Source organism: Biomphalaria glabrata, chromosome 3 (assembly GCF_947242115.1).
Source record: "Biomphalaria glabrata chromosome 3, xgBioGlab47.1, whole genome shotgun sequence".
NCBI classification, from domain to species: Eukaryota; Metazoa; Mollusca; class Gastropoda; family Planorbidae; genus Biomphalaria; species Biomphalaria glabrata.
In genome coordinates this window covers 48668438-48812616 of record NC_074713.1, presented here as the reverse complement: position 1 = coordinate 48812616, position 144179 = coordinate 48668438, and the positions used below count along the sequence as shown (strand labels likewise).

The following is a 144179-nucleotide window of genomic DNA, read 5'->3' as shown; positions in this document are numbered from 1 at the left end:
GGTTATTTGGATTATTATCACACATAGAAGAATAGTTTATTATTCAGCATCTATAAATAATCAGGGATTTTTACTTTCTGGACCTTCGGGCACCTCTGCGTCCACCCAGCTTTAATGGGTACCTGACATTAGTTGGGGAAAAGTTAAGGCCACATGACACTCTCGTTAACCGTAGGCCATAGACACAGGTGACTTTCATCATCTGTCTTATAGACCACAAGGTCTAAAAGGGGAACTTTATTATCTATAAATAATAATCATGCTTTTCCTCAATAGCATTGTGTAACAAATTATTTTCTGGTTTTAAAAACAAGGTTTTTTTTTATTTGATTCGAATGGATTTTTTTAAGGCAATAACACCTCATAAGCTGAAAACAGCTTAAGTAAAGTTTCTTATACTATTTAATTATGTATTTCTCAGGTAACTGGCGCTTGCTGTCTGTTTCTGGCTGGCAAAGTGGAAGAGACACCCAAGAAGTGTAAAGATATTATCAAAATTGCACAAACTTTGCTATCACCTACCTCCTTTCTAAGATTTGGTGAAGATCCCAGGGTATGTTATAATTTGAAGTATCTTGTATTGTTATATGAAACTAATGTGGGAATGTACATTATGGTCTCATGGTGAAAACTACATGATCATCTGTTCATGTTGTGTAAGGTCGCATTGCTGTGAGTACTGTTAGCTTAAATTTGTGTCTACGATTGTTGAACATTGTAGACTTTCATGACAAAGGCAGTCATGTCAATCAGCATTGAATGAACCAAATCATATCTTGTCTCATGCTATTGTGAATGAATACTTAAAGGGAAACTCCGATAGTTTTTCAAATTTTAGTTATTGACATATTTAAATTCTGCGTAAAAAGTTGTAATAGTAAACATTATATCATTTTTTATTTAAATGCTCGGAAAATTTTATATTTAATAAATTAGACAGAAAATTCTCCACGCCCCCAAAAAAACGGGGTTCTGGGAGATGTTTTTAGTTTTTAAAAACGTGACGTCACAAGGGTGCTGGCTAAATTTAGATCTAGACCTATATAACCGATAAACTCTCTAGTCTAGATCTAGACCTATCGGATCGCATTTATTGTTACGCTTCACAGCTAGATCTAGTCTCCACGTTGATTTATAATCGGTCATTGTTTATAAATAATATTCTAGATCTAAACCTCTATTTCTACTTGAAGAAAATTAAATATTGTTTTTCAGCTTGTTGCAGTAGTTCCAATCACAAAGATAAAATCAGCAAGTATGCTGATACAGAAATTAGTGTCTCTTTTCATTTGTTTCCAAGAGATGAACTTGAATGAAGTTTTAAAGGGAAAATGGGGAAAATTTATTCGCCTGAAGAGCAAATATTTTACAAAGGCATTAGCTAATTCCTGTTTATGCTCAAACCATTTTGAGAGAAGCTGTTTCAGCAACTTCATTTTCATTGCTGTGGAAATGGGATTTGAAAAAAATTGAAGTTAATACCAGGTGCAGTACCAATACATTGGATTTCCAGGCCAAAGAATTCAATTAATGATACTACTGAGACATTAAAAAAAAACTGAAGTTCATAAATATAAATGAATCAGATTTGTGAGCTAGAAATTTACTACGAATACTAGATCTACTATTAAATTTCTTATTTAATAAGTAGATCTATCGTCTACGAAACTCAATTCCAACTTTTTAACTTTTGACCTTGGGGGTGTGTCTCGCCGGCTGAGCCAGCGTCAAGCTCTCATCACTTTTTCCATGTCAACCAATGTTAGGTCAAAACGGCACAAAAAAATCATAACTTTCTTACTGTCAAACATACAGTCATAATTTATACACCATTAGAAATTTCTTTTAAAGTATTTTAATGATGTACTAACGAAAAAAATTTTTATCAAAGATAATTTTTTTTCCTCGTCCTCGTATAACTTGGCGCTTTCCTATCAATAGGATTTGAGTGCACACTCGTGACGTCACACAGAAATTAAGTGAAAATCTGACTGTTTTGGATGCGCAGAAAAATTATGTCACAAAAACATCAATTACTAAGTTATTCTTGCAAATAAAAAAAAAAGAATAATATATTCATTATCTATAAATCAAAACACATATTATATCAAAAATTGTCAAAACCATCGGAGTTTCCCTTTAAAGTGGGATGTCACTCTCAAATATTGTGGCTGTTATTCCCCTTAGTCTTATTTACATCTACTAAAATAAAAGGAGTTTATATTACTCTACCTTATTGATGTGCAACAATTCATTAACTCTTTCTCTCCGTTATTATTTTTTCACGTTTCAAAGGAATTCTACATTCTGCACATTGCTAATTCACTCCCCTGTTATGATAAAGATTCAATAGCGTTGTTGTTTGTTATCAGAAAATGTTATATTTGGGATAGAATTAAAGGAAAATGCATGCTCTTTCTATTACACAAAGACATGTTTATAAAATTAAACATTTGTTTAATTTAATGAGGTCAAATCAATGATGGTATTGCCGATTAGGAGAGAAAGAGTTAATATAAACGACTAATGATTTGCCTAGAAAGACAATGTTTAATTACTTTTTTTTTTACAGCTATATCGTTTACGTTATTTTTACGTTACATCTGCGTAGCCACAGGAAATACTGAATTCCTCATTAATCTTTGGGCTTAAAGACAAGCTTTATTATTATTATGATAATTATTAGTTAACGTTAGTATATAATATGTTGAAGTTTGTCATTAAAATGCTAAGCACTAAATGGTTTCATATGTATTTTTAGGAAGAAGTGATGACCATGGAAAGAATCTTGTTGAAAACTATAAAGTTTGACCTACAAGTGGAACATCCATACAGCATGATGCTCAAATTTGCCAAAATATTTAAAGGTTATTTTGTTCTATTTTTGAATTGTAAGCCTAAAAGTGTTACATCTATAGCCCTCACAGATAAGCTGTCTGTATCTTAAGTAGATCAGATGGTTTGTTCGCCTGGTATAGTGTTGCTGATAGGTGGAGCTCAGACCAGCCTACCGTTACGCAAAATGCGTATTCGTTGCGCAAAATCTCCCAAAAATGACAGTCAGTACGCGAATACGCATTTAACCCGTCGCGTTACGCATTTTGTATCCTTTTTTTCCCCCTCTCTTGACTAGCTTACGAGCAGTCATGGAGGTCACGCTAAGCCGTCCTGTTGGGGGGGGGGGGGGGCAGAAAAGGTGGGGGAACACATTGTGTCCAGATCTATACGTTGATTGGTTCTTAAAAGCAATTAGATTTAGTCTAGAAATGAAGAACTCGAGAGTGAGGGAGTGGCGGGTTGGTACCGTCACTTAGCTGATACACCAACATGATTTCTTTTTTTTTTTTGTAAGTCCATTAGTAGAAATTAATTATGTTGAATCCCTGATTCCCGTATTCATTTGTATAGAAAAAAATATTGAAGTGCTATTGATTCAAAACACATTGAGTGACATTGTAGATATCTAATCTAGATCTGAATTCTAGATCTAGCTAGACATTACGTTATGTCATGATTCTCTACATTACTCTACAATCTAGTCTAGATCCAATTTAGTTGTATGATTTAGATTGACTAGATCTATATTCTAGATCGATAACATCTACTACCATCTAGTCTAGATCTAGACTAGATTCTTAGTCTTGGTATAGATTAGATCAAGGATGAAGGTAGGCCTACGAAAATTTGGAGTAGACCTACGTTTGTAGCGGATCCACTGCATTGGTAACACTCTTGAGCCCAGATCTAGAGTAGATCATATTCATTATATAGACATAGATCCAGATCTAGTCTAGATATCATCTCTATTGTCGTATTGATCTAGATATAGATTGTAGATCTAATCATGACATGTAGGTCTAATATTATATATATATATATATATATATATATATATATATATATATATATATATATATATATATATATATATGACAAAATAGTGGATCGCATAAGTGTTACGCATTCCGGTGCCAAAATACGCATTTTTACCATCAGCGTTACGCATTTGGACTTTTTTTGGTAGGCAGGTCTGGTGGAGCTGTCGAATCAGAGGATGCCTGGTCAGGACTGTTCATTTATGTTGCCATACTTAGTTCACTATTTCCTCTCATTAAAATGTGGTCCCTAGCCTTTACACAGGTAATATTATTAGTTATTTTAGCATTTAAATTCATTTTATATAGGTAAATTGAGAAGCACAGTTTTTGTGATATCTGAGTATTTTTTCAAGTTTGATCATATTTATTTATTCTTCAGGTGACAAAGAAAAAACCCAGAAAATGGCTCAGATGGCTTGGACATTTATTAATGATAGGTCAGATTTTATTTTGTAGTTTCTAATGTGCATCTTGTTGCTGCCATCATATGATTCTTGTGTCATGCGCCACTCTATCTTGTAGAGATATTTTAAGGGTGTGTTTGGGAAAGGGGTCATAGGAGAGGTGTCTAAGCTGCTTTTAGTCTCTTATTAAACACATTTATTACATAAAAGTAATCTCCCAGGGTTACCTCTTGAGTTGGATAGTTAGATGCATCTTATGCTTACTTTTATTAATTAACTAATGAATTTAAAAAAAAAAATGTAGCACCTTAAGAAATGTTTATGTATTTGTAATTATGTCTCATCCGTCTTCTTTACTCAGCCTGTGCACAACTTTGTGTCTCCAATGGGAGCCAGAGATTGTGGCCGTGTCTCTGATGTATCTCGCCTCCAGGCTGACCAAGTTCGAGCCCACTGACTGGACAGGAAGGTCCAGCAGCAAAGCCAAATGGTGGGAGGACTTTGTGGAAGGCATGTCCATGGAGCTGATGGAAGGTTAGTTCTTACTTCAACTTTTGTCTTCTAGATTTTTATAATTTGCATTTAGGTTTTACGTTTAGGTATTCATAGTTAATTATCTGAGCTGAATATACACAATTTGAAAATGAGCTTGAAGATAGGGATTTGAAAAATGTTTTTGTTTTTTTTTATTAATAATCTAAAATTTAAAAAATCTTGAAAATTGTTAGTGAGTTGAGACTTTTCCCTTAATGTATTTTTATACTTGGTCAAAATTGTTACCATTGCCTAGTGTTAGCTTATGTTAGTTGTGTTGCATGCTAAAGCAGTCACCTATAATGTTAGTATGATACTCCTATCTGAGCTGTTGTTGATTCTTAGTTACTGTCCTGTGTATATAAAGACGTTGTTGCTGTTACTGATTACTCAGTTGTTTAAACTATCCTCTTGACTTCTTCTACATTGAATCTAATTCTCCAGATATCTGCCATCAAGTCTTGGATCTGTATTCTGCAAAGCAAAAAAAACTTGATGCTGACTCACCACCACAGAGTCCAGCCAAACCCATCAAGCAGCCCAGTTCTCCGCCTCCACCCCCTCCACCGGACAGAACACCAGGGAAGAGGAGTAGAGAGGTTAGTGACCGTAACTGGGAATCACCCTCTTTTAAAGCACTGTCATAAATGAAAAACAATTATACGAATTGTATTACCACAAGAGTAAAATATTTAATAACATTTTGAGATAACTTTGTCAAAAGTATTTACTAAGATTTTTTTTTACAATAGAAGCTTACTTTATGATACTTCATTGTGTATCTGGATATTTCATTGTGTAAATACAACTATTGAAGTCGCAATAGTTTCATGTGCCTTGTACTTCATCTCAGGGAAATATTATTTTAACCTAATAGCACATGTAGCAACAGGATGCTGTGTTTACACTAGACTACAAATGTAGTATAATGCGATAAGAAGTTACAAGCAGTTTTTAAACTTCATAGAAGACAAAAAAGAGCTGTTCTTATAAGAACAAGAAGTTTTTTTGTTTTTTTTAATTAAAAACTAGATATTTTATTTTTAGTTTTTTTCTAATGATTTTTTTTTAATGCTGTTGTATTATAATAATTGTAAGTAATATACATTTTATTTATTTATTGTTTCTAGTGTAACCTCTTTTTGCTTAGGAGTTAGACACAATTAGTTAAAACTAGAAATAGTGTCTATTGGGTTAAGAATCTATTCAAACTAGAGCCAATTGTTCCAGCTTCTCTAAAACACCACTGTTGTCCTTGGGTTCTTGTAAATAAATGAAATCACCAAAATAACTCAAACGTTATTCTCTATTCATGACATGAAACTTTCAACTGCCCTCTCTAATCTCTTAACACACTGGTCGTTCTCTCTTTCCTTCCAACTAACCTATACAAGTAAATTACATAATTCATACACACATTTTATTTCGTGACACCGGTATAATTAATTTTCACTTTGTGAAATTGCCATCTCATTCAGGATACCCCATCAGAAGCCGAACCTGTATCTAAGGCAGTGAAAGTAGAAAAAGAGGTCAAACCTCCAACCTCTCACAGTAGCTCTACCAGCACTGCAGGTAATTGACTGAGTGGACATTTGTTTCCTTATCTTTCTGTTCCATTTAAGGGCCTAATTGTAAATACAGCACCCATCGCATAATGTTCACACGCATTCCGGAAACCAGCACAGTCATTCAAATTTGTGGCAGTACTTGAGCTTGAGCAACTCCAACTAAACATGTAGCCATATAGTACAATTTGTTAGCAAGGATATCTGTAAGCCTTATAGTACATAGAACTATCTTCAATTTGTTAGCAAGGATATCTGTAAGCCTTATAGTACATAGAACTATCTTCAATTTGTTAGCAAGGATGTCTGTAAGCTTTATAGTACATAGAGCTATGTTCAATTTGTTAGCAAGGATATCTGTAAGCCTTCTAGTACATAGAGCTATGTTCAATTTGTTAGCAAGTATATCTGTAAGCCTTCTAGTACATAGAGCTATGTTCAATTTGTTAGCAAGTATATCTGTAAGCCTTCTAGCACATAGAGCTATGCTCAATTTGTTAACAAAGATATCTGTAAGCCTTCTAGTACATAGAGCTATGCTCAATTTGTTAGCAATGATATCTGTAAGCCTTCTAGTACGTAGAACTATCTTCAGTTTGTTAGTCTGTAGACCTCCAGTCCTTCCCATCTTTTTTTTTTTTTTTTACTTTAACTCTATAGATGTATGCATTTTTTTTTTTTTTATCCAATTAATCTGGGTTTATAGAAGAAAATTCATTTTATTACTTTTTATAGCTCAGAGAAAATCCTTATTTATTTTATGAGGATGTAAAATGAGAAGTTTATAAACTTGAATTAGCTTTCATTTTTAGTTTTCAGTTTTATCAGTTGAACAATTTTAATTGGTACAGAAATAATTTTAAAGCTTTTTAATATAAGGGTCACTGACAGATCAACTTTTTTTTTCCCCTAGGAGCACCTATCCCAGTAGCGCAACATATAACACCGTCGACTGGAAGTCACTCTAATTATGATGCCAGTGGAATAGAATATTCATCATACAATCCTTACGTGTCATCTCAGATGTACACTTCTTCGTTCATGTCGCAGGAAGGATCTCAAAATATTCAGTCCATTCTGGCTGGTACAGTGGCTCCACCTCAGCCAGTGGCGCCATCCTATGTAGAGCACCACGGCCACCACCCCCCAACCTCAGAAAGCTCCCAGTATCCACCTCCTGCCCCACCGTCTGATTTATCCTACTCGTACGCACCCCCTCAGGCACCCTACCCGCCGCCATCCTTGCCACCTCCCCATACCTATCCACCTCCCCCCACCTCTGCCCCATCCTATGATCCCTATCCCATGCCTGCTTACGCTCCACCAGGATACCCTCCTCCCCCTCCAGCCTCGCAGCCTCCTTCCCACCCTTACCCTGCCTCCTCTCAGCCTCAGCCCTACTCTAACTACTACCCTCAGTCTTCAAATGTCCTGCCGCCTCAACACCCCCCGCCCCCGCCGAGGATGCCAAATTATCCCCAGCCCCCTTACCCACCCCACCAGCCCCCAGGACCTCAAGGAGGTGCTCCCAACTACAACCAACAGCCCCGTCACCGTGGAAATTATCACAAACAGGGCAAACACAATTCGGGAGCTCAGAGAAAAGACATTCCCGCCTTGACTGAAGTTAAAATAGCTGGGCGCACAGATTGGAATCACCCCTAGTCTACTTTTCATGTTGTTAGAATCATTTTTTTTTTAAACTAGACAGAGGTGCTGTGAGTTGGGGAAACTTCTGACATTATGGAATAGAAAGTTGTTGCAACAATTGACTTAGTCTTGTTTTAATGAAATCAGCTTGGATAGTAATTTTGATGAGATAGTTTTTGTTAGTTTCTAAATTAATACTGTTACTGGTATTCAGTTTCACCAAACTAAAATGTTAAGCTGAATTTTTAAATAAAGCTTTTCAAAAAACCACATCTTCTTCATTGTCATTGTTATATTGAATGGGTTCAGATGACCATACAAAATACGAGATAAACAACTAATTTGTTGAGTTTTCTTTTTCTTTTTTTAATTTCCAAACCATAACTTCTGTAGGCTCACTTTAGAAATACATTTTGTCTAAAGTATTACAAATAAAATAATTAAATGACAAATTGTATTAGGTATTACACTAAAAGACTGGAGACTTAGAAAATAACCACCAGCTGCAGTGTTAAACATATTAGCCTATACATTTATATAGTGGAGTCCAGAGCCAAACTTAGGCCACTGCAATCTATGGTTCATAAGCCAATCGCTTTACCACACTGTAAATGAACGTTGAATGTCAATGACCGGTTGAATATTAGAGACTGATTGAATGGTGTAATACTGGGTTCTTACTTCCCGAAGTGCTCTAGACACGTGACGAGACAAACACTATACGACTGACTCAAGTCCGTTCAGCAGACAACATTAAGTTTATTTACAACATAATAATAATATACTGCACTCCTTGTTAGTGCTACAAGTCAAGAAATAATAATCCTATCCGCATAACAGCGGTATCAAAAGCATCAATCACGTCCGCATCTCAGCGGGTAACAATAAGAACAATTACTACTAGTGACACTGGAGCTTCAACTATAGATATCCATTGAAATACGAATAATACCTTAATATCCAATAAGCACATTATGAAATCAACTCTCAAATATTATTAATCAACAATGACTAGTCCATCGACTTTCATGCTTTATGCATATATATACACCAGTCCAGGAAGAAACGTCCAACCTTCCTGTACCGGGAGCAAGACCTTACTGACTTGACTTGACTTGACTCAAAGTCAACTTTATTCATCCTATTTCCTGTTTTCTACATCAGGAATTCCACGTGTCTTTTAAACTATTAACATGACGTGAACTTTAGATCATGCAATGTCAACTAAGACTGTGAGACTAAGTGCTAAACATATTAGCCTATACATTTATATAGTGGAGTCCAGAGCCAAACTTAGGCCACTGCAACCTATGGTTCATAAGCCAATCGCTTTACCACACAGCCACACCGTCTCCAAAGAAACCAATAGCTTTGCGGATATGGAATGTGTTTCATCAATACTTGTTAAATTTTTAGTAGCCAAGATGTAAACATTTTATATATTTTTTTTTTTTGGGTGGCTGAGTGGTAGCACTTGTCTTTCACAATGAGGGGCTCGGGTTCAAATCTAAGTGAACATTTGGACACCAACTTTTTGAGTTTTTTTTGTTATCTCCCATGTTATCCCTTCACCTAGCCTGACCTCCCCCTTCCCTTTCCAAAAAAAAAAAATAATTTTAGTTATGTTTGGCTACTTCTATAATTTCATGTAACAATTTATTATGTATCATTTTTAAAAGTCAGGATAAAGTAACCCGCACTGCACCCTCACATATCCCTTAATATGTTTGATCGTTGAGGCATCACGGAAGATCTGTTGACCGTCTTTCTCTATTCATCTCTGTCCTTTGCCTTAAATACAATTTCATTCACTGACAGGCCTGTCCATTATTTGATGTTGTCTTCCCATCGCTTTCTCTGTCTTCCTCTTCATATTCTTCCTGGTACTGTTCCCTGAAGGAAGGTCTTTGTGAGACCAGAGGATCATGTGATGTAGTCATAGAGTTTGAGGTTTTTGACACTGGTTAGCAGGTCATCGTGGGGTCCAACGCTGTAATAATCCTGTTTCTATCTCTTCATTCTTGATGCGGTAAGTGACACATACGATCTTTCTGTAGAATATTAACTCTATAGCTAGGCAGGGCCGACCCTAGCGATTGCGGGGCCCTATGCGAAACGGATTGCGCGGAGCCTAGCCTGGGTAGGGATAGGCATTGTGTCAAAATTAAGATTTTTTATTGCAATAAATTTTTATTGAATGAAAGCTCGCAATGCCATTTTTATTTATTAGCATCCCAAAATGACACTCATGTCTATTTTTCAGGAGATTTTAATAAATTCAGAAGATTTTTAGGACTTTTTTCGTATATTTTGCTTTTTCAGGAGATTTCCTGAGGCCCTGAAAAATCAGGAGGTCGCGGAAACTCTGTTATAAGTTATAAGATAGTTTAATTTAATAATTTACACTTAGAATTAACGCGGGGCCTATGAAAGCGCGGGGCCACTGCGACCGCATATGTTGCTGACCTACATATATTTAGCCACATCCAGCGCAGACAAAGTCTAATTTTTTATCTGCCGGTGGTCGATTAAGGTTGTTTTTTTTCGTCGTCTACGTCTGTCCTCGGCAGTGGTTTTTCTTTTGGTCTCAAATGTGTATCCCGCTGCCTGTTTTGTTCCAAAGCTACCTGCAACCAGATGCTCTCTTCTATGTCAGTTAAAGCAAGTTGAAGTGTTGAGTTTTGTGCTGTAAAATTCCTTGCTTTTTTCTTCTGTCAAGATGGCAGTATTAATATTGAAATCCACGTTCACCATATAGACTAAATAAAAAAGCATCATATATTACTCAAATTCAGCTACCATCTCTTGAAGTGCTCTTTCAAGAAAGATGCATTTCCAAAACACTCTCGATTCTTAAGGACAACCTGCACCCATTAAACCACTGTTACATAACATATGAACGAAGTGGTCGTCTCCTTTCCATTTGGACTAAAACAGTAAGATTTAAAAAACTCATTCACCCCACTTTCGGTCAGAGTGTTACAAGATCAGCTGTCGTCATCGAGAAGTACATAGAAGTCAAATTCATAAAGCGCTGGTTGTGAATGTGTATGTGTTTCGTGAGTGAATGTTGTTCGAATTGTTCATCCATATTGTTTTTGTAAAGTAGTTACGCTGAGGTTGTCAATTGTAGTCAAACAGAATTTCCATTTGATTGGATCAATAAAATTATCTTATCTTATCTTATTTATATTAAAAATTGTTTATTTATTTGACAACTTGAGTACCTCTACATGAAACTACAACATCGAAACTACACAATTAGAATATTCTCTCACACTTAATAATCTACAGAAGGAGTCTTATACACAAAAGAAGACATGCTTCTGATAAATTAATTTTTATTATTCATATCGCTCAATACTAAAATATTTTACATGCCTATAGATCCTAATCAAAATATTGTCATGATAAAAATATATACCAACTATCAGCAGAATTTTACCAATTGCACAACGGGAAAAAAAGCTAAATACATAGATAGGGCAAATATATTATAAGAAGTGAAAAAAAATGGATGTTATTGGAATGATCTAGTCGTGTGAAGTTTACATACCTCACGTTTTTATTTGCATAACATTTTCAAAATCTCAACAACAAAAAAATGTAAACATTCCAAAGTTAATTTGTGACATTATCACAGCAGTAGAATAAGCAATCACACATCAATAACATTAGCATAGAGGGAAGTCTCACATCAATGACAGCAGCAGAAAAAGCACTCATCCATCAATCACAGAATAAGCAATCATCCATCAATCACAGAATAAACAATCATCCATAATAACAGCAGTGAGAAACCAACAAGAACAAGATTATATGTGATGGCACACTGACACAATGTAGGCCATGCCGTGCCCTAATTTTCTTTCAAGGATTCTTTCCTCTACGAAGTAAATACAGCCGGGATTATTGTATCCGAAGTGCTGACATGATCCTTGTTTATGTTTTAAAATGATGGGTCTAACACTTTTGACAACTAAGATAAAGGATCTTTTCGCTGGCCCACAATTAAGCCAAGACTTGTCAGATGTTTGTTAATTGTAAAGATACATTCATCTTCATAAAGACACCAACAAGTTTGAACTTAGAGTTAACAAAATGTATTCACATGGCCTCAATAGGGACAAAATGTCGATGAACTGAAAAAAAAACAAACAACAAGGACCTATTGTGACCATGGAAATTTCTTCTAAAGACATTGTTTCTACTACTCCATTTATCATGTATTCTACACTCTACCTCTAACATTTTCATCATTTCTTCTGGGTAGAGAGAGAGTTTCCTTTGTTTGCTCGTCCATCCATCTTTGCAGCTTTGCTCTTTCATTGCCTTCTAATTCAATGTGAGCTGGGAGAACAGTTGTTGCTGAGATTTACAAGAGCTTTCCGGAGTCCCTTTATAGTTTTGATTTTGGAGTTTTTCGGGAATTTGAAGGACTGGTTGGGTCTTTGAGTCGCAAATATTCTTTCAGTATACAGCTGAAGGAGATGTAATATTTGTAAGCAGAAATCGTAAATCACAGTAAATCAAATATATTTAACTTTTTTTTTTCTGAACAAAACAGAAGTCTTCGGATCCTGGGTTTCTTTAAGTTTAAAAAAAACAACATTATTCAGTAACATATCACAGTAACATGTGAAGATTTTGTTTGGGGCAAAACAAGTACTATTATCTTCGTGGTAATGTTACGCAATGCTAAAGGCAGGTAACTCTGCCTATGTTTTTTAAAATAAAAATATTGTCACGGTTGCTTCTCTTTGGATGCTATAAGTGTTTCAAATATAGGTCAGTGTTCTGATTTTCCGTGGTGAAATTAAATCCATTTTTTAGATGAATAATGGTTCGACCTGGAAATATAAAATGTAATAAAGCATTAAATTACTAGTTCTAAGAAAATATAAAGCAGCTATCACAAAGACAATAGACAAAGAGAATCTTGGCAGTTATTAAATAAATAATAAAATCTAAAATAATGTTTTAACAACTTAATCTTAATATAATACTGGGGTAAAAAATCAGATCTTTTAACCTTAGTAAGAGAAACTCATTGAAATTTTTTATATTATATATAATGTCCCGGGCTCGAATCCTGGTGAATACTGGGATTTTTCATTTCGGGATTTTTGGACGCCTCTGGGTCCACCCAATTCTAATGGGTACCTGACATTAGTTAAGGAAAAGTAAAGGAGGTTGGTCGTTGTGCTGGCCACATGACATCCTCGTTAACCGTAGGCCACAGAAACAAATGATCTATAGACCACAAGTTCTGAAAGGGGAACTTTACTTTAAAAAAAAAAAATTATTGATATCATTAGGTGGATACAGTTTAAGATGGGGGGAGCCCAAGGGGCTTCAACAAAAATCCTGTCCAAGGCCTCCAGTTACTTAAATGTGGCTCTACATTTTTCAGTGTTTTGTTTAAGTGAAGCATAGACATCTGCTAGTTAGTGTCTTAAAAGGAGTAAGTTAGTCTCACGCCCAGATGGCGAACCAAAGAGTGACTAACAACTAGGTCTAGATCTAGTTTCAAAGACCAAGTAAGCAAGTTTACGTAGCAGCTTGTAAAGTTACCTGCCCATGTTTTAGACTGCGTCCACACAAAACCTCGACAAGATTCCTCGGAGTCGCAGACATCCTGTGCTTCTCGCAGGTCAAACACCGACACCGTACAGCCGTCCCCTGACAACGATAGTCCGCACCTGTAATCAAACTCACCAGGGAGGTCACTTCTGCTGTGCATAACATACTCTGAAAAAAAAAAAGGAATTATTTTTTTCATTATTGTCTTCGAGTACGAAGATCAGTGAGGAATGCAGTATTTCCCATAGCTGCGCAGCCCCAACTGTGACCTACATGATCATATCTAGATCTAGAGACTATAGAGGTCTATCCAGTACACTCTAGGTTTATTAAAATACATTTTTTTATTATACTTAACAAAGAAATGTGATTCTAACAAATTATATTCATATATATTTCGTTTGCAAAGCACTTAATTTTTGTAAAGACTTTTAAAAGTCTGGTTTAGGCTATAACAAGGGCGTCAAGGGATAGGACTATGGTGCACTGACAATATAGGCCTACACAATATGCTATTTAAACAAAATTTAATAAAATACTAAATATGAGATTTCTCTTTAATGCCATGTCTAAAATAAAATTCGTAGTCAATAAATTAGGTCTATTTAGAATTTCAATCCTAATAGTTAAACACAGCATCTGCTCATGATCTTTGTTTACAATTTCTAAGATCCATTATACGTTTTTTTGTACAGAAAGAGAGTGAGAGAGAGAGAAAGAGAGAGAGAGAGAGAAAGAGAGAGAGAAAGAGAGAGAGAGAGAGAGAGTGAGAGAGAGAAAGAGAGAGAGAGAGAGAAGGGAGAGAAAACAATATGAAAAAAGGTGAAGACGACCTAAGGGAAACAATTTTTTTTTAGAGATATTAGAACACATTGACAAATCAAGAAAACAAAAAACACTTAAAAAAACAAACTAACCCACAAAGCTTATTTTAAGTGCAATTTGTATCAATTAGTTTTGATCAGTATTAAAAATTTCATGTGAATTGACTTGGACATAATAAATCTATGTTTTGTTTAGCTTTCAGCTTTCTCAATCAGCTATATCATCCTATCAATTGAATGTTTACATGATCAATTTTTAGATACATATAAATTATTATAAACAAATTTTCACTCAGGCTCAAGGGAACTCATTCAACCTTTGTTTACGTTGTTCAAGATGTCAAACAATATAATTAATTACCAATAGTTAATGAACTAATTGGTTAATTAAAAAAAAAAGATTTTTGTGTTGTCAGGTGGAAAATTTCCGCTTAATCCGAGATTGGATGTGGGAGAAATAGCGTGTAGGCCTACTAACTTTTTACCAGACAGACAGGGTGATTTAAAAATTAGATTTGTAATAAACAAGGTCAAGGACTCCATACTGAAAGATCAATGTTACCAACTAAAAAACTAAACAAGACAAAAAGCTTCGGCTTTGGCATTTGATAGAACACTACTGATACGTGCCAATAAAAATATGGTTCATAATACTTTGTAGTCTGTACAACAGATATATATAGATTGGAATCCATGTATGAAAATCTATAATACCGGTAGTCGAAACTATATTTATCAATTAGAATATGTCCTATTTACAAAGCATTTACCAGCTTACTTTGTCTTTCTGGGTGCAAATCTTGTACACTTTATCTCTCACAGTTACCATTTTCGGATCAAGTTAAACCGTGCACAAATATTCCTTGTAGATGACAACACATGATGATGTGTTCAGCTCATAAGTTTGAAGCTTCATGTTAAGTCTACGACTTTGAATTTATTATTGAATTTAGATTATTATTTCATGACCTCTCTCTGTCGTACAACGATTATGGTTCATTTCACAGAACACTTTTGAAGTAACGTCTGTATTATATAATATAAGATAAGAAGATCAGAAGACTGTATAGCCCTATTTTGGAGAGACAATCCCGTCCACATATATTGCAGGTCAAGGTGGCTTTCGCTATGGTGGTGGAGGAGACCGCAATTTTCCGTGTGGCACGCTTTTCGTCAAGAGATGTGGCCCATGTTTTCTCGCTGTCCGTAGCTTTCTTGGTCACCGTCTCTCTCCACCGCAGTCAAGGTCTAAGGCTATCTCTTCCCAATGGTCAGTATCAATGTTCACTGTTTTAAGGTCTAAGGCTATCTCTTCCCAATGGTCCGTATCAATGTTCACTGTTTTAAGGTCTAAGGCTATCTCTTCCCAATGGTCCGTATCAATGTTCACTGTTTTAAGGTCTAAGGCTATCTCTTCCCAATGGTCCGTATCAATGTTCACTGTTTTAAGGTCTAAGGCTATCTCTTCCCAATGGTCCGTATCAATGTTCACTGTTTTAAGGTCTAAGGCTATCTCTTCCCAATGGTCCGTATCAATGTTCACTGTTTTAAGGTCTAAGGCTATCTCTTCCCAATGGTCCGTATCAATGTTCACTGTTTTAAGGTCTAAGGCTATCTCTTCCCAATGGTCAGTATCAATGTTCACTGTTTTAAGGTCTAAGGCTATCTCTTCCCAATGGTCAGTATCAATGTTCACTGTTTTAAGGTCTAGGGCTATCTCTTCCCAATGGTCAATATCAATGTTCACTGTTTTAAGGTCTAAGGCTATCTCTTCCCAATGGTCACTATCAATGTTCACTGTTTTAAGGTCTAGGGCTATCTCTTCCCAATGGTCAGTATCAATGTTCACTGTTTTAAGGTCTAAGGCTATCTCTTCCCAATGGTCCGTATCAATGTTCACTGTTTTAAGGTCTAAGGCTATCTCTTCCCAATGGTCCGTATCAATGTTCACTGTTTTAAGGTCTAAGGCTATCTCTTCCCAATGGTCCGTATCAATGTTCACTGTTTTAAGGTCTAAGGCTATCTCTTCCCAATGGTCAGTATCAATGTTCACTGTTTTAAGGTCTAGGGCTATCTCTTCCCAATGGTCAGTATCAATGTTCACTGTTTTAAGATCTAAGGCTATCTCTTCCCAATGGTCAGTATCAATGTTCACTGTTTTAAGGTCTAGGGCTATCTCTTCCCAATGGTCAGTATCAATGTTCACTGTTTTAAGGTCTAAGGCTATCTCTTCCCAATGGTCAGTATCAATGTTCACTGTTTTAAGGTCTAAGGCTATCTCTTCCCAATGGTCCGTATCAATGTTCACTGTTTTAAGGTCTAAGGCTATCTCTTCCCAATGGTCAGTATCAATGTTCACTGTTTTAAGGTCTAAGGCTATCTCTTCCCAATGGTCAGTATCAATGTTCACTGTTTTAAGGTCTAGGGCTATCTCTTCCCAATGGTCAGTATCAATGTTCACTGTTTTAAGGTCTAAGGCTATCTCTTCCCAATGGTCAGTATCAATGTTCACTGTTTTAAGGTCTAGGGCTATCTCTTCCCAATGGTCAGTATCAATGTTCACTGTTTTAAGGTCTAAGGCTATCTCTTCCCAATGGTCAGTATCAATGTTCACTGTTTTAAGGTCTAAGGCTATCTCTTCCCAATGGTCCGTATCAATGTTCACTGTTTTAAGGTCTAAGGCTATCTCTTCCCAATGGTCCGTATCAATGTTCACTGTTTTAAGGTCTAAGGCTATCTCTTCCCAATGGTCAGTATCAATGTTCACTGTTTTAAGGTCCCGTTTGAATACATCCAAGTAACGGAGGTGTGTGTGTGTGGGGGGGGGGGCGACCAGTTTTTCTTGAGCCAGACGCGAGTTGCCCGTAGAGGATGACTTTCAGGATACGACTGTCTTCCATCCGGCAAACATGACCAAGCCAGCGCAGGGGCGTTGTCTGAGAACTGTGAAGATGCTGGGGAGACCCGTTCGAGCGAGGATCTCAGTTTTGCATACTCTCTCTTCCCATGTGATTCTCAAGATCCTTCGGAGGCGGCGCACTTGGGAGTGAGTTTAGTTTTCTCTCTTGCTTTGTATAAGTAGTCCACGACTCACTGCTGTACAGTAGCGTGCTCACAACGCATGCCTTGTAGACTTCCATTTTCGTGTGTATTATTGCTTGGCGTATATTGATTTATTGTTGAGGAATAAAATTATTTTAATTCGTATAAAGGAATTTTATTATTTAAGTATCTTCGGCTAGAATTGGAACTTAAGTCATCAGATATAATTTCTAATAATTCCAAGGGGAACCGGGCATGAATATCACTATTTCATTCTTACAATCAGTTATAGCAACCCTAGTAAGTGATGGACTGATGGTTATGCTATAAGATACTCCATTTATATTGAACTAATTAAGGGGGGCGGTGGCTGAGTGGTTAAGCTCTTCGTTTCCGAACTTGGGGTACTGGGTTCGAATCCCGCTGAAAACTGGGATTTGGAATTTTGGGATTTTTAGGGCGCCCAACTCTAATGGTACCTGACTTGGGCAAAGTAATGGCCACATGAAACCTTGCTTGTTAACCATTGGCCAAAAAAACAAACAACAGATGACCTTAACATCATCTGCTCTTTAGAATTTATAGAACTTATTAAAGTAGTCCCCTGAAGAGTCTCATTTAATGAGGCATTACAAAAATAATGATTCTTGAGTCTTACTTTCATTGCCAGTGGAGTTTCTCCCATGACTTAGATACGCCCCTGTTCTGTAACTGTCCACCACATGTTGCACGGCGTCCAGCAGCTGCCCCGAGCTGTACAATAAGGCGTGTGTACTGTTCATGACCTCTTTGATGAATGGTTTGAGAGTCCTCGGTGACCCATATGGCAGAAGTAGCCGGACCAAGTCTTTTCCTGTCTTGTACATGTTGAGATACTCGTTGTGGCCTTGACATCGACCTTGGACACACATGAACCTGAGGACGGATATTATTGATTGTTTATTCGTTGTCTATTTGTCAAGATGTTATGTTTTTTTTTTTGGTTATACAAGTTTCGGATATTACTTCAGAATTGTAGATTATATTATCCTAGCCAAAATCTCCTGCATTACAGCGAGGGAAGAAGGAAGATGGACGGCTGCAGGGTTCGAACCCTGGACCATTAAGTAGACAGCCAAGAGGGTATCCAGTGGATATTTTATCTAGATCGTTTACCGCTTTAGCCACGTGCAGGCTAAAAACCAAAACTTTAACTCAAGTTTTCCTTTGTTTTTGGATTTCTTAATTTCGAAACGCTCTTTCAAAAGTGACCTTGACCAACTGCAAGACGGCAGGGAAAGACGGAGAGGCAGGTTTTTGAACTGGATATCATCGCTAAGATCGTCTGAGTCTTATACCATCTGTGTGGGCAACCATCATATCTAATTTATTGTTTTACTATTTCGTCTTAGATATCCCTCCTAGAACTATGGAGAACATGGGCGTAGCCAGGATTTTTTTTCGGGGGGGGGGGTTTTGGGGGGGGGGATTTTTTTTCTCCCCCCCGCCCCACCCCTACCCCCCCCCCCGCGAAAAAAAAAATGTATGTATTTATGTGTGTGTGTGTGTGTACATAATCTTTATTACATTCTGACCCTTCATTCTTTCGCTTTCGGAAGACGTTTATTGTGCCCTAGAATAGGTTCTTCCATGAGTTAGTAGAAAAATTCCCCGCCATTACTATCAAGGGGGTCTGGGGGAGCGCTAGGAGCTCCTCCAGCGCGGGGCGAAGCCCCGCCGCCAAGTACTATTTCTGATATTGAAAACCAACAAAATGCATATTCTGAGGTATCTACAGTGCATTTTCCTGCTATTAAAAAGTTCTATTTCAAAAACCTAATGTGCTATTCTTACTGACTTAGACCCTCCCGCGACGTTCGGCGCATTTGCTGTTAAGCTGTTTCCATAAAATTGTAGATTCCCCGCCATTACTATCAAGGGGGTCTGGGGGAGCGCTAGGAGCTCCCCCAGCGCGGGGCGAAGCCCCGCCGCCAATCGCTATTTCTGGTATTGAAAGCCAACAAAATGCATATTTTGAGGTATCTACACTGCATTTTCCTGCTATTAAAAAGTTTTATTTCAAAAACCTAATGTGATATTCTTACTGACTTAGATCCTCCCGCGCCGTTCGGAGCATTTGACGTCAAGCAGTTTCCATAAAAATCTGTCACTGGTAATGTCTGAAGCCTCTTCCCACCTGCCATGAGGACCTCCATGAATGAGTGGCGTCAAGTTGTACTAGGATATCATTGCAACTCTTCTTATGCGTAATTCATTTTGTTGGAGAACATGTCCCGCAAACCTCATGCGTCGCTCTCTCACAATCTTACTAAGGGGTCAACTCCCAGTTTGGCATAGGATTTCCTTGATTTAGACCCGATCTCTATAACTGACTCTAAAATCTGTCTTAGCCATCTTTGTTGAGCCATATTTAGTGTTTTTCAATTTCGGCAGATGACTATTCACTGCAGTTTATTAATAGAGCCCTGCCACTGGTAAAAATGTGTAACCTCTCTTGAATACGCTCTTGGAATTAAGTGACTGTAGTTTGCTTTAGATTTTATATCGAAAAGAGAAGTTTTATCGTCAAAATAATCTGTTGGGGGTTTTCCACCTCAAAATGCTCTGTAGGGGGATCTTAAACTCGAAACCATCTGGAGGGGTTTTAAACTTTAAAAAAAGGCCATCTGTAGAAGAGGGGTTTAAACTCAAAATCCCCGATTGGATTGGATACGCTCAAATAATTTTAGTGTGTAATTTGCTTTTTTTTTATATTGAAGAGGTATTTTTAGCATCTAACCCCTCTGAATGGGGGCTTAAACCCAAAACCCCTTTTGGCAACGCTCATAGCATTTTGAGTGCGTAATTTACTTTTTTTCTTACCCTGAAGATGTATTTTTTAGCTTCAAACCCCCCTGGCGGGGTGTTAAACTCAAAACCCCTTTGGCTACGTTCATAGATTTTAGAGTGAGTAATTTGCTTTTATTTATATTGTAGAGGTACTTTTTAGCTTCAAACTCCACTGGAGGGGAGTTTAAACTCAAAACCCCTTTGACTACACTCATAACATTTTGAGTGTATAATTTGCTTTGTTTTTATTATTAAAGATGTATTTTTTACCTTCAAACCCCGCTGAAGTGGGGTTTAAACTCAAAACTGAGTCAAAACCCATTTAGCTACGCTCATAACTTTTTGAGTGCGTAATTAGCTTTTTTTTTTATATTGAAGAGGGGGTTTATCGTAAATTTTAGATGGGGTTTTAAAATCAAAATCTTCCTTAACTGTGCTCTTGGAATTAAGGGATTTTCGTTTGCATTTTTTTTTGTTTTCTTTTGTAGTAGAGGGGGAGTTAACTGCAAAAACCCAACGTAGAGGGTTTAAAAGTCAAAACCCCTGGTAGGGGTTTTTAAACTCGAAACCCTCTGGTAGGGGTTTTAAACTCGAACCCCCCTGGTAGGGGTTCTTAAACTCGAACCCCCCTGGTAGGGGGTTTTAAACTCAAAACCCCTTTGGTTGTGCTGGGGCAAGTGATGGTTTAGTATTAAAATCTCAACTAAAATAAACAAAATCAAAGCAAAAAAGCAGTCACTAAATTCAAACTCCCCCCCCCTTTCGGGGGGGGGATTTCATTTCGGGGGGGGGGGTTTGAACCCCAACCCCCCCCCCCCTGGCTACGCCCATGATGGAGAAAGTCCACTGCCGTACAGTAGCGTGCTCACAATGCATGCCTCCTAGAACTATGGAGAAAGTCCACTGCCGTACAGTAGCGTGCTCACAATGCATGCCTTCTAGACCTCAAGATTACTTCGTCTGCTCTTTGATTGGATGAATGTTTGACCAGGCGATATCTAGGAAGCGCGGTGGCTTGGCTTCCTATCCGAGGGGTCCCGGGTTTGAATCATGGTGAAGACTGGTATTATTAATTTCAGGAACTACTTTACTAATCTAGATCTATTTTATTTTGGGCCCTATTGTACATATTTTTTTTTTTGTCTTTGGTACAAAAGTCCAAAACTTGACGTAATAACAAGGGGAAGCAGTCTTATTTTTTAAGAACAAAAATTGGTTCCATTTGCACAGTTATTTTATATTTTAGTATTAATTAGGCGAAAGCGACTTTATTACCAAATTTTAAGAAAAATTTAATTACTAATTATTTGACGTCGTTTTATCGTTCAATTTAAACTTTTCTAAATTAGCAGCAAGATCAATTCAAAAGCTCTTTAAAAAAAAAACATATATAAACCCAATTAACATTAACAATTTTTAAAATGTTAAAATATCTTTTACTAAAAAGGATCTTTTTAAAACGTATACCGTTTTTGTGTGAGGCGTCTGCAACAATATCGATTAAAAAACTTTTAAGAGAAGACATTTCAAAACTTTTCTACTGACGTGATTCTTTTTGAAGGGTCACAATGGTCGAAATTCTCTCGTCAGAATGGTCGAAATTCTCTCAAGTGTTAACATCGTTATTTTCACGACTTTTTGTGACGGAAAAAAAACAAGTTCGCGTTACAGTTAGGGAAACTGATGCCCTCTAATACTATCTTCAGAAAGAACAGTTTAAAATTATAGACATAACTCTACTTTTGGGGGGGAAAAAAGACAACGTTTAGCGGGCGGGGGCGCCAACGGTAAAAGTTTGAGAAACACTACCAATTAGCCTCGAATGTCTCTCACGCTTCAGATAGGGGCCACCTCTTCTTATTTGAATTTTATTTGACCTGCTATCTTCTTACAGCTAGACTTAAGGAGAATGAGTTTTTGAAGCTCAGAAATGCTTCGCCCCGGTCATCGCTGAAGGAACTTTAAGCACTCCCCGAGACAAATAGATGACTAAGGTAGCGCTGCAAAGTACATTTTCTCCTTTAGGTGGTAGTCAAAGTTTGAATAACACAGCATAATTTTTTTTTACAGTTTTCCGACCATACGTTTAACCAAAACCAAAGGAAATATATATTTAGGTAATGTATATAAATATACATTGTAAAATATGCAAAACTACTTTTAAAATGTCATAAACAATGGGATTTTAATTATAGAATTGCCACTCATTTTACATTTTGTTCAAAGAATTAGGTATCAGTTTACTGTATGGTTCAACGAAAAGTATTAACGATAGTTTCTATTGGGAAAAATCTGGATTAAGTTGAAGGCGGGGGGGGGGGGGGGTGACACCCTGGGCTAACCGCACCGGGTGACACCGACCCTAGTGACGCCACTGTCTTTAAAGATTTCATTTGTAATAAGTGTGAAAGTGTCGTCTATTCCATTGTCTGATTTAGAGATATTCTTTTAGGTCATGCATGTCGATTTTTTAGTTTCTTCAAAATAACTTTTACTGCGTTTAGACTTCTTATCAGACATGGTATTTCTCTTTGAATATCGCCTTTTGGAAAATCATCATATACGCCAACGTTTTGAAATTGACATCTACAATAATTCGTCGGTTGTTGAACTAAAGAATTTTTGGTTAGATTGTGTCTATTTCATTAATGATTGCTTCCAGTAGGAGTTGAATCTCAGCGTTAAAAAAAGATCAATGTACATAAGAATGAACCTCATTTTCTCTTCTTAAATAGTGATTGCTCGCCTGACATTTTCTTCATGTATTTAATTTTTTATTCTTCTGAATCATAATGCTTTTTTAGAAGTCTTTTTGTTTAAAGACTTTGTAAATGTTGTAAAATGTTTTACATGTTTCGGATGTTCCTTTAGAGTTGAATATAGTTTACTTCCTAATCCAAACCTCCCACAGGACGACGGGGGATGGGAGCGGGCAGGGTTTGAACCCAGGACCATCGATAAACCCAAATCTTTTCTTATCTTATAAAATAAAAAAGATGATTACGTCATACGCGTCATGCATCTAGTCATGCATGTTAACCAATGACTTAAATTCTGCCAAGTCATTGTTTTTTCCTGGCTGGCTTGTCATTCTATGCTCTAATAGCACTAGGGAAGAAGGAGTATTTGTACAAATTTGTCCTAGCATATTGAATGAAGAATGTGCCTTTATCTTTGTGTCTTTCTGAGTATTGTATTAAATTTTGTTTTTGTATTTAAAGATTATGTTTCAGTGTTTTAAGTATAATTGCTACTTGACTTTCTGAGTATTTATCCTGAAGGGTTTCTAAATTTAGTGATTTTACTAAAGGTGTTACTCTAGTCAAATGTGAATATTCGTTTGTTATGAATCGCACTGCTCTATTTTGTGTATGTTTCTTAATGTTTTCTTCAGTTGTGAGGTCTCAAACAGAGGATGCATATTCTATTATTGGCCTAGCCAAGGTTAAATAACATTTTAGTTTTATGTTCTTATTTGATTTACAGAAATTTTTTAAAATAATAAATGCTCTTCATATGCATACTTGTATACATTCTGTACTATTATTATAGATTATAGAAACCAAATTGATTCATAATATGTACATTTTTGTAACTCTAACAGACCCCAGAGAGTGCCTGATGATATAAGGAGGGGTTCTCAAGGGAAAAAAACTGTTCCAAAAAAAAAAAAAAAAAAAAACAAATTTTAATATCTCATAAGCCCTAAAAAAAAAAATTTGTTTTGAATATTTGATCTGGCAAAATTTTCAATATTTTTGTAAATTGACTTTTTCATCATTTTGTAGACCTTTGTTGTCATCATTTTCTGTACCCTTGCTGCAGCCTTGCTGCACGATCATGCTGGAAATCCTGGAATGTGTTTTTGAAACTATTTCCTATATAAAAAATTGTTTTTTTTTAAATGAAATATTCTTTGTATTATTATTAATATAAAATAATATGTTATGTGTTTTCTTTGAAATAAAAATATAAAAAAAAAAGTCCCAAAAAAAGAGGCATGAGCCCAAAAAAAGAGGTGAAAGAAAACCCCCCAAAAAAGAGGCAAGAAAAAAGAGCCCCAAGGATTCCTATGATAAAAAAGCTAAAAATGAATAGCACAAATACTGAGGTTTCTTTTTTTTTTTTTTAAAGAAGGAGAAACTATTGTCGTGCATAGTCTGTCGAATCTGTCTTATAAATCAAATGGTCTGAAAGGGGAACTAGATATATAGTACATCTGCATTTTTGTTCTTAAAAAGTAAAATGTGTTTATGCAACAAAAATAAATTACATTATTGCGTTTAGTGGTTTTATCTAAATAATTTTCTTCATTGATCCATGATTGATCTAGGGATTAACTAAAAATGCGAATTGTGAAAAATTAAATGTTAGATATAAAGTTTTTTTTTTTTTTTTTTTATCTTGCAAGGTAGGCCCTAGACATGTTTCATTAATAAGACATAAAGTAACGATGAGTTAATCTAGCAGTGTATGTTACTTCTGATAATCTATTGAGTTTTACTGATGAGTGAAATTGTTCCATGCTCTGATGGCACTGGTATAAAGAAGACGCACTTACACGAATGTATCCTCCCTGATAGCAAAGATTTTGGGCCAGGTAAGGGATCCAACTGGCCAGCCCATACTAACCACATGGGCCCCATTTGGGGGATGAACGTTGGCCCAAACGGGCTGAGTCTAGGCTCTGTCTGGGGGCCCAGAAAATAGTCTTGTGAAACCCGTGTGGGGCCAGTAAGGGGGAGGACGTGGTCCTTGGCCCTTTGGGGGGAATAAATAAAAGCCCAAATGGGACCTTTAAGGGGCGAGTCTAGGCGCAATCAGGGGGCCCCAATGAAGCCATGAAACAACCCTCAAGGGGTCAGTGTGGGGCAAACATTGAGGGGCTTGAAAGGGCTAAACACATGGACCTCATTTGGGGGATGAACGTTGGCCCAAACCGGCGCCCTTATAGAAAAAGAAATTTACCTTTATCACTGTAAGCATTTTATTAGGTTTTATTTCTGTATTTGTAAGTTATTGTTTAGTGAATTTTTGTATTGTGGCTACTTTATTATTTAGTATTCCCTGGAGTAGCCTGTCAAAAAGCTTAGAGATTTTACTAATGTTGTTACACAAATTGTATTCTTCACTACCATATGTTACATAACACAAAACGTTACTTCAAAAATAAAAAAGATAATTACTTCCTACGCATTTCATGCGTCAATCTAGTCATGCATTTCAGCCAATAACTTAAACTCTGCCAACTCGTTGGTTTTCCCAGCTGATTAAGGCAACCCATTCCATTCTCTAACAGCACTAGGGAAGAATGAACACTTGTATGTATTTGTTCTAACGTATGGAATAATAAATTAGCCTTTATCTTTGTGTCATTCTGAGTATTTTATTAGGTTTTGTTTTTCTATTTGTAAATTATGGTTTAGTGTTTTATTCCATCTGCTTCTGTGTTAGTTTGTCTTATTATATTATTTTTATATTTAAATTTGAACTATTTAGACTTACTAAATTTAGTTTCTTCGCATGTTTTATTTAAATAATTTGTTTTTAAAAAAGTACATTTTTTAGAGAGTTTTCCAGAAAATGATTAACAAAGTAGCATTTTAGATAGATCAAGTTAAAGTCCGGTCAGATTGATCAAGTTACCTCCGGCCGGATAGATTAAGTTACATCCGGCCAGATAGATCAAGTTACCTCCGGCCGGATAGATCAAGTTACCTCCGGCTAGATAGATCAAGTTAAGCTCTGGTGAGATAGATCAAGTTACGCTCCGGTCAGATAGACAAAGTTAAGCTCCGGTCAGATAGATCAAGTTAAGCTCGGACGAGACTGAATTCAGCCAACAAGCTCTGGCCGCTGCCAAGATGAAGGTCATTGGTTTCTCGTCGGAGCTTATCTGTTTTTTATTAAGTATTGCATTCTAGTGCTGCTATTAGCCTATAGTTTCTATAGTTTACATGCCAAGTTTATTTGTTTTCGTATTCAGATTTACAATTTTACAAACAGAACCAACTAAAAACGACTATTATCCTAAATGTCCACAAATTACGATAGCATATCAATGCGTCTTAATCAGAAACGAAAAACATTCTGCCCAAACCTTTTTGAGATGTTCTCAAATTTAAAGTCGCAGACATCTTTAAGTGAACAAGGCGGTTCAGCAAGTCCGGCGTCGTCTACATCGGTCAGTTTCAGCGTTCCGTCCACCAGGACGAACTGAGACAGTCGAAAATCGTTCAGGGCTATGGAGCCGAGAGGTGAGTGAGACAAATAGTGGACTAGCCTTGAGATATCCAGAGTTATCTGAAAACATACAAATGAGTTAATATGTCAATATTTTTTATTTTGTCGTTTATTAAATTCTCCACCCTCTCAGGTCTATATGCAGTTAATCATCGCAGTACTCTTTTTGGAGAAACAGGAAGTGGCGTAGCTACGTTGGGAGGATGGGAGATTCAAATTTGAAAATCCCCCCTAGCCCCAACTTGAGGGGGTACCCTGAATGAGTTTACGAAATTTGTTTTTACTTTAAAATATCTCATGTCATGGTGTCAAAAACCAGGAGCTCCTAAAGAGGTCTTGCCCAAAATCCTTAGCTATGTCATTGCAAAGGGCATACAAATAAACAGACTACAGAGGATGGTCATATTTAGGATAAAAAATAAAAGGATAAGTCAAGCAAATTTGAGTTGTTTTTTGTTTTGTTTTTTCAGATCAAATAATTTATGTGTTGAAAAATGATGCCCAGGATTTAATGTGTTTAAGCTAATGTTTACTTTTGAAAACTTTTTTTTTCAATGTTAAAAAAATAACAGTATTTCATTTTATATTTTCGTTTTAAAATTTGTACTTGCTCAAATGTAGAGCCTGCTGTGCGTGCCGCCGAGTATCTTAGTCCAGTACGCGTCCCACAGTTTGAGAACCTGCACAACAGAGACTTGGTCCTTTGATGGAATTTGAAGTTTTTAACTATTCTCACAGTCTCTCAACTTTCGCTAGCTTCATCCCACACTCTCCCACACACAGAGTTCTGAGTCATTGAGAAAAAGCTTGTATGTATGTGTGTGTGTGTGTGACTATGTGTGGAGAGAGGGGGGGGGGAGAGAGAGAGAGAGAGGCTGGGAGAGGCAAGCGTGTTTTCCGAATGGGTTTGATAAAAGTTCGCTGTCATCGTGTCAGGAAACGACGCGGCCGTGCAGGTAGTTAACTGACCCCTGGTGGCAGGGCCTGTCTTGTCGCGACACAAGAGTCAGAGGTCAACGCCAAAGCGTGACTGCTCAGCCCGCAGTGCGACGTAAACAGAGGGTGCGCTCACCCCCCCCCCCCCCACAACTCAGTGCTACGGAGGGTGAAAGAGTACCGTGTGAAGATGAGGAGAGAAGAATACAACATCAACGTAAATAATCTCTTTTAAATATTTGGTCACTAGCCCACCATCGCTTCTGTAAATACCTAGCTTGCTTGCCTGTTTTGGAGATCTAAGTAACTAGTTAACATATGCGGCTTGATAACTTCAAATATTATGTGCCAATAATATACATTGATTTTGTTTTTATTTCAAAGCTTAAATCAACTCACTCTGTCTGTCTGTCTGTCTCTCTTTCTGAACACGTCATTTCTCTTACTTCCCATTCTAGGATAAGTTAAAATCTTGCACAATTATTTATTGTCGAAGACAACGCATAAATCAATAAAAAAAAAAGTCCACCAAATAGTTAACTAAATAGTAGGCCTATTCAATATTGAAAAATGGAAATAATTCTTAAAGTATTGAGATATATGTCCCGCCCTGACAAGCTTTTTTAAAGTACTTTTGTTTGCTTGTTTATAAGTATAGAGAAGGAGTCGCATACAGTGGCGTAACTAAGGGGGGGGGGGGGGGGATGGGGGGGGAGAATTTTAAAATCCCCCCGGGCCCCCACCTAGGGGGGGCCCCCAAATGGGTGTCCGAAATTTATTGTAAATACATAAATTAATATATTTGATTGACTAATAGTGTCAACGGGTGTCTTTTTTTTTCAACATTTATGGATTAAATTTATCACAAAGACTAAACCTAGATCTAGGTCTATCAGTACGTTGACTTTGTTGACATTTAAAAAATATTTTTTCCCACAGAGATCAAAGTTTTTTTCTAAGTTAGTTTTACATTTTAAACTTTGTTGCCACGAATAAAACTGCATGATATACAGCGAATTCCAGGTATCTTGTTACCTTTACAAATATTAGATCTAAATGTCGAGTATTTTATGGCTACACTAATTAACCTGGAATCAAAATTTACAGAATGGAGTATAACAGATCCAAAAGTTATTCTTAATAATGCTAGAATAGTCCATTATTCGGGTTTGGCGTCTATAATTTCAGAATTAAACTTCACACTCGAGTTATTACCCCTCTATTCATCTTTCCTCAATCCAATGGAAACTCTCTTTTTATTTCCATCTAATCCTTTTGCTTTCGCACAAAACATAAACAACAAACAATGACGTAATATCATATAATATTAGCACATCATTCCTTTTGAAGTTATTATCACACCCTTCCTTTTAAAGTTCTTAAAAGTGATATCTACTAGCAGGGCCGCCCTAGCATTTGCGGGGCCCTATGCGAAACGGATTGCGCGGGGCCTAGTCTGGGTAGGGATGAGCATAATGTCTAAAGTATTTTTTTTAAATTAGAAAATAGGCCTACTTTCGTCTTTGCAATACATTTTTATCAAATGAAAGCTCGCAATGCCACTTTTTATTTATAGGCACCCCAAAATGTCAATTTCGTCTATTCTTCAGGAGATTTGAATAAATTCAAAAAAAGTTCAGGACTTTATCGTATATTTTGCCTTTCATGAGATTTCCTGGAGGCCCTGGAAAATCAGGAGGTCACGAAAACCCTGTTATTTTATATACGTTATAATGGTTTAATTTAATAATGTACACTTAGAATTAGCGCGGGTCCTATGAAAGCGCGGGGCCCACTGCCACCGCATAGGCTGCAGTGGCCTAAGGCCGGCCCTGTCTACTAGGAACTTTAACAATTCGTCCACTTCTGGTTGTCTTGACTGGCACAACAAGTTCTCTAGACGTTGGTCTATAACTGTCTGTTTCGTTTCTTCCAACAGTTTGCAGTTCATTGTCTACATCGGTATCATAATACCCAGAGATGTCTTCATCGAAACTCTTATTCAAAAAGCGTTGATTTCTTCTGTATGTTTTTCCGTTTATCTTTATGATGTAAGATCTGGGTGCTGAATGTTTTTTTATGACAACTGCTTTCTGCCATGTTTGACCTAGACGAACTCTCCGACAGAATAATCTTTAGGTAGTCTTGCTTTTGCATTGTATTTCCCTTTGCTTTTCATCTGTCGTTCGTTGAGTAATGTCTCTGCATTTTCAGCTACCTATGGTTTCAATAGTTTGGGATCAGTTGGAATGATTCCCTGAGTCTTCTACTCGTCAGCAGTTGTGATGGTGAATACGGCAGTCCACTTATCGGAGTATTTCTATACTCGAGCATAACCAGATATGGATCTTTCCCACTTTTGTATTCTCTGAATCCTTTTGCTTGCGCACAAAACATAAACAACCAACAATGACGTAATACCATATAATATTAGCACAGAATCTTCTTCATGCAGTGGAAAATTAAGAATTTTTTGCCTATCTTGAATTCTGGTCAAAGCTCTTGCGCCCAATTAATATAGTTCAGAAGAAACTACAAAAGTCTGGACTGCATATACGGGAAGCTGCTAAAGAAATTAGTACCCTTTCATGCTTTCTGCAAAATGATGAGAAACTGACAAAAAAACCAATCCATCGAAAAAGCAAAAGAAGGTAGTGAATACTATGGATTCCCTGTAATCAAAACAACCAGAAGAAAGAAAAGACTTGATGGGAAGTTGAGTTCTAATGTAGGACTGTCAATAAAACTGACATTCAAACGTGTTGCGACAGAAGTGCTGGACAGATTTCAAAGGCTGGAAAGAAAATGGATACCTTTGGGTTTCTTCTTGAACCAAGACACCTGTTAGATGAAGACCCACTTATGACAAACTGTGCTACGTTTCCTGTTTGTATGATGAAATAAATGGCAAATCGCTTTTTCAATGATGTCATTGATGCACGAGCACTTTTCATCAACAGTAATACAACCACCAATAGACATATTGAGGAAACAGGCTTCATATGGTAATTACGTGTGCTCAAACTTTGCAACCTCCTCCGAATACTGCTAACTCAGGCCACTTCCATTACGTCATGTGAGAGATCATTCTCAAAGCTCAAATTCATCAAAAGCTATCTCAGGTGCACAATGACACAAGAAAGGCTTATCATGGCTTTAATGTCAGTGAAGTCATAAATACTAGAAAGTATCGATGTAGTTGATGTTATAGATGTCTTTGCTGCACAGAATGCACGACGTGAAGCGATATCAATTTAGATTTGTCACTTGTGCATTATTTAACTAATAAATAAAGGTATTATTCATTAAAAGAGTCTTGATTACTTTTTGTTAAGTTAACTGATATACTGAACCAATTGGATTTGGAGCGTATATATTTTTGCGTACATTATCCCATGTCATATGTCGAATGTCAAAATGTAAGGGGCCCCCAAAGAGGTCAATCCCCCCAGGCCCCCAAATCCCTAGTTACGCCCCTGGTCGCATACGATTTTCTATACGACTGAAAATTATTTTTTTTTCTTGCTTGGTCAAATTCATCCTCCTTATCTCCATCTTCACTGAAATGAAATCAGTTGGCTTAACGTGAAGGCGGTCTGGGCCTGATTTTATACGTGAAGGAGGTCTGGGCCTGATTTTATACAAAGTCTTACAATACTTATCTTATTTATATAATACAGACGTTACTTCAAAAAAGAAGATGATTACGTTCTACGGGTCATGCATTAGGTCAAGCATATTAACCAATGACTTAAATTCTGCCAAGTCACTGGTTTTCCTGGCTAGCTCAGGCAACCCATTCCATGCTCTAATAGCACTAGGGAAGAAGAAGTATTTGTACAAATTTGTCCTAGCATATGGAACGAGGAATGTGCCTTTATCTTTGTGTCTTTCTGAGTATTTAATTAAATTTTGTTTTTGTATTTGAAGATTATGGTTCAGTGTTTTATGTATAATTGCTACTTCACTATTGAGTCTTCTCTCCTGAAGACTTTCTAAATTTAAAAACTTATATTAACTCTGTCTGTCTGTCTGGTAAAAGGTCTGTACTCGTTATTTCCCTCACACCGATTCCCGAATCAAGTTGAAACTTTGCAAAAAAAAAAATTACAATTTAGTAAAATAATTACTGATGGTAATTAATTATTTTGTTTGATACCAACAAGGGAAATTAATCCTTCTTACTTAGACTTAGACTTATTTCTACCCCACGATCAAGTTGATACTTTAAACAATTATTTATTATACCTAACAACCATGAATCTATTTTTTTTTAAAGTCAATTAATTATTTGGTAATCAATAAATTTGTTTGAAATCGTAGGAGGGAAAAAACTTCTACATTATTGAAAGAGATAGTTGTAAGGACGGAGTTCTTCCACTTGGATAAGCTTTGATGTTGTTTTTTTAAAGGATTTTTTTTATTTTGTTTGTTTAATCAATGAAAAAAAAAAGATAGATAAGATAATAGGATTTGTTATTGGTTCTATCAAATGGAAATTCTGTTTGACTACAATTTGACCAACCTCAGCGTAACAATATAGATGCAAATTCGAACAACATTCACGTATGAAACACATACACACTAACAACCAGCGCTTTATAAATAGACTTCTATGAACTTCTCGATGATGACAGATGATCTTGTAACACTCTGACCGAAAGTGGGATAAAGGAGTTTTTAAATCTTTCTGTTTTAGTCCTAATGGAAAGGAGACGACCACTTCGTTCAGATCTTATGTAACAGTGGTTTAATGGGTGCAGGTTGTCTTTAAGAATCGTGTGTATTTTGGAAAGGCATCTTTCATAAAAAAGCTCTTCAAGAGATGGTAGCTGTGTTCGAGTGACATACGATGCTTTTTTAAAATTAGTCTATTTAGTCTATGTCTTTGTGCCAGTGAAGTATTACTGTACCAGCATGTGATGGTAAAGTTGATTAGACTGCTGATGGTTGCTGTATAGAGAAGTTTAATTATTGTTTTGTCGATGTTAAATTTTATTAGCTTTCTAAGATAGAAGAGTCGTTGGTGAATTTTGGTGTAAAGGTTTTGACAGTGTTCACCAAATTTCAATTTTTTTGTTGATGGTTATACCTAGCCTGTAGGTATTTATATTCTTGCATTTGATCTACGGTTTGATTGTTTATCTGAATTTCTGCAAGATGGCCTAATTTATGTTTTCTAAAATCTATTATCATTTCTTTAGTTTTCTGAACATTTAAAATTAGAAAGTTGTCTATACACCTTTTTTTTTTAGCCCAATGAAGAATTTGCAAGCTGAAAAAAGAAATAGTTCAAATGCTTATTGTTTCCCCATTGCACAAATTTCGTAAACAATTTCAATTAGTGTGAATACGGGTTGGGGGAGAGGTCATTAAAATGTTTTAGTTCTAAACCTTTTCATTTTTATTAGTGGATATCGTATTTCATTCAGGCCTTGCCCCGGGCGCAATGAGCCCTTTGGGGGCGCCGTGGTAGCTACGCCACTTGGGCCTACAGCTTAGACACATATAATCTCAAAGTAATAGTTTAGGCGATTTATTTTAGTGAATGTTAAAAGTCAGTAGATTAAAACCACACCCTCGGCACTTCCTTCAGTCAGATCTAGGTCATTAGTTTCATTAACACGAGACAGCAGACGTGTTAAGTCATGCGTACATGTGACAGCCATGCATTTGTCGTGCTGCTCGTTAAGCGCAATAAATAAGGCCGGTTGGCATGGAGACCAGCTGGTCAACTCTTAGGCTTTGTAAAGCTAAATAACGAAAGTCAGTCAAAGTTGAGGTAAAGAAAACAAGCGCATTCTAAACCACGGCATAACATGGTTTGGGGAAAGTTTGCTTAGCCGGAGAAACGGTCCGGCTAATTGCCAAGACATGAACATGCGAGTGAAAAGGTCCGGCTAATTGTCTAGACGTGAACAAGTGCGGATGTGTTTATCAACTGGCCGCGTCCACTGCCTGTACTCCTCACGTCTGTATGTTTATGAAAATATGACACGATGACACGAGGCTATTTTTAAACTCAGCGCGCCAGGTTAAGAATATTGGATTGTGGGGGACTGAAAGGAGGGAAAGGGGGGGGGGGTGTCATACAGTGCGAGAAGGCTCATATCTAGATTTATAATCATACATACAGTTAATTATAGCGTAGTGGCATCGGATCAGCGAGAAAGGGGGGGGGGAATGGTGAAGGTAGCAGACTAACCCCCCCCCAAAAAAAAAAAATTGATTTCTTTTTCGTACTTTGCAGTTTTTAGGGAGGAAATGGGTCTAGAATATATATTTTTAAAAATAACACTTTAAAATAAAAAGATCAACATCCACCAAATAACTCTCCGGCGTGAGAAGTCAATAGTTATCACCTACCATAACTCAGGTATATAGAGCTAAACCTCTTCATGATCAACATGAATTTAAGTAATCTAATGCCTACACTTTATTATTGCAAATCTTCATTCACAGAGAGAGAGAGAGAGGGGGGAGGGAGAGAGACAGACAGACAGACAGCTAAATAACAGAATCAATTCAAAAAAGAAGATAAGTACGTTATACAAATGCGCACTTGTCTATGTAGTCATGCATGTTAATAAGTGACTTCATATACTTCAAATCTGCCAAGTCCCTAGTTTCCCTGGCTGACTCAGGCAACCCATTCCATGTTATAATAATAGTACTAAGGATAATATATAATAATATAATATTAATATAAGGACAGACTGCTTATTAACACATATCAACTACACATCAACACATAAAATTACAGATCAAAACATATCAAATAGGCTAGACATCAGCACATTTCAAATGAATATCAACACATATTAACACACATCAAATACATATAAACACATATCGAAATACATCAACCACATATCAACAGTGCAACACATTTTAACTTGTTTTCTGGACACGTTGTAATCTGATATTCTATGCTGCCTCCAAAATTATTTCAAGGTGAGGAGTTGGTTTTATTCTCTACCCTAACAAAAAGAGTTTTTTTTTTTCAACATCATAAATACATCCACTTTTTCCAATTCCAAGATCTAGATATTTTCAAGAGACGTAGGGGCCTCTCTTTTTACCAAGCTTCTATCAACTCACTCTGTCTGTCTGTCTGTCTGTCTGTCTGGTACAAATTGTGTACACATTATTTCTTCCTCTTCCCGGTCTCGGATCAAGTTGAAACTTTGCACAATTATTCATTGTCCTTATCAAAACATAATCAATAAAAAAAAAATAACAATTCAATTAAATGATTACTGGTAATTAAATCATCAGTTTGATAAAGAAAATGGAAATAAATATTACAGTATTTAAATACATTGTTGTAAATGTGCAGTTCTTTTCCATATATATAACCGTGTTTTTGTATTCAATGTATTTTTTTGCGTATTTTGCTTGTTAATTTAGGTTACGAAACTATTCTGGATGTTGTGAGATAAATTATCAGACATTATGGCATTTAAAGGCTTGAATTACCTCCTTCGAAGTAAACAGCGCCTAGAAACACACTTGAAAAGCCGCGGCCTAACAGAAGTCTTGTACGGTTCATTAAGTGCGGACTAAGTGACCCCCGAGTCCAGAGCCTGTTGGTTTTCAAAGTCGAGAGAAAGCTAAAAAAAAAAAAAACCCGACCGACTTGACCACTCTCAAACTCATAAGACAAGGAATTAATTAGGAGGTGGGACGGTATTGGACAATGAACAGGTTTACAACACTGCGTTTCCAGTGCAGAGAATTAAAATACAAAGTTGTTTTAAGAGTCTATACTAGTTTCTAAGTACAAAACTACATCCCAAGCAGAGTACAGGAGTTAAGATTGTACTTTCTATTTCAGTTTCATTTATGTAATTAGTGGTAGGCCTACATGTACTAGGACCACAATCGCTGATAATTATATTGTTAATGATATCTGTAAATCTCAAGATGAACACTATTAGGGGACTACATTGAATTTTATACCCCTTGTAATGAAGCCTGGTCCTGTTGGCAGCGCCAGGGAATGTGTAACACTTTATAAATAATAATAATAATTGTGGTCCTAGCAGCAAAAAAAGGCACATTTCTCATTTTTAAAACATAGTCACAAAGTAAATGATTTAAAAAAAATAAAACAAAATATAAACATACTTAAAAGACAAAGATTTATTTCCCTTTTTCGACATCACTCTTTGATTATCTAATCAGCTATTGTTTTTTTTATTGATGTTTTGTTAGGGACAATGAATAATTGTGCAAAGTTTCAACTTGATACGAGAATGGGAAGTGGGAGAAATAACGCGTTAAAATGTGTACCAGACAGACAGACAGACAGATTGAATTGATATAAGCTTCGTAAAAACTAGATCTATAAATGCAAAAAAAAAAAAAAAAAAAAAAATCTCAAATTTCAAATTGATAAAAAGCATTGAAGTAAAAGAAAAAAAAAAAGGCCTGGGGCTTAAAAGGAAGTTTATAAATCCTCAATTTCTGTTCGTTTGCTACAATCTACTAAATTTCTTTACCCATAAACACTGGTTGCACAAATGGCGGCTGGCTGAGTAGTTGGCTGCTTCTGCTTGTAAAATCAATGTTTATATTTCTTGTGCAGTCTTGAGTCGTGTTTCTTCTTCTCTCTCTCTTAAGCATGTGACTAGAAGGGGCGAATCCAGAAATCGGAGCGAGAGGGACACTTTTGAGTGTACCGCCCTATATAATGATGGTAGGGAACAATGACGCACATTGAGTATTTAAAGGTCCTGCTCATTCACTAAATTTAGAAAGCCTTTAGGATAGAAGACTTTAAAGTAGCAAATATACATAAAACACTGAACCATAATCTTCAAATACAAAAACAAAATCTAATATACTCAGAAAGACACAAAGATAAAGGCACATTCCTCGTTCCATATGCTAGGACAAATTTGTACAAATGCTCCTTCTTCCCTAGTGCTATTAGAGCATGGAATGGGTTGCCGGAGCCAGTCATGGAAATCAATGACTTGGCAGAATTTAAGTCATTGGTTAACATGCATGGCTAGACGCATGACGCGTAGGACGTAATCATCATTTTTTGAAGTAACGTCTGTATTATATAAGATAAGATAGTATGTAGAAGCAAACCGTTATTGTCATGTAAGAGGTCAGTCGCATCCATCCGTGAAACACCGACAAACATGGCGGAAAAACTATAAATAGCTATCCTTTTGGTGTATCCGTTATATGAAATAAAGGAAGTAGTTTTTTTTTTAAAGGTATATAATATTTTGTGTGTGCACTTGTTGGCTCTGCAGAATCAAATATTTTTTTGTGAGCTTTTCCATTAATAGCGCAAAATCATTTCACTATGGAGGAAGCATTAGACTTTCTATGACTTTAAAACCTTTCTTGAAAACTAATGGACAAACTAACTAGCGGGAATAAACGAGATTTAATACGAAGATCAGCTGCTATACATGGATGATTGAGGTATTATTAAATTTACCTCTCAATACGTTTTATTTTTGGCAGTGCAACATTCCCACTTTCAATTTAACGTCCTTGACAATGTTTACAGTTCTAATGGTGTTAGCTGGATTGGTCAAGACCTTCTTGAATAGGATATTTAATGACATTTTAGAATAGAAACGAATTGTTTCTCATCTTATGTACAAAGCTTGTATGGTCTGTCTGAGTGGAACTGTAGGCCAATATAAAGAATTAGATCGTTAGGCTACTCAAATTTGTAACTAGCAATTGACTATAGCTCAGTGGCTAACATGGGTCTATACTGGATAGATCAGTGGCTAACATAGGTCTATACTGGATAGCTCAGTGGCTAACATAGGCATACACTGGATAGCTCAGTGGCTTACATAGGCCTATACTGGATAGATCAGTGGCTAACATAGGCCTATACTGGATAGATCAGTGGCTAACATAGGCCTATACTGGATAGCTCAGTGGCTAACATAGGCCTATACTGGATAGCTCAGTGGCTAACATAGGCCTATACTGGATAGCTCAGTGGCTAACATAGGCCTATACTGGATAGCTCAGTGGCTAACACAGGCCTATACTGGATAGATCAGTTGCTAACATAGGCCTATACTGGATAGCTCAGTGGCTAACATAGGCCTATACTGGATAGCTCAGAGGCTAACATAGGCCTATACTGGATAGCTCAGTGGCTAACATAGGCCTATACTGGACAGCTCAGAGGCTAACATAGGCCTATACTGGATAGCTCAGAGGCTAACATAGGCCTATACTGGATAGCTCAGTTGCTAACATAGGCCTATACTGGATAGCTCAGAGGCTAACATAGGCCTATACTGGACAGCTCAGTGGCTAACATAGGTCTATACTGGATAGCTCAGTGGCTAACATAGGCCTATACTGGATAGCTCAGTGGCTAACATAGGCCTATACTGGATAGCTCAGTGGCTAACATAGGCCTATACTGGACAGCTCAGTGGCTAACATAGGCCGATACTGGACAGCTCAGTGGCTAACATAGGCCGATACTGGACAGCTCAGTGGCTAACATAGGCCTATACTGGACAGCTCAGTGGCTAACATAGGCCTATACTGGACAGCTCAGTGGCTAACATAGGCCTATACTGGACAGCTCAGTGGCTAACATAGGCCTATACTGGACAGCTCAGTGGCTAACATAGGCCTATACTGGATAGCTCAGTGGCTAACATAGGCCTATACTGGACAGCTCAGTGGCTAACATAGGCCGATACTGGACAGCTCAGTGGCTAACATAGGCCTATACTGGACAGCTCAGTGGCTAACATAGGCCTATACTGGACAGCTCAGTGGCTAACATAGGCCTATACTGGACAGCTCAGTGGCTAACATAGGCCTATACTGGACAGCTCAGTGGCTAACATAGGCCTATACTGGATAGCTCAGTGGCTAACATAGGCCTATACTGGACAGCTCAGTGGCTAACATAGGCCTATACTGGACAGCTCAGTGGCTAACAAGTCTGCCCCTCAATCATGTAGGCTCGAGCTCGAAGTAAGACTCTGCAACTTTGCTATGTACAGGGCTTTTTTTTTGTGACGGTACGCACCGGTACGGCTTACCGGCACTTTTTTGAAAAAAATATTACTTTTCTTGTAATTTAACGTATATTATTAATTTTTAGTAGTTAAAAGTTAGGCAATCAACAACTGAGTACCGGCACTTTTTTTTTTTTTAAAAAGCACTTTATTTATCACTATATATATAGAGAGAGCTCCTCCTTCGTGGTCGAAGATGAGCATAATTAACAACGGCCACCCGCTCCATCAGAACTACGCCAGGTCGTCGCGAAGTGGGCGACTGCTGTCAATCAAAACAAGAACGGAGCGGTACAAAAACTCGTTCGTACCTCACTCGGTCAGACTCTATCACCGCCACTCATTGATCAGGGAACATGAAATGCACCAAGATACCTGTGTGTAGTCGCTGAATGAACTCTATATGTTGTCTGTTGTATTTATGTGTATTTTTCTGTTGTGTTGTCTTTATATGAGAAACGAGTCCTTGTAATCACAACAAATTTCCGTAAGGATCAATAAAGCAGTCTTAGTCTTAGTCTTAGTCTTATTTCTCATTTCCTATGGACTCAAAGATGGCTATAAAGTCCAATCCTCGCTTTAAAAAACCGGCCACATATGTGGCATGGGTGGGTTATGTCAGTTGCAGATATGCCTGCTTCTTCTCTCAGCTTTTTGTGACCTACATATTTTGCCACATCCAGGGCAAGCATAACCATTGTCCGCAGGTTGTCGATTTAGATTTTCTTTTCGCCGTCTGCGTCTGTCCTCGGTAGCGAATTTTCTTTTTGTCCCAAATGTGTATCCCGCGGCCCTTGTGAGTGACCTCCAGCTATATATATATATATACGTAAACAACAATTTATATTCAATGTATACTTTTTTCTCTCCCTCTATAAAACCGTTTTCTTTTTTAATCCCTGCAGTGAAGTGTATTATAACTATTCTTGACATTTTTGTTTGGTGCGCGAGGTGCCAGACTTGTTTGACATTGTACATACACATTGCCAGTTAAGCTGCTTCATAGTGTCTTTACACATTAAAAAAAAATTGCATGTTCATCTTTTCTCGTAATGCCCAAGAAGCTAAAAAGAGAAAAGCAACTTAAAGACTAACCACGAGTGTTCCGCCTCGCTGCACAAGTCTGAGGACTTCTGTACAAAAAATAAAAAAAAAATGTACTAACTAATATGGTTGACAGCTCGTTTAGGTGTATGCTTTTGTCCTCGATAGGATTTTGTGTTGTCCTCAGTGTCGCCTTCTGTCAAGTCAGTGTAGGCATTAAATGTCATGTCAACTACAATAAGATAAACAAAGTAGCGACTGACACGCTGGGGGGGGAATTGAATGCCAGCTCTGACGCGAGTGACACTTCTAATAGAAATGTAATTAAACACAATTAGCAGCCCTGCACATATTTGCTGATAAGGGAAGGTGCTGACATTTTTTTTAATGTCCCATTCTTTTTTTTTTTTTTTGTTCTGTTTAGAATAAGAATCTCGGATTTAAGTCCGTGCAGAGCATAGGTGTTACGTCACGTGACTAACAGGATGTAGTTTAAAATATGCATTGAAACAATGTTCTGACGTTTTAGGGTAACTTAACACTGCCGGCTTTAGGTAAAGACAGTATTGGCAAATGCTTGGTAATACCCTGGCTGTGGTAAACAGCGCTAACTTTTTTTTGTCCCACTTTACTTTAGTCTTATTTGAGAACTATACTCCAGAAAAATTGCTGGCTCCTCTACAACCAAAGCGATATATGTGGACGGGAGTGTCCCTCCAAAATAGGGCTCCACAGTCATATGAAAAAGTGTTCGAGATGAACCATAGTCGTTCTACGACTGAAGGAAGCCAACTAAACTCAAGAACGACGCCGAAATTCGGCAGCATTGTGTCACTTTTATCGCTTGAATTGTCAACAGTTAAATTTCTAGGAAAATCGTTAGAGGCGTTTTTGAGATCAGCTGTCCAGGTTTCTGAAAGTTCCATGAAGTTCTGACTTGAATAGAGGTATTGTAAAAATGTGCAATGTCATATTGCTTTCATTCAGGCCTATGGAGGGAAGTTTTATCATTGGTTTAGAGAAGTATCAACTCGAATGACAACAACATTAGACATGCAAATCATTGTCTACCTCATTTAAACTCATTTTTCAAAACACGTTAATCAAATAAACTCATAATGTGTCCCACCGAAACAACTCTTGCTACATTGAAATGAGATAGATCTAATAATCAAAATGTGTCCTACCCTAAGTCGATTCTCCCAAGACATTTGAAACAGCATAATCTGGTCGATGGGTACTCCAAGCTCTGTTATCAAGGCCACTGAAGAAATCTCGTGGCCTTCATACAGCTTTGGCGAAATACAAAAACCCAGAACCTGTAAATGGAGATAAAAAGAATATAAAAAATACTTATTAAAAAAACAAAACAAACCTTATCCAAGGTGAAGAATTTACAGCTATATTTCTCAATAATAAAGATTTTTTGTTTCCTGACTTGAATGTTGATAACAGATAAAATAATGAATTACCAATAATTAATTGATTAATTTGTACATTTTGCACAGCTGCCGCATTTTGTTAGTTACAATAAATTATTGTTTAATGTTTCAAAATTTGATCCGAGAATGGGTGAGGAGGTAACGACATATGTAATAATCTAAGGGGTCAAAATTCAAATCTCATAATTCCATATCTCTGAATACTGAAGAATCAATTTCACTTTCGGTTAAAAAAAATTACCAGTAATTAATTGACTAATTGGATACTTTTATTAAAAAATAAGTCTTGTATTGTATTTGGCAATAAATAATTGTGCATAGTTTCAACTTATTCTTAGAATGTGGGAGAAATAATGTGTTAAAACGTTTTACCAGACATGGGAGAAATAATGTGTTAAAACGTTTTACCAGACAGACAATGTGTTGATACAACCTTGTTATTCTATCTTAGGACTACTAAATACAAAATCGAAGCTATGCTTGTTCGCCAGTGTCTTTTGTTTCCGTCCCCTTTTTACACACACACACTACCTAAAAAAATCTAGATTTAAAGACCCTGCAAGATAGAAGACTAGAAAGTAAAGTAGCAATTATGCATAAAACTTTATACCATAATCTACAACTAGAAAAAAAAACTTAATAAAATACTCCAAAAGACACAAAGATTAGGGTATACCATCCAAATGACCAATTGGATACTTTTGTAAGACAAATTTGTACAAATGCTCCTTCATCCCTAGATCTATGAGAGCATGGAATGGGCTTTGAAGAGATTAGTGTTTATAATTCCCTACTCCATTATAAAAGACGCAACACATAGAAACGCACAGTGAACATTGCCATAACACAGTGAACGAAGCAAAAAGATGTTGTCACGTGATAGATCTTTGAACGCCTTTAAAAAACTTCACCAACTTAACCAGAAACATTTTTTGTCAGTTACTCAACATTTTATTGTGAGTTGTACTACTGAAGAATGATAATATAATCGGTTTGGTAGTAACTATGTATGCTCTCCACCTTTTCCAGCTAACCGCTTATTATTCTTAGCTTAAATTTGATATTCTAAAACAGTGATGCCCAACCTAATTCGACCTGCGGGCCATTATAATTTCTGACACTTGTGTCGCGGGCCACATGAACGAAAAGGTACACACAAAAAAATTAAATTTACCTGAAATTTGTAACTAATTGATTAGAAACCCGTGGATCTAGTACTTACATTAAGAAATTGGATATCTGAAGCGATTTTTCTCACGCGTCTGAAAATGTCTTAATTTCTCTACTTAAAATAGAGCAACATTATAGCTCTCTTTACTACCGACTCATTTTCTTGTCGTTTTTTGGTAAATATTCCTATCGATCCTCCAATCTGTAGGCGTAGTTTAACGATCTTTTATTCGCGGCTCAAACCAAGAATGTCGACATGTTTGTTTCATAATGACGTTTATATGTTGTTCTTTTTTTTTTAAATAGCCACATTTTCTTTACAAATCAAATATGGTGGCTTATGATAATGCTCCACAAAAAAAAGTAAAGATCCGTTTTCTTTTTATGGTGATTCTCATTTCATAAACACACTAATGTTAAATGTCATGGTACCAACCAATTAAAGAAAAATTGAGGGCTCTAACGTAGGTAAAGATACATAAGTCAACATTTTTCTTTTTTGGAGGAGGGTGTCTACTCTTCGTGCCAACATTTCGGCGGGCCGGATGGAACAAGGTCGGATCTGGCCCGCGGGCCTTATTTTGAACACCACTGTTCTAAAACAACCACAGCTTACAAAACAAACTCACTACCGTTTCAACAAACAAGAGTCTCTTACCTTCACGACATTCTCGTTCTGCAGAGAGCTCAGGAGCAGGATCTCTTTGACGATTTTCTTTGCCGCCTTGGCGTAGCACTCCGCCACGCCGTGCCCGTCTGTTAAACAGGATGTGACGTCATGGCCGTTGACGTCCACGGTCTTGATGGCGACGTGTCGATCTTTGTAGACTCCCTTGTGCACCACTTTAGTCCAGCCCCGACTCAGGTACGTAACATTTCGAATCTTCTCCAAATCGTCGCAAGTTAATAACTGACCATCTGCTTGATGAACGGCACTCCTTAGCCAGTCGTCAGAAAAATGAAACTCTTCTTCAAAAATTGTATCCACAAACTTAATATCAATAGTATCTCTTTCTCCCATCAATTTCCTACTTTGCCCATGTCCCAATCTTTGCTTGTAATATACACTGTTGAAAGACACTGAATTGGAAAGAAGTTCGTCCGAAAGGCCTTTGGACGAGTCTCTGGAATATACATCCGCTTTATGTAAATAGTTCTCATTTTCCTCGGTTCTGAAGCTGTATTGCACGTGAGATTGGTTGATAAAAACAAAAATATTCAGGAAAAAAACATTGGCAAGAACCAACATAAAAACACAGGCTGTCACAATCAATCGAACATCTTTAGTTGAACGCGATCTTCGAAATGATTTTATAAAACTTGTATCCAACATACTGTTTTGTAAAAACAGTCCTATATGTCTTCGCGCATTCATAGTGTGTGAACTGCGATCATTTGTCTTCGTTTTATTGTAAGGTTCAACTCTGTAAACGAAATGGTTAATCTCACACAGAGAGGAATGCTTTGTCTGATATTATTTCACAGTCCAAAAATAGTCTTTGATAAAGACCTATTTTAAGTCACAGACAAAGAATAAATCCCGAATTATTAAGGACGCTTGCTCTATGAACCCTTGGCATTGACATTCAATCTGTCAAATGTCGGTCACATAATCAAAGATTCCGGACTAACCGCTTCTCATTTCTATTGTTATAACTTCTGAAATGATCAAAAACTTTTCATTAAAACCACGAAACAAAATATACCTTTTTTATTGTATAAATATACAAAACGATAATTGTAAACATTTTAGTTTTAAATAACAAATTTTGACGTAGAAAAATTGATGTTTGGAGATCGTGAGCTAATCATTTTAATTTAATCGTATTTATTATCATATTAAAATGTAAAATGTATTAAGAATTTAAATTATGTCAAGTGTTCCAGACCTAACTTATTACCTTAAAAAGACACACGACGTGGAGCCATTGCCTGCATATAATGGACCCGCACAGACATACGTATTATGGACTATATAAACCTAGAACTTTTCTAAGCTATTTTAACAGAAGGTTAGTGTTAAATACATAATATTTACCTGTATGCTATTTAAACAACATATGCTAGGTGTTCACACGATTTATGTATTTTTAATCTGGAAATCATATCACATCTTTCATATTTTTAATGAAGAAAAATAATGTATGAGCAAATCCAAACGCACGTCTTTTTTTTTTCGATATTACTCTCCGTAGTATCAAAACTAAATTATCTCCCCCTTTACTGGGACTAACTCGCCGCGACGTTTTAAATACGAAGGAGAAAAAATGACATCGCCCGTACGCCATAACTCAGTGCAGTCCACGCCTTCCTTAGTTTTTTTCTCCCTCCGCGCAGCTCCAGAAGTAAAGAGTTCGCTGCGTTTCACCGCCAATCAGCGGCACCGCGCAGACGTTACCCCGAGCTTGACACCTCAGACCTGACATCTTGATAAACATAACCACCCTTGCTTACGTCCCTTTGCTGGAGCTGTTTAATTTGAGTCGATTTCTCCAGTCATATTTTAGAATTCATTTTAAACAGACTGGCGGCCGGTCAGTTTGAAACATTATTTCATTTTTTTTGTTTGTTTGTTTTAAATTACTATTAGTTTTGGCTGCCTGAATATTTGCGCTCCTGACTGCAGTCACCAGGGTCCGGGGTTCGGACCCAGAGCGCTGTCTTGTAGAAGGATTAAGCTAGGACGTAATAATTTTCCCTTCCTTAAGGAGCGTCTGAAGCAGACGTCACGTCTAAAAGGCCTACGATTTGAACATTATTCATTATTTACAGGGGGTTAGCTAAATTTTTTCCATTGTTTGGGGGCCCGGGAGCTTGACCTCTTTGGGGGGGGGGGGGGGGGGGCTGCATTTTGTGTAGTATTTAATTTTTAATGTAAAAAAAACACCACTTTGGAGGCCACATTTAAGCAGGGGGCCCGGGGAATTTTAAAAAATTCTCCCCCTCCTTTCCCAACTCTAGCTACGCCACTGATTATTTATCCTAAAATTTCAGTCTCTTCAGAGAAATAAGATTCAAAGTATGCTATGCGCTTTTAAAAATTTAATGTATCAAAAAGTGATACAAAAATAAAACAACATACAACTTAATTTTACGACCCCCGCCCTTTCAATCTCCAGATTTTTATTACAGAGCTTATATCAGCTCACTCTGTCTGTCTGGTAAAAAGTTTGTACGCCTTATTTCTTTCACACCCAATCTCGGATCAAGTTGAAATTTTGCTCAATTATTTCTTGTACCTGACAAAGCAAGAATTTAAAAAATAATAAATTAGTTAATTAACTATTCTAATAAATTATTGTAAAATGTTTGTTTTACATGTTTCGGATGTTCCTTCAGAGTTGAAGATAATTACTTCCTAGTCCAAACCTCCCGCAGGACGACGGGGGATGGGAGCGGGCAGGGTTTGAACCCGGGACCATCGATAAATCTGAACGACAGTCCAGCGCGCAAACCGCACGACCAGGCAGCCATCCATTTTGTTTTAGTATTGAACAAGGGAAAGTGGCAGACTTTAAATTATTCTCTTTTATATTTTGTGTAGGAGGTAGGTCGTGACTTAAAGAAATGAAAAGCCATACATAACTATAAAACTGCAATTTTTATAAGTTTTTCGCTGGCACAGTGGTTAGTGTATAGGCTTGAGCCTTCTAGTTCAAATTCACGTCGTACAACTTTTTATTTTATTATTTGTAAAATGCATTTAAAAAGCGACCACGGTAACCATCACCAAGATACCCACTTCTTTCTCCCATCCCACTTTTTCAAAACAGTATTTTAAATTTTTTTTGTTCTTGTCATTTTAGTGGATTTCGACCGTAGTTGCGTTGAGACGCTGAATACTAGAAAAATCAGGTTTCCACATTGACAAAAAACAATAGTAACAATAAATGCAAATTTTTACTTTTTACTTACTTTGTACATTAATATTTTGGGATTTACGTTCAATTTCGCCAGATAACAATAGAATTTGTATTAGAATATTAGCGGTTCGTATAATGCATCCTAAATAATTGATAAAAGAAAAACTGCTGTGGGGATTTAAGAAAATACTCATTTCTACCTATTGCGTCAGTGATGCTATCCGGCCTATAACATCAGGGAGGAATCATTTCTTTTTGCCACCCAGTGCACAAGAAAACATCAGATCAGGGAGGAATCATTTCTTTTTGCCACCCAGTGCACAAGAAAACATCAGGGAGGAATCATTTCTTTTTGCCAACCAGTGCACAAGAAAACATCAGGGAGGAATCATTTCTTTTTGCCACCCAGTGCACAAGAAAACATCAGGGAGGAATCATTTCTTTTTGCCACCCAGTGCACAAGAAAACATAGGAATCATTTACTTTTGCCACCGAGTGCATCTGAAAACAACAGGAAGGGAACATTCGGTATCAAGCGTAGTAGCTTGGGATAGCATTGTTAGGATGGATGTAACGTCTGTTGTTTGCAGTAATCTGCTCTCTGCTTACATTTTTATTTTATTCGGCAATGTTAAAAAAAAAGGTGTATAAAATATCCATACTTCCGTATTCTGAGAACCGGATACACCAAAAAGCTTTCTATTTTAGGGTTTGCATCAATGATATGAAACTCTCCCATTCTTTCGTAATAAATGTCCATTTATTTTTTTTTTTAAATGTAATAATATAAATCTTCAGCTGGAATTCTAGCACAATAAACTCGTGTCTGCAATTAGAAGCCCTAACCCCCAGAACCAGACAGCTGGTAGATATGAACTGATCTAATGCGATACACGTTGTGAGGACGATTACTGAGTGCGCATGCGCCTAGCCCAAACACTCAATAGCCTCTTCCACGTCATAACATTAAACTCAGAAGTGTGCTCTACTTTTCAACAAAAAAAAAAAATCCCTTTGCGTGAATGTAAGACATTTCAGCGTGTTTCCCTGTCCGCCCGTTGCTATCCCTGACATCCAAGTTTTCACCCCCGGGCCTTACAAGCCAGCATCCTTTAAACACTCGTGGATTGCACTCGTGCCTGAAGCGGCGATTCTAAGTTAAATCTCGTATATTAATACACGTACGCCCCTGGGTTCATATGACACGTCACGTGACATGCAACATAGACGGTATAACTTAAAGATGCCACAGTTTGTAAACAACATAAAGATAAATATATATTAATGTCTTTTTTTTTCCTTTTTCTTTTATAACTCACCCTAAAAATAAAGAAGCAAAAAAAAAAAGAAACGTTTTCTTTGGGGGGGGGGGGGGGCTAGGAATATGCTTTACTGTGTGTGTGGAGGAGGGGTGGGGGTAGAGTGCTCCTGACCCCAGGGAGGAGGGTTTCTATAATCCTAAGTTCCGGACTATCTCTCCTCTGCTTGGCGCCGAACAGTATCACAAAAGAAACCTAATCCGCTGAGTTGTTTTAAAGAGTCGGTAATATGAGGAAAGAGTTTTGAATTACTGTGCATTGTCTCTTGGCTTAAGTTAGACAGAGAGTTCCTCAAGATAGAACTACCCATTCGATTCCATTAGCGAAATGAATTTAACGAAAAAACAAACCAAAAAAAAAAAAAAAAACGGAGGGGGTGCTTCAACTATGAAGACAACGTTATGAAACAATATTTAAAATATATATTAACAACCAAGCAAAATAATTAATTACCAATAATATATTAAATTATTGAGTAATTTTGTTTATAGATACATGTTTTTTTGTTTTTTTTAGGAAAATAAATAATTTTTTAAAGTATCAACTTGATCGGAGAATGCGTGAGGGAGAAATAGCGTTAACAATTATTTAAGGGGACAAAACCCAACAAATCTAGCCATATCTGAGAATACTAAAGTATTATTTTCCCTTGTTGCTATTAAAAAAAAAAAATACCAGTAATTAATTATCTAATTGGTTACTCATTTTTAGCGGCCCCCGAAAGGGGAAAAGACGCTATTAGTTTTGTGCGAAATGTCTGTCCGTCTGTCCCGTTTAGATCTCGTAAACTAGAAAAAATATTGAAAATCCGACATCACAATATTTTAGACCATTCAAAGTTCTGAAGCAACGGATACTTTTTTTTTTTCCTGAAAAAAAAAAAAAAAAAAAAAGCCCACAAAAGAGGCAAGATGGCCCATAAAAGAGGCATATAAAGCCCAAAAAAGAGGCAAAGAAAAGAGGCATAAAGCCCAAGGATTCCTATGATGATAAAGCTAAAACTGAATAGCGCAAATTCTGAGGTTTCCTTTAAAAAAAAAAAAAAAAAAAAAAAAACCTTTTCAAAACAATTACATTATATAAAGACCAGGAGAGGTTTGGTAAAGCGCTTAGTTTCCAAACCTAGGTTCCCGGATTCGAATCCTGGTGAAGACTGGGATTTTCAACTTCGGAATCCTTGGGCGCCTCTGGGTCTACCCAGCTCTAATGGGTACCTGACATTAGATGGTGAAAAGTAAAGGCGGTTGGTCGTTGTGCTGGCTACATGACACCCTCGTTAACCGTAGGCCACAAAAACAGATTAACTTTACATCATCTGACTTATAGACCACAAGGTCTGAAAGGGGAACTAATTAGGCCAGGTTCACATCTAACTTTGCATTCACTTGCACCTATCCTTTGATCTGCAGCACCATTGGGGCACTACACAAGATCTGTCAACCTTCTTTCTCCATTCTTATCTCTCATTTGTCTTTGATATAATTTCATTTGGATGTTCTTTCTGAAAATATTGAAGCCTGCCTGGGTGGACCACCTAGGGGGGGCCGATTTTAAGTTTGTGTTTCCACACAAACTGTCTTTGTAACCTTGTTTTTATTGATTCATGTCTTTTCTATGAAAATGAATAATTGTACTAAGTTTCAGTTTGACCGAGAACGGGTGTGGTAGAAATAACGAGTACACACTTTTTACCAGACAGACAGACAGAGTGTTGTTCCACAACGATCGTATTCTAATTTATACGGGTTTCCATTCAGGGCATTTAAAAAAAAAGAGCTCACTCCAATTTAGTTTGATAACAATGATATAGATTATAGACGATACTATAATGGCCATGATATACATGTATGTTTCATCACATATAAAGCAAATAACTAAGCACCAACATTTGTGTTCCTCCATATTAATTAAAATATAGAAATATGCCTTGGTAATAGTCCAAAGATTAAAGACGAGTGCAGTTTTTCACATGGCTACTAAGACCTGGCCCTGACCTACATATTTTTATATATCCTACGCAGATCTATGGGGCATCGATCTCTTTTCGACGTCATAGCCTGTCTTATGCGTACGCCAAGCGGGTTTTGTATTAGCATTATAGTTGTTTCTTTTAGACGCCATTCGTCTCTTCTACCAATGAGGGACAAACTAGCTCCCGATCTGATCTTTTTAAAAGTTCCGGGGGGGGGGAGGGGGCTTCTATTACGCCCTCGCCGAAACAAAAAAAAAAATGATATGGCATAAGGTCGTCTCCAAACAGGATTAGTTCAGAGGTGTCTGAATACAGTTCACACCGACATTGTCCACAAATATAGCACCTATAAAATACATCTACGTATTACTAGTGAAGGAGTTAATGTAGCAGCCACCTGATCATACCAAGTCCGTCTGAAGACGCAACATAAATAGGCCTACATATATAACTACTCTATGACCTATTTAGCAACTAGCCCTCTTTATGAGTCACAGACCTAGTCCATTGCACTTAACGGTGATGGAGGAAAATCTCAACGTCACTTTCCAAACACCTTTAAGTCGGACACCCAGTGCTGGTTTTAACAACAGGCAACATAAGCTCATGCTTAGGGCCCCTGCTTGCTTGGGGGCCCCCAGAAATTTTCATTTTTTGAGGAAAGAGCAAAGGAAAAATCGCCTTTCGTAGGGCCCCCATAGATTAGGGCCTTAAAAGAATAAATCCGCCCCCTGCGGACACCTGCACAGCTGATGGTTTTCAGAGAAGGAATATGGGGTGTGGGCTCCCCCTTAAGCCTCGCCTCTAGCCCGAGCGTCCAGGATACGAGCCATCGCCATTAGGGATGCAAATAATTCGCATCACAAATTCACACGATACCTACCCAGACAGAAAAGTCTGTTCAGACAGGCAGATGAAGGCGAGCATCCGTGGGGCTAGAAATCCGACTTTCTTTGACTCAACTCTAAAGACAATGACAATAAGAAAAGAGGAAGATATTCATGAACAAAAATATTCAGCAAGCCAAAACGAATCCTCCCTGGCCGCTGCATGCCCGACATTACCATTTAAAAAATCCTAACAATGGAAATTAAAAAAAAAAAAGATGGCAAAAAGTCTGGCACAATCGTATGAATGTCATGCTAATTTTTTTTTTTAATTGATAGATAAAGAACGTTTTTTATGAAATACAAGCTGAATATGACCCGCCGCCTGCTGGCCGGTTTGTCCGATTTGTTTAACCGTTTCGCGCTCTAATAGAGATACATTTAGGTATTTTCTTTTATTTTTAGGGCTCCCCGGCTGTGGAAGGACACTGCAGTCTCTGCCATGACCTAAGGAACATTGATGCCAAGTTTTATCCAGATTGGTCAAACGAATTTGATTTCTATGCGGGACATGCATACATACATGTACATACGCGTTACTTTGTGCTCTATTTATTAGATATATAGATATAGGTTTCTCAATAATTGAAAGGGGCTAAATGGAGATTAAATGTTTTAACAATATTTACTTTATTAGAAGGTATATTAGGCAGGAAAATTAAAACTATAAACTATTAATGTTAATTTATTTAGAAACAAGACAAAAAATATTTTAAAAGGGCTTTTTTTTCAAAACGAACTATTGCTTTTCAAAGAATCTTAAAATATGTGGATTTAACTAATGGAGACTTTCAAACTAAAAGTTAATCACATTAATAAGTTTTTTTTTTTTTGTTTGTATTTTGGATCCTGTTTAAATTCTCTAAATGTCAATATACAGTAAGAGAGACAAGAAAAGAACATTCATCACCCTTACAAAAGTCATCAGAATCTTACAAGAAGAATAGCAACTTTTTTTTTTGTTACTTGTTTATCTATTTATAGAATATAATCGGAAATTTCCACTGACGTGTTCAAGATGTAGATCTCCAGGCCAAATTTAATTTTAACATTATTATATTTTGAACAATTATAACAGTTCAAACCAGAGTTTTTCATGTGTGGCCAATTAGCTAGTATTTTTTTCTCAAAGATATAGGCTACATAAACTGTCAATGTTTTAGGAAAATAGTTAGAGCCATTTTTTGATAATTTTTGGTCCCAGGAAGAATTAGCAATCTGAAAAGATGAATTATATATATATATATATATATATATATATATATATATATATATATATATATATATATATATATATATATATATATATAAGGGAAGATCGGGAAATATTCTGAAATCAATAGACAAAACTAAACAATGCCAACTAAAGAACAACTAAATAATACAAATAACTTTGTGCTTTTTATTTATAGATTCCCCTTCAATAATTTTAAGATGGCCCCCACATCCAGCGGTCTGAATCGGTGTGGTCTAGGTCTAGCAGCACTAGATCTATTGTTTTAAAATACAAAAAAAAAAAAATAAAACCCATAGGAGATAGGGGCATACGGTCGTGCGTTTAAACTTCTTATTACCTAGCAGCAGGTGTCTGATCTGCTACCAAATTGGCCTGCAAGTATTGTGTTTTGATTCGTACGAGATCCAATTACAAATCCTCTCTAGCCCGGAGGGTGCTAGAGCAGCAGATTATATGCTTAGTTAAATTCAAATCTTTTCTGGGACGAAGCTATTTAGAGCAAAAGCTAATTGTAGTTTCGGATTCTTTAAGCTATTTTTACAATTATTGTGAATCACAGGTCGAGCTCAGTCGAACAAGTCGTTCGCATTTTAAGAAAATAATTTATTTTTCATTAAACTGTATTATTTTATTTTCCCCATTTTATTTTCCGCTCTATAATAATTAACACCTGCCATTACCTCCCTTGTAATTGCCCTAAATACTGACATTCATTCTCGTGCCATTCAGATGCGTATTTTTTTTTCTCTCCTCACCCTCCTTAAGACACTAACAGATCACGTAAGTGAAGACCGGCTTGCGCACCTGCCTATGTTTACAACAGTGAGTGCATATGCCAATGGAAATTAGCGCGAAGTATTAATTAAAATGCGGTGAATCCGATATTTACAGTTTATACATGGCAGCCTGGCAGCGCTCATTAGAATTTTAGTCATTGAGATATTTTGAAATAGCATGCTTGAATTCTAAGGTTTGTTTCCGGGGCGGACTCGGTGTCAAAATCGGCCCTGGCATCAGAGGTGTAGCTAGCCGTGTGTGGGTGGTGCGGGTCGCAAAGTGCAGCACATACACTAGCTACGGCCCACAATATTGCGTAAACATTTTCATAATAATTATAGTTTAATGATAGATCGAAAACCTCGGCCACTGTACGGAGGAAGGTTGGGCGTAGGGCTAGCTACCCTACCCTGTAGAAAAACCACTAGCTACAAAAACACCATTATATCAATTACAAGCTGGTTGGTGGCCTATGCCCCAGACGGGACCACAGGCAGAGATAAAATGAAGCATAGAAAACTGAACACATGCATGCGTTAGTTCACTTCTGCATCTTATAGAGTCCAGTAGAGAATTCGCCCACTTGGCGCCATTATTCCAGTGACTGTTAAAAACTATTATATCCAACAGCCAGGTGTGGACCAGGAGCTCTTACAGACAGGGCCGGTCCTAACATTTGCGGGACCCTGCTTACAGATGTGACCAGATGACTTAAGAGGAGGGAACGATCTGTTTTCTGTGGTCGTGTCCTCTGTCCTACAGCCATTGTCTAAAATGTGAAAATGTCCGGCTTTCCCCATGTTGTTTACTGCCGTTGTCTGCAGGTGGTAGATTTAAGTATACGCCTTACTTTTTCAGTAAATTTTATTTTGTGTCTCACATGTAGGATAGATAGGTCTTCTGTTGTTTTTTAATCGCATGTTGTGTTCAATCCAAAACGTGACCAGTATTACACATTTAAGTCTGTATGTGAGCTTTTATAACAGGCAAGACAAGGGTCCATCGCGACGTTCCGTGGGCCCTTTTATAACAGAATAATAAATACTCGTTTATGGGGCTTACTATCATTCAATGCGGTCCATTCGATAACGGCCCTTTCGTCTCATTGTGCGCCAGCCCCGAAAGCCTAAATGGCCAGTCTGCCCTTGGTTAACAAATGGAATCCAAATAAAATCAGATAAGGTTGAACAGTGTTGTGGCCCTTTGAGAGGTGGGTAAGGAAGTGAAGCCTAAGTCAATAAATTTATTCCTGTTGGGGTGTTTGTGTTTAATGACAGATGTGAATTGGACAAAGACGTTATCGCATGAATGAGAGAAGATGCTGGTGAAAGGCGAGGCGGAGACACAGATGCTGGTGAAAGGCGAGGCGGAGACACAGATGCTGGTGAAAGGCGAGGCGGAGACACATATGCTGGTGAAAGGCGAGGCGGAGACACAGATGCTGGTGAAAGGCGAGACGGAGACACATATGCTGGTGAAAGCCGAGGTGGAGACACATATGCTCTTGAAAGGCGAGGCGGAGACACATATGCTGGTGAAAGGCGAGGCGGAGACACATATGCTGGTGAAAGGCGAGGCGGAGACACATATGCTGGTGAAAGGCGAGACGAAGACACATAAGCTGGTGAAAGGCGAGACGGAGACACATATGCTGGTGAAAGGCGAGGCGGAGACACATATGCTGGTGAAAGGCGAGGCGGAGACACATATGCTGGTGAAAGGCGAGGCGAGACACAGATGCTGGTGACTCGCACTATTACCAACACTCTCAAACAAAAGTAAGATTAATGCTAGTGACCATCATTATTACTTGCGACAAAATCGTGTCATCAATTCAGTTGTTACTTGCGACAAAACAATGTCATCAATTCAGTTGTTACTTGCGACAAAACAATGTCATCAATTCAGTTGTTACTTGCGACAAAACAATGTCATCAATTCAGTTCTTACTTGCGACAAAACAATGTCATCAATTCAGTTGTTACTTGCGACAAAACAATGTCATCAATTCAGTTCTTACTTGCGACAAAACAATGTCATCCATTCAGTTGTCACTTTGTTGTTGCCGGTCGTTGACTTGTAGCACCAAACTGCTGGTAGACAACTAAACCGCTGTAGGCGTAAATATATAGCTTTACCAATAAAATCTGAAATAACTTGAGTAACTTCCTTGTGAACGATACTAAATAGAATTTGTTTACAATATATACACATTCAAGTTGTGATAAATGAAATATAAATATCTAGGCGTCATAATGATGACAAGCTTTCATGGGAAGACCACCTTGGAACAAAGAAAACAGCCCAGCGACAATTTTTTCCTATACAAACTCAATAGCTTTAAACTAAATTAGAAAATCTTAGGTAATTTTTTACTGCGCAACTATGCAAAATCTGCTAACATACGAATAAATTGTTGGCAAGGCAACGCTTCATCTAAAATATGGCGCCGCTTAGACAACATTGGGCCTTTAAAAAGAGCATCAAAAATCACACGCGCATTACCATATTTAAATGAAATTTTAGAACAAAAATGTGTAAGAAAAATTGGAAAAATCTTGGAAGACAACAGCCCCCCGCTACATCATAACTACGTGAAATCGACGCGAAGTGGGCGACTTCTGTCAATCAGGACTAGAACAGAACGATTCGTTCGTGCCTCACTCGGTCAGACTATATCAACGCCACTCGTTGATCACGAAACATGAAAAGGACCAAGATGCCTGTGTGTAGTCGCTGAATAACCTTTTTATGTTGTGTCTATTCTATTTATGTGTATGTTTCTGTTGTGTTGTCTTTATATGAGAAAAGAGTCCTTGTAATTACAACAAATTTCCATAAGGATCAATAAAGCAGTCTTAATCTTAGTCTTAGTCTTTAATGTAGTAGAATTTAGTAATATTTTTTTCAACAAAATCTAACTACAATAACGCAACCTTTCAGTTTCACAACTAACTTTATCTCAAAACTGCTGTTTGTAACGCAAATAAATACCAAGAGTTTGAGAGGTATCAGATATGTCGGTAGACTCATCAGCAGATGGAGATATTCACTCATATCTTACAGTCGTCTTGTAATTTTCATGCGTAAGGTTGAAAGCTTCAACATCATTCTTCTTTTCAGGACTCATTTCTACCATCATTGTTATCAAGCACTTTTTCCCCATTCGCCGTCGGCAAATAGCTTCAGGTTTCTACTTGCATTATAACTCTGTAGCTAGTCTTACAGCCGACTCATTTTCTTGTCTATTTTTTGGTAAATATTCTCATCAATCCTCCACTCTAGGTGTAATCTAAAATCGCACTCAAACCAAGAATGCCGTCTTATTTGCTTCTGTGGTTGATGTCCTCAAGTTTTCGAATGCTATGGTCTTTAAATAGAGACACTCTTTCTAGAGCTATGCATCAAAGATGTTGATTTTTTTATCGCAACCAAACATAAAATTAAAAATAATAATAAAAATAAGATTGTAAGCCCGAACGAAGGGAAAGATGATTCTTTCCAATGTTGTTGTTTTTTTAGAAAGATGATTTTCTCACTTTATGTCAATCTTTTGGCGGGCCGGATGTGGCCGGCGGGCCGTATTTCGGGCATCACTGCGATAGGCTAACAATTAACAACCTGTTAGGATTAATAATGGTACAGAAACCATAGCAAAAAACACAAACCCTAAGCATAGTCAGAGGCGAGAGCAGAGCTCCACAAAGGGGATTTACGATGAAGCCGAGAGGACCGGAAAGAGCTGGGAAGCCATTAAAAAACTAACAAGAGACCGTGAAAACTGGCGTGTTTTTAGTCAGACCATATGTTCCATGAGGAACGCAAAGGAAAGATAATGATGATTTTATCCTTTTAACTTTCTCAATACGCTATTATCTTATCACTTATCTAAAAATAACTGGAGGGGGAGATAAAAAAAAAAGGGATATTTGTGTTATTGGGTGAATTTTACAGTAATCGCGTTTTTAAAAGTATTTTTAAAAAAAAAGTGGGGGGGATATCTATCTAAACTCTAACTGACTGTCTAACTCATGGTTCAAGCCTCCTCAAGCTGACATTCCAGCCACTCTGCTAGTCAGTTGCGTATGAAAAGATTGTTTGGTTATCTATTGTTTGTTTCATACATACCTTAAAGCGGCGACCTATAAGGGTCCTATCTCAGCTTATGCCAACACTTCAGTCAAGTACAACTTCTTTACCTTGTTCGAGATATCAAACATAATAATTAATTACCAATAGTTGATTAACTAATTGTTTTTTATTTTGGAAAAAGAAAGCCTCTATTGAGCGAAGAGAAAGCCCCGTTCAATCGCTTCCGGATATCTCAATATTGAAGGTATATCTTCCCTTTTTCTATATAAAAATTAATAAATTTCCACTAATTAATTAATAGGTTACATTTTGAATTGATTCATCTGTTGTCATCGACAATGAATAATTGTGCAAAATTTCAACTTGACTGAGAACGAAAAAAATGGAGAAAAAAACGTAAAAGAATCCACACAGACAGACCAACAGAAAGAGGGTTAATGTAATCTTTGTAAAAAAAAAATAAATCAGGAAACTATGACGTCAATAATACTTCCGGATGACATGTAAGTAACACGTGACATGCCAAGACATGAAGATCACTCGAACTTCTCCGCCACAAGCCATGCCTGCCTTTCCGGGTTTTTTTTTTTATACCTATCTAGCGCCGCGGTGTTTACCCGAGGTAAACATCATATTATCCCCCTTCTCACTGCCCGCCCATAAGGGGCCGTTAATACTTTAAATAATCCCAGCGCCTGACACCTCACACTAGTAGATCTCCAAGTTAATTAGGCGTAGAGAGAGCGACGGAATAGTACGCTCTTCGACTGTAATCGTTGCCTATTGTTTACATGTCTGCCATAAACAGAAAAAAGACATTCATGGCTTGTAACGTAAACATTCATTCCCCAGGTTTGGGGGGAAGTGGGTTTCAGAGAATGCTATTTGAACAGGCAAGAAAAAAAAATGTGTGTGTGGAGGGCTGTCAAAATGCGGTACCCCTTGACACTGACAGACAGGTAACCCAGTCTGCTCATGGGCGTATATTAAGTCTTACACGACGATGTTTTTTTTATTGTGGTTGAAAAGAAAAGATTTGTTGAAAAAAAAAAAAGATAACGCGAAGGATAAAAGAGCATTTAAAAAATACAATGTCTTGCGTGTCAGTGATGTATGCTAAGATCCAGCTGCCTGGCCATGTTGTATACGCTTGGGATGACCGTCTTCGGTTCGAATCCTGCCAGTGACATCCCTAAGCGGCAGGAGGTTTGGGCTTGGATGTAACAGCCAGGAAAACCAATGAGTTGGCAGAATTTCAGTCATTGGTTAACATGCATGACTAGATACGTGACGCGTAGGACGTAATCATCTTCTTTTTTGAAATAACGTCTGTATTATAGGCTATAAGAGGAAGTCTTCATTTCCGAAAGGAATATACAATTTCAGAGTCTCGTGAAAGAGAATCAATGCAAAGGAGTCATTATACAGGCGCATTTTTTTAAAAAGCTATTTAACATTTTATTTTATTTCTAAAATAATATCATTTTCAACTACCAAAAAACAAAAAAGTAGGCTAGTCCCTTGACCGACGCAAGTTTTTTTTTTTTTAAGCATTTCAACTTTGATTTTTTTTAAATTTCTAAAATAATATTAACGTTTTCAACTATCAAAGAAAACAACAACATCGAAATCTAGATCTCTGCTCAGGAAGATAAGCTCCTTTCAGGAGCCATGACACTCAGCGACCCAGGCAATTAGTGTTCCCCGTATTTTGGCGCATACATCGAAAAGTAGACAACTAGGACAGGGTAATACAGGGTGGCAATGTCTATTGTGTGATAAGTCTGAAAACACAAATGGTTCAAAAATTGTCCCTGTTCATTCAAATTAGTTGTCGGACGGCACCGGAAGTTTCAATCTTATCAGAGAATTTCACGTGGCACTAATTGGGCAAGAAGGTCAATTTAATTTCATATTTACTCCATCCTATGTCTCGAAACTTGGCTTTTTTTTTCATGAAATCTGGCCACAATTCAGGTTTCGTCTGCTGGCATGTAGTTATCTCAATTTCAGTCTAACCCTGTGCCCTGTTGGCACTTCCTTCGTTTAACTGAGCTTTTCGTTGTGCATAAAATTGAAATGGTTTGAAAAGAAGGCAAAGCAGTTCTAGATATAGACTCGATTCTATCTTGTAAATCTACAAGCTATTTTGAAAAGAAAGCGTTTTAGTTCAAAGCTCTAATATATTACTAGCATTAAACATCGGCTACGCCCAGTGGCGTAGCTAGGGTGGGGTGGGAAGGTTTGGGGGGGGGGCGAATTGGAAAATCCCCACTGGTCCCCACTTAAGTGTTTTTTACATTAGAAATTAAATATTACCCAAAATGCAGGGGCCCACAAAGAGATCAAGCCTCCGGGCCCCCAAACGATGAAAAAAATCCTAGCTACACCCGTTGATTTGTGAATTCTAGTATGTGCTACTTTGAATTCAAAGATAAAATAAACAGGGCGTTCTTTTATAACTTGGCACCGGCTGGGAAGAGGTCTGGGCGTTTCAGTTAGTTCCGAAATTCAGTTTAATATAGAGGTACTCCGTACTCGAATCAAACACTACGCTTAATTGATTTTAGAAATATGGCACAGGAGAGTTTCAATTTTATTTTTGACCTCATAATGTTTTGTCTGAAAAACTAACGCTGATATTTATTTCTAATTAAAATTGGAAAATTTTTCGTTAAATTTATTAAACGCAACTCCTGTATGGTTTAAAGAGATACCAAACAAATATATAAAACATACATGATAAGTCACATGGGCGTAGCCAGGGGGGGGTTCTTGGGGTTCAAACCCCCCCCGAAATGAAATCCCCCCCCCCTTAGGGGGGGGAGTCGGAATTTAGTGACTGATTTTTTGCTTTGATTTTGTTTATTTTAGGTGAGATTTAAATACTAAACCATCACTTGCCCTAGCACAACCAAAGGGGTTTTGAGTTTAAAACCCCCTACCAGGGGGGTTCAAGTTTAAAAACCCCTACCAGGGGGGTTCGAGTTTAAGACCCCTACCAGAGCGGTTCGAGTTTAAAAACCCCTACTAGGGGTTTTGAGTTTAAAACCCCCTACCAGGGGTTTTGAGTTTTAAACCCCCTACCTGGGGTTTTTGCAGTTAACTACCCCTCTTCTATAAAACAAAACAAAAAAAAAATTCAAACGAAAATCCCCTAATTCCAAGAGCACAGTTAAGGAAGATTTTGATTTTAAAACCCCGTCTAAAATTTACGATAAACCCCCTCTTTAATATAAAAAGAGCTAATTACGCACTCAAAATGTTATGAGCATAGCTAAATGGGTTTTGACTCAGTTTTGAGTTTAAACCCCACTTCAGTGGAGTTTGAAGGTAAAAAAATACCTCTTTTTAATAATAAAAAAAAAGCAAATTATACACTAAAATGTTATGAGTGTAGTCTATGGGGTTTTGAGTTTAAACTCCCCTCCAGTGGAGTTTGAAGCTAAAAAGTACCTCTTCAATATAAATAAAAGAAAATTACTCACTCTAAAATCTATAAGCGTAGTGAAAGGGGTTTTGAGTTTAAACCCCCCGCCATCTTCAGTGTAAGAAAAAAAAGCAAATTACTCACTCAAAATGCTATGAGCGTTGCCGAAAGGGGTTTTGAGTTTAAACCCCCATTCAGAGGGGTTTGGTGCTAAAAATACATCTTCAATATAAAAAAAAAGCAAATTACACACTAAAATTATTTGAGCGCAGCCAAGCCAATCGGGGTTTTTGAGTTTCTTCTACAGATGGCTTTTTTTTTTAAATGTTTAAAACCCCTCCAGATGCTTTTGAGTCTAAGATCCCCCTACAGAGCATTTTAAGGTGGAAAACCCCCAACAGAAGATTTTGACGATAAAACTTCTCTTTTCGATATAAAATCTAAAGCAAACTATAGTCACTTAATTCCAAGAGCGTATTCAAGAGAGGTTACACATTTTTACCAGTGGCAGGGCTCCATTAATAAACTGCAGTGAATAGTCATATTCCGAAATCGAAAAACACTAAATGTAGCTCAACAAAGATGGCTAAGACAGATTTCAGGAGTCAGTTATAGAGATCGGATCTAAATCAAAGAAATCCTGTGCCGAACTGGGAGTCGACCCCTTAGTAAGATTGTGAGAGAACGACGCATGAGGTTTTCGGGACATGTTCTCCGACAAAATGAATTACGCATAAGAAGAGTTGCAATGATATCCTAGTACAACTTGACGCCACTCATTCATGGAGGTCCTCGTGGTAGGTGGGAAGAGGCTTCAGACATTACCAGTGACAGATTTTTATGGAAACTGCTTGACGTCAAATGCTCCGAACGGCGTGGGAGGGTCTAAGTCAGTAAGAATAGCACATTAGGTTTTTGAAATAAAACTTTTTAATAGCATTAAAATGGACTGTAGATACCTCAGAATATGCATTTTGTTGGCTTTCAATACCAGAAATAGTGCTTGGCGGCGGGGCTTCGCCCCGCGCTGGGGATCCCCTGGCGCTCCCCCAGACCGCCTTGCTAGTAATGGCGGGGAGTCCATAATTTTAGGAAAACAGCTTGATGGCAAATGCGCCGAACGACGAGGGAGGGTCTAAGTCAGTAAGAATAACACATTAGGTTTTTGAAATAAAACTTTTTAATAGCAGGAAAATGCACTGTAGATATCTCAGAATATGCATTTTGTTGGTTTTCAATATCAGAAATAGTGCTTGGTGGCGGGGCTTCGCCCCGCGCTGGGAGAGCTCCTAGCGCTCCCCCAGACCCCTTTGCTAGTAATGTCGGGGAATCTACAATTTTTCACTAACTCATGGAAGAACCTATTCTAGGGCACAATAAACGTCTTCCGAAAGAATGAATGGTCAGAATGTAATAAAGATTATGTACACACATACACACACACACACACATAAATACATATAATTTTTTTTTCGCGGACCGGGGGGGGGGGGGGATCGGGGGGGAGGGGGAATTCACCCCCCCAAACCCCCCCCCCCCCCCCCCGAAAAAAAATCCTGGCTACGCCCATGTGGTAAGATGAAAAAGAAAAATTGAAATGGAGCATAAAATTGAACTTTAAGCATTTTAAAGAGTAAGCCTATTTTTACTTTAGTAAGAGTTTTAGCTCTAACATTTTATTTATCTTTTATAAACTCGTATTCTATCAAGCAAACTAGTAGAAATAATTAAATAAAATTAAAATAATTAATTTTAAACAAAAGCTAACTAAGCAATTTTATGAACAAAAAAAAAAAAAGTAACCAACAAGCTCTAGTTGCAACTACAGCTCTACACTGTAGCCGGTAGGCCTACATATAGATGAAATCTAATCCAACCCGATATAAGGATAATACATTTTGGACATACAGTGATTTATCCATGTCAGACAGATTGAATGATGATGTGGCAGAAATGCCACAATATAAAAAACAAGTTATTTAGTAATGAGGCGAGGGGTGGGAGAGACGGCTGAGTGGTTGGCATCCGAGCCTGGGATCCTGGGTACAAATCTTGGCAAAGACAAGGATTTTGAATTTCGGGATTTGTAGGGCGCTCCTGAGTCCACCTAACTATAATGGGTACCTGACTTTAATTGGGGAAAGTTGCGGCGGTAAAACATTGTGATGGCCACATGACACCCTGCTCGTTAACCTTTGGCCAAAGAAACAGATGACCTTAACACCATCTGCCCTATAGACCGCAAGGTCTGAAAGGGGAACGTGACTTAGCCTACTTTACTTAATAACGCGGCGGCAGATTTAGAGCACTGATATCAATGTGTATTTGTAAACAATGTTGTTTTGTTTGTTTGCATGTTTCGGATGTTCCTTCGGAGTATAGCAGTGGGCAGGGTATTGACCAGGGAACATCAAGACGACCGAACGCCAGTCCAGCGTGGATAGTCTACGACCAGACAGTTAATAAAAGACTAATAAGGCTCCTGTCATTTTGCACAGTTGGAAATAAACTTGCTTAGTGTTTCGAAAGTCCTAAAGAAATGAAGATTATTGCTTACTAGACAAAATCTTCTGTTGGCTAGATGACCGATGGTAGGACTAGCTGTATGGGCTGTATGAAATGACAGATGGTAGGACTAGCTGTATGGGCTGTATGAAATGACAGATGGTAGGACTAGCTGTATGGGCTGTATGAAATGACAGATGGCAGGACTAGCTGTATGGGCTGTTGAGCTGTATGAAATGGTAGATGGCAGGACTAGCTGTATGGGCTGTTGAGCTGTATGAATTGACAGATGGCAGGACTAGCTGTATGGGCTGTTGAGCTGTATGAAATGGTAGATGGCAGGACTAGCTGTATGGGCTGTTGATCTGTAAGGAGTGGTAGATGGCAGGACTAGCTGTATGGGCTGTTGAGCTGTATGAAATGACAGATGGCAGGACTAACTGTATGGGCTGTTGAGCTGTATGAAATGACAGATGGCAGGACTAACTGTATGTGCTGTTGAGCTGTATGAAATGACAGATGGCAGGACTAGCTGTATGGGCTGTTGAGCTGTATGAAATGACAGATGGCAGGACTAGCTGTATGGGCTGTTGATCTGTAAGAAGTGGTAGATGGCAGGACTAGCTGTATGGGCTGTTGAGCTGTATGAAATGACAGATGTCAGGACTAGCTGTATGGGCTGTCGAGCTGTAGGAAATGTTAGATGGTAGGACTAGCTGTATGGGCTGTTAATCTGTAGGAAGTGGTAGATGGCAGGACTAGCTGTATTGGCTGTCGAGCTGTAGGAAATGGTAGATGGCAGGACTAGCTGTATGGGCTGTTGAGCTGTATGAAATGACCGATGGCAGGACTAGCTGTATGGGCTATTGAGCTGTATGAAATGGTAGATGGTAGGACTAGCTGTATGGGCTGTCGAGCTGTAGGAAATGGTAGATGGCAGGACTAGCTGTATGGGCTGTTAATCTGTAGGAAGTGGTAGATGGCAGGACTAGCTGTATTGGCTGTCGAGCTGTAGGAAATGGTAGATGGCAGGACTAGCTGTATGGGCTGTTGAGCTGTATGAAATGACCGATGGCAGGACTAGCTGTATGGGCTATTGAGCTGTATGAAATGGTAGATGGTAGGACTAGCTGTATGGGCTGTCGAGCTGTAGGAAATGGTAGATGGCAGGACTAGCTGTATGGGCTGTTAATCTGTAGGAAGTGGTAGATGGCAGGACTAGCTGTATTGGCTGTCGAGCTGTAGGAAATGGTAGATGGCAGGACTAGCTGTATGGGCTGTTGAGCTGTATGAAATGACCGATGGCAGGACTAGCTGTATGGGCTATTGAGCTGTATGAAATGGTAGATGGTAGGACTAGCTGTATGGGCTGTCGAGCTGTAGGAAATGGTAGATGGCAGGACTAGCTGTATGGGCTGTTGAGCTGTATGAAATGACCGATGGCAGGACTAGCTGTATGGGCTATTGAGCTGTATGAAATGGTAGATGGTAGGACTAGCTGTATGGGCTGTTGAGCTGTATGAAATGACCGATGGCAGGACTAGCTGTATGAGCTGTTGAGCTGTATGAAATTAAAGATGGCAGGACTAGCTGTATGGGCTGTTGAGCTGTATGAAATGGCAGATGGCAGGACTAGCTGTATGGGCTGTTGAGCTGTATGAAATGGTAGATGGCAGGACTAGCTGTATGGGCTGTTGATCTGTAAGAAGTGGTAGATGGCAGGACTAGCTGTATGGGCTGTCGAGCTGTAGGAAATGGTAGATGGCAGGACTAGCTGTATGGGCTGTTGAGCTATATGAAATGACAGATGGCAGGACTAGCTGTATGGGCTGTTGAGCTGTATGAAATGACAGATGGCAGGACTAGCTGTATGGGCTGTTGAGCTGTATGAAATGACAGATGGCAGGACTAGCTGTATGGGCTGTTGAGCTGTATGAAATTACAGATGGCAGGACTAGCTGTATGGGCTGTTGAGCTGTATGAAATGGCAGATGGCAGGACTAGCTGTATGGGCTGTTGAGCTGTATGAAATGGTAGATGGCAGGACTAGCTGTATGGGCTGTCGAGCTGTAGGAAATGGTAGATGGCAGGACTAGCTGTATGGGCTGTTGAGCTGTAGAAAATGGTAGCTGGCTTTAGACCCTATGGGCTTTCGGGAAAATGCTCAGTGAGCCGATACCCAATGAATCATTGCCGAAAGGGCGTATTGAATGATTATAAGATTAAAAAAAAAAAAATAGAACAGTGGCCCTCGAAATGTCCTATTTAGGCCTCATCTTACCTTGTATTAAAAATCGTATAGATCGTACAGTGCACAGTACAGTCTCTATAATGTCTTCACTGGGTGTGGCAAAATATGTAGGTCGCATCTCGGACTGTCTAGCCTCCAATAATACTACACTTCTTATTAACGTTTGGAAAAACCTTATAATTATATTTTGCATAATGAAGGAATAGCCACTGGCTACGTGTAATAGTAACACGAAGCTTAGTGCATGGTACGGCAAGGTGCAGAGTCTAGCATGAGTCATGTTATTGAAATGCATTGTACGACAATGTACGATGTAGTAATTATAGTGACACATCTTAGGCGACTGGCGGTGAACGCACAAAAAATGGCATTAATTCAATATAATACCGTAGCTTAGAATTAGAGATAGATTTGATGACATGCTTTCACCGTAAAAACATCTTTATTCTAATGACTGAGACCAGACAGTTTCCCTTCGTAGACTATTAAAATATTTGAGCTTATATCTCGAAGTACACTTAAAATTATTACACGCTAATCTTTTATGTGATGTATCTTGTTCTTTGTTAATATATTCATCACAACAATCACATACAAATCTACTTTTTTCTTTGACATTGATTTGTATGTATTCAGTTTTTTTTTTTTTTTTTAAATTACAATAGGGCCTATCAAACTTTACATACATTACATAATGTAGACAGATATGAATGGCTGGCTAGTGCTCGTAATTAACGAGAGCAATTTGTGGCCTGAATAGCATGATTATGCCTGGGCAGATTTTGACACCCATTCCGGCCCTAATTATCGGACTTCACGTGAGTGAGGGCATCAGTTCAAATCATCTCTCCTCAAAGCGCTGTGCAAGTATTTCTGAATACAATACCAGACCAGAGCACGTAGCTTACCAAGCCTGTCGAAATGGAACTTAAGCGAGTCAGGAAAAGTCTAAAAGAATATGAGACACGGTGTCCTCTTGCACAGGTCGGGACGTTCTAACTGGGGACCACCGTGTCAATAGTCCGAAGTGCATACCCCGACCAACAGGAAGCCTATGTATATATCCTATGTAACACCAAAAATATCTAGTTCAGTTCAGATTATTTTGTAATATAAGGATAATATACTTCTGACATACAATATGATGAGTAGTAATACTATTTATGGGCAAGCTTGTATAGTCCATAGTATAGGTCCTAATGCCTAATCTACAGTGACTAGTGCTAATGTCAATAATTAGAAGAAAAAACAACAACTCCAAAAGCATGATAGGTTATGCCTAATTAAAATATTGTCAATGGGCCAGAGAATTAATGGAAGTACGAAACAGTAATTGGTGACTTTGCTAAATACTATAAGGGAGGTAATTTATGAATTATTGTAATGTTGCAAGGCATCCATATATTTAATAGATTTCAAAAAATATAAGGGAGACTAGCAGTTAATAGATTGAATTATTAAACTGATCAACAATTTGCATGGCTATAGTATAAATGATCAAAAATTAAATCAATAATGCTTTGGGGACACATGAAATAATATGTAGTATTGCTTTCATCTAGATTAGAACTTTGCTGTACAATAATTCTGCTTGAAGGCTACACTGGAATTACAATGCAAGTACCTTTGCTTTGTGTTGGGCTTTGAAATATATGATATTTTCAGAAAGAGAGCATCCATTTGCAATAGCGTATAGTTTGTGTACTTAGATGAGTTAAACATGTTTCCATTTATCAAAATAAAATTCAGCCCTTATCATCAAACAAAACTATACAAGTATATATCTGTTAAGCAAAACTCATTGTATTTGTTAACCTTAGGAACATCATCCCTTTTACTAGATTGTGGGTCCCTCATTATATTTACAAGCTTTGAGTCAAATTGAAGCTTGGCCCAGTAGGCACTAGCTGGAAAGAAGTTGTGGATGTTGCTTGTGATTGATCTCCATGGAGAGAGCTTGCTGCTCTATGCACCGAACGGGTAGGAGTAAGTCAGGGCATTGGTACATAAATCTTTACAGAGAAAAACATTGTAATATGTCACGAAAGTTAGAAATAGTACCTTTTTTTTTTTTCAATAATTATTCTTAGCCTCTAAATATTCTTTATGACACTGGCCTCTAAACAAAAGAATAGAACAAAATAACAAGATTTAATAATATTGTTACAAATGTCCCCTATCAGGCCTTCTGTAAATATTCTTAATGATACTGGCCTGTAAACAAAAGAATAGGATAAAATAACAAGATGCGCGATTTAAAAATATTGTTCCAAATGTCCCCTATCAGACCTTCTGTAAATACTGCACAACACAACAACCAACTCCTAACTCTAGAACTTGACAAACAAGTTCCAAAAATAGTGTGGTACTTTAGTAACTAATACATCACAGCCAATGCTACACAATTGGAAACATGATATACTGACAGCAAATGCTTTACTGTACATCATCTTACAATGGTACTAAACTCTACTTCTTTCTGTCTACAACTGGAATCATACTCCTGCATAATGGACTTACAGAATCTATCTGACTTCACTGACTGAACTCAATTGCCTCTATTACACAATCTGTCACTGGTCCCTGAAAGCTTTCAACCACATGATCAAATCACAGGTCATATTTACCTATAGTGTTCATACAAGTAATGGATTGCTGCCTGGTCATGTGGTTTGAGCGCTGGACTGTCGCTCGGACTTGTCGATGGTCCTGGGTTCAAACCTTGCCCGCTCCCAACCCCCATCATTCTGTGGAAGGTTTCGACTAGGAAATAAATAATCTTCAACTCTGAAGGAACATCCGAAACATGCAAAACATTTTACAAACAAACAAACAATGTTCCTTGTCCATTCACACAACTGACTGCTAAGCAACAGGCTGACCTGTATTTCTGGCCTGTGTCACATGTGTCAATTTACACACATTAACTCTACCACTCCACCACTAGAGTTAAAACAAAATAAACACATTCCAGTAAAAGAAAAATATTAAAACCAAAAAGTTTTAAACAAAAAAAACAAAAAACAAAGCTAAAAAAATAAATGTACAAATTTAAGGAAATAAATTGATTACAATAACAAGAAGATATAAGTATGTATATTGTTTAATGCTGAAACTTCTGTCAAAAAATAATATGAACAATTTTAAAAGAAATATAAATAGGAAAAATTGGAAAATATATTTAAGGAATAACATAAAAGCTTAAAATAGTCGCAAATACTACAAAACTATCTCTGATCAGTACTGTTGTACAAAATATGTAATTATAATGTCACATATCAGTACTGTTGTAGAAAACATACAGTGACAATATCACAGATCAGTACTGTTGTACAAAATATGCAGTGACAATGTCACAGATCAGTACATTTGTACAAAATGTACAGTGACAATATCACAGATCAGTACTTTGCACAATACATACAGTGACAATATCACAGACCAGTACTGTTGTACAAAATATGCAGTGACAATGTCACAGATCAGTACAATTGTACAAAATGTACAGTGACAATATCACAGATCAGTACTGTTGTACAAAATATACAATACCACAGATCATTACTGTTGCACAAAATAGACAGTGACAATATCACAGATCAGTAATGTTGCACAAAATAGACAGTGACAATATCACAGATCAGTACTGATAGTATCACAGGTAAACTTTTACAACAATTGAAAAAGTGCAGAAAGCAGAATGTGAAGTAGATATTTTAAAATTTAAAAACAGACTTGATAAAACTAAACAGATGTGTACATTTAGCTTTGAGCTCTGAGGGGGAAAAAATATTATTTTTATTTATTTATTGTTGTGCTAAAAACATGACACAGGATGAGAAAAAAAATATTATTCACTATCAAACAAGGTTTGAACTCAATGAACTTATCTGTGTGTTGCGTCTTCTCTTTTATTGAATGTTTTTTTTTTATAAATTGAAAAAAAAAAAAAAGAGTCCTTGTAATGACAACACATCTCCAATAAGGATCAATAAAGACAAATCTTAAAATATTTGTGAAATGTCTTGGAATTGAAAACAAAAAATGTTGTTCAATTCAGCAAGGCTTGTGAACACAAATTGATAAAGAAATCTAGTCCAGGTATTCTAGACATTGGTTTAAGAGTTAGAATAACTTCACTGTATAAGAAATATGAACTAAGCTGACTACTATACTATATATCAGTTACTTAATTATAATAGCAATTATTAAACTCTAGAAGATGAAATATCTAGAACACTTCAATACTTGGGGCATGGTCCACAACAAAATGTCAAATTGAAATGTTATTTACAAGATCAATGATAAGAAAACAAAACAAAACAAAAAAAAATACAAAACAAAGATTGGAATCTGTGAGACTGGATATTCATTTCACAAAAAAAAATTTTCAAATCTGCCAGATTTTAATGTTACCAAAATGTTGAGACAGTTATGCAGACAGATTTCACTGGTGTAGATGTAATAACAATTTTTGGGAACTGATTTTCATTTCTCCAAATATTTTAATCTGCCAGTTTTGGAGCTACCAAAATGTTAAGACAGTCATGCAGCCAGATTTCTCTGGTGTGGCTGTAATCAGCTTAGTCTCTCCAACCCACATAAGGTGAAGTTTGTTGGGGTGACGGTGAAGTGTGGACAACTTTCTGCCAGCCTGGGAATTTAGGAACATAAACAAAAAAACTTAAAAAACAAAACAACAACAAACAAAGCTTATAAGAAGTGTAATCGTATCAATTAGTTTGTCATGTCATTAAATTTGTAATAGATCTAGACCAACAACAATAAATCTGTGCGATTAAAAAACATTGTTTTTGTTTACTTTTCTCAATATTTTATGATCCTATCACTTGTCTGGGCCAGTTGGAAAAATTGGGGAAGGGGAGGAAAAAAGGGATATCTGTGTGAATTTTACAGTAATAGGTTTTTAAAAGCATTTACAAAAAAAGGGGAACGACTGAATTCAAACTCATGTCTCTTCAAGCCAACCTTCCAAACCACTCTGCTAGTGAGGTGTTTATGATTATGAAAGATTGCATAGTTATGTATTGTTTGTTTCAAACTTACTTTAAAGCAGCGACCTATATAGGGGACTAACTCAGCTTGTACCACCACTTCAGTCAAGTACAATTTCTTTGCCTTGTTCAAGATACCAAACCAAATAATTAATTACCAATAGATAATTAAATAATTGTTTTATTATTTTTTAATTGATTCCTGTGTTGTCAGGTAGAAGAAAAAAATTTGCAAAATTTCAGCCTGATCTGAGATAGCGTTTCAGAGAAATAACGTGTACGAACTTACTAACAGACTGGCAAAAATAGTGAGTTAATATAAGCTTTGTAAAAATCAGTAATTCCATGGTGTATAAACATGTGTTCATTAAAAACTCTCAATGACTACTAGTGCATAGGACTCAACAAAAGATTCCAATCCTCTCTGATAAAAAATAAATATTTTTAAAGCATTCTTTTATAAACTTTCTTTAAAATAAACTTTCGGCAAGTGTTACATCAGCAAGCAATTAATGTATTCATTTAAAGTTAATTTCTTAGAAGACTACAGATGAAAGGGGAGGTAACGAGGGATATGATTAGTCACATTAAAGATACAGAGTTATGTAATTGAAACATTTTTAAAGACAAATACACTGCTGATAATTTGGCTTGTTTATTTTTTCATAAACTTAAAATGAAAATACTCGAAACCAAATTTTAAATTTGTTCTACATATCAGTAACTGCATTGTATTAGAAAGTTTTGCATTTAATTTTGAATCAATTAACAACTGAATTGATTATTCCTCAGCATCTTTTATGTGTGTAAACATAATTGGGAAATGAAAGGGAAATAACTTACTTTCAAATCCCAGACAACAATCATCCTCTGGTCTCCCCCACTGACAAGCCTTTCACCATGGATGTGTAGACATCTTACAATACCCATGTGTTCCTTGAGAATGTGTTGTACCTTCCCTGAGAGCAGAAAGAGATTGCAAAAGTACTTAGATTTCCATATATTTGTCAAAAGGTTAAGTAAAGTCTGTTTCAGACCTTGCGATCTATAGGGCAGATGAAGTTAAGGTCATCTGTTTCTGTGACCCATGGTTAAAAAGCAGGGTGTCATATGGCCAGCACAACCACCAACCGCCTTTACTTTCCCCAACTAAAGTCAGGTACCCATTAGAGTTAAGTGGACTAAGGGGCGGCCTAAAAATCCCGAAATTCAAAATCCAAGTCTTCACTGAGATTTGAATCCAGGACCCCAGGTTCTGAAGCCAAGCACTTAACCACAGCACCCCCACATATTGGTCATAGTATATACATTTTTTTTGTGGTCAGTCCTTCAAAATGCATTTACCCCACCTTCGTTCCAATCTTCCTTTAAGTTTGTTTATTCTTAAGAAAACTGCAAATTTAATGATATCAGCTTTTGTTTTTATCTTAACATTCTAAGTGCAGTTGACAACTGATAGTCTGCTGTTACTGAACTCTACTTCAACAAAAACCATAAGATATTCTTCAACATAAAAAAGCATGAAAAAGATTAAAAATTTTACAGGCATTTCTTTTTTTCTTCCCCGAACATTTCTCTGAGGTAGAAAGATATACTTGTAATCAACTAATATTGATAAAAAATGAAGCCAACATGTTATCTAAATAATGTCCAATAATGTTTTCATGTTTTGGATGTTCTTCCAGATTTGAAAATAATTACAGCCAATACATCCCGTAGGATGACAAAGATGGCAGCGGGCAAGGTTCGAACTCTGCAGAATTGGGACAAAAGTTCAGAGCTCATACCACATGACCAGACAGACATTTTGTTTTTCTTTTTATATATTACAGCCTTTTCTTCCAAAAAGAATTAATGCATCCTTTGTATAAACATTCTCTTTAATCTCCATTAGACACATTACTAATTAATTATTTTTTAATGTCCATTAGAGACATTATTAATTAATTGGTTTTCATGTTCATAAGAGACATTACTAATTAATTGGTTTTCATTAGTGACATTACTAATTAATAGGTTTTCATAACTTTTTTTTTTGGTGAATCTTAGCAGGCTCAAGCAGCGCTTGGAAAATAAAATTCTTAAATGAATCGTGCGATTAGAGATTTGAACCACTGAATAATTAATACACTTACCCTCATGAGACCAGAGTATGATTGTACTGTCAGAAGATCCTGATGCGATACAATCAGCATTGTAAGCCACACAATACTGGAAGCAAAACATAACAAAAGTATGTCTTCACATTTACTGGATATCAGCTTTTGTTTTTTACATTAACATTCTAAGTGCAGTTGGCAACTGATAGTCTGCTGTTACTACTGAAGCTCTACTTCAAAGAATTTATGTCTATATGCCAAGAAAATGTTAATTATGATGTAATAAGATATTTTCTTAGACTTTCAAGGGTAGATAATAAATAATAGAAGAAAAAGAAAAATTTAACTAAAAAATACAAAACATATAATTTCAACTTTCAAATACAGTACTAAATTATAATTTACGCCAACCAACTATCTAAAAATATACTTACTACTACTAAAAATAATAATAATAAGGCTTGTCTTAGTACAGTATACATTAATTACATGGATTATAAAGTGTAATATTAATAGAGTATCACTTTCGTTTTTGTACATTTTATCTTAGAATGCTATGTAAAATATAGTGTGCTGGAAGAGTGCTGTTCTCAAAGTTCTGCTATCAGAGAAATATATTTCACCTACAAATTGTTAATAGTTAACAGATTATGTATCATCTTGTACCATGTATCATCATATAAATAAAGTAAGAATTTCTAACAGTTCAAGATAATTTTTTGTCCTTTTTGCATCCGAAATTGAAGAAGATATAGAAAAATAGTTATGAAGAGTCAGAAGGACATGATGTATTAATATATATTTAAGCATCAAAGAATATGTAACTTATATGTAATATATTATATTTTTATAAAATAATATATATATATAAATAATTCTAACCACTTCTCCTTTATGGCCAGATAAAACATGCAAGCACAAGCCAGTAAGAAAACTCCAAATTCTCACATCACCATCAGCACTCCCGCTCACAATTTTGCTTGTGTCAAACTGGCAACATGACACCACTAAATAGAAAAAAAAAGGTTATTTTTTTTTTACTAATTATAACAAGCAGACCTAGGAACTATAATAATTGGCTAGTAAGTGCTTCAGACAGTATCTTGATGGTTTGGAGTTTCAACCCTGCACACTTCCATCCTCTTCAGTCCTGCAGGAGGTTTTGACATGGATGTAAACAAATCTACATTTCTGAAGTAAATTCCAAAACTTATAAAACAAAAAAACAAACAAATAAACAATAAGAAAATTGTAAACTAATAGAAAAACATGTTCGTTTTTTCCATGTTAAATAGATAGATGATCTTGGCATATATAATGCAGTGAAAATATTATTGGCTAAAAAGGTTATTTGTTGAGGTCCTTCACAAAAATCCAATAGTGCTGTCATTCTATTTGCTGACTTGATAAAACAGAATGAATCTCCCCCCCCCCCCCCCCTCCCATTACAGCACAAGAATAGAATAACAAAATTTGGGGTCTTAGGTAAAACATTCTGTTACTGACTTCTATTTCATACAATAATACAGGCTAAGTCTCGTTCATTACCTTCACTGTGGCCAACCAAATGATGAACACAGGCTCCTGAGATGATATCCCACAAGACCATGGTTCTGTCCCAGCTACCAGTGACGACATAATTGTCTAAGGAAGACATACACTTAAAAAAAAAGAACAAACAATATGACAGGAGAAAAACAGGAAAAAAAAAGCAATGACTAAAATTCATAGCAGAATGTCATAGTAATCTCAGCCGCACAAAAAGCAGAGAAGTACAGTTGTTGTCAAGAAATAAAACAATCCTGTATCAAAAAATGTTCCATATGCTCAACAGAGGAACAATTTTCTATACCATAAAAATATACCCCAACTATAGCAGAATACTATAAATAAGATAATCTACAACTGAGTGATATAGATAATAAGCAGACTACTTTGGGGCATTCTGGCTGATTGTTGAGTAAATGTTATCTATTCCAAAACAAAAAACAATATTTAGTCTCAAATTTTAAATTTGATAGTAGTAATAAGAAGACTTGTCTGTGAGTCAGGATAAAATAAGCCCCCAATACCTCTCTTATGTACAAGCTAGTTGGGGGATTTTTTTCCCCAATTACTTATGTGATAAAAAGTTATTTAAAAAAAAAATTCTACCTCAATTTCATCAGTGTGAACAAGCATGTGTCTTAACAAGTCATGGGAGACCAAAGACCAGGCACACACAGACCTGAATAAATTAGAATATGAAATCATAAATAAACTTCTATCAAATAATTATCTTCATAGAAGTAATCAATCATAGAAATACTACAGAAATTTTTCTTTCAATTAAATCATTGTGATGTAAGGTGAACAATCTAAACCCTTTGTATTTTTCAAAGAAATTATATACATAAATATATTTATATATTAAATTATATATATATATATATATATATATATATATATATATATATATATATATATATATATATATATATATATATATATATATATATATATATATATATATATATATATATATATATATATATATATATATATATATATATTGTTACGAATCTCACTATCCAGGCTCTCTGCAAACTGCACCATACACCACCAACTTAAAGAACTTGACAACTCAGGGCTCCAAAGTAACGTAACACTTTAATAGTTGAATAAGTAACAGCCAATACTGTACAATTGGCAGCACGTACACTGTACAAATATCTCTCTTGTTAATAGCCGTTCCGCCGTATCGACTCTTGCACTGGCCTCTCCGTCTCGTTTCGGGCTTGCACTGGGTTCAACAGTTCAGGACTGACTTCACACACTAGGCTCGTTGTGTCGGACTCGATCGCAGACCAAGATCAAGACGCCAGCCGTCTCAACTGTACTTGACAGTACTCCGCACTGAACCGTCGTAATGCTCCGTACAGAATCACACCGCTGAACTGTGCTGTAGTCGACCGGACTGTAGTGGACCTTCTGTCGTAAACCTCCTTTCTGAACCTTCTGTCGTGAACCTTGCTGTATTGAGCCCCTTTTCTCAACCCTCTTGACTGCGTCGCCTCCGCTCTTATATAGGGTCCCTACTGGCCTTCTCGAACCGGACAGAACGCCGCTCGACGTTTCTAGGTGGTCAGATGACTACAACTCTCGTGACGCTCCTGAGCTCTGTTCACGACGTCGAACCTTCCCGGACCGCCGTCGATCCTTCCCGAACCGCCGTGTTGACACTTGTCCCGGCTGACCGTCGTAACTCGTCACGGTTGACCGCTCCTCTAGCGCTGGCCTAGGGCGATTTGCGTCGGCTGACTATACACACACCACTACCCCTCTCTGTGCCACCACCAAGTTTATAACAATATATTCCCTTGGACTTCTGAAATTTTAATAAACTTAACCCTTTCTCTCCTAATTTACGATACCAAGGTTGATTTGACCCCATTGAATTAAATTAATTTTGGTTTTATCAACATTAATTTGCGTTGTGTAAAAAGAGCATGCAAACCTCTTTACTTCTATACCTATTATAACATTTTCTCAAAATTAACAAAGAGTTATTGAAGTTTAATTAAAACAGGATAGTGAAATACAAATGAGCAAAATGAGAAATTCCTTTGGAACGTGGAAAATAATTACGGAGTAAAAGAGTTAAATGCATTGGCAATGATGCTTTGCTTAGCATATCAACATTTAGTCTTTGATAATGAAAATGATGAATGGCTAATTGCTTTTAAGTAAGTTTATACTCTGAGCACTTACGCATCAGCCCCTGAACTAATGAGGACAGAGCCCTGGATGCAGAGATGGTTGACACTGTCATGATGTCCAGGCAAGACTCTCTCTCTCTGGCCACTGGTTAAGGTAATGATATGAATTGTTCCATCTCCACAGCCAATAATTACAGAAGTTCCCTGGAAAAAGATACAGTGTAAGATTAATACCAAATTATTTACTGTATATTTGAAGATGTACATACATTAGGAGAAAAACATTTAAATAAATTGAGAACCAAATGGTGGGAAAAAATATTTAAAGACATATACTCAAAAATACTATAACAATGTTAGCACAAAAGAAGAATTAATAACCATTATATATTAATACTTGGGAAAGGAAAACGTCAGAAAAACTTTATGGTGCCATACATGAGAAAACCGTACGGAGGACTCACATTGACCAAAAAATATACCAGCTATATGAAAGTCCCTCCATAGTGATGGAAATAAAAAGGAACAGAATATGTTGGGCAGGTTACCTTGAAACAACGTCAGAGAACAGAGAACAGATTGTTCACTAGCGAAAACCAAAAGGCAGGCATCCCAAAGGCACACCACAAGCACAGTGTTATAGAGGCAGATCTACAACAGCTAAAAGTCCAGGCATGGAGACATTAAGCCCAGGTAGATCAGAATGGAAAGATGTGCTAATGCAGGCCAGGGCCCTCCATGGGATGTAGCGGCACTGGGATGGATGGCATATGCTAGCCTTTTTTCACTTGGAAATTTGTGTGGACAGAACACAAATATTTTTTAAAGAAAATACAGTATTCAAAATTACATAGCAGTCCTTTTTGCCTGGCCAAAGACATCATAGACTCACACTGTCAAATAGTACATCAACTATAAAAGTCACAATATTTTTTTCCTAGAATTTAAAAGTAAGAAACTGTGTCTTAAGAAATATAATTCTGAGAAATATTTTAAATATATCTAAGTTTAAAGGATTTCTTATTACTTACCATATTATAAATAAAAATTCATAGTCCCAGATTTCATAAGTTATTTTAATAAATATGTCAGAGGTTAACTTTGTTGCGATAAGTACGGAAAAATAGCTTAAGTTGTTATGTTGTACAGTGTAATATTGACTTTCAAAACTTTCTGCTAACTACAGTTTTCATTAATAATAAAAAAGGGTATATAAAGCTATTAAACGAAACAAAATAATATACTGTAAAATGTTGATTATCCAGATTAATTGGGAAAATGTTATGCTTGTATACTCGGTTGTCCAGATAACCCAATGTGGAATATTATAATAAACAGTCCATTTCACCAACAATATCAGTAAAATTCATATGAGGTATCGTGCTATATGTAAACTTAAAATAAAATATATGTATACAGAAGAATCTGTTGATTTCTTCACAGATGTGTTTCAGAGATACATTTTATGAGACAGCCAGAATATACCAAGATTAGGAAGCAATGCAATAGACAAAGTTGCACATCAGCACTAGCACTTACAATACCATAATGACATCTGGATCAACATTCTACTGTAAACAAAAAGATTTATGTATAAGGTAGTTACCCTTTCAGCTTAGCAAACTCTAAGGCAGATGATGTAAAGGTCATCTGTTTCTGCGGCCCAGGGTTTATTGAGGGTGTCATGTGGCCATCACAACAACCAACCTCCTTTACTTTTCGTCAACTAATGTTAGGTATTAGAGCTGGGTGGACTCAGATGTGCCCTAAAGATTCCCAAATAAAAAATTCCAGTCTTCACCAGAACCCCTTAGTCTGGAAGCCAAACACTTTACCACTCAGCCACCATGCCTCATATAAGTTAGTTAAATGATTGTAAAAATGTATTAAATGTATTTAATATAATAGAATTAAGATAAAGTTTTAACTCTTACAAATATTTTCACAGCTGTCACAGAGTCAAAAAAATCTTCTACAGTTGTAACACACTGACAAGTTCTGAGATCCCAGATCTTTACAGTTCTATCTGAGCTTCCACTGATGAGACAATCCTCTAGATTATTTTAAGAAATACATAGCAAATATAATCCTTTTTTATCATTGTAAAGTTAAATGCCAATCATCTGACTCTTACTAAAAAAAAAAAAAATCATACTAACAATTAGTAAAATCATAGCTTATTTCTTTTTAAATCAGTTTGCTTTCAATGTTAATTACTTTTTAAATCAAACAAATGCATTATTTTTCTTGACAGTTTTAAGATAACTAAAATAAAAAATAATAATAAAAAAAAATGCATACCTTCACAATCAAGAGCATTAACTTTGTCAGTGTGACCCCTAAGAATAGGGGCCACACAATAACGACCTTTACTCCAGTTTTTCATTAAATGAGCGACTCGTAAGAAGATATGTTTCCATTTACATAGTGGAGAGAGTCTTGTACACTCTGGAACTTGAACCATTAACAAAATGAAGCATTATAAATCACTCAAGTGATAAACCAAACATCTATATTTAATTGGTTTTTATTTGATCTCGTGTAAGAATATATAGAGGAGAGAGAGAAAGGGTTATAAGTGTTAAATAATAGATAATTGCAGGATAGTTGCAGTCATGACATTTGCTTTAAAAAGGCTTTGACAGTATAATCTGATGATTAAAGATCGGTGCAATATTTGACATGAATATGGAGACCCAGTTGTGACCTGCATATTTTGTCAAATCTGATGCTATTTTTATTTATTTGAGATTTATTTTATTTATTTCTATTTATTGGGATTTATTGAAGTTCTCTTTTCATCATGTCCCTTGTCTTTCTTTGGATCTCAAAGGTATGTGCCACAGCTTTCAAAAGAGTCCTCCAGCTATCCCTTTCACAGGTACTTTGATGATAGCTGTTTAAATATATAGGGCTTACTGATGTCTGAGTTATTTTACAAAGCACTTCCAGTGGGGCATTTCCATATTACACCATCCTCCTTTAAGCTCACAAAAAAAAAAAAAAAAAAGATTGGCTAATGGATGTGCTTCCATATGGAATTGGTGTTATATCTAGCACAGCTGTCACACAATAAGTAAAGCCTTATTACTTTCCACACAAGAGAACATGGTTACAAAAACATAACCTAATAAAATATTCAGAAAGACACAGAAAAGGCACATATCTTATTCCATATGCTAGAACAAATTGATACAAGTGCTCATTCTTCCATTAGAGCTTGAGACAGGTTGCCTGAATCAGCTATGACCTAAAAGAGTTTAAGTCTTTAATTAACATGCATGATTAGATTAACACATGGATATGCTTAGGACATAATTGTCTTCTCTTTTGAAGGAATATCTGTAATTTATAAGATAAGCAAATATTTGTGTGGTAATCTTGCCAGCCCTTTACCATTATGGAGATTAGGCAACTTTAGTGGAAATGTTCTAGATGCCTTAGATGCAACTTATCTTACTTTTAAGGTCAAACAGAGGAGAGCTTCCAGTTGAACTGTAGTGGCAAGCATACATTGGCTCAAGATTCAAAATTGGTGGATTGGATTCATATTTCTCCCACCCTTTCAAAATGCATTGATGGTGCCTGTATGAAAAAGAAAAAAAGTAAAAGTCATTTTAATTGTAGCTAATATCAATCCATGTTTCAAATTCGACCATGTAAAATGACATTACCACCAATGATCACAAATATTTAAAGAAAAAATCTTCATATTCATGAGAGGCATCTACAATTATATAGACTTATACATTTTTGAAAAAGACATTTCATATCTTGTCTTCTAACTTGATTATTCTTGACTTTCTTGTGTTGGAATGGTCGAAATTCTCAAAACTTCTAGATCATATTGCTGACAACTTTTGTGTGACAAAAAATAAAAAGGTCTGCTGCTAGGCTTAACTGAAGATGATCAGAGGCTACATTAGCAGCGCCTGGGGCCCTGAACAAGTATCATATCAGGGCCAAGAATATTTGTACAATGGGCTAATGGTGACAAAAAATTCTCTTATAGCCTATTAATTTTGTACCATAATAAATCATAAGTCAATTAAGGTAAGTATTCATTTTAAACTTCTAATATGATTTTGATTTTCAACTTTTGGTTTATTAAACATACAATACAGAGTTTAAGCACATATTATAATAAAAATTATTTTTTGACCTGATGAAATAACAATTTAAAGTTTTTTGTTTTTTTTTGTTTAGAAAAAAATTATGAAAAACAAAAATTATGAAAATCTCCTAAGAACATTGACTCTTCCTTCCAAATTATAAATATGAAAATAAATAAATAAATACATGTGCATATACTAAGAGTGAGAGTGCTACAATTAATTTACAAACCATAAGAAATCACTATTTCCAAGTTCTCTCCACTGAACACATACTTTCTGGACTGAGGCCAGTTCCTCAGCATTTAAAAAGGATAAAATTTTGTATGTTAATTCTGAAGGAAGCACTTGAGTAAAATCTTCATCCTGAAATTAAAGTTCAAATATATTTATAGCAGCGGCAAGGATAATAATTTAAAAAAAAAATTAATTTAATAAATTAATTTATAATGATTTTCAATAACTTAAGGTAATTTAATATTTAAATAATAATAATAAAAAAAAAAACTCAATGCAGAAAATATGAAAACAGAAGTAAAAACTCCTTTAAACTCTTATATACAAGCAAATATGTAAGATATCTCTATAGCATTGTTTCTCAAACTGTGGTCTGCTGGCTCCAGAGATAACCCAAGGGGGTCTGTTGAAAGATAATATTATATACAATTTTCTTCTTCATTGTTCTCATTTTTTATGTCGGAGGGTTCAGGTCAATAATCCTCTATCTGAGATGAACTGAACTGTGCAGTGGTTTCCAGTTCAGACAGTTTTCTGTATAGTTTTTCTGATATAGGAGGGTTTTGGGGCTAGAGTCTTATTTTGGCTTCTTGATAAAGAATGCAGCTTTGAAGGACATGGTCAGCATTCTCTGATGATGCTCCACAAGGTCAAGTTTTGCTAGTCAGGACTTTTAGGTTTCGGAAAATATCTTGTCTCATTCTGTTGTGTCCAGTTCTGAGTAAAAAAATTATGTGTTGGTCATGTCTGTATACAATTAAAATAACTTCTTTGCTAAAAGCTAGTTTTATCAGATCGGATAATTTGAATAATAATCAATGTGCCCCTAACTATTATTTAATACAGTATGTCTATTATATACTATTCAATGATGACTTAAACCAAAGATTTGAGAATATTCTTCCATTGGATATTCCCAACTGGGTACTGAACCCTTTTGCCCATAGATAAACTCAAATCCAATCACAGATGAATCCATGCTAATGTAGGGGCAGCTTATTTAAATATCCACAAACGAGGAACTTAAACCAACGTCTAAACAATAATACTATTAATTACATATTCCAAATTTATATCCTGCATTATGGGTCATTGTGAAAATTTTTTGTTGACTGCTTTCCCATCTTCTTGTTTGTAGAACATGGATTTATTTCCCCTAAATGAGCCTCATCACAAATAAAAGTTCTAAACTGACTCAAAATTTGTGCTTGTTGAGCCGGGCATAAATATACTCATAAAATCTCATCTGTCATTAATTATTTTTTATTTTATTTTTAACAAAAAGTTATAATCTCAATAAACACTCCTTTGACAAAATGTTTAATTTTTTTTTTACATTTGTTTCTAATATTATTATATATCCTTTTTGTATCTTTTTCACATAGGAGTATGTCTGTGTGGCATTTTAAGTCTCAAGAGATGATCTTTACCCTTTGCAACTTCTTGTGTGACTAAAGAGGCCAATCCTTGATGCACAGCTGTGGTCGCAGGCTGGGCATATGTAATCACCAGGCGCCATTGCATTTTCACCCTTCTTTCTGCTTCTGATGTGTATGGCATCTGCAAACAGAGATCCTTCCTTTATGCTCTCTCTCCATATGGATCCATCCAGTGCTACTTTTCTCAGCTGCTAGTGTCGATTTTGAAGAGCTTCATGTCGCATTTGCATACATCTATATACCGTAAAAGTGGGCAACCAGTGGCTCTCCTGCCTTCTATTAGATCGCCACACAAAATGTCCTGTGGAAGTCGACCCACTGGCATTCTACTAGAACCACTAGAAATTGTTGATCAATTTGCTTTCTTGGCTCCATCATATCCAACAATGCTCTACTGGATAAAGACATTAACAACAGGATAGCCAAAGCAATGGGCACCATGTCATGGTTGCAGAAAATGGCGTGGGACAACATATTGCTAACAATACTAAAGCCGTAGTCTACCGGACCTATGTGATGAGCACTTTGCTATGCGGAAGTGAAACATGGTCAACCTACTCATGGCAGGAGTATGTGGGCAAGATTAGATAATTAATGAAATCCCAAGGTACCAGGGTAAAAAATGTTTGAGAACCTCGACATCTGCTCTATATTATTTAAAGGAATTAATATATATTATTATATTGTTCGACCTGATCAAAAAATTGTTGAATTAGCCTAAGAATGCTAACAAATCTTTCTATCTAAGATTTTTGCAAAGGCAGTATATAGATCTAGGATGGATATAATATTTTGTAGCCCCTGCCTCTGCGGTCATTTGCTGTAATCTAGATGTCTGGAAATGATTTAAGTAATTTTAATTTAGATCTAGATTCAAAACCTATTTTAATTTTGAATCATCCATGTGTAATCATAGCCAAAGGAGAAAAGGAAGATGGAGATCTATATAATCATTAAAAATAAACTTGCAATATACAGACTCTAGAGACAATAACAATATATATACAGACTCTAGACAACGACAAAAACAGAATTTAATCTACAATTGTCAATTACAGTGAAGTATAGAATTGTACTAGATTTAGTAGATCTAATAATTAAATTTATTGATTTTTAATTACTGGTAGATCAGCCAGGAAAACCAATGACTTTAGATCTCTAAATTTAGTGTAAAAATGTATATGTAAGACTTGTAGAGATGTAGATCTATGTTGTAGACAATATAATTCTAGACTCTAAATGTAATCTACATTTAATTTAATGATAAATATAGACATATAGATCTAGATTGACTAGATCTAATATTTATATTCAGAGATTAGATAATTTATAGAACTAGTAGTAATAATAATATTACTCTAAATCTATACTCTAGATCTTTGATTTTAGTCAATGCTGATGATCTATCCTTCTATATGGTTAAACTTAAAATGTATGTCTTTGATCAATTAATTTTTTGTGTGTTTTTGTTCAAAGATATGTACTACTTGTGGCATAATTATAAAAATGCATTATTAACTTTTTTTTTTACTAGACTCACTGGTAGGCCTATATCCAAAAACTATATTGTGGTCTAAACTGTATCAATAACTAGACTTAGACTATTGAAGAACCATAATATTCAAATACAAAATCTAATAATATACTCAGAAATACACAATTTTAAGGATAAAGACACATTCCTCGTTCCATATGCTAGGACAAATTTGTACAAATGCTCCTTCTTCCCTAGTGATATTACTATTAGAGCATGGAATAAGTAGCCTGAGCCAGCCAGGAAAACCAATGACTTTGCAGAATTTAAATCATTGGTTAACATGCATGACTAAATACATGACGTGTAGGACGTGATCATCTTCTTTTCTGAAGTAACGCCTGTATTATATAAGAAGAACTATTGTAGATGTTGTCTAAAACTTTATAGATAATTCCAGAATCTAGATATAGTAGAGATATAACTTAGTAGCTCATATAACTGAGACTATCTAATCTAGAATAGGTCTAGATCAAATCACAATTTTAAGATTTATTAAACAGAAAATTATATGACAATTATATAATATAATATCCTTAATATCACATTCACAGACTCTAGACCGACTAGGCAGGTCTAAATTAGTCTAGACGTCTAGATATAATATAGATTAATATAGATCTAATTAATTAAAAGCATAATAATGTTAAATATAGATCTAGTAATACTATCATATAGATGGAGATCATATACTTTATAATACTAGTCTAGTAATTTACCATCATGAGTCATGCTCAGAATTAGAATAAAAAATATAATTGATAATAATTGATCTAATCACTAATCATCACATTGTTTTGGAAATTTCAAATACTAATAGATCTAGAATCTAGATTCTAGATCTACTTATAGCTCTAGATCCCTGGATTGGCTAAATCAGATTACATCTAGAACTATCTGGGTTCTAGTAGATTAGAGCTATATAAGTATATTATATATATATCAAGTCTAGATTACTCTAGATCAGATGTAACTAAAGACGCCACCAAATTTAGGTTTAAACTACAAGTGCGTCTATTTTATATAGATTATAAACAAAAACACATGTTTTTTATGTTTTTTTATTTTAGAAGAGTTTCAAATGTACACCGCACTTACCCAAATAAGTAAAGTATTTGAAAAATAAAAACTTTATCTACTGACCGAAACTTCAATTAAAATCTGCGTACCTATCTTACATTATATTTTGAGGTTAAGACTATATTTAAATCTAGGCATATAAAAGATGTAAAACATAAAAAATATAGATCTGAATTTTTCAATATTTTAAATTTTCTTCTGAATAAAGTATTTGATAAAGGGTAGAAAATACTAGATTTAATATTCTCAACTTAATATTGAAATTGAGTCATAATGAAATAAAGAATATGCATGCTTTTGGTAAATAGATTTAGACTAGTTCAAGATCTATATAAAACATAAAGATGTTCGTCTGTTTACTAAAAAGTGAAAACAAATCCAGACATTCAAGAGTCAACATTACATAAACCTAGACTTCTAGATCTAGATTATTCTAGATTAAGATAGTTAAAGAAAATCTAGAATGGATATAAAATATATCTAACTAGAATCATCTAGATCTAGCTTTGGTGATTTAGATTACACTAGTCTATTACACTTACAGCTGAGTAAATGATTTTTATGATTACTTACTTAAGTTAGAGACTTAAGTCTTAACTTAAACTTATGACTTATGACACTTATGTTAACGTTTTACTAATCTAGAATCTAGATCTAGACAGTAGACTTGAGTAGACCTACCTAGATCTATGTCTAGTCTACTTACAGACTACTAGTGACTAGTCTAGTTTAATTACTAAGTGAACTAAGCCGTTTAAGCTGACTAAGACTAAGTCACTAAGGTTATTAAAAGTAATAAAAGTTTTAGCAGATATTCATATGATATTGCCAAGGCAATATCAACAAAAATCAAATCAATTTATTCAATGTATGATATAATATATAATCTAGTCCTAGATCTATGTCGTCTATGAATGGATATCCATGATTTAGCCAAATCATTATTAATTTATTTTAAAATTAGGCACCCCAAAACTTTATTATTATTTACTGCATTAAATGAAATACATTTTTTCTATTAAATATCAATTTCTATTGGTCAAACTAAGACATTTCAAAAATCATTTTTGATAAATTCCACTTAAGTCTAGATCTAGTAATCTAGTAAAGATTCTGTGATATTATATACACTGGCAATGTCCGCTAACAGGAAGTGGCCCAGTGACAGCGGCTGTGAAGAAAATAATAGAATCTAGACTAGAGTAAAGCTGCCATATCGAACACCCCCCTTTTGTATACCATACATATCGGACATCTCACCTTATTTTTATTAACGTGTCATTATTTTGATAATTAGTACAGAAATACTGTGGTATTATGGTGCGCGATCCATTAGTCTATTTTTTAACCCATTTAGTTCTGTATACCCTGTGCAAGATCGTTTTTCTACTAGGCCATAAAGAACACTGGTATGAAAGTGTGTTATTTTGACATCATACACATGAATGGGGGTGCTTCTGGAACTAAGGCTACTATATAGACCCATAGTGCATTAGTCAAACAAGAACTATCTATAGATATATATGGATTCAGGATTGAGAGGAGAACATATATATTACACTTCCCTTGCTTCCTATTAAACCTATTCAGAGTTATAAGGGGTGTTTGATAAGGTTTAGCATTTTAGAAAACAATTTTTTTTATTGAGTGTTCATGTATTTTTATGCAATGTTTTCTTTAATGTTCAAAGCAAAAATAAACATAATCAGTAAATTTTTAGTATCTTAAAGACATAAAAAAACACTAGCAATTTATGTTTATTATACATTATTTTGACAAAAACGAATTTGTTTCGTACAAATTAAAAAACATTTTTTTTTCAGATTTACTTCCCTTTGCCCCCCAAAATAATTTATATTAAGTATGCTCTCCCCTGCCATTGCTAAATCTTTTTATATAAATAGCATTGACTTTGCCTAAATTTTGAACTATCACTGTGACATGTGTATGGCAATTAGTTTTTTCTTTTCTTTAGCACTTGGTAGTTCATCTCTTGCTTGACCAGAAAATACCTGAAATTAAAGAAATAGATGATGATTAAAATATTTTTTAAATGCATATTGTCTGATATGGTTTATAAGGTGTTCGATGTCGTAGTCAGAGAAAAAAAAATTTGTCTGATGAAGTTTACATTTTGTTATACCTACCCCATCCCTCTTTGACATCAGATTTTATTTTAACTACAAAAGTTGAAATTGTGCAACAGATCTAATTTTATGGACCAATGGATGACGAGTTTATAAATGGTTTCATTTTTTTTCTAGGTCTAGCCAATACGGAGCTACAATAATTCAAATGCGAAAAATCGCCTCGATTTGGCTTAACTTGTTCGATATGGCAACTTTACTCTATATCTAATAAAAAATTGTTTGTACAATCTTTATGTTAAAACTGATTACTTAAAACATTGAAAAACACAAAATTAAGCTTTTTAATGCTAATCCTAAATAGTCTATGTTTTAATGTTTTATTTACAAAAACTATAAAATTATATAACAATATAGTAAAAAAGAAAAAGCATGAAATGTTCAACATTATCCAGTACTATCCAGGTATATAAGTCTATATTTTTTAATATTTGGAGTGCAGTTGAACCAAACACACTGAGAATCCACTGTATATTCATATGCTTATCAGTTATGTAATAATAAATTCCACTTTTTAAAAATTCTTTTCATTGGGTTACAGTCATCATTTGGCATTATATTTCAAGTTTGTTAGCTTTGATAAAGTCTATAGACTCAATCTTCCTGTGCTAATTAGATACACAAGTGACTAAATTTTAAAAGTAATTATACATAATAAATAATGGTGTCTTAGAGGTAAACGTACTATTCTACGATATAACACTAGGACCTAAAGAAATTATATGATTCTAATGTCACTGAAACTCAATCATGTTTTTATTTACTATCAGAAATTACGTTCTACTCTTGATTTTTAATGATCCCTAAATAAAATAATATAAATATTTATAATTATTATTATAATATTTTTTTCACATAACCATACATCAATGAGATATAAAATAATTTGCTAATGTAACAAATATATATATATATATATTATTGGTGAAAACAAACAAATCTATGTACTAAATCAAGTCTTGATTTCTGTTGATTCATATTTTATATCAGTAATTGATTCTTACAGTTGTATATTCTGATAATTGAAGTGATATGTTCACTGGGAGTGTACGTCATAAAAAAAATTAAATTTAAAAAGAATGTGCTACAAGTGTTAAATCTGTTAATTAATTATAATACTAGGATACTTTATGTTTCTAAATCAATTAGTTTTATTTGAAAATAATTTATATTTTATAATAAATTACTTACATTTTCCGAACTGATATCATTTTTGACAATGTTGTCACTTTCAAGCACAATAAAAAAATAAAACACTACTGTAAAAATTAAACGGCTGAGGCAAAATGTAGAAAAACATGTTCTTAAAAAAAAAAAAAAAAAGAAATAGAAACAACTTTTTAAAAATATTTTTTTTTAATAATTTTTTAGAAATAGTTTTTTTTTCATATAATTTTTTTTGAAACGTACTCTGCCAGTGTACAAATTAGGATATGGGATATTATAGTACTACTTACTAGACCTAATAATAGATCTAGAATCTAGATCTAGTAATTTTTTAAAATAATATTTTATATATATAATTGTACACTTTTTCAATTTTGAATTTTAATTTATAATTAATAATATGAATAGGATTATAAATTAAAATATTATAAACATGTAGACTAGATCTAGACTCTATTAACTTCTTAATAACTAGAGCCTATATGTTACTGTACATAAACAAATTAATTGGAAGTGTCAACGATTAAACAAAGTTTTTGCTAGCTTAATACTTCTTATTATTGGGATTTTTGCTTTTTTTTCATCATCGTCAATGGATACAAATATTACTCATTATAGTTTCTTTACCTCTTCTAGATAAAGTAAGTAGCAATTATACATAAAACACTGAACCATAACTTCAAATACAAAAACAAAATCTTATAAAACACTCAGAAAGACACAACAATAAAGGCACATTCCTCGTTCGATATGCTAGGACAAAGTTGTATAAATGCTCCTTCTTCTCTAGTACAATTATAGCATGGAATGGGTTGCCTGAGCCAGACAGGAAAACCAACGACTTGGCAGAATTAAAGTAAAAAAAAATTGAAAAAAAAAATATAGATCTCATTTAAACAAATTTTCATCATTAAGGCTTTATAATTAAAGATGAGTACATTCTCATTTTAGGTACACTTAAAAGTTCATGGAATCCAAATATTAATTTGAAAAGCTGATTTTATTTTGGTCATGAGTATTTAATAGATTTACCTTGATTTGTATTGAACCACTTGATATTTTTGTTACATGTCTATTAGTCTTGCTCTTGTTGATTTGATTAGCTCAAAAAGAGAAAAACAACAGATGTATAATTCAGCTTTATGCCAACAGCATCCACCTTGATTTAAATTTTCCCACTGTACAGATGCTGATATTATGGTCAGTTCTAAAAAAAAAAAAGAAACAATAAGATGTATTGTGAGTGAAGTATTCTTAGAAAAAAAAAGTCCTGGTACAAAATTAATGTTAATATATTTTGAAAACTTGGCCTCTGTCAGTTGTAGAACATGTGACTTGGAGCCCAATTCAAGAGAGACATTCCCATTCATGTGTATCGCAGGTTAAGGTGTCATTCTCTTTGGTGGTAGAGGAGCCAGCCATTGGTTTGGCAGGCTGTTCTTCCAGAGCAGATGCCAATGCTTTTTCGCTGTCCATAGCTTTCTTGGTTACCATCTCTATCCACATACAACACAGTGGTATTATTATCCTTTTTAAAGATGTTTGATTTTTTTTTTATGGCAACATTTAAGAAATTTTCCCATTAAGTTCACAATAGAACTTTTTTTTTTTAACAGATAATGACTCCATGATGGCTGATTATTACAAGACAGACATTATATTTGAGGAGGGCCGTTTGAGCCGCTCACCTTCACCAACCTTGATATATCCTTTAGCCAAAGCCAGGAAAGAAAATACAGTCCTTGAGACATCAATGACTGGTAACTTTCTTTTCAAATTGTATAAGCACTGTCAAATTTTAATTTCATAATAGCTCTGTTTTTTTTTTCCAACATCTATGAATAAGAGATTATTTTTGAGAACAAGCAACACTTCTGTACTTTTTATTTATGAGAATTTTAATTACATTTTTGTTATAGTATGCTTATTTAACCAATTTTCTTAATTCCTTGCAAAGTAATGGTGGCTAAGAGATAATCTTAAAATGTAGATGTAGAATATTTTTAAGAATTTGTAATGATTGGAAGACTTCGTGCCACAGCATTTTTGCTCTCAAGGGATCAAATGGTTATAGTATATAGTGCAATTCACTAACCTCAAATTGGTAGAAGATAAAGTGTGCCTTTGAATTATCTGAGTTTGAGTTACACTTCTATAAGGGAAGTAACTAAATAAGATATGAAAAAATTTGTTGTTCTATAAAATTACTTCCCTTACTAATGAAGTTATCAAAGCCAAGGATTTTTCATGCTTCATGTCAGACATTTTTTTTGTACAAAATATTAGTCCATATACTGCAATAGCTTTCTTGCAAAGTTTTTTTTCCCCATCATTTTTATTACAATTGTAAGAGATTTGTATTTTATCTTTAAGGACTAGAAATTTAAGATATCGACTACAGAGTTGTCGTTTAAAATTTAGAAAAAATGGTTATAGCAAGTGGTTTTTATTACAACGTAGTGCAAAATATCTGTGTTTGTGTGTGACTTGGAGAGAGAGGTGGGAGAATGTCTTGAGGACAAGGAAGATTGAGAAGAAGGAGAATGTCAGATGACCTGCCTTCGTCTCTCACTAGACATGCACATTCTGAATAGGCCATGAGCCCCTAGGAATACATAGTGTAACATACATAATATTTATGTTATGCATACATATACCATTCTAAAAATCCTTCCATGGTAGGGTATTGGAGGATTTGTGAAAACAACAAATCTGTTCGCTTGCAGCGGTAGTTGAAAAAGATGTGCAGCAGGTGTGGAATTCTCTTTTATTATTATTTTGTTTAATTAGCCATGACTGGACATAACTGACTTCCAATTAAATGACAAAGAAGGAAAAACTAGTATTTTTTATACCAGTTTGAATTACTGGATGCCAATATATATATTTTTTGACAGATCTGGTCTAATCTGCTACTTAATCTAGTCTTGGATCAGAGAATTGCACTATTTATTGAATACGTTATAGACTTCATAGGTCATACAAATACATTATACCAATGTACTGCTACATGTACTACGAAATTTCTATTTCTTCCAAACTTATTTTACTTTTGTTTTTTTAGAATGACATTTTAAACTGTCAGTACTATTTGAAATGCTTGTTGTATTTTCTCATTCACTTAGGACAAGTAGATGAAAACTCTCCACCGTTTCCATTTGATCCTGTGGAGAATGTGTTGGATAAATCTCAGAATAGTTTAGGAGCTTTCAATAGTGTTCTCAGCCGGAGTTACTCTCGATCGCCAGAAGACTCTAGAGTTCATCAGAGAAGGAGGAGATCCAAAGAAGTGCCAGCAGAGCACCAGAAGATGGCTACTCCAGGGAAGTCACCCAAATCACCATTGGTGACAGACATAGATCAGGTCTGTTAATTATTTTCTTAGCCATGGAAAAGCAATATCAAAATTTTACATAAACCTATGTTCTATTAGGAATATGAATCAGAGCTCATATTTGTTTGCTAGGAAGAATATGGGATGTACATATGGCTGGAAACTACAATATATGCCTGAGAGATTTACTTTTAGGCCTATTCTGTTTGGACATTTATATGTAGTCAATCTATAAAGACAAAACATTACGAGAATAATTTTGTTTAATAGAATGTTGTAGTCCCATTAAAATCTAATGGGTGGCTGCTAATTGCAACTGGTATGCTATGGTCCAGAGGTTGAAAACATGCTGGTTGCCATCCACTGCCATCCTGCAGGAGGTTTAGAATAGGATAAAATAATATTCATTTCTAAGGAATGCCAGAAACTAAACAAAATGAACGGTTAGTGTTGAATGGAATGTAAAATTCATCAGTTTGATAGACATATTGTCTGCGCAACAACAAAATGCTTTTTAGTTTTCCCATCAATCGTGATGGTTTAAAAAAAAATAAATCCTAAAACGTTTAATACAGGATGCAGCTAGAATTAAGCTCAGGATAAACTTTAATCAACCAAGCACATTATCTACCAAGTTCTATTCTTTTTATTCAAAAGGTGAAAATGAAAAGAAGTCTCATTTTTTTTTTTGCTTTTTTTTTTTCAATCAGGCTATGGCTCAGGTAGATGAACGGAAATTGAAGGCGTTGTTTAGTGAGGGCAAAGCCATGAGTCACCACCCTTCAGAGCAGGCATCTTTCAGTTCAGACAGAGGTGGAACTAACCAGGAAGAGGACGATGAAGAGGAGACTAATATAGACGATGAACCTCCCAGTGCTAAGATGATTGCCAGTCTCAAACAGAAGGTAAACTCACATTTAGAATGTACTAGTTGGTTGATAGCCATTACATATAGCCAATAGACATTGAACCTCTCCAGTACTAAGAAGATTGCCAGTTCAAACATAAGATTAACTCACACTATCTCTCATAAAATCTTCTTGTAAATAGCTGGAAAAATAAGAGAAGTTGGTGTGTGACTTATAAAAGCTGAGAAGAATTTTAATGTCTTCAAACATGCGCAGACATTTTATTCTGCTGACTTTGCATTTCTTAATACCTGTGCATTCTCTTCTAATCTTTTTTAAACACTTCTTTTTTCCCCTATGCCCCCTCCTCCTTTCCCAATTATTTCTATTTGTAAGAACTCTTATTTGTTCATAAAATGCTTTCTATCAGTTCTTTTGTTTCAGATTACCTAACTGGGCAAAACATAAAAATCTAAGTTCCTGGATTGTTTCCCTTTTTAAAAAAAAATTATTAATTTTTTAAGATACGAGATGAAATAATTTTATTGGTGCAATCAAATGGAAATTCAGTTTGACCACAATTTGACCATCTCAGAGTAACTACAACAATTTTGGATGCAATGCTTTTATAGGGAAAAAAACTGGTGAGAAATAAAATGGCTCCTTCCCTATGTGCAGTTTCAAACCTACATAGCCATAAGCCTCTCATCTACCACATTCAGGCTCTTATATACCATTTCCTTATAAACCAATTTTGAATGACATTCTGGCCTGAAACATCTCCCCTCTTATTCAGTCTGACCACAAATGAATTCCCCCCCCCCCCCCCCCCCCCCTCCAAACTTTCCATTTTATCAAGAATCTTCTTACCTCACTTCTAATGCTTTATGGGTTGCACTTTTCATTAGCTGTGCTGAAAAATAATCTGCTGATTTGCATAGGCCATTTCCAAATCCCTGAATAATGACGACATATAGGATTACATTAACAACACATTTGCAACTTAAAACAAAGTTTGTACTCCAGATGCAATTCCTTCAATCTAGTTACCTATTATTATGAAATGAAAATGTGTGAAAAATAATAAATATCAATATTTTGAATATTTGTTCATTTGTCACATTTTATCATGATTGAATTTCTTTGACATCCCCTTTACCTTTGATGCTAGGGTTTATATTTATGTGTCTTGATTTGCGCTATTACTTTTATTCTACATGAGATGCATACTTAACAGAATTCTTTTATGTTCAGTCCTTAGATGCTGAGTACTTGGAGGAAACTCCCAAGCTAATTGTATCCAGTGGCTCACGGAGAAGGCAGATGAATAGAGAATTTGTGCAGTCCCTAAGTTTTGATGAGGCCATCAAGCGACCAGTATCCTTGCCTCCTGAGTTGGACAGGAGAAAAGGTGTCAGTTTTGATGGTCAGCAATTTTTTGTTTTTATTGATTCTTTAAATAAATGTGATGAAGATCATCTGTCTTCTTATAAACTACAGACATTCCTTTACAAAAATAAGATAATTGAACTCTACACCTGTTGATTTGTTGTTTAGTTGTGCATGTTAATTAGAGACTTAAACTCTAATAAGAAATTAGTTTTCCTGGCTGATTCAGGCAACTTGTTCCATGTTCTAATTGCACTATGGAAGCAGGCACACTTGTATGAATTTGTTCTAGCGTAAGGAATAAGAAATGTGCCTTTATCTTTGCGTTTTTCTGATGGGCTGTGGATAGACAGCTGCAAATCAGTGAAAAAACAATAATAGTTCTGTCTATTAATTGGGCTTGAGTGTCAAAATTAAAGAGGATTAGTGTAGCATATCAATCTCATGCTTTTTCTGGAATCTTCCTTAAACTAGTATCAAAAAACTATTCTCATTATGCTTACATAACAGATGACTATTTTATGTGCATTGGATAAGACTTAGTATAGTATGTTTTCTTTGTTTTCCACAATGCCAGATTGTTAATCATATCGCAGTTAGATTTAACCCTTGAAGCACTTACTGATTATAAGTCTAAAAAAAAATTAATTAAAATGACAACTTGCTTTTCTAATTGTCTGATTATTATTTAATTTACCTTAAGGCGAAACTCTGGTCAACTGGCTAAGTTCAGAATTCAATGAGTCACATCATCTGCATGTCATACTGACCCGGCATGATTTTCGGCTTCTGGTGGCCCAGTTCTGTACACATTTGCTATCTGCTGGTATCCTGTGTGAAGTGGACAAGAAACACAAGGAAAGTATATTTAAGGTGAGATACATTTGTAGTGTACTAGTCCTTATTCTTATACTCAACTAGAATTCTCCAATCCTCCCTAAATCATCTGACTCAAAGGCAATATTTTATAGCGCTGCATTTTGAAAGCTTTTTTTTTTCATAGTGTATTTTCTATACATTTGTATTTATGTTGGGTTTTTTGTTTCGCTGCAGCAACAATTTTTTAAAGATAATCTTAATAAAGGCATACTTTGTCTTTTTTGTAAAAACTGTTTTTAAAAATTGGTAATAAGAACCCATAGACTCGGAGCAAATCTTTTATTTCATAACTAGATGCCACAGGACAATATTTATTTTTGGATGCAACTTTTTTAAAAACCATTTTTATTGAAAGATCTCAAATTATTAAGATTAGGGAAACAACAGTTAATCTTCAAGCATTTCTCTCCTTGTCTGTTAAATTGTGACAGAAATCTTGATGTTTTGTTTTTTTCTGGTAATGTGCTGTTTCAGGGTGGCCATAAGTAACTTAGCAAACAGTACTTGAAAGTCCAATAGTCATGAAAAACATTAGTCAGTATTTTTTTTTTTTTTCTTGGATAGCCTTTTAAGGTTCTTTTCACATTAACATTAAAGAAAAGTAACTTCTGAACAAGTCTAAATGCATCTTCAAATAGTGTTGCTAGTGAATTATTGGGAAAAAAATATAAACAGAAATTCCAAAAAAAAAAATGCTTTACATAAATTTAAAATGGTGAAAACAAACTACTAAGCATGATTATTAGCTGTGTGAGCCCTGCTTTTGAATCAAATACATGGACAATTTTTTAAATAGAAAAATTGCAAATATTCTAATTGAACAGAATTAAAATCCAGGTTGACAGGCCACATTCTGGTGTGACACAGCTGACAAGTGTTATGGCACTATTAGCAATTAATTATTTGTTTCGGAAATAGGGGAAGTTTTGACTTAGTGACAATGATGTGACTAGTTAAAACAAGAATAGGTTTTAGACACAACGAAATATCAGTCGACGTAAACAGACTACTTCCAGGACAATGTAGATATAGGTGACATTTTATGAACTACCTCCACTGTACATTGAAAGATGGCTTTTGAAAGTGAGCCATGTCTTACAGTATAACTAAACCAGCTTATCTTTATAGTATTTAGGAGTTTCTCTTTTTTGCCAGAGTGTTGACTTGTAAAAGTACAAACTCATTTGTCTTTTTTTTCATGGTATCTGATACCCAGCAGCGTTTAGAGCGTTACCACTTAAAGGCTTGAATTCCTCTTGTTGCCTCTAATGACATAAAATAAAATAAAACAAATGTTGACAGGTACTAAAAAAAAATACCAACTAAACAAATGTCAACATCACTACCTGGTTTGGCAATCTGAACATTAATAGTAAAAGTTTCTTCATAAAATCCTAAATGCTTTGATTATAAATTCATTGAAATCATTCAAGATATCATAATCATTACTTTTTGGTACCTTAGTAAAAGTATTTTTTCTATATTTACAAGAACAGGTCATAATTAATGTTATCAAAACCAGCATCACTATTTTATTTTAATAGCAGATAGTACATTCTAATGTCTGTTGTGAATCAATGCAATATTGGGTGGCTGCCTAGTCATGCGGTTTGCATGCTGGACTGTCATTCAGGCTTAGTGATGGTCCCGGGTTTAAACCCTGCTTGCTACAATCCCCTGTCATCCTGCAGTAGGTTTGGATTAGGAAGTCCTGCAATAGGTTTGGATTAGGAAGTAAATTATCTTTAACTCTGAAGGAACATCCAAAACGTCAAACATTTTACAATAATTTTTTTTATGAAAAATTTTTTTACTTTTTTTTTTAGTAGAATCATCAAATTTTGCATCACATTATAATTTGTAAATTTAAATTATTAACAATAGCAAAATTACTGTTATACATGGAAAAGTTTAGAAATAAAATTTAAAATAAAAAATATCTATTTTATGAATTTGAAATGTAATATTTAAAAAAATTGTGTATTTATCTTATTGTACTTACACTATAAACTAGAACACACATCCATAATTCTTTCTCTGAAATTGTTAATCAAACCTATAATAGAAAAAAACAAAGAATGAACACAAGTTTAATGTTTACAGTATCAAAGACTTGAGTTCATCTTCATGTTCAACATCTGTGAACTTTTAATTGACAGAAATGATTGAAGTAGCTGAATACCAGAAGTATAACAGATATCAAACCATCTAACACAAATATCTTCATAGCACTAAGACCAAAAAAAGAATACGGCTAAGTACTGAAATGAAAGATTATGGGAAAAAAAACCACGCTGACATTCGAATTAAAACCACCTGTTTTCATATCAGTAATTTTCTTTTATTTCTTTGGTCTGTTTTACTCCTTATCTTATACATGCGTACTAGATCTATTAGTCATTGGATTGGTATGCAGTCTTATGTTTAATTCTCAGGTTTAGTCTTGTAGTTGGTACTCAGGCTAATGTTGATGCTGTGAATGACAATGAAACTAGATTTTGTTGTTGAGACTTTGATGTAATCTTGTGGTGGTTTATTCTTTGACTTAATCTTGTGGTTTATTCTTTGACTTAATCTTGTGGTTTATACTGAAATTTAATCTTGTTTTATACTTAAATTTAATCTTGTGGTTGGTCTTATGTAGTGTTTTTCTTTCTTAAGCTAAAGTTTTTTTTCTTTGACTAAATATTATAATTCATACTTGTTATTAAATTGTTGTTTGATTCTAAGACTGAATACTGTGGTTAATCACTGTAGCATTTACATCTGGACATATGATCTTTTCCCTTTGCAACTTCCCATGTGACTATAGATGCCAATCTGCAGTTAATACTTAGGATAAATATAGTGGTTCTTAACGACTAAACTTGTGATAGTGCTATGTGATGCATTTCTTTTCAGCATACTAATCATTTACTGAGATCAAAAACTAACAATTAATGCATTTCTTTAAACCAAAAATTGCATTGAAGTTTCTTTATAAATATCAAACCATTAGTTAAACAGACTATCACCAAAAATGTTTTCTTGACTGTTATGTCAGGGTCTTATTTCTTCCTCTTCCTCCTCATTCTCATTGTGATGTTCAGATGACTAGACCAATATTTGAGATGAACTGTGCAGTGGTTTACAAATCAGACAGCTCTCCATATAGTTTTCTTTCTATTGAGGTGTTTTGGGGCCAGTGTCTTGTACGGGCCTCGTGGTAAAGAGAGCAGTTTTGGAGGACATGGTCGGCATTCTCTGGTGACATTCCACTTGGGCAGATTTCTCTGGTTCCAATTTTGAGCTTCCGGTACATATGTTGTCTCATTCTGTTGTGTCCGGTCCTGAGTCCAAAGATTAGATGTTGATCTTGGCCTGATAGCTTATAATAGGCATCACCTTTCTTTTGATTTGGATGAGAGCTTGTCCATTTTTCATTTATTTTATTTACTATTAGTTTCTTCATTTCTTCTGGATAGAGTGCAATGTTTAATAGTGAGTTTGTTCTTGGGGAATGTGTCAGCCTTCTCATTTCCTTCTAGTTCTATATGTGTTATCTTATATGTGGGTCTTATATGTGTTATCTTATATGTGGGTCTTATATGTGTTGTCTTATATGTGGGTCTTATATGTGTTGTCTTATATGTGGGTCTTATATGTGTTATCTTATATGTGGATCTTATATGTGTTGTCTTATATGTGGGTCTTATATGTGTTATCTTATATGTGGGTCTTATATGTGTTATCTTATATGTGGGTCTTATATGTGTTATCTTATATGTGGGTCTTATATGTGTTGTCTTATACGTGGGTCTTATAAAACATTGTTGTTTGTCTTTAATATTTTTACTAGTGAAAAAAAAAAGTACAAAACAAAACCAATTTTTATGTTTAAAGAACACAGCTATTTATGATATTACAGTTGTATGAAAAATGCCGGGTATCTTTTTGAATATGAATCATATGTGGATCTTATCTTACAAATTTCAGTTGTTTCTTCATAAAAGAAGATAATTATATCCTACCCAGGTGTTAATCTACTTAAGCTTGTTAATTAGAGACTTTAACTCTGTGAAGTCTTTGGTTTTTCTGACTGATTAATCCATGCTCTAGGGAAGAATGGGCACTTGTACGATTTGTCCAAGCATATGAAATAAGAAATGTGTCTTTATCTTTCTGAGTTTTTCATTTGGTTGTATTTTTGTTTTTTTGTAAATAATGGTTCAGTGTTTTATCTGTTATAGCTACTTTCTTTTTAATCTTCTGTGCTGAAGTGTCTCTATGTTTAGTGATTCCTTAATGATAGTCAAATGTGAATTTTTATTTCTTATAAATCTCTTTGTTCTATTTTGCATCTATTCTAGTTTCTTTTTATTTTCTTGAGTTCAGGGGTCCCAAACGGATGACTCATATTCTAATATTGGTCTAACCAGGATTAAATAGCATTTTAGTTTGATTTGTAAAAATTTCTTTTAATAAATCTCAGTTCTTTGATTTCTTAATAATTTCATCAATATGTGGATTCCATGATAACAATTTTATTTATTATAACTTCTAGATATTTTGAGTTTTTAATCTGTATTGGTTTACCTTGAATGAGATAAGCATTTTTTTTTTTTAATTTTAGTATTTTGCTACTCTTAATAATAGGAATTTTTCTGAATGGAAAGACATGTCCCATTTCACGCCCATTTCTGTAATTCATCTATTTCTCTTTGTAAAATGTCAGTATCTTGTGTTGTTGTTATTGTTTCATATATTATGCAATCATCCCACCAGTTTTCTATTTAGTAAATCCATCCATCCATCCCAGTGGCGCTTCAGCCCATGGAGGGCTCTGGCGTGCTTCAACACATCCTTCCATTCAGATCTCTCCTGGGCCTTTCGTCTCCACGCCCTAACCCCAAGCTGCTTCAGATCTGCTTCCACATCATCAATCCATTGCATTCGGGGTCTTCCTTTGGGTCCCCTGCCTTTTGGTTTTTACTTGTATATGATTTTCGCTCCTCTGTTGTCTGACATTCTTTCAAGTTGACCTGCCCAACGTAGTCTGTTCTTTTTTTTTTCGTCATTGCTGCTGGTCTTATTATGGTTTTGTATATTATTTTCTTGGTTTTCCTTGAAATTGTTTTGCTCTTAAGTAAATGGTAGGTGCTATAAAATGCCCTGTTGCCTCCTGCTATTCTTTCCTTTATTTCTGTTAGTAGGTCATTTTTTAAATTAAAGTACGTCCTAGATATTTGAAAGTTTGGACGTTTTCAAATTCGTGGTCTTTGATTTTGATATGTTGTCCCTCTGTTTGATTGTCTCTTGTCATTGCGATGTACTTGGTTTTACTGTCATTGACCTCAAGTCCTGCTGGTCGAGATGCTTCTTCTAGTTGTGTGAAGGCTCTAGCATGTCAGAGGTTTCTTTGCCTAATAAGGCAATGTCATCGGCATAAGCAAGGTATTGTAGAGATTGGCTGTATATCGTCCCTGTTGGTTGTGGACCCGTGTTTTCTCTCCTGAAGTAGTTAGTAATAGTTCCCCTTGTGTTTATGTGTATATTTCTTATAACTCTCTCCAGTGTCAAATAGAAAAGCATGCAGGAAAGTGCGTCTCCTTGTCTTAATCCTCGTTTAATCCTTGTTCTCCTTGTTCTCCTTGTATTATGACTTTGTTTTTTGAGTTGTTTAATGTCATATGTATAAGTCTTGTCAGCTTGTTGGGTATTCCAAAATCCTGTAGAGTGTCATATAGGTATTTCCTTCTGATACTGTCATAAGCCATTTTATAGTCTATTAAGAGTTGGTGGATTGGTATGTTGTATTCATGGCATTTTTCTAGTATACATTTTAGTGTGAAGATGTGGTCGGTTGTGGATTTGTTGGGTCTGAAACCACATTGGTAGTCACCTAAGATTTCTTCTCAATATTTTCCAAGCCTCTTAGTTATAAGCCAAGACAGTATCTTATAAGTCACATTTAGTAGAGAGACTCCTCTGTAATTACAGCACTTTAACTTGGATCCTTTTTTATGTATTGGGGTTATAAGAGCTGTTTCCCATTCTGTTAGTATTCTTCTTCCCAAATTCTTGATATTAGTGTGTATTTGGGAATGTAAGTCTTTCCCTCCATATTTAATTAGTTCTGCTGTGATTTGGTCCTCTCCTGGTGCTTTGTGATTCTTTTCTATTTAGTAAATATTAATTAAAATTAAATCAATATGATGCATGTATGTGCAGGTTTAAATTACAATTAGGCGTGCTAGATTTAGATTTGTTGTTGAATAGAAAAGAATAAAGATTGGACAATATTAATTATTTTTTTTTGTAAATGTCTTATGAAGACAACAGTTTGTCTTACCTTGAAATGTGAAATTCCTTGTATCACTGATTGGTATGCTTTAATATCAGTAATAGTTTCCTGGCACTGGACTGTCCTGCTATTATGTAAGAACATGGACACATAAATGAAAACAATTGACTGTAAACTATGGTAGAGGCTAAAACCAAACAAAAGCGTCCCCCCCACCCCCACCCCTGTGACATGTGTTGTTGGGAGGGATGTGTATGGAACAGGTCAGTTTGGCTTGGGTAGGGACAGTTTATGTTCACATTGTGGAGGCTGTAATGGATAAAGGGCTTAGGCTGTTTTGATTGGGGAATAGTGGGGGAGGAGACACATGTTGTTTCAAAGGGTGGGAGGAGGGGGGAGATGGGTACATGTGTTGTTTGCTCATGGGTTCTAAAGAGAATGGGAAAGAGAGGGGGTGGGGGGGGGATAGAAGATTAACAGAGCTCAAGCAACAGATGGTGTAGACTATACATTAGCTTCAGAGGATAAGCTTATTAATTTGCGTGTACCATGGCTATTGGTTTTTCTGTATAGATTTTATTTTTACCACCTGAACCTAGGATGTATTCATTAAACATGGACTGGAAGACTTTGTGTGCATTTTAGTTTATTTCTAACACATTGAATAAATTTTAATCTCTCAAAGAGTTTCGTTGAGGCATACTGCTTGATAATAACCAGTTAATTTTGTATTTTTGACTATTTAGCAAAAACCAATTTAATACATCAAATAAGAAGAGAAGGTTCTGGTATTGCTTAGATCATCATTTAGAGTTTCTAAGGATACTATTTCTAAAAAGTACTTGTGGATAGCTGCCTGTTTAATGGATTTACATTCACTGTGACTTTAGCAGTTGGGATGTTTTAAAAAAATAACAACGCAGGGATATTTTCTAGGACCAATTTTTAAATCTAGTCGACTAGTTTTCAACATTACTTGATGTGTTTTGAAATTCATCCTTGGTTCTTTCTCAGAAAGAAAGCCCTTGACAAGGTGAGTATTCTACGCCTTGCACTGCCTTTGCCTAAACATTGAGCTAATATTCCTGCACTGCTCAGTTTAAGCTAAGATCGCGGCACACCTCTGTCTGCATGAATCACAGGCAGGATTGAATTTCAATAAATTGTGGCATAATTTCTAAAACATGCAGGGGCGGCATGTGTATTTTGTTAAGCATATAGTGCATTGATTGAGTTTAGGGCGAGTATATTTGATCTACGAAAGCTGGTCATGCTTATGAATAAAAAAATATTGAGAACAATTATTCTTTTATTCTCCACTTTACTTAGTTTTGAAAACTTCTATATATACTGATAAGTAGTGCCAGTGAAGTAAACTGCTCCAGTTACTATTGAATATATATACATACATGTAACTTAAAGTATTTTTAGCTTTTTTAACATGGACATATTACAGTAAGGTCAAGCAGATGATTAGATGATGCATGGTGAAGAATGAGATTTTAATTGACAAGAGAGTCAAATTGACATCATCAGTCCATTTTTAACCTTCCTTGCACACTTAAGTCCTACAGCCTGGTGTTGTTCTACTCATAGAGCTATTTGGTTGATTGGCATTCTTAATCATGTGTCAAACCCACAGACAGGGGACTTGCTTTGGCTTAAATATATGTCACCCTGATCCTTGCTAAGATTACCCACTGACAAAATATATGCATAAAGACACTTGTGGTAATTTATTCTTCTCTCCAGTTATTTAAGTACCTTGCATATGTTCGTCTTTTTTATGAACATGACTTGCATCTTATAATTATACACTCTCATTCAAATTTTGTTGGTGTAAAAATGGTCTTCTAGTTTGACTTGAGATTTGAAATGTTGCATGAAGACCTTCCCCTGCATGATTACTTCCCTTGGCATGAACACCTTGTTCCATAAAACTAATCATGAACTAAAACATCATTCACCGTTGATCCTGTTGGTCATTATCATAAGCTTCTTAGGAAGAAGTTTTGACGGAATTTTTGGTATCTAACTGTAATTCATTTCTAGCATTCACTTTATAACTTTCTTCCTATAACAGATAAAAACATTTGTGTTTAAAGCATCACATTATAGCAACAAATGTTAAAGGTTATCATTTTCTATCCTCTCTTGGTTTTGACCAAACCTAACATGGAAAGCAAGCCATAGAAGCACCCTATTTGTATACATTTGCTAGTCAGTTAGCTCCCTGTTCTCTACAAATAAATAATACTCAGAGCCAGCAAGTAGAGTTTTTAATATGGCTACTCAGAGTGTTTAAACCATTATCATTTATGAGGATCAGTATAAGAGGTGCGTGTCCTCTCTTACTTTAGTCATGGACAGAAGTCCTGCTGTTGTTTGTAATACAAATATCACCATACAGGTCAAGAACATGCTTTCCCTGGCCTGAGGAGAGATGGAATTCACCAAGGCTGGACCTATCACCATTAAGACACAACTGAAGTTGCACGCTAATCCTGCATTTATGGACAAGGACATTAAAAATTTTTATGTTTTTTTTTAGTAGCTTTTATTTACCACAACTTTTATGCCTATAGCATGCTCAAAGCAGTATGGTCCTTTTTTTTGTGACCCAGTGGGGGGGGGGGGGGGGAAAGGGGTATCTGGAAGAAATTATTTTGTGCTCAGTAAACACAACTCTGCTCAAGTCGCAGTCAAACTCGAGCTCCCTTGTGAGGCTGCCAAACCTCCTTGATAGGTAGACAAGCTCCCTTGATAGGTAGCCAAGCCTACATGATAGGTAGCCAACCTCCTTGAAAGGTAACCAAGGCCCCCCTTCATAGGTAGACAAGACCTCTTGATAGGTAGCCAAGCCCACATGATAGGTAACCAAGCAGTTTAAGTCTGTTGGCCACACATCCCACTGTCTTACTGTAATGATAAAATTGATGACACATTACTTTTGTAATTCTTAAAACTATATTCTCTGTTGCACATTTACGACATGCAATATATCTTTAAAGTAATCTAGAAGATGTGTTTGCACATTGCTGAGGACTAATATATATTATTATTATATTAAGTACATATGTTTTGTATAAATAGTCTATGAATATTATACTTATATTTCTTATCTTTCAGACACACATCCAATACAAATGGCACACACAGGAACAGACCCAGCCCGTGAATTCAGACGAGCCACCCCCTGCTCCATCACACTTGTGGCCCCCAGCCTCCCATGGCAGCCAGGATGGAGACGTGATTGACTGGGACAGGAGACTTCGCTACTCAGAAGCAGGTTGGTCTCTGACTCAAGTCTTCATTGTTGTCATGATCCTTTAAGATAGACATTAGATTCATGATGCTTAAGTAGAAGTCGCCTGGTAGCTAGATGTATTGAAAGCAGATGTTTGCCAGTTTTTGTATGCTGTGCTTGCAATCAATAAGCTTACAGTGTCAAAATAGTATGTAACTTGACTGCTTAGTACTGTAGACACTGCAAACGTAATATGCTCAAACATAATAATTTACATGAAATAAATAAAATCAAAGCCCCATTTGAAAAAAAATATTGTGATAATATATTGTATATATAGTTTGTAGACATACCTATTGGCACACAAACAATTATAGATACATATTTTGTTAGTTTTATCTCTAGAATTCCCTTGATAAGTTTAATCTTGGTATATTCTTGTAATCCAAATGGCCAAACTTGTTAGGGATTGAAGATATATAAATATTACTATATTGTAGATAGTACTGTGTCATGATTTTTGCCTGTAAAAAGTTATAAAAAGTCACTCAATTTGGGAATATAAGTCCATCTTGTTAGACATTATATAATAGATGCATGTCCATAGTTTTTTTTTTGTGTGTAAATTTTTAAGTTGACATTCACCTGCATATTTATAGTCTTGCAAAAATTATTGTTTGCAAATCCTTTTAATGTACAAATTCTCATTTTCTGAAAACTTAATTTTATTCAAATACATTAGTTCAGTCACTGATGTAATAACATTGTTACTCTATGGTAAGAACTTTTTAGTGTAGGCTTAGAGCTTTATGTAAATCTGATCTTGTATTTATGGCTTAGTTGAACGATGACTTTGTTCCCTAGGTAAGTGTTCATTATCAGTAGTTATACCTATATAAGTGTGACCCTCTCAGCCCTTTTTAGTTGATGTTGATTTCCTAAATGAATTTATTCTGTCCCCCCCCCCCCCCTTTTTTTTTCCCTTTTCATTTGTTGTGTTGTCCAAACTTAAGACACCACCTTTGTTTATGCCTTAGTTGAAAAGATTGAAAACTTTTTTTCATTTTGAATTGCAGAAAATTTTAATAATTCCAAATATAAAAATACTCATTTTAAAAATAAGCAAACTTAGTGTGTAGCTAAGTTTATTTCCTTGGCACAGTCTGCAAAAGAGCTCACAGATCAGCAGCAAAAAGCTGTCTAGAAGAAGAAGAAGAAGAAGTAGTAGCTAAGTACATTGTATGAGCAACTGCCCAGATTTATTCCATTATATTTATTTATATAAGTGTTAATTTGAATGGCTGCTAAACATAATTTTTTTTTTTCAAAGTTCAGTTATGTTAATAATGCTTTAAAATTATCCGCAATAATCATGGGCATTTTAGTGCCACTATCCCATAAACTTAAAAAAATGAAAATGATAAAGAGCCTAATATGAAAACCCTAATGTCGTTACCCTGAACATTCCCAGAAAGACTCTTGTTACCTTTCAAAGGGCAGTTTTCTCATTTCAAGAGAAAATTTTTCAGTAGACACTCTCAAGGGACTAGTATAAATTTTGTTTCTTATTCAATGATTCTCGATCTTGGCAGCACCAGAGAAGTTGAAGAAATTATAATAATAATAATAATAATACTTGTTACACCTGCCACAACTCCAGAAAATTCCTCAATGGACACTTTCAAACCTTTGCGATCTATAGGGCAGATACTGTAAAGGACATCTGTTTCTATGGCCCACGGTTAAAAAGGGTGTCATGTGGCCAGCACAACAACCAACCACCTTTACTTTTCTCCAACTTATGTCAAGTACCCATTAGAGCTGGGTGGACTCAGAGGCACCCAAAGATCCCAAAATAGAAAATCCCAGTCTTCACCAGGACCCCCATTTCGAGGGCTAAGCAATGTACTTCTCAGCCACTGTGCCTCAATATAGTAAACAATTTAAAATACTCTGATTATTTACAAAAACAACAATTGATAAATTATAAACAAAATAATAAAAAGGATGTTAATAATTCAAAGCTGTCAGGTTAGTTCAAGACTTGACATTTTTTTTATACATCAAGGGTTTTTCACTATCCAAATTTAAATGTACGTATTGAAGGAAATAATTTTCCACAAAATATTTGTATATATACTTAGCTTTAAATTTGTATATTAAGTTTGTGTCTTACTGACACATAGTGGCACAGAAAGGTTAAAATATGAGTTTTGTTTGATGCATTTCATCCTCTAGAACTCAACACTTTTTGCTTTCTCAAAACACATTTCAGCCGAGACTACAAAACTATCACTATCACCATCTAAGGTTACTGCGGCTTTAGGCACTAGTTGCCCAGCTGTACCATCAGGAAAAAACACAACGGTGGACAAACCATCGGCAGGTCCACCTGTCCCACCTTCCCCGACACCATGTGACACGCCTGGTGCATCTCCTTATGCCCAGAATACAAAGTTCCTTTTGAGCTGTGAGAAACATACAGTTTTGAATGTAGAGAAAATAGAAGCTGAAGGGACTGCCCTCACGAAGGAGACGTTACAAAATGAGCAGAAACTTTATGAAGAAGGGAATGCTGATGTGCAAAGGTACATGGCAAATATTGACAAGGGACCAGTAAAAACAGATGAAGCACTAGAAGTGAAACCAAATAAAGCTACTTTTAGGGATGTAGCAGTTGAAACTGATTTCGTTTCATTCGAGAAAAAATGGCCATCCGTTGATAGAAATATATATCATATTGAAGAGGATGTAAAGGCTGTACAAGATAATGGGATAGAAAAAGCTCAAATAACATTGGAAAAGCACCTGACATACAAACTTGATGAATCTCCCATTAGGATCAAGCCTAATATTGCTATCTCTGACCCTGAAATTCTCAGCTGCCAAGTCTCCCCTTGTGCCACTGCTGAACAGACGTCTGTCTCTGTCCAGACTTTAAACCTTGGCCAATCTCAGGGCACATCAACAAAATCTAGAAGGACGCACCTGTTACCCCCCGCTTCCAGGTCCACGTCCAAGTCACCCACGTTTGCCAGGATATCCCAGTTCTTTAAAAGTGATAAGCCCAAAATCCTTGCTGGTTAGTTTAATTTAAATACAGTGGACAGTTTTGTTTCATTTCTTTTTTCCTACACTTTTTTGTTCTCGTTTGTGTTTCTTTTGGTTTGGTTGGTGATGTTGATTACTTTCATTTTAACTGTTATTGACACTTTGGAAACAAATTTTTAAGTTATACATTCTCTTTGCTCATTGAATGAAAGATGAATTAAAGGGAAAATTTTTTATTTTAAGTAGGTTGGGGCTTTGTTTTACTGTGCTTACTCTTAACAGAAGCGGTATTTCTTAAATATCTATTTTGTTACCTAAAACTTTATTTTTTTTTTACAAGGAACGTCTGTAATATATAAGATGGCATAAATACATCAGTTCTAATTGTAAAAATGTTTTTCACTGTATTGTTAGTGACTTCAAAACAAAATAATTTGACTTTTTCTTCATCTTTTAGTTATTTTAATGCAAATGAAAGACTAAGAAATATATAGAATTATCATACAATATCATATCAAATGCAAAATAGGATTTCCCAAAAATTAAAATAAAGCAGTCTAGAATTCACTAATTGCTGGCTTAGCTTTTAAAAGCTTAGGGTAGTTACATAAAGCTTATCACAAGTTTTTAAAAAAGTCAGTTCGAAGTCCCTATCCACAGTAGTAGTTTCATTTCTCAGTTCTTTCTAGAAATACACTTTTTCACATTGAAGAAGCTATTTTGTTTGTTTATATAGCTTAAGGCTTCAACTCATTAAAGTTCAGCATTTTCAAATAAGAGCAGATAAATTGCTTGTATTGTGAAGTTCTCATCCACGCAACAAGAATAGAACTTTAGTGGTCTCTTTCTAAAGGCACAATGGTAACTAACTGCGTAATGTAGTAAAAACTGAAACTAAACAATTTACACCAATTTGAATGTAGTGTAAACAAAATTTGTAGCATTGAAATGTTTCAGCAGCAACAGCATTTTATGATAATATTCTGAGTTTTGTAAAAATTGACTTACCTCTAAAATAGTGTTCTTTCAAATATGTAATATCACTCTGATAGTTACCTCCCCTTTTGTTCCACTTCTTGTGAGTCTGCTGAGTTCTGAGACAGTAATTGGTCAATTATGTTCCTGGTGTGCCTAGGTGATGTGTACTAACACACACTGTTGATATAATGACCAACATTTACTGCTATTTACATTTCTCTGCTGCTCACTAAACTCTCTCTCTTTTAAAACCTTAATCTTTTTGTGTGTGTGTGTTCCCTTCAAGCACCTTTTGATCAGAGCATATCTAAGTGCATAACATATGATATAGTTGTAAGCAAAAGTTAACAGACTTAATAGTGTAAGGCAAATGTATGAATAATATCAATATGTATTAGTAAGTTGTTATTCAGAGAAGGGTGGGTATAGTCATGTGTTATTCCAGAGAGCAATTAGCCAGAAACTAGTTAATTGCAGTTTGTGAATACAAGTGGTGGCCCCTGATACTTATTCCTTCCTAAGCTGGGGCATAGAGTTTAGCATAGACTCCAATGGTTGATACCATGTTCTCTTTGTTTAGTATTCTTGGTTATAGATAATAGGATGACCTATGAGCAGGGTGTTTTGCCTGATGAACCTGTTGTATGGACTGAAAGTTTCCTGTTGATTGAGGCTGGGTCAGTGGGTCACAGCTGATTCACTAGGGCCGCAAGTTGTTTAAGGGAGTGAAACACTCTGGTTATCACCATGACGACCTTTGTTGTCAAATTACATTTGGATGATTCCAAGGCTAAAGGTTTGAGTGCATTGTCTAGGGGACAGTGAGCAGAATTTTAGTTTATACAGTAGAAAAAGATATGCATGATTTAACACATAAAATAATTGTAGATGTGTTGAAACTAATTGAATTTATTTTGCAGTTATTTTTCTTTTAAAATAATTTTTTTTTTGCCAGGTTTCTTTTCTTTTTTACCCAATGTTTGGAATTTGGTTTAAAGTTTTAATCAATTTGACATTCTTTTTTATTGTTGTTTGTGTATTTTTAGGGAGCTGGGTATACACACACAATCATTTATATTTGTTCTAAATATATGTTTGCATATATTAATTTTTTTTAATACCAAAGCTAAAAGCAACTAAAGATGAAAGCCAATATAAATGTATAAAAACTATATAAAAAATAAAAATAAATGCTTCATAAAATCAATATTTTTTTTTAAATATTATTTTTTTCTTGATTGAATAAATAGTATAATTATTAGTTTAGTAGCAGCATCACTGTATTGATAAATTTCATGCTATTTATTTTTTTTTTTTTCAGCTCTTCTTAAATTAATACTTTATTGAAAAATGTCAATGCTTGTTTCATTGTATTCACAGAGAAACGTGAGAGTGACACTCAGTTGAAGAAAGAGTTTGAAGATGAGAAAGAGAAACTTATTGTAAGTCACACTGCCATTAACTGAATTTTTAAACTTATAAAAATGTATATACCTTGATTTGTTTGTCTTCAGCCTGAGCAATGCTTAATTCGGCGCTCGAGTGGAAACGGTCTTTACAGAAAGTGATTAGGACAATAGGAAAGCAAAACAGAACTCCCATTGGGGTGTCTAGGGACCAAGAGCATTGCACTGACAGGAATGGAAGAAAGCCCCTACAAAGATGTCACTATCTACATACCAGTCCTTAAGGGCTGCTTTTATGTTGGACACCTGCACTGTTGATAGGGTACTTAGAAGGCATACAAGGGATTTTATCCAGTGTCTTCATAAAGGAGTCATCAGAATTAAGAAGGAATATAGGGGAGTTTATCCAGTGTCTTGTGAGATATGAGACATTGGTACTAAGAAGTAGTATTTGGGAGTTTACCCATTGTCTTGAGATACATTGGTTATAGGGATCTTTCCCAGATTGAACAGCTTCCTAGTGTCAAGAATTCCAAGAGTTTTTGACTTAACTCTTATGACAATGACAAAGAATCATGTATTCAGCACAAAGAATCATGTATTCAGCTCTTTGGTTGGCAGTTATCTAGTATTAATTTTGTCTTACTTCCATCTTTTGTTTTGTATTGCTTTTGTGTAGCGCATATAGCATCCTTAACCCTTAAAGTGCTGAGCTTTTTTTTACTAGAGGCTCATATGAAATGGAATTACAATTCTAGTGTTTAGAGGCTAGACTACCTCACGGGTCAATGCTGTGCTGTGGTCCAATCTCCTTCATGAACCAGTGGGGGGGGGGGTATCTGGGAGAAAGTTTTTGTGCTGCAAACACAACTATTAAAAAAAATAGGTGTATTTTTTCATCTGGTAATTTCTTTCTAAAATATTTACAGAACAGAGCATTTTATGACTTTTCATTGTCGATTTTCCCAGAAAAGAACAGCGAAGGAATGTCTTGTAATTTTTTTGCAGCCAACTTTTCTAACAAGTTAAAAAAATTATTTTCCATTAAATTACTTATGTTATGTTGTTAATTTTGAAAGTGATTGCAATATTTCAGATTGAATCAGTTCTGTGAGTTTTTATTTCCTTTCACATTGGAATCTTGATTTGTGAATGTTCAGTTGTGAGTGTTGTTCCAAATCTCTTCAGCATGGTGCTGCCCCTTTTTTTTATCTTTCACAATACAATTCTTTCTAACAAAAGAAAGGGCTGATAAAAGCTTATATAATACTGATTTCCTGTAAGTGTATAAAGAAAGCTTTTCTGTACTTATATTGTCATAGTCATAATTATGTTTTACTTGATTATTAATCAAGTAGCACTTGTTGTCTTGTGCTACTGTTTTTTTTTTTTATTATTTTGTTGTCTGAACTTGTGCATGGTATTGTATTTGAAAAGTAGTGCATTATGCTGTGCACTTCAGCAGGTTTGCGATGCACATTTGTTTGCACTTGATAAATGTTTAAGGTTATACGGAGCCTGAAAGTGGGAAAGCTAGTACTGAGTTTTGCTCAGTTTGTCTAAAACGTCAAGAGCTCAAAAACAAAAGGCACAATTACAAATATAATTTCACATCGCCTGCATCATGCACAAAATAGGTTTAACAGCAGCCTCTGGTTTTCTGAAAGCAAGTACTTTCGTTCATTTAAATTTAAATGTTTGTTTTTTTGTGTGCACATAATCAAGTTTTAAGTCTTACGTACTTATACTGTTGTACAGTCTTCAAACTGAAATATCACTTATTTTGTGTTGAAAAAAGTGACACATATATGTAGGTGCTACATCTACTTATGGTTATTCTGTGAAGCTCTCACTTTTGTTTGCTAAAAACAAGGCCTACGTATTATATGCACATAAATATAAATATGTTTCAAATCAAGATGTATACTTCAGTCTGAGTTAATCTATTACTTTTGCACCACATTGTGTAATGTTTGTGTGTGGGTTACTTGTAGGGGTAGCTCTATGCAGTACAATACTGCTAACTCTACTATCTTGTTTTTGTTTGTTATTGTTGGCCTCATGCCGTTGTAAGAGAGCTGTGATTCATTTCTAGAGGAAGAGATGAGGGCCTGGGCATTGGTTAGGGTCAAAAGGTGGTTTCCCACAGCAGTTCCCTCCATGCAGCTTGGGTCCAAAGGAACTGCAGCAGTCAATACAGAGTGTAGCACAGAATGCTACAAGCTGCCTAAGTGTCACTAAGTGCCTAAGTGTCACTGGCACCTGATTATTTCTCAGGGTTAATTATGGAAGCCTCTCCTGTGTTTTCTTTTAACCCCAAGGCCATGGAGGTATGGATTCTCAGTTTTCCTAAGTGGGTAGCCAACCAAAGCTAACGAACACCTCCTGTCTAAATCTTTTTACATTAAACTCTCAAGACACACTTGACATTTCACTTATTTCATGGCATTAAAAATTTTGGATGACAAGTGATTTGAAATGGTGATTTCTGAAAATCTAAAAAAAAAAGATTCAGTTTTATAATTGTTCATGAACATGATTCTGGTAATTTAAAAAAAAAATTAAAACATTTTTGAATTATAATACACAAAGCTTTATGACATGACAATTTAGTGGATGTAACAATTACCTGAAACTTGATTGTAGGTTGGCAATAATCTTTGAACATCATGAAGTAGATGTTTCTTTCATCAAGTTTTGCCTGTTTGATCACTTTTGTACAGAACTGCACTGAAACATTTTTTTTTTGTGTGTAATGCAAATGGTGTAAATCATTTTAATTGATAGCTACAGCTCCCCCCCCCCCCTTTTCTGAGCCGGCTACTGATGTAGACTGGCAGTTAACTATGATGTATGCGTATTCACCTTACAGATGTTGTAGGGGAGTAAAGCCTGATTGCTGTATTGATTTCCATGTCCCTATTGTGTGTGTGTATCCTATATCCTAATAACTGACATCAAAAGTTTGAGTTTGTGTAACGCTTTCACAGGGCAGATTATTGTTTAGTTTTTCATAGTATTCTAGTAGTATTCTTAGTCATGAGTCTTTGTTTTTACCTAGAGATATCAAATTAGAGTTTCTTCCATTATAAGTTTTGTTTCCTGCTTGATCAAGATATCATATTGAAGTGCTTTCTTTCAAAGTGCTCTAGTTTTTATTCATGATTGATAGAGATCTCAGAGTTGATGCCATTTAGATTTAGAGGCGCTACATGGCCTAAATTGTGCCGATGTGCCAAAACCCCAAATATTCATGTTTGATAGAGATCTCAGAGTTTAATGCCATTCAGAGTGTTTAAGATTTTATTTAGGATTAATAGAGATCTCAGAGTTGATATGATTCAGAGTGTTTTAGTTTTATTTATGTTTGATAGAGATCTGAGAGTTGATGCCATTCAAAGTACTTAAGTTTTTTATTCATCAGAAACTTTTTTTTGTTCTTGTTCTATTAGACTTCAATCAGATTTTTTGTGTAAACTTAAATCTTTTCAAATGACTGTAGAACTGCATTCAAATATTACAAAAATGACATACTCTTAAATCTGGCTGAGGTTTTGATGTAAGGTCTTCTGTTGTTGGAGTTATAAGAATATAATGTCAGTGTTTTGTAACTGTACCAAGGATCCTATTTGTGTTTTTTATTGGCTGCATCACTGGTTCAGTTAGTTGGTGACAATGGGAGCACTCAATTCTAAACTTGTGACCTACTCAAAGTTTGACACTGAATGCTTTGTAAGTTGCTTGCCTCTGTCGTATTGTCTGTTTCTACACTTATATTTTAAAGCTAATATAGCACAGCTTGTTTGTATGTACATTTCAGCAAAAATTTTTTTCCTGACATTATCTCTACAAGATTTTGGATTGTCGAAAAACAATCATTAATTTTAGAAAGAAATTGACACATCCAATGAGCTGATAAGAGCCTAGAATTGTTATTAAGTTGTATTAGTAAATAACACAACTTTGAAAACTATCTGTTATGATTCTAAGCACTTTCTTACAATCAACTACTTGGGAACATTTTTGACAAATGTAGGCAATGTTTAATATTAAAAAAAGATCTAAGAAATTGTCTTACGACTTGCCTATACTAAAGGAAATCAGATTTTTTTTTCACAATCAACTACTTGAGAACATTTTTGACAATTGTTGTCAAAGTTTATTATTAAAAAAAGATCTTAGAAATTGTCTTACGACTTGCCTATACTAAAAGAAATCTGATTTTTTTTTCACACATTTGTCTTTTACTCTGAAATTGTAAGTGGTGACTTTATAATACAGAAATTCTGGGTGTTTGGAACTGTAACACTGAGCTATTGTTTTTTCTTTTGCTTGTGTAGAGAAACCATGAGGAAGAAATGGGTCGTATCCGAGAGAGCTACATCAGTCAGATCGAGAGACTTGGTGAACAGATAACGTTATTACAGGAGGAGCTGAGGAAGTCTAAGACCTTGGCTGGCATTGATAAGTTAACACAGGTATGGCTTTGAGAGTGTGTCACTGATGTTGTGTCATTGCAGGTGTGCCATTGAGGATTTCACTGATGTGTCAAATGTTTGCTGAATGATTTGAAGGGTTTGGGGTTAGGGTTTATTGAAGTGTTCATTTTAAATCCAATCAGAGACAGGAATTTTTACGTTGGACTTATTGTTCTTACACAGTCCACCAAATTCTGTTGATAAATGGACCTTTTTTTGGGGGGGGGAGTGGGGGGAATAAAAGTGGTTATTCATTTTCTGTCTTAATAATGAATTAAAGTAAAAACATTTACTTTTGAAAAGTAGTGGTTCATGAGGAAATGATGTTATTTTTTTTCTGGCTAAGAAAGCATTTGACCTTGTCATCTTATCTACTGCCTTTCCTTTTTACACTAGCTGTCTGATAACCCCTTAGGGCTTGTACATATTACTTATTTTCTACAAAAGAGTTGAAAGAGTGCTTTGATACAAAAGTTGATTGGCTTACTCTTGGTTACATTATTGTACTCTTGGCTACATTATGCACCTCTGCGCTATTATTCATGGAAACTCTACCCAGCCTGTCACCTGATTCAAAGGGAAACTACTTTAAAAAATAATAATTTTACTCCCAATCTTATAATTAATTTTATTCTTGAGCAACATGTAATCAGGCTGTGCAATGTCATTGTCATCCTGTTGATAGATGAAAAGTGACACTTTCAGTCCATCAGTCTATGACAGTAAAGTTTCTTTTCTTTTGTTCTACGTATTTGTTTCAATTCCTATTTTACTTTTGTCTCCTTCCACTATCTCTCTATGTGACTTACCCCCATTACATTCTCCCAGTCTTCCTATTAGATCCTAACATTGCTCCCTCCCTGCTGAGGCTGATGTCCCAGCTGAGGCTGATGTCCCTGCTGAGGCTGATGTCCTGCACTATCTGCCCAAAGTGTAGTTCTTAAAATTAGATCTAGATCTAGACCCTTTCGATTTTTTTTTTATGTAAACATGGCCTAGAGCGATGAAATTATAATGCTTTCATAGAGTTGTCAACTTTTTTTTTTGAGGGTCTTAAGTTTGTTTTAGGGCTACAATACATACACTACGGTCTAAGTTAGTACCCAAGGAACATTTCTGCAAAGTTTTATCAAGATTGGTCAGACGGTTTTTATTTCTACTGGTAACATATATATAAAAGTAGAATGTGAGGCATATGTATGTTACCAGTAGAAATCAAAACAATATATATGAACTGCTGTAAACTCTGCCACTCTAGAATTCGCTTTATTATTCACACCAGATTCTGCCTTGTGTCAAGATGAAACTCAAACCAGCCACTAAACTGGGTACATCCATTGTCTTCCATTTTTATATGGCTCCGTCTGTCTGAAAAGAAAATGGATGCCCCTAGTTAGTTATTGGTGTTGGTTTTTCTTCTCCTTAAAAGGGGACAGAATCTGGTGTGACTAAACAAGACCCTGTCTTTGATGTTTATATAAATTATTGTGTTTGTCAAAAAGTTGGTTTTTAAGTAAAGGTTTTGATTTTTGTGTGTGCCTGAACACTAGGAGGCGCTGCAGGCAGCTGTGGCTGCAAGTAAAGAGGCAGGCTATGATCTAAGTAGAAGTCAAAGCAACATTTCAGAGATGGTGATCACAGTAACTGGAACTCCGGTTCAGAAGATGTCCAACCACAGCGCATCGTCTGGTCACAGCATCCACTCTGGCCAAAGCCTACACTTAAGTGCCGAGCAGGGCAGCACACCTCTGGCATCACAAGAGTCCAGTGACAGTGAAGCCGCCCCGCCCCCTGTGCCACCGTTGCCGAGCTCGATGTCCTCAAGCTCTGGTGGACCTCCACTTCCTCCTCCCCCACCCCCACCTCCATTTTTTCATGCTCCGCCTCCTCCCCCTCCTCCTCCTTTCCCTCACGCTGTGGGTGGGCCCCCTCCTCCACCTCCACCTCCACCACCATTTGCCTCTGGTGGCCCCCCACCTCCACCTCCGCCACCAGGTGGCCCAGGTTTAGCTCAAAGGAAAGGTAAGAGTATTAAAAAATAGAAAATAGAAACCCAAAAATATGTTTTGAAATATTTTGAAAAGTTAGGCTTATAACCAATGCTATTATATGATTCATTACTTTTATAAAACATACATACGCTAAAGCAGTCTTCCAAGTTTTTTTTTTTTTTTTTTTTTTTTTTTAAATATAATTGACTTAACAACTAGATAAATCCAGTTTAATTTAGCTAATAGATAAATCCATATTAGTTCAGAAGCTATTGCTATTATAAGAAGCTGCATTAAGCTGCTAATAGTTTTTTTTTTAACTTTCACTCAATAATCTTGTTTCTATATTCTATGTCTTTTCTTTATCATAGAAACAGGGAAACAAATCATCCAGCCCAAGTCGCCCATGAAGCCATTGTTTTGGAAGAGGATTCAAGTTCAGACCATCAAGCATACCAAGGACAAGTAAGCAGAGTTTTAGAAATGAAACCCTATAAAATTATCTTTGCTTAAAGTTTCTAAGTATACTTTAGTATGAATTTAAAAAAAGTGTTGATTTTACTCAGTACTTTATTGATGTTTGATCAGGATAAAATGTTATGCACCCCAGTTAAAAGAAAAAAAAATTCTTATCTATTTAAAATGCTTTGACATAGTTTTGTTTTTGTACAAACACTTTTTTTTAATATCTTTTTGAAATTATAAGCCACTTAATTGTTTGTTTTTTGTTTGTTTTGTTTTTCTTGGTTAAAAAGTTTTAATTTAGTAGTGAAATATTTTTTGTTAATTAGCGCATGATTAACTATATATGGCTATTTCTGTCTCGGAAGACAATGGATATGCACAGATGAGTCACTGGCTTTGGTTTCATCTTGAAACAGGGCATAATCTTGAGTGACTGATCAAGCCAATTCTGGAGCGGCAGAGTTTGCCATAGTTTGTTCATCTGTGCTAGGGCTAGTTGACAGTGCGGCTTTCTTTTTCTTACTCTTGTCTGATGCAGCTTCGATTCTTTTGCACTCAGCGAAGCTCATAACAGCGCACATACAGTCTTTCTCCATGCTGAGCTATCTCCTCCCACATACTTTGGTCGATGCCCATGGTTCTCATGTCTTGGACTGACTCCCTCTGCAAGCTCAGCATATAGGATATCTTTAGGGATTCTTCCATCTGGCATACGAGTGACATGACCGAGCCAGCGTAGTCTTTTCTGTGTAAAAAGAGCATAGATGCTGTGCATATTGGCTCGTTTCAAAACGACCTGGTTCGTAACATGATTCGTACAGTCTGTCTCCATGCTGCACTATCTCCTCCCACATACTTTAGTCGATGCCCATGGTTCTCATGTCTCGCTTGCATACATTTCTGTCTTGGGCAGCCCTTGGGTTTGACTCCCTCTGCAAGCTCAGCATATAGGATGTCTTTAGGGATTCTTCCATCTGGCATCTGAGTGACATGACCGAGCCAGCGTAGTCTATTCTGTGTAAGAAGAGCATAGATGCTGTGCATATTGGCTCGTTTCAAAACGACCTGGATCGTGACATGATTCCTCCAGGAGATGCACATTATGTGTTGCAGGTAGCTTAGGTGGATCTGTGTTCTTAACACATGTAAGCTAAGTTACTCAACTCTCACTTCCATAATGAAGTGTGCTCAGAATGCAGGCATTGTAGACTAGGTTTTTTGTTGCCGTAGTCAATTAGGTATTTTTCCACACGCGCTTGGAGAGTTTTGCCATCGCTGCAGAAGTCTTTCCTATTCTCTTTGTCAGCTCAGTGTCTAAATCTAGGTTGCTGGCTACTGTGTGATTTCCAATATGTATCACTGGTATTTCTGCGACATCTTGTGCCAGGATTTCAGTCTTGGAGAGGCTTATTGTAAGGCTGAACTCTTGACAAGCAGCTGCCAGAGCATTCACAAGCCTCTGTGATCCTTCTTGTGAATGAGATATGATTAACTATGATAAAACAAATCATTCTTGTTATCACTGAATATCTTCTGTTTGTACCATTGTATTATTTAATCCCAAAAGTATATGCTGAATGTTTTGTTTTTCTTCCAAAAACAAAATTCATATTCAATGTATATGAAAAGTTTTTTTTTTCTGTTTGGCAGTTCTGGAGAGAAACAGTTGTTCTGGGAAGAGATCAATGAGGAGCCAATCAACTTTGACTACTTTGAAGAACTGTTTGCCAAAGTGCCAGTCGAGCCAAAGAAAAAAGCTTCCACCAACAAAAACAAACCAAAAACTGTTCAGGTATTTTTTTTTAAATCTAAATCTTACATTGTTTCTTTCTTTCAAACCAGGTTTTTGTTAAACTTTAGTTTATGGGAAAATACCATAAGCTTTACTAGTTGAACTTAGGTTTAGTACTTTTCCAATATCAAAAAATAGTCTTGTATTGATTGATCTACTGTATTTATTTATACTGTATTTATCTTTTTCTTATTGTAGCAGTTCAATGAAATAAAAGTATTGTATCTCGCTAAAAAAAAAAATTTAATGTTCATTCAATTGGGACTTGTGAACCTATCAGAGACTAATAACTCTTCATCTTTTTGTAACATTCGTATGTGATCCAGCTTTGGATTACCTCCTTCTGCCTTTACTACTGCACAAATTCAAATCTTGAGTGACTGCTTTGTGAATGTCAATTGTTATAAAGTATTTAGTTTGGAATATTTGGTTTCATCACTCTATTTCTTTTTTATCTAACAGCCTGCTAAGGTTATCTCGCCCAAAAGATCTCAAGCTGTGGGAATATTGCTGTCCAGTTTGAAGCTGGACTTTCCAGAAATAGAGGAAGGTAAATAGTGTTTTTTATTACAATGGCATTTACCTTGTTATGCAAAAATTCTTTATTTTGATGTCTCATAATATTTCTCTAAATCTCATTTAACTAAAATCAAAATTAGTTTTATGATTTAACTGCTATAAATGTTGTTGTTTTTTTAAGCATTTAAAATGTTGTAATCAGAGTTTTGACTTATTACATTTATTGCCTTCAACTTTGGTATAGTTAGTTTATTAGAAAATTAATCATTTATAGTTTAGAATAGTAAACATAATTTTAATTTTTGCTTTGCAGCTATTGTGAATTTGGATACATCTATACTGGATTTAGAAAAGTTCAAGGCTATATATGACAATGTAAGGGACTTATCTTTAGCCTTGAATTAGCTTAGGACATAATTATTCTCTCTTTTTAAGTAATGCCTTTAATTTATAAGACAAGAGAAATCAATTATTTTGACTTTGTAAGAACTCTTGAATGTAAAGACTCCAGTGTCACAGATGAAATAGTAAAACCTTGTACTACTTAATTGTTATTAATGTGAATTGGATCAAGTTTGAGCGTGAAGGTATGAACATTATTAACTCTTTGACTCCGGAAGGGCGCTCCCATTGTTGATTTTTCTCAGCTATAAAGCTGTAATCAACGCTGGGGACGACGATGTTTTAAATTTTGTTTTTTCGTTTTCTTTACTCCGGTATATGTTTTTAATTGCTTAAAATATTATCTGTAATATTTTCCCTTTGCTTTGCTTGCCGGAATTTCCTTTTTTCAAGTGTTTTTACAGTGAAAGAGTTTTTGAAAGAGTGGGGTCTTAAAAATGCTCAATTTACTTTAGATTTATGTTCTGGGTCATAGTGATAGGGGATCATGAGCTCAGAACATTCATTCTATGTGTTTTTTAATTGGTTTTCATATAAAGGTTTGTGGGAATATGAATAAATATCATAAATAATTTTTTTTTTCTACCTTGGATCATAATATATTTCCTAGATCAATTATAGACCCAGAGCTGTTGACTTGTCCAAGGTGGTCAGTTTTCATTTTTCCAATAGCACTGACATGGATAATTAGCTCAAAATTTCCATTTTGTGTGTCTTAGATGTGCTTTCTTTATAAACTTTTGTGACAATATGGATAAATATGATAAAAAAAAATTGTTATTTTCATATGGGCCAAAATTTCTTTTCTAAGATCAGGTCTAGATCTAAATCCTGGATGCTTTTTTTTTTAAGTCTGTAAATTTTTATCTTTAATTTTCAAACATTAATGTAAAATAATTTTTTGTTTTATAATAATTGCTTTGTGCTATATAATGGGCATGCATTCCTTTTAATTCTATAATAAATATATCATTTTCTGATAAAAAAAGTTATTAAAGTTTAACCAAAGCCTTCTTTTCACTCCAAATGGCCAAAAAAATTAATTCCGTCCAAACATGGAAAACAATTCCGGAGTCGAGGAGTTAATCAGGTAACCAGAAGTAGAAGTGAAAATTGGACCAACATTCTAAGTCAGTCATGGAGCTAAGGAGTCATTCATGATGGAGCTTAGAAAGGAGTCACCATGTAGCTTACAGTGTATCCATGTAGTAATAGAAGTCAGTAGCATGTAATCTGAGAAGTCAGTAAGAAGTTATTAAGTCAACATGTAATTTGTAGACAGGTCAAGTTGTAATGTTTTTGAAAGTGTGCCTAAATCTATTTGTTTTAAGTCTGAAATTTGTATCAGAGAACTTTTTTATAGACTTACATCAGTGTTTATATTGAATTTCTGACATTGAAAGTTGTCATTCCTATTATGATTATCATGTGACTTATTATTTATTGTAAATAATTTTTATCTGTGTTCATGCAATAAAGAGTTGATTGTGTGAGCATGACTTGATTGTGTGAGCATGACTTGATTGTGTGAGCATGACTTGATTGTGTGAGCAAGATGTTGATAGTGTGAGCAAGATGTTGATAGTGTGAGCAAGATGTTGATAGTGTGAGCATGACTTGATTGTGTGTGTCATGCAATTCTAGTCACTACAGGTCTCTGACTACACGCCCTTTGGTGGAGGCTGTCCAGGCCTGAGCAAGCTATTATAGCACAGTGCATGACAGGCCATTGTCCTGTTGGCTCATATTTCTCACGGCTATGGCCCAATTTCAATTCACAGTGCCCCCACTGCAGGGAAGAAAAGGAAACCGTGCCTCATATTCTGTTTGACTGCCCCAGACTTGCTGATCTCCGTCTCGACAGGTCTGGGAAACCAAAAATTCTCGACCTGTATGGCGACATTTATGCATTACACAAGACAGCAGGGTTTCTGTCCATTGCTTTTGCAAGAGAGGATTTGAGCCTCTCAAGCCCTCACTCAAATGGAGTTTGATGATGATGATGATGACTACACGCCACACACCCATTTTAATGTAAATGAAATGCAACCATGTACAACCAGCACTAAAACTTTCCTGTTGTGTGTACAAAGTATAGTATCACAATAATGTGTTAATATTTCTCTAGGCACGACATGGCCTAAGTTGTGCCAAAACCCCCAAAATATCAAATATCATATATATATTTTTCCTGTTTCAGCGACCAGATGCAGAGGAAATCAAGTTGATTAAGAAACAGCTCGAGAGTCACCCAGACATTCCATTGGATAAACCTGACCAGTGAGTCTCATTTGTGTGAATGACCTTCAACTACTTCCCCACAAGACATTTGTTAAACTGTGAACCCTAATAATATTTGTTATTTAATGAAGTACTTAGTTGCAAAAGCTGCCCGTGGGAATATCATAGTTAATTGTCCCAATGCATAAGGGGCTTCACTCATAATTTATCCTCACGATTGTCTCTCAAAGACTTTGTACCACAAGGCAGGAGGGGTTTGAAGTCAGATTACTCATCACCTAGCATGGCCTTACCAGGCTATTGGAAACTCATATCATTTAGAAGTATTTTATAATCAATGCCTGTGACACTCTTTGAGACCATCTGGGTGCATCCACTGTCTTACAAGACAGAAGAAGCTATTTAAAAAAGCAATGAAGTAGAATGTCGAGATTTGTTTTTATCTTCTGAGGATGCTGCATCTGCTGGGAAAATAATGGCATTTAGTTGTTGACTGACACTATAATGTTGGACTCAAATATGGGTCATATCCTGTGTGGTTTAAGATATTTTAGGGGCATTGCGGCTTAGTGGTAAGGCACTAGGCTTTCAAATCGAAGGGTCTCTGATTTAAATCCGAGTCTATACTGGGATTTTGAAAATCTGGATTTATAGTATGCCCCTAAGTTTTTACAACTTTAACTGGTACCTGTTATTAGTTGGGGAAAAGTAAAGGTGGCTAATTGTTGTGCTGGCTACATGACACCCTTGTCAGCCTTTGGCCAGAGATACAGATGACCTTTACATCATCTGCCCCATAAATCGTAAGGTCTGAAAGGGACACTTAACTTTTACTTACTTAAGACATCTTAGGTACAAAATGCTTCTTTTATAGCTGTTAGAAAAATGCACAGCCTGTGAATAAGGCTTCCCTAGACTTAACTACCATAGGCTCATTTCTTTGTCAGATTCCTGTATGACTTGGAGCAGATCCCCTTCATCAGTGACAGAATATTTTGTTTTATCTTCCAATCATCCTTCCAAGAAAGTATTGCCATGATTGACAGCAAACTGAACAATTTAAAGATGACTTGCCAGGTAGGCTCACCACCTTTCTTGATGAAAAGTGTCAGAATAACATGACGTAAATTTTTACTAAGCTTATATCACTCTGTCTGTCTGTTTGGTAAAAAAAAAAAGTTTGGACACGTTATTTCTCCCACACCCATTCTCGGATCAAGTTGAAACTTTGAACAATTATTCATTAGCATAGACAAGACATGAATCAATAAAAAGAAATTAACAATCAATCAATCAATTACTGGAAATTAATTATTTTGTTTCATACCAACAAGGGAAATTGATCCTTCAGTATTGACAGATATGGCTAAATATGTAGGGTTTCATCCCCTTAGACAATTGACTATGTTATTTCTCTCACACCCATTCTAGGATCAAGTTGAAACTTAAAACTATTATTTATTTTACCTAACAAAGTTTGAATCAATCAAAAAGCTAACCAATTAGTCAATTAATATATTGTAAGTAATAATTATGTTTGATATCAAATTAGGTAAATAACTTATGCATTATTGAGAGATAATGTTATTAGTGCAAAGTTCTTTCCCTTAGAAAAGCTTTTATTAAAAAAAAAAAAAATACATTATTTTGCTTGTTTTTTTCTTAATTTCTCTTTGGTACAAGTTTGTGTAAGTTCATTTCAAAGAGACTTTTTTTGTCTTGTTTTTCTATTTCAGTCTCTGTCTACATTTGTTGGAGTCAAAAGAATATTTGGCTTGATATTAGCCTGTGGGAACTATATGAATGGAGGTCAGTCGTTGATATGTGAAGCACTTGTTTCATTGTTCTAACTCAACACATCAAGTTCATTTACATTTTGATTTTGATAACCATTATAGTTAGACGTGAAGAAAAGTTGTATTTAAATACTTCATATTCTTCATGTATACTTACAGTTAATGTCTCATTTTAAAATGTTAAATAAGACTGGCTGTTAAGTAACGTGTTTGTTTAAATTAATATAATTGTTATATTTATATTGATCAGGTAGCAGGACCAGAGGGCAGGCTGATGGTTTTGACCTAGAAATTTTACCCAAACTTAAAGATGTGAAAGGAAAAGTAAGTTGAATCACACCACAACCCGCGTCTCAATTCTGTGATTGTTTTTGGCTAAAACCTTGTGCTTAAACTTTCCCTGAAATTCAATTAATACTTAGTAGACTTATGCTTCTGCTTCTACCAGGAAAGTACTGCATCAACAACCAAATTTTTAAATGTTTTTTTTTTAAATGTTTTTTTTATTTTATATATAAGTTTTTTAAAGTGGATGGAAAGTTGATTGCTTAATTAAGGGTTCAATGTAATAAATTTGAAACTAAATGACAAAAATTATAGAAGAAAATAAATTTCAAACTCACAGAAGCCAGTCTACTCACTATTTGCAGGACAATCGCATCAGCCTGCTTCAGTTTGTTGTGACTCGTTATGTGAACATGTATGACACTGACAACATGGGGACTGACCGAGCCAAACTGCCTCTGCCTGACCCAAGTGATATCCAGCAAGCTGGCCTTGTCCACTTTGAGGAGATTGAAAAGGAGTTGAAGAAAATACAAAAGGACTTTGAAAGTTGGTTTCTTTTATCTTAAATTATTTCACTTTTTTTTTTCCAACAATTTTTAAAAAATAAATTATTAATTTTTCTATTTTTATATCTAATTGACAGATTGATTGAGATTTATAGAGAAACATAAATTATTTGTTGGTGTTAGACATCACAACATGAAGTAAAAGTACATTTATAACTTTTTACATTTTAAAAAATATTTGTCCCAATTTTTCAGTGGCACAAAGTAAGACCAACAAAATTTTTACATCTCTATCTGCTGACAACTTGGAACCTTTTAAAACTGTTATGACTGAGTTTTTCTGTAAAGGTAAGTGTCTTTCCGTAAATGTAAATACTGGTAGTGTATATGTGTATATGTAACCATTTAATTTTAAAAAAATCCCTAAATAAATGTCACTTTCACCTGCTTAATGCCATCAGTAAAGTGTTTTTAAGGTGACTAAGCTGTTATGCATACACTGTAACCAGTTCATTGATCAAGTATTACTGTTTAAGACTAGACTTAATTATGTTAATTTATTCTGATGTTTATTAATTATTTTTCACTCGTTAAAACCACTGGAGATAAAATGTTCTATTGTTTGTTGGTAGGTCGACAGGACTTGTTAGAACAGGAAGAACATTTACAAGAGTGTCAAAAACTGTGAGGCTTTAACTTTTTTCTATTGTATTGTTTTAGTGTAGCTTGCTTATCAGATCAACGTTGTTATCTAGTTCTTGGACTCATCTTATCTTATAAATTTCAGATCTTACTTCAAATGAGAAAATAATTACGTCCTACACATTTATTATATGTCAATCTAGACATGAATGGTTACCAGTGACAAACTCTGCTAAGTTGTTGTTTTTCCTGTCTGATTCAGGCTAACCATTCCACTCTCTAGCTACACCAGGGAAGAAGGAGCACTTATATGAATTTGTCCTAGAATAAAGAATAAGAAATGTTTCCTTTTATACGTTTTTAAGACTTAGTAGTTCTTAAGTCTTTTGTCTGGCTGTGTGCATCAGTATTTGTATCAGTATTTAAAACCTGGATGGTGTATTACAAACCTTATGTAAAATTGCTCAACTTAAAGCTTAGGTTTCACTTATTATAAACAATGTTCCAAAAATATTGCTGGGTCATCAAGTAAGCATATTATATATATACAAATAGTTCAATGATGCTTGCTATCACCTACAAAATGAAAATACAATCTCAAGACATATGTAAATTAAAGATTTAACTGATTTAAGTCAGTTGTTTCAAGCTCTGTCAATCCCAATCCAAACAGTTTTGATTGAATACAAATATTTTCATTAACATTGTTATCCCATCATCAGCTAAGGATCAACTTAAAAAAAAATAATTTAAATTTATGTTGTTTGTTCAGATTCGACAAGACATGTTTATTTTTCTGTGTGAAGCCAAAGAACAATGAGAAAGTTGTCACCCCTGAGCAGTTCTTCTCTCTGTGGTTGACTTTCTGCTCTGACTTCAAGGACATCTGGAAGAAAGAGCAGCAAACAATTATTAAACATAGGTCAGTGATTCTGCACTATGCCTAGAAAATAATGAGCGAGAGATTGATACATTACTTCTAGTCATAGGCATAACAAACTATTTTAAAAGTGTCTCTAAAATTTTGGGTTGCTTACAGTAAGATGCTACTGTTGGCTAATTTCATTTGGTTCTTAAAGAATCTGTTTCTATAGTGCAGTGTTTCCCAAAGTAGGGTTCTTTTACCCCCAGGGGCACAGGAAGACATTGGAGGGGGTATTCGTTTCACCTCATTAACTATGCTGATTTTTTTAAATGCCTAATTATTATGTTCTGTTAATAAATTAAAGTGTGGTTGGGTTGGAGAGGTACTCAGCATTGGTTGTTGTTGGCCTCCTTCAGTCGTCAAGTGATTATTGTTCATCTCGAACAAGTGAGATGAAAGCCTGGGCATTGTTTATGGTCGGAACGTTGTCGCCCAAACAGCAGTCCTCCCTCTCTGCGCTGCTGATGTGACCAATGGAATGGATAAGTAGCACCGCAGGCTCTGCCAGGCTGTGCCACAATTTGCCTAAGGGTCACCAGCTCCTAATTTTTACTCAGCATTACAAATATTATAAAAGGGGTACACATAGGTCAAAAGTTTGGGGAACACTGCTATAGTGGATGAAAAGCTGAATTGATGGTTAATTTTTATTTTCTTTAACTGCAGAATCAAAGAAGCTGAGGATAGGGTCAGACTAATTAAAGAGTCCAAGTCTGTACTGCCACAGACACGAGCCAAGAAAATTGGTGGATTGGTAAGTGTGAACTATGATGTAGTTAGAGGGATAAAATAATCAAGATAATTTGTGAAGCCAATGGAATAGTACTTCATTCAATAAACTTCCAATGTCAGACCTTGTAGTCATGGGGCAGATGATGTAAATGTCATCTGTTTCTATGGCTTATGGTTAATGGGGGTGTCATGTGGCCAACACAACGACCAACCGCCTTTACTTTTCCCCAACTAATGTCAGGTACCCATTAGAGCTGGGTGGACTCCCACAAGTCGAAATCTCAATCTTCACGAGGATTTGAACCCGGGACCCCCTTTTCAGAAACCAAACACTTTACCACTCAGCTGCTTTGTCTCCAAATGGAATGATATATAAATAAAAACTTCCAAGGGCATTGATGATTAAATACTATCATCAAAATGGAATACTAATTACATGTAGCTTATAGTTACAGCACTACAATATGTACATTTTAAAGAAAATAAAAAAAAATTTCCCTTACAAGTTAAGCTTCAAACAAGACCCGAACCATAAACCTCCATCTTGGTGACAGTGCAACAACACATTTAAAAAGCTGAAATCTGGCATGATGATCAAGCTTCCCTAAAAGGAATGTGTCCTAATCATCCATCTAGTGGTGACCCAAAGCACTAGGAGCCCAGACCTATTTCTCCATACTTCCTCTTTCACTCCCAACATAACAACCACCAAACTTATGGAGGTTTTAATCTCTCAATGGGAAGCTTGGTCGAGAGGCTAAGTGCGCTTGAACTTGGCTTGTCTTGGCTACCTAGCAGGGGGCTCGAGGTTCGACACCCGACTCGGGCAGAGTTGCGTTTACTGAGCGCCTAAAGGCAGCATGTAAAACCAATTCCTAGATACCCCCTCGCCCCCACTGGTCCACCAATGAGTTTGGACAAAAGCGCTCTGAGCATGCTATAAGCATGAAAGTAGCGCTAAATAAAAAAAAAGCTCTAATAACAACAACTTGTATGCTGCTATTTATAAATTATGTGTATTCCATCACCAGTTTCAGTACTAAGCTTCAAACTTATACATTGATCTCCTCAGAAAGACAGATTGTCAAGACAAGGAAAGATTTAATAATGGCCACATAAGTAAGTTGTTGTTTTTTTTAATTAATCCCAGCACTTTATTTAAGTATCCTATTCTAGTTCACAGGATTCTTTCCCCTTCTTAAAACTTGTTGAACACTAACATTTTGTTTCTTTTCTTTGGGGGGAGGAGGGGGTTAATATTTTTCATGAAGTGATTGCAATTTAATTTTAGAAATGTGTCTTGTAAATTATAACTTTTCAATATAAAGACCAGATCAGTCAATGGGACCAGAATTATATTCAGACTGTAACTTACAATTACAGATATTGATACTTTTTTTGGTCCCACTGAAAGTGTTGGTATGATTGACCTGGTTAAAGTACCGAAGTTGTATTCATATGTTCCAATGTGGACTGATATGTGGATTGGACTAAATTATGTGTGTGTTGTTATAGTTATAGTAGTTATGCTGAGGTGGACAATGGTAGCCAAACTGAATTTCTATTTGTTTGGACCAATACAATTATCCTATCTTCTTATAACAATTAAATTAACTCTTTCTCTCCTAACTTGGCCCCAATTAAACTAATTTGATATTTGGATTTATAAACATTAATTTGTGCTATGTAAAAAAAGCAGGCTTTCTCCTACAATTTAATACCAAATTATAAAATTTTCTGATTACAAACAAAAAAAAGATAATTGAAGTTTAATCATAACAGGATAGTGAAATGCAAAATGAGCAAAATGAAATATACTAGCGAAAAGATTAAAATAATTTACGGAGACAAAGAGTTAATATCTAGCTCTTGAACTCAAAAAAATATAAATATGATGCTTCACTCTTCACCTTCACCTATACCTTAGTCTGTTGGACTGTCAGGGCACCACACAAGATTTGTTGACCATCCTTCTCCATTCCTCTCTCTTTTGCCTTGGATAGAATTTCTATCAATGGCAGGCCTGTCCTTTCTTTTGTGTTGTCTTCCCATCGCTTTCTCTGTCTACCTCTTCTTTTTCCTGGTACTGTTCCCTGAAGAAAGGACTTTGCAAGCCCATAAGACCTTGTAATATGGCCAAAGAGTTTTAGTTTGCAATTTTTTGTTAAATTGTTAGCAGGTCTATTGCTACACTCTACAAAGCTCTAAAAAAAAACATCATATCATGAATATTGTTCATTTAATCCTTTAATTTCCGTAAACCTTATTATCCTTAAAATTAATATTTATAGATCAAATAACTGTGTTCTTGTTTGACAGATGGAATCTATATCAGAGAGGTTATGAAACTCTGCATTAGATCTTCAACATCCAGGGGTACTACAGACTTACTCTTCAAGGTTTTGGCTAAGTTTGTGTTTTATTGAACAGACAAGGTTGTTGAAGTCCAGTTGTGTTATGATCAAGCTATAGATCTGCACAAACGTATTGCAAATGTTTGTTATTTAAAGAGTGATATTGCTAAGACATTATATTGTTAAAATGTGTGCTTACTAGGAATAACTTCAGAAATCACATTTATCTGGGCCATGTTAATGGGACAATTAACCTAATGACTGCTGACCATGTTGTAGTCACCACCTCATTGAAGTGTTCTTTGAACCAGACCATTTACACATCAATGTCTTTTATTAACAAGTGTTGTTTTAAGACTGTGCATCTTTTTTAAATTTCAAGGTGAAATAAGAATTAGAACTCTTCATTCCATGAGAACTATCCTAACACTGAATGTTACCTTTTCTTTAGAGTTTTGTCAGCCAAGGGGGTGTGTCTTGATGCCTGGGGGGAATAGTATCTGCTAATTTTTTTTTACTTTGGCTTTCCCTTAGCCTAAATCATGTGATGAAGACATATGGTGATACACATACGTTTTTTTTTTGTTTAAAGTTCACCTGCATTTTTGAGGTCGAAACTTGTGTATTGTGTGTAGCTAGCAGAATGATGGGTGTGTTGCTTGACCACGAGTGTTCATGACATATTAGTGAACTTAAAAGACAACTCTTTATTTAATTATCAGTCATGCAGTGTTCAGTGAGTGAGTGATATTTGATTGTACATGTACATTTGATCAATTCATATCTCATTTAGCTGCATGAGCTCACTATTGTGTTTTGCTTGAACACACCTAGAAACATGTATATGCTATTTATTTTAGGTTCAAATGGTTTGTTTGAAGTTGTTTAGTCTAGATATATCATCACATAACACAAAACAGTTTGGCTTAGTCCAGCACTTGGTCACATTTACAGACTAGTTATTTGCAGTGTGTGTGATTGGCTTGTACATAGAAACATTTTTTTAGCTTGTTATTTATTACCATACTTTTCCTTGCAATAGATACCTGGCTAAAGTAGAACATTTTGTCTCTTGAGTGACTGTCTGCATGTATGAGGGGTATATGTTCATGTTTGTTTGACATGTATCTCTCACTTTGTTACAATGACACACAGATTTTAAAGTTTAACATTGAACAATACAGTTCAAGAAATATTTTGTGTCTGTTATATGTTAATATGGCTCAACCAGGGAATTCAGAACTATTGATTTCGACCTACTTTGATAACTCTAATATAAGATAATTTACATCCTAATAATTCAATGAGGCTAAAACAACACATGAACCCTATCCTAAAACTTCAGGCACTAAGTATAAAGGACCATAATGTATAGCAGTCCTGATGATTAATATATCCTTAATGAATATATATATAATAAAACTTCAATACAAGAATGACATTTAAAAAAAAAAAAAGCTTATACTAAGCTTACTTGTATCAATTACTTTGGATCAGTCATGTAATTCAATTTGTCATAGATCTAGGCTAACATTAAAAAGCATTTATAAAAAAAAAATTGAAAAAAAAAGGGAATGTCCTGAATTCGAGCTAAAGCTTTCTCGGGCTTCTCATAGCATAGAGTCTATGGACATGGAAGATTGTAGAGTTATCTATTGTTTCTATTTCATGTTTGTATTCACTAAGTCTGGGACATCAGACAAATATAAAGAGGACTAATTCAGCTTATACCACCACTTATTATTCCAGTACTAATTCATTCCCTTGTATGAGAAATCAAACAAAGTAATTTTTTACAAATAGTTAATTAACTAATTGGTTATTAATAAAGAGACACTAAAAGTACTCACTCTAAGAAACAACATGAAATAATGAGTTTAATTTCCTAAATAAAGAGACACTAAAAGTACTCACTCTAGGAAACAACATGAAATAATGAGTTTAATGTCCTAAATAAAGAGAGACTAAAAGTACTCACTCTAGAAAACAACATGAAATAATGAGTTTAATGTCCTAAATAAAGAGAGACTAAAAGTACTCACTCTAGGAAACAACATGAAATAATGAGTTTAATGTCCTAAATAAAGAGAGACTAAAAGTACTCACTCTAGAAAACAACATGAAATAATGAGTTTAATGTCCTAAATAAAGAGACACTAAAAGTACTCACTCTAGAAAACAACATGAAATAATGAGTTTAATGTCCTAAATAAAGAGACACTAAAAGTACTCACTCTAGAAAACAACATGAAATAATGAGTTTAATGTCCTAAATAAAGAGACACTAAAAGTACTTACTTTAGGAAACAAACTCTAACTCACAAAACTCTTGCTTTTCATATAGACAACATTCAGTTGACATGAGGTGTGTACTGTTCACTTGCGTACCACGAGAGTACATATACAAAGGAACATAACTCTTTCAAACGTAATTAATACTACACTGTATCATACCAGACATTTATCATAATTAGCAGTAGTACAGGGGTAATCAGTAGAGACAGGAGACAATATTCTTTGTTGTAGTATTTTATACTATCCTATAATCACTATAGGTCTTGCTTAATTAAGTCCCAAACGGTACCTTAACATTTTGAAAGAACTACTTTAGATAACGTAAAATATGAATAGAGCTAATATTTTTTTTGTTTTAATGTTATCATTATTTTACAGTCATTTTGCAGGAAACACTTTAGATATCTTAAAACATAAATATGCAAACAGTAAGCAAAAATTATAATAAGCTAAAATGAATAATTTCAAAATATATAATTTATTGACATTCCAAAAGCGTACTTTGAAAACAGGCAAAGATACTTGTCAGATTTATACACACACAACTTTCACAAAGTTAAATTGTAGGAAATGTCACATGGAAATTCCATCAGTCGCCACATTTCAAAATCCCATTCTTAGCAAGTTATGCCTTTTAATACATTGGTGAAAAAGGATAATGATATAAAATTGAAAGTACTTTCGTTCTATGCAAATATAGCATACTTTTAAGATCTATTAATAGTGAAAAAAAGAGAGACATAAAAAAAAATGCTGCACAGGACATTAAATTACTAATAATCCCGAACTTTTATACACATCATTTTGTCGAGAAATTTTGTCGTGTCTCAAACACAAGGTCATTATAGACCCAGATAAGAATTTCACCTATTGTTGCTCCAGTACTCATCTGATGGCAATTTTTTTTTAATATAGAGAAAATTTGCAGTATCATAAATGAAATATGATACCATTGAAGATTTGAAGCAAAAACTGACATCTTTGTACATTGTTATCTCTAGTTCTGCAGAATGTGGCCATGACCAAGGAGCACCTCAGTCTGATTTAAGTTTCATATTGGCCTCCTTCAGTCCTAACGACTAGGGTTCATCTTGTAGGACACTTTTTCAAGTGACTATGGAGACCTATTATTCAGAGACACTCCCGTCCACATATATCGCAGGCTTTCGTTTTGATGGTAGATTGAGTCAGCCATTTTTCGTTTGACCAGAGATGTGAAATAAGCTTTGCATTTACATTATCGAGGCCATTCATGAAGGACCTACATCTATGTATATCACATATATCTGGCCCTATATTCAAGAAGCGCATATGCACACACACACACACACACATATATATATATATATATATATATATATATATATATATATATATATATATATATATATATTTAGCCTATGTGTGTGTTTGAACGTATCACATTTATCACAAATTATATACGTCAATATCATTTATAAAACATTCCTCTCATAAATGACCGATTTGATGTACACAACAATCACCTATGCTATCTAATCTTACATTATTAATATCTGTCACAGGTTTAAACCATTACCTAAAACCTCATGTCTAAGTTTTCACTTTCAGTTTCTCTAGTCTCCAATGAGCGTAAGTTATCTCCTAGATTTTTAACAAAGATTTACAGTAACAAAATAATCTTTCGTTGGCGCTTTCCACACATTCCGCTTGCCCCCTGTACAAATTCAGCCGTTCTATGACCTTCGCTACGACCAGTTTGCCTTGACCTTCTGTTGAAGCTCCTTCCTCCGTGAACACAGTTCCTTCGAACAAGGCGTCGCCAGGACTTGTCAGCAGCCTCACCTTGTATATCTTCCTGTTGTTCGCGTCTTTTTGAAGCGCCTCTGAGAGTTGGACATCGTCTATTTGGACAATAGACTTCAAAGTTAGATTGGCGCACAACGTTGTGTTCACGTTTGTCGCTATTTCTGACATGACATGTTGCGCCAAGATGGAGGCGAGTTTAGATTTTACATCAAGACTCGCCGAATAGCCCTTTTGCCCACAGAGGCAAAATTCAGGAGGAATGGGAATATCCGAACACGTTCTTGTAATTGGGATTTCCTGAAATAGGCTGACACCGTGTTTGTTTTTTCTAAGAGGTGTTTCGCTGCTTCCAAAGTACAGGGATTCTCGTAAAGTCTCAAAGGTGTCAAAGTGTGTGGTAAGACGGGCTGTGTTCGTTTCCAAGTTCTTTTCGACGCCTGGATACTTCGTTAAGAACCATTGAGGAATAGTAAGTATCGTGTAGGGGTTTCTGCTTTCCACCATACCGTGAATAGTCTGTCTTATTTTGCCTTGTCTTGGCCCGTGGTCGGAGAAGGTTATCAACAGAGTCTTATTGAGTTCCCCAGATTCCTGGAGCTTTTGATACTCCTGTAGCACCAGTTCATCTACAGACTTAAGATAGGTCATGTCATCATGGGTCACTTTGGACAGAAAGGTAAAAACAAAACTGGGCATATTGGTAAAAGTCTTCAGAAATTGACGGACGTAGTCCATGTGGAAACTAAACTCGGCTTGACTTCCCACACAGTCCTTGCCCATCTTCCACATTTCATTATCACGCTCTAGAGCTAGAGCCATCGGGCGACTGTTGTAAATAGTGGGCTTGAACAGAAAACCCATCTTCTGATAATGAAACGCCCCGCCGGTTGGCTGATCTTCGGTGAAAAGCGTTTGGTAGCCGGCGTCATAGAACTCCTTCCAGACAAGGTCGAGAGCGTCACCTGGTTGTTTGAATTCCCACCACTTTTTCAGCTCAGACCACGAAGTTCCCCCGAGGAGGGCCAGGTAGTTCTCGAATGTGTCTTTCCCGACCTGCGTGTGCATGGTCATGTCAAAGGAGGCTAGCTCTGTCATCAAGAAGTTGTATGTCTTGTTCATGCCACGTAAGAACTGATGCCTAGAGACGCCGTCAAATCCGATCATGATTACATTCAAAGTCTCCTTCGGGGAATAAAGCTGATCTCTTTTCTTCAACAGGGTAGAGTGAAGTTTCGAATATTCCGATCTCCTCGGGATGATAGAGTGATACGTTTTAGACACGACCTTTGACCCGTTAACCTTGCACATGGCGCGCAAAAACTCGGCATCGCTGTCAAGCTTTGTATATCCATTGACAATACTTGTCCAGTTCCCAACGACAATATCCCAATCATTTGATGGATGCCTTTTAATAGTTTGAAACTCACACAGCACAGCCTGATTGCCAAAATTTTCCTTGATCTTGTTTTGGTCAATACTAAGCGAGTTATTTCGCACAAAAGTCAAATCGGGCATATCTGATTGGCACTTGAGTGGTTTTTTGTCCATTCCAGCGTACCGAATGACATACGGTTCGAAAGGGTCCAGATGCGGAAAACTGCAAGTAGATAAGGTAAACGTTTTACTGACTAGGAATTCTCTCGGAGAATTGAACTTTAATGTCAGCATACAAAGTAAACAAAATGCGATCACTATGCTGAATGTTTGCCTTGTGGTGCAACAATCTGAAAAAAAATAAAAAAATTCTAAAGATGTCTGATAAAAAAAAAACAAAAAAAACATTTGATTATTGGTTACTGTGGCGCGGTGGCTGAGTGGGAAAGTGCTTTGCTTTCGAACCTAGGGGGCTTGGGCTAAAATCTTGATGAAAATTTGGATTTTTACATTTCGGAATTCTTAGGACGCCCTTGACCTCCACCCAACTCTAATGGGTGCTTGGCATTAATTGGAGTTAAGTAAAAGCGGTTGGTCATTGTACTGGCCACATGAAACCCTTGTTAACCATTTAAAATAGAAACATGAACTTTACATCATCTGCCCTAAAGTTTGCAAGGTCTGAAAGGGTGTTTTACTTTTACTGGTTATACCCTGTATTCTGATCTATATTTCTCTATATTCCTGATCGTTCATAAGTCGGTACCAATAAATCTGAACTTCTAGACCGAGCACCTCAACACTTTATCTTCTGAGAGTACTAAGCTTCGTATTACTGGTATTATAAATCTAAAAAACTCTAATGCTTCAGTCTACGTATAACTGCTGTTTCGTAAATTGGAGACAAATCTAGAAATAGTAAACAATTGGTGTATTATTATCTTTTTTTTCTTAGGACTTTTTAGCGCAGTAGAAACAAAATGTAAGCAAAATACTTTTATTGAATTCTTACCATATATTTGTGAATATACATGTATATATCTCATATATCTCTATCTCTCTATCTATCTATCTAAATATATATATATATATATATATATATATATATATATATATATATATATATATATATATATATATATACAGTAAGAAAAGGTGCATATTTAAACAGTCATTGCTAATTAGTAAAAATAATCTAAATAAAAGTTTTAAAAGTAAATATTTGACATACAAAAAAAAAACAATCAACGTATTATTTGATACTTTAACATGAATAAAGAACTCCTTCTTGGTTTCTCTCAGTAACTCACGTTTCTTTAATGAGCGGTTTCAAATCAAGGGCATCACTCATCAAATGTTCAGCTGCAGTGGCGTAGCTAGGAAATTTGGGTTCCGCGGGGCATGACTTCTTTAGGGGGCCCCTTCATTATGAATTTCGGACACTCATTTGGGGAACTCCTCAAGTGGTGGGCCGGGGTGGTTTTCAAATTTGGACATCCCCTTCCCTCACCCTAGCTACGCCACTGTTCAGCTGATATCACCGATAACGCTTACAAGATTTATTAGTCTTTGTTTGTTGCATTGATGATAATATATATTTTTTGTCACATTTAATTTGAAAATGGCCGTTTTCCGCAAGCCACTGACACGGGTAGAGATAGAAAAAATAGCAGCAATATTACTAAATAAGAACAAGTTAATAATCAATTATTTCTACCATTATGTATACTCCAGTACATCAAAGTGACTCATTTCAGATTTCAATCTTATTTTTTTCATGTTTTCTCCATTGGTAACTGATTGGTTTCTCTTAAGTTTTGACAGTTCATTGGAACAATGTAGGCTACCTGGAAAAGTTCGATGCTCATTCGTATTGCGTTACGTCTTTTGTACACAAATTTTGAAAATGCGTAAACTGTCTTTCAACATCTCTTATATATCAGTGAATGAATTTATCGTTGTATCAAGAAGGACATCCATATATATATACATATCTATATATATATAATTCTCTTCTTCCCTCAACAGTTTAAACGAGAAGTAAAGGAAAGATCACTCTCTTATTTTTGCCGATAGTCCACGAGAAAACTGAGAGGGGGGGGGGGGAAGAACACGTAGTCACAAAATAGCAGGGCCGGACCGTTGTAACCAAGAAATATCACTCTTTTTTTTTTATTTCTACCTCACGTTTAAAAAAAAAGGGGGGGGGGGGGAGAGTAATCTACTCTGTAGTAACTATCGACGCGACAGAGCACGCTCAAGAGTTTGGACACCATGGAAAGATCACTCTTTTATTTTTGCAACTCGGACGGATGGAGTTATCCTAGGTAATTTTAGAGGCAAAAAAAAAAAAGGGGGGGGGTGGAGGTAGTATTTATCCGTCACTAAATAGCAGAACCGGACTTAACCACTGTAGAGCCCTATGCGAAACGAATTTCGCGGGGCCAAGTTTGGGTAAGGATACGGATAATAAGTGAGAATTAAGAGTTTGTATTAGAAAATAAATTCGTCTATGCATTTTATTCATTCTTCACTACGTACAGAATTACTTTACGAGCCTTGCGTGTAGCGAAGTCATACAGTCTATTATAAAAATTCTATTTCCTACATAGATCACGCTCAATAGCAAGAATTACCAAATGTTTCAATCTATCTACGAGAATTGTTGATCTTAAGTAATTCTTCATTAGTTTGAGGCGCGAGAAGCTTCTTTCACTAGATTCCACAATTGCGGGTATTGCATAATGCCGTTGTTGTTTTTTTTATCGCGAGTAGGATTGACGTTTTCCATATTGAATGACACCCCAAAGTGACAATTTTCGTCTATATATTTCAGGAGATTTGTATGAGTTTTCAAAAGATTTTAATAATTTCCGGATATTTCCAGGGCTTTTTCGTATATTTTGCAATTTCAGGAGATTTCCAGGATCTCCTGTTAAATCGACAGGAGGCCCGGGAAATCTGTTATAAGTTATAAAATGGTTTAATTTAATAATTTAATAATTTATACACCTAAAATTAACACGGTTCCTATGAAAGTGCGGGCCCACTGCGGTCGCATAGGTTGCAGTGGCCTAAGGCCGGTCCTGCTAAATAGCGGCGTATGCTACGCCGCGGGTCGACTAGTAGAAAAAATATTTAAAATCCTAGGTACAACAATTATGAAGCTTTAGCGTGTAGATCTAAGTCGCGGATGCTCTGGTTACAATAACAGCACTGAACAACTGATCTATTTATAATAGTAAACATTTGTATCCATGGAAAGTTACCCAAAGTGAACGAACAATTGGAAGACAGTGTTCTTCTAGTGGGAAGCCTGGTCGAGAGGCCAAGTACGCTTGAACTTGTCTTGGCTTAGCTACCTAATTTATCCTAAGAAAGATTTACATATTTTAACATTAAAATACAACACGATTTTAACATTGATCAACAAGACATTGATCAAAAAGTATATAATATATTAATCAGTATTCTAAACCTCTTAAAGAACTTGACTTACAGTAATGAAGTAACATATGTGTGTGTGTGTGTATGACCAAAGCCCTAACTTTCATCACTCACAGTACTAAAAAGGTGGACAGAAATTATAATATATATAAGTCCTTTGCAAATTAAAGCTTGCTATTTATGGATTTTCCTTTGAATACGAATATCTTCATTATATATACATTGAAAGAATTGTCTTAAGTCTCACTTTTAACAAACTAGATTAAAAAAATGTGACACCTTCCAGTAAAACTTAACCACTACAGCAAGTAGTCGTGGGCTTCCGTTTTGGAGCTCGTTACTTCACTGTCACCCTAACATTGTGGTACAGAAGAACTATTGTTCCAGAGGCTATTGTTCGCTGAGTCTAATCGCTTGTTTATTTTGTTGAGAACATGAGCAGTCTATTATTTGTTTGTGAGAAGACAATGCTATCAGGTTTTTGTAATTAGAACCATATCGTTCGTCAATGTGTCACCCGCATCTATCTATCTATCTATCTATCTATCTATCTATCTATCTATCTATCTATCTATCTATCTATCTATCTATCTATCTATCTATCTATCTATCTGCATCTATCTATCTATCTATCTATCTATCTATCTATCTATCTATCTATCTATCTATCTATCTATCTGCATCTATCTATCTATCTATCTATCTATCTATCTATCTATCTATCTATCTATCTATCTATCTATCTATCTTTTTTAAATTTCAGTTTCAACTAAGCAACACGGAATATAGATCAATTGTATTAATCATTTGAAATTTGTCAAGCAGCGATGTCTAGCTTTGTAAGTTATCCAGTTTCAGCTCTGTCTGGGCACTTGACAAATTGGCCGCATTTTGAAACGACTAACACAATGTTCAATCTGAATAGGACCGTTATCACATGGTCCAGACTGAACATCTTGCCACATAGATTTTGTTGGTGAATAATTGAATGAAGCCACAGAGGCTGTCAACCATAATTGTGGCACTATCAGTAATCACTCCCACTAATTTCTCCCAAGCAAGAGAAAGATCCTCTGTGATGGTTGAAAATTCTTTGACAGGACTTCGCCAGTGGTGGTCCCATGCATGCTCCTCATAGCTACAAACTTCTCTGATTTCAAAACTGCTGTTTGTGCCCCGAATAAATACCAAGATTTTGAGCGGCATCAGATCTGTCTGTGGATTCTTCAGCGGCAATAGAAATCATTTCGAAATCTGGTCTGTTATTTTGGAATCGAGATATTTAATTATTTATCCATATATTACCGTTGCCTAGTTATTGTCTTGAAAAAGGTTGACACCTACAGCAGAATTCTGCTTTTCAGGACACAGTTCTTCCATCATTGCTAGCAAGGACTTTTTTTATGCGTTCGCCGTTGGAAAATGGCTTCATGTCTTTACTTACAAGGTCAGCAACTCTGTAGCTAGTCTTACCGCCGTCTCATTTTCTAGTCTCTTTTTGGTAAATATTCCCAAAAATCCTCCATTCCAGATAATCTAGCAATAGCGCCTCAAACCAAGAATGCTACCTAATTAGCGGCCCCCGAAAGGGGAAGAGACGCTATTAGTTTTGTGTGGTCTGTCTGTCCGTCCGTCCCGTTTAGATCTCGTTAACTACAAAAGAAATTGAAAATCCTACATCATGATATTTAAGACCATTCAAAGTTCTGATGCAACAGCTACTTTTTTTCTTTTCTGAAAGCGAAACATTTATTTTTTAAAATCAATTATGCAAGCAGTTTTTTTTTTCATAAAAATACATAATTTTTAAAATTATTCACTATTAATAATAACAAACACAGGAGGCTAAATAGTAAGGGAGAGGACAATTTACCAAATTTTTAACATATTTATGCAAACGCTATTAGATTTATGTCAAAATTGTTTTTTTCTACAAATGTATAACAAAGTTATACAAGTTTTGTCCTACTAACTACGACATTTACAAAAAAGAGAAAAAAAAAATTAATATGCATATAAGTGGAAAATAATTTAAAATAATTAATAAGTAGTTTCTATATATTATCGCATGAACTGCAGCGCGACACTACTTACATCATGGGCGTAGCCACGGGGGGGGGGGGGGGGGATCGGAATTTAGTGACTGATTTTTTGCTTTGATATATTTATTTTAGGTGAGATTTTAATACTAATCTATCACTTGCCCCAGCACAGCAATTGAGGTTTTGAGTTTAAAACCCCCTACCAGGGGGGTTTGAGTTTAAAACCCCTCTACCAGGGGTTTTCGCAGTTAAATTCCCCTCTTCTATAACACACAACAAAAAAAAAATGCAAACGACAATATCCCAAATTTCACGAGCACAGGTAAGGAAGATTTTGATTTTTAACCCCCCTCCAAAATTTACGATAAACCCCCTCTTCAATATAAAAAAAAAGAAAGTTATACACTCAAAATTCTATGAGCGTAGCCAAAGGGGTTTTGAATTAACCCCCACCCCCTCTTCAGTAGGGTTTGAAGCTAAAAAAAAACTTTTCAATATAAAAAAAAGCAAATTACACACTAAAATTATTTGAGCGTAGCCAAGACAATTGAGGGTTTTGAGTTTAAATCCCTTTCCTACAGATGGCTTTTTAAAAAGTTTTAAACCCCTCCAGATGGTTTTGAATTTAAAATCCCCCTACAGAGCGTTTCGAGGTGGAAAATCTCTCTCTTCAATATTATTCTAAAGCAAACTACAGTTACTAAATTCTATGATCGTAGCTAAATGGGGTTTTGAATTAAAAAAACAACAAAAAACTCCAGGGATTTTTTAGTATAAAACCACCAACAGATGATTTTGACGATAAAACTTCACTTTTCGATATAAAATCTAAAGCAAACTACAGTCACCTAATTCCAAAAACGTATTCAATAATGGTTACACATTTCTACCAGTGACTTAATAATGTGCAGTGAATAGTCCTCGGCCGAAATTGAAAAACACTAAATGTGGCTAACAAAGATGGCTAAGACAGATTTTAGGAGTCAGTTATAGAGATCGCGTGTAAATCAAGGAAATCCTATGCCGTACTGGGAGTCGACCCTTTAGTAAGATTGTGACAGAGCGTCGCATGAGGTTTGTGGGACATGTTCTACGACAAAATGAATTAGGCATAAGAAGAGTTGCGATGACATTCTAGTACAAATTGGCGCCACACATTCATGGAGGTCCTCGGAGCAGGTGGGAAGAGGCCTCAGACATTATTAGTGACAGATTTTTGTGGAAACAGCTTGACGGCGAGGGAGGGTCTAAGACAGTAAGAATAGCACAATAGGTTTTTGAAATAAAACTTTTTAATAGCAGGAAAATGCACTGTAGATACCTCAGAATATGCATTTTGTTGGCTTTCAATATCAGAAATAGTGCTTGGCACCCCAACCCCCCCCCCCAAAAGAAATCCTGGCTACGCCCATGACTTACATTATACACATAACTTAAGGATTTTTTTTTTACATTTTTAGCGGCCCCTGAAAGGGATAAAGACGCTATTACTTTTGGTCTAATCTATCTATCTATCTATCTATCTATCTATCTATCTATCTATCTATCTATCTATCTATCTATCTATCTATCTATCTATTTATTTGCTAACAATGAAACAATAACAATAGCGTGAACTTTTTTATAATATATAAACAGTACCGGATTTTAAAAAGATGATGATTCAAGATCAGTGTAGGCCTACTTAATAACTCTAACAGTTTAATATGAATGTTTTCAGGGGCGTAACTAGGGTTTTTGGGGCCCGGGGGGGATTGACCTCTTTGGGGGCCCCTTGCATTTTGACATTCGACATATGACATGAGGTAATGTACGCAAAAATATATAAGCCTCAAATCAAATTGGTTCAGTATATCAGTAAACTTAACAAAAAGTAATCATCAAGACTCTTTTAATGAATAATACCGTTGTTTATTAGTTAAATAATGCACAAGCGACAAATCTAAATTGATATCGCTTCACGTCCTGCATTCTGTGCAGCAAAGACATCTATAACATCAACTACATCGATACTTTCTAGTATTTGTGACTTCACTGATATTAAAGCCATGATAAGCCTTTCTTGCGTCATTGTGCTCCTGAGATACTTTTTGATGAACTTGAGCTTTGAGAATGATCTCTCACATGACGTAATGGAAGAGGCCTGAGTTAGCGGTATTCGGAGGAGGTTGCAATGTCTGAGCACACGTAATTCACATATGAAGCCTGTTTCCTCAATATGTCTATTGGTGATTGTATTACTGTTTGTTGATGAAAAGTGCTCGTGCATCAATGACATCATTGAAAAAACGATTTTCCATTTATTTCATCAAACAAACAGGAAAAGTAGCACAGTTTGTCACAAGCGTGTCTTCTAACAGGTGTCTTGGTTCAAGAAGAAACCCAAAGGTATCCATTTTCTTTCCAGCCTTTGGAATCTGCCCTTCATCTCCATATGAAATCTGTCCAGCACATCTGTCGCAACACGTTTGAATTGCAGTTGTATTGACAGTCCTACATTAGAACTCAACTTCCCATCAAGTCTTTTCTTTCATATGGTTGTTTTGATTACAGGGAATCCATAGTATTCACTACCTTCTTTTGATTTTTCGATGGATTGGGTTTTTGTCAGTTTCTCATCATTTTGCAGAAAGCATGAAAGGGTACTAATTTCTTTAGCAGATTCCCGTATATGCAGTCCAGATTTTTGTAGTTTCTTCCGAACTATATTAATTGGGCACAGGAGCTTTGACCAGAATTCAAGATAGGCAAAAAATTCGTAATTTTCCACTGCATGAAGAAGATTCTGTGCTAATATTATATGGCATTACGTCATTGTTGGTTGTTTATGTTTTGTGCGAAAGCAAAAGGATTCAGAGTATACAAAAGTGGGAAAGATCCATATCTCGTTATGCTCGAGTATAGAAATACTCCGATAAGTGGACTGCCGTATTCACCATCACAACTGCTTACAAGTAGAAGACTCAGGGAATTATTCCAACTGATCACAAACTATTGAAACCATTGGTAGCTGAAAATGCAGAGACATTACTCAACGAACGACAGATGAAAAGCTAAGTGAAATACGATGCAAAAGCAAGACTACCTAAAGATTATTCTGTCGGAGAGTTCGTCTAGGTCAAACATGGCAGAAAGCAGTTGTCATAAAAAAAAATTCAGCACCCAGATCATACATCATAAAGACAAACAATGGAATAACATACAGAAGAAATCAACGCTTTTTAAATAAGAGTTTCGATGAAGACATCTCTGGGTACTATGATACCGATGAAGACAATGAACTGCAAACTGTTGCTACAAACGAAACAGACGGTTATAGACCAACGTCTAGAGAACTTGTTCAGTCAAGACAACCAGAAGTGGACGAATTGTTAAAGTTCCTAGTAGACAGTGCCGGTCGCAGTGGGCGCCGCGCTTTCATAGGCCCCGCGCTAATTCCAAGTGTACATTATTAAATTAAACAATTATAACGAATATAAAATAACAGGGTTTTCGCGACCTCCTGATTTTTCAGGGCCTCCAGGAAATCTCATGAAAAGGCAAAATATACGATAAAGTCCTGAACTTTTTTTGAATTTATTCAAATCTCCTGAAGAATAGACGAAATTGACGTTTTGGGGTGCCAATAAATAAAAAGTAGCATTGCGAGGCTGCGAGCTTTCATTTGATAAAAATTTATTACAAAGACGAAAGTAGGCCTAATTTCTAATTCAAAAAATAATAATTTTGACATTATGCTTATCCCTACCCAGACTAGGCCCTGCGCGATCCGTTTCGCATAGGGCCACGCAAATGCTAGGGCCGGCCCTGCTAGTAGATATCACTACTAAGAACTTTAAAAGGAAGGGTGTGATAATAACTTCAATAGGAAGGATATATTAATATTATATGATATTACGTCATTATTTTTCGTTTATGTTTTGTTCGAAAGCAAAAGGATTAGATCATTAGATGTAAATAAAAAGAGAGAGTTTCCATTGGATTGAGGAAAGATGAATAAAGGGGTAATAACTCGAGTGTGAAGTTTAATTCTGAAATTATAGACGCCAAACCCGAATAATGGACAATTTTAGCATTGTTAAGAATAACTTTTAGTTATACTCGATTCTGTAAATTTTGCTTCAAGGTTAATTAGTGTAGCCATATAATACTCGCCATTTAGATCTATTATTAGTAAAGGTAACAAGATACCTGGAATTCGCTGTATATCATGCAGTTTTATTCGTGGCAACAAAGTTTAAAACAGACATACGTTTGCATACATAAAAATTGATCTATCGGGCAAAAATATTTTGAAAATATTTAGGTTTAGTCTTTGTGATAAATTTAATCCATAAATGTTGATTAAAAAAAGACACCCGTTGACACTATTTGTCAATCAAATATATTAATTTATGTATCTACAAATAAATTTCGGACACCCATTTGGGGGCCCCCCCTAGGTGGGGGCCCGGGGGGATTTTAAAATTCTCCCCCCCATAGTTACGCCACTGAATGTTTTGTTACATTTAAGGCTAAATATTTTTTGAAATGTGGTAGTTCCTTGATTTATAGGGTACTGCTCGGCTGCAAAGGCGCTGTGACTGAGTGGTACAGCGCTTGGTTTCCGAACCGGAGGTTCCGGGATCGAATCCTGGTGAAGACTAGGATTTCTAATTTCGGAAACCATAGGGCGCCTCTGAGCCCACCCAGATTTAGTGGATACCTGGGTAAAGCGGTTGGTCGTTGTGCTGTCCACATAACACCCTCGTTAATCGTGGGACTCAGAAGCAGGTGACCTTCTCATGTGAGTTGCAAATGACAATGTCTAAAATACGGATATTTTAATCTGATGCCCATTTCCAATGTATTGTACTTAGTAGCCGTGTGCATTTTGATTGCTTTCAAGTGTATTTTTATGTGTATAGGACATTATGAGTGGAATTTTTCATACGAGCTTCATTAAAAAACAAAAAAAAAATTATTATTATTAATATTGATATGTATAGTGTTAACAAAAAAAATGCCTCTGAAATTCACGTATTAAAAGTGTCAATTAATTTAAACACATGAATAGTGTTATCGGAGACAGCTTTTGTATTCTATCTGCCATTGTATGTATTAAAAACAAATCAAACGTCAAAATATATTTAAGCATAACATCCATTTTGAAGCATCTAATAATTTACCTACACAGTTTGCTTTTAATCCCCATGATGACGCTTGACCGCCTGCAAGAGGTGGAAGTTCACTAGCAGCTGACCACTTCCAGGAGCAGACGGTAGCCGCACACATTAAAGCACTTCCAATAGTAGAGTTTAGACAAGAGTTGAAAACTAAACCTGGATGATTCTGAGTTGTCGTTATTACTGGCTTCAACTCCCAACTCCCGTCTGCTGTCCCCCCCCCCTCCCCAGCTAACAAGGACAGTCCAACCACCACACAAGTCGCTGGCTTGAAAATTGAACGCGTCTGTGAAATCCATGATTATGGAGAGACAAGATCGTCGCAAAGTTTAATGATGAAATTATCAATCAATAAGATAGAGATATAAACCTAAAGCGGGGTGAGGGAGAATGAGAATGAGATGATCTCCCTTTGTCATGAACTCCAAGGGGCCCCATTGTTCAGCTTAAGAATTCTACAATTTAGGTGAATATTTAGTTA

At 35.6% G+C, this 144179-nt stretch overlaps 5 protein-coding genes and 1 long non-coding RNA gene across 12 annotated transcripts in view; 3 read left to right on the top strand and 3 right to left on the bottom strand.

Moving 5' to 3' along the window:
* Positions 1 to 8077, top strand: part of LOC106051991 (cyclin-K-like) — a 14146-nt gene extending 6069 nt beyond the window's left edge. The window contains exons 4-10 of the mRNA XM_056022426.1: positions 422 to 553; positions 2762 to 2867; positions 4258 to 4315; positions 4644 to 4816; positions 5261 to 5415; positions 6295 to 6391; positions 7298 to 8077. Coding sequence (XP_055878401.1) covers positions 422 to 553; positions 2762 to 2867; positions 4258 to 4315; positions 4644 to 4816; positions 5261 to 5415; positions 6295 to 6391; positions 7298 to 8049 — 1473 coding nt within the window. The 3' untranslated portion in view covers positions 8050 to 8077. The remainder of the gene's footprint in view (positions 1 to 421; positions 554 to 2761; positions 2868 to 4257; positions 4316 to 4643; positions 4817 to 5260; positions 5416 to 6294; positions 6392 to 7297) is intronic.
* A 3281-nt stretch (positions 8078 to 11358) lies between these two features.
* On the bottom strand, positions 11359 to 44428 carry LOC106052000 (extracellular tyrosine-protein kinase PKDCC-like). Of its 2 annotated transcripts, none has more exons than XM_013207238.2 (7): positions 44219 to 44428; positions 42839 to 43839; positions 40756 to 40887; positions 26413 to 26615; positions 18142 to 18398; positions 13609 to 13785; positions 11359 to 12884 (listed from the first exon to the last, which is right to left on the bottom strand). In XM_013207238.2, exons 2-7 carry the CDS (start codon positions 43553 to 43555, stop codon positions 12802 to 12804), a joined length of 1569 nt encoding a protein of 522 aa, XP_013062692.2. In that variant the 5' UTR covers positions 43556 to 43839; positions 44219 to 44428; the 3' UTR covers positions 11359 to 12801. The 2 variants fall into 2 exon arrangements, with proteins under 2 accessions (XP_013062692.2, XP_055878399.1); XM_056022424.1 differs by lacking the exon at positions 44219 to 44428 and adding an exon at positions 44082 to 44103.
* A 23170-nt stretch (positions 44429 to 67598) lies between these two features.
* On the bottom strand, positions 67599 to 93443 carry LOC106052001 (uncharacterized). 3 transcript variants are annotated; one of them, XM_056022421.1, is made up of 14 exons: positions 93310 to 93443; positions 92094 to 92179; positions 88074 to 88248; positions 79714 to 79803; positions 78786 to 78910; positions 77627 to 77779; positions 77260 to 77378; positions 75378 to 75529; positions 73782 to 73854; positions 73176 to 73287; positions 72510 to 72634; positions 71664 to 71739; positions 70372 to 70487; positions 67599 to 69167 (listed from the first exon to the last, which is right to left on the bottom strand). In XM_056022421.1, exons 4-14 carry the CDS (start codon positions 79740 to 79742, stop codon positions 69039 to 69041), a joined length of 1209 nt encoding a protein of 402 aa, XP_055878396.1. In that variant the 5' UTR covers positions 79743 to 79803; positions 88074 to 88248; positions 92094 to 92179; positions 93310 to 93443; the 3' UTR covers positions 67599 to 69038. The 3 variants fall into 3 exon arrangements, with proteins under 3 accessions (XP_055878396.1, XP_013062694.2, XP_055878397.1); XM_013207240.2 differs by lacking the exons at positions 88074 to 88248; positions 92094 to 92179; positions 93310 to 93443 and adding an exon at positions 83367 to 83949 and having other exon boundaries at positions 79670 to 79803; XM_056022422.1 differs by lacking the exons at positions 88074 to 88248; positions 92094 to 92179; positions 93310 to 93443 and adding an exon at positions 83367 to 83949.
* LOC129924935 (uncharacterized) lies at positions 70380 to 72277 on the top strand. The gene is made up of 3 exons (XR_008776802.1): positions 70380 to 70512; positions 71214 to 71761; positions 72178 to 72277. It is a non-coding gene; the product is annotated as an uncharacterized LOC129924935 (long non-coding RNA).
* LOC106051992 (formin-like) lies at positions 84091 to 128782 on the top strand. Of its 4 annotated transcripts, XM_056022417.1 has the most exons (26): positions 84091 to 84270; positions 88658 to 88801; positions 90167 to 90405; positions 91086 to 91280; positions 92478 to 92649; positions 93316 to 93485; positions 102904 to 103063; positions 105297 to 106103; positions 108431 to 108492; positions 112797 to 112934; positions 114485 to 114956; positions 115297 to 115390; positions 117041 to 117182; positions 117645 to 117732; positions 118015 to 118076; positions 120304 to 120383; positions 121292 to 121421; positions 122081 to 122153; positions 122391 to 122464; positions 122791 to 122974; positions 123190 to 123282; positions 123567 to 123618; positions 124349 to 124498; positions 125168 to 125255; positions 126306 to 126352; positions 127553 to 128782. In XM_056022417.1, the coding sequence occupies exons 2-25, from the start codon at positions 88669 to 88671 to the stop codon at positions 126336 to 126338; spliced, it is 3891 nt and encodes a 1296-aa protein (XP_055878392.1). In that variant the 5' UTR covers positions 84091 to 84270; positions 88658 to 88668; the 3' UTR covers positions 126339 to 126352; positions 127553 to 128782. The 4 variants fall into 4 exon arrangements, with proteins under 4 accessions (XP_055878392.1, XP_055878394.1, XP_055878393.1 ...); XM_056022419.1 differs by lacking the exon at positions 105297 to 106103 and having other exon boundaries at positions 84091 to 84271; positions 88656 to 88801; XM_056022418.1 differs by lacking the exons at positions 84091 to 84270; positions 88658 to 88801; positions 90167 to 90405; positions 91086 to 91280; positions 92478 to 92649 and adding an exon at positions 100789 to 100807 and having other exon boundaries at positions 93386 to 93485.
* Positions 128783 to 131289: 2507 nt separating this feature from the next.
* Positions 131290 to 143886, bottom strand: LOC106078729 (uncharacterized). The gene is made up of 2 exons (XM_056022416.1): positions 143706 to 143886; positions 131290 to 133394 (listed from the first exon to the last, which is right to left on the bottom strand). Exons 1-2 carry the CDS (start codon positions 143725 to 143727, stop codon positions 131506 to 131508), a joined length of 1911 nt encoding a protein of 636 aa, XP_055878391.1. The 5' UTR covers positions 143728 to 143886; the 3' UTR covers positions 131290 to 131505.
* Between the last annotated feature and the right edge of the window lie 293 nt (positions 143887 to 144179).

What these genes read in the sequence shown, in the direction of transcription:
- LOC106052000 (XM_013207238.2), bottom strand. Translation starts at nt 43,555, where the DNA reads ATGAATGCGCGAAGACATATAGGACTGTTTTTACAAAACAGTATGTTG. An exon ending in CTTGGGAGAATCGACTTAGG is followed by an intron (nt 26,616 to 40,755) that starts GTAGGACACATT and finishes GTATGTTTTCAG; the next exon opens with ATAACTCTGGATATCTCAAG. An exon ending in AAACTCCACTGGCAATGAAA is followed by an intron (nt 13,786 to 18,141) that starts GTAAGACTCAAG and finishes TTTTTTTTTCAG; the next exon opens with AGTATGTTATGCACAGCAGA.
- LOC106052001 (XM_013207240.2), bottom strand. An exon ending in GGAAATAGTGATTTCTTATG is followed by an intron (nt 78,911 to 79,669) that starts GTTTGTAAATTA and finishes TTTTTCATACAG; the next exon opens with GCACCATCAATGCATTTTGA. An exon ending in CATACTCTGGTCTCATGAGG is followed by an intron (nt 70,488 to 71,663) that starts GTAAGTGTATTA and finishes TTCTGCTCTCAG; the next exon opens with GGAAGGTACAACACATTCTC.
- LOC106051992 (XM_056022417.1), top strand. Translation starts at nt 88,669, where the DNA reads ATGATGGCTGATTATTACAAGACAGACATTATATTTGAGGAGGGCCGT. An exon ending in ACAAGGAAAGTATATTTAAG is followed by an intron (nt 93,486 to 102,903) that starts GTGAGATACATT and finishes CTTATCTTTCAG; the next exon opens with ACACACATCCAATACAAATG. An exon ending in CCATTGGATAAACCTGACCA is followed by an intron (nt 120,384 to 121,291) that starts GTGAGTCTCATT and finishes TTTCTTTGTCAG; the next exon opens with ATTCCTGTATGACTTGGAGC.
- LOC106078729 (XM_056022416.1), bottom strand. Translation starts at nt 143,727, where the DNA reads ATGGGGATTAAAAGCAAACTGT. An exon ending in GGGGATTAAAAGCAAACTGT is followed by an intron (nt 133,395 to 143,705) that starts GTAGGTAAATTA and finishes ATTTTTTTTCAG; the next exon opens with ATTGTTGCACCACAAGGCAA.